The sequence below is a fragment of the Lemur catta genome, chromosome 12 (assembly GCF_020740605.2).
Source record: "Lemur catta isolate mLemCat1 chromosome 12, mLemCat1.pri, whole genome shotgun sequence".
In the NCBI taxonomy this organism is placed as follows: domain Eukaryota; kingdom Metazoa; phylum Chordata; class Mammalia; order Primates; family Lemuridae; genus Lemur; species Lemur catta.
In genome coordinates, this window is record NC_059139.1 from 17,814,498 (window position 1) to 17,958,676 (window position 144,179).

Below are 144,179 nucleotides of genomic sequence, written 5' to 3' on the forward strand. Positions count from 1 at the left end.
TCCATATAAGTAAATCAAGTTGTGTCAAAGAAACTAAAGGTTCAGATATTGTCTCTATTTAAAATTTTTTTTATAAGAGATGGAAGATTGCAGACTAGAAACAGCCCATCCATGAGGGCTGTTGCAAGTAGATGCCCACCTACAAATGGAGCCTCTTGGAGAGAGCATTGTAAATCACCAGAGAGCAATGAGAGACACATAAAGTGAAGCATAAGGGGACAGAGAGATCCACTTGCCAAGATCAGAAGGTACCTGCGGGAGATGCCTACCTGTGGGGAAGGAACAAAGGAAAGAATCTTAAGGCTGCAGGCTCCCCATGTGGACACTGCTACCTGAGCTATGAGGGGGCCCCAACCACCACCACAGGCTTCTGTACTTATCAGGGAACTGCCTGGAGACCGCACAGTAACATTGTATCAGAAAGCGGCTAAGCAGGGACCTGCTGCCTTCTTTTCTCAGGTCACTCTAACTGACACCATTCTGAGCTTTTGGGGCGAGAGCACCTTGTCTCTAGAGGGATGGGCATCAATGCAACGGCCTCCACATCACCCCTGTAAGCCCAGAGAGGGAGCAGAGCAAGCAGATGCTCTTGCGCATCCCATGACTGGGAGCTGAACACTCCCCCACATTGGGGAATTCAAATGAAGTGGGCACTGATGCCACTCAAAAGGTCCCATGGTAGCAGCTGCAATTGCATCTGCGTGAGTCCAGAGCCTCAGCCATTCAGCAGCTCAACTCCCACGGCCCCATGCAGTGCCTGGCGGAACACTCCCCATGCTCCAAGCACCACCCAGCAGAACACGCCCCCACAGACCTGTGTGTTGCCACACCTGCAGTCCAGGGCTCCACTGTGGACCTGCAAGCCATGAGCCACCTATGTGCTGCCGTTACACCTGGATCTAAGTGGAGTGAATGTCCACAGACCTGACATGCTTGGCCACTGCCTATATAGCCTCACACACCCATCACTGAGGTGCTCTGTCACTAATTAGCTGAGTGTCCTTGTGAATGTCACCTAAGCTCTCTGAGCCTCAGTTTTCACATTTATAAAACAAAGGGGATCAACTGGGTGGTCTCTACTGTCTCTTTAAAATATTTGATGCCTACTGTAAACAGCTCAGAGAAAAACTTGAAATATTGATTGAAGTAATACCAGATATACGTATGTTTTTTACTTCTTACTGTTAACTACATTTTAAACAGAATGGAAAAATCCCCTTAAGACTTCAAGTACACACATATATAAACATTAAAACTACTAACTGTGTTGTACAAAAAAAATGCACTACCATTTTAACTGGATAATTTAAACTCAAATAAGTGTTTATGTATGAAGAGAGGCTTGCCAGTTTTTATTTCTTTTAGAAATTTACTCTTATACTCTTAAAAATGGAATGTTTACCCTTAGGAGGATAACATTACCTGTTCCACCATCTGTTAGGGACTACACTGTAAGTATAACACTGGTTATTGCTGGAAACAGCAGTGTGCAATCATACCTGTGAATTTGTAATGTGTAATAATCATTAAAGTATACTGACTCTTGATTTTTCAATTTCAGAAGTTATCACATATGTGTTGGCTTTGCCTTTGGATACAAGTTACCATACCTATATTCATTTTATTATTATTTCTTTTTGGAAATGCACCCCCTGCCCCCCAAAATAAAGAAAATGTTCTAACGCACTAGAAGCCATTACATACAAATTCAATAAATAGCTGCACTATTGTTTATAAGAGTGATGTTGTGAGTTTGGCATGGTTTTATGACTAAATGTAAAATTTAGTCTTTTGAGGAATAACTATTTTGTAGTTACTATTCACTATTCATGGAAGCATAATGGAAGTGTGCTATGTAACCATAGGAAAAAGAGGTTTATATACCTTACCTATGAATTGATCCATAAATTGAGCATAGAAAGACCTCTGAACTGACTCTTTTCATATAAGTGGATGATTATTTTTTCCACATCATTGAATAAACTCACTAGTGAAAGACAACTAATTCTCTGGGCAGAAGACTCTTTCCATAAGCAGGTCTTTCTAGATTTGTGGTTTTTGTTGAGCTCTACAAACTGGCACACTGCTTCTCAGAGTCTGTTTTCACTAAAAGTCCACATTTGTTCCAAATGTTAATATAGTTTAGCCACTTAAGTGAATTCTGCTCCTACTCCTTGTCAGGAGCTTTATTCTAAACTTACCAAAAATTTTATAAAGCATCACATTCATTGACTTTGAATTTTCTCTTATCATAGTAGACTTTGAGTTTAAAAAGGAATCATCAAAACACCACAGAAACAGTGACTGATTCCACTACACCTTTGTTTTTCCTTCTTACTGTTTATGCTAGGGTTCCAATTTTATACTTTCTAAACTAAACTAACATGATGCTATTTTTTTTTCTATTCATGTTTCTTTGCCAGTTATAGTAAAACATCTGCTTCTTGGTTGGCAAAGTGCCATTAATTGCTAAGTGTTTTCAAAAAAATGACACTTTTTTCTTTTCTTGGTTCTTTTGTACATTAATAGTCTTTTGGTGACCTATTCTGTCCATCATGTTACAGTAATAGTTTTAGGCTCTCAGTAAAAGTAATTTATGCCAATGGGAGAATATTGCAAGATTTTTTGAAGTTATCTTAGGTGCAAGATGACTGTGGTTATATTAATATGTAACAAATTACCTTTGATAAAACTCTTTATTAATATCATTTTTTATTCTTACTATTAATATCTGAATCAGTCATATGAAACAATCAAATTTGTTAATTTTATAAATTAACCAATGTCCTATTTGTGATGATGTGGACAGGATAGTTTCCAAGAATTATTAACAATGCACAACTTTTAACAACCAGAGATCTGAAGGGGCAAGAGGGAAGAGGGGAACAAGTGTTAACAGAATACAAAGAGAGAACTGCACGGAGAGAGCCACCTTTTATAAGCTGTGACCTTTCATTAAACCACAGCACTAGAGTACAACAAACGTTCAAAAAGGGAGCTAAGACAAGAAACGTCCCAATCTCATTCACATTCCTCCTTTCATTATCCTACTGGTATCTCACTTAAGTCATCAGCCACCCAAGAAAAGCAAGCAAGGAAGGTTTTTAATTTAGTCAAGATATATCAGTCCTAGGAACAAAAGTGAAGGTGGATTCAAGGAAGGTATCCTGCATACCCCGCTTTTGCACCATACATCCACTATTGTGCTCTCTTTGGTTGAAAAATTGTGTAACAGAAGGCACATTAGCTATCAAACCATGGTGGTATAATGGCAATACAGTCATATGTCCACTTGCAACTTAAAATGTTAGCTACCAGTGTATTCTTCATATAAAATAGCAGGGAGATAAAGTGCAGTGTAATTAATGTAACAGACAGCTTCTACAACTGCCTTCTCTTCTGCAAGTGCTCATGAACCTAAGCTGGTAATCATGGTTGGTTCCTTCTACCAGCATTTCACCTAACAGGGCTCTCTATCTTGTAGAGTGATTCAAACCTGTACCTCTGCAAAGTTGAATCCATGATGATTTTGTATTTATTGTCTCAGTTATCCAATGTTCAAGATTATTGAGTAAGAAAACACTAGCAGGCACTTCAGTGAATTCTCTAGGTTTCAAACATCATCCCCTATTTCTGCAATGTCTAGGAGTAATTTGCTTTATCACTGATAATTAAAATTCCCAGGCTACTGTTGCCCATATCTGCTTGCTCAATCAGCAGTAGTAGACCAAATAGACACAGGCCATTCTCAATTTCAGGTTCAATGGAACCATTATCATGTTCCCTATAGGAAGCATTTCTCTTCAACACTGGCACCTCCAAACCAAGTGAGCCCAAAGTCATCATACAAAAAAACAAACAGAAAGAGAAAGAAAGAAAAAAAGAAAGAAAGAAAAGAAAAGAAGAGAAAAGAATAGAAAAGAAAAGAAAAGATGCTTCCAAAAGGCTATTTTGATCATAGCGATTGAAACACTGTCAGTTGTATCCCTTTGTTTTCATACTGTGGCAAAGATGGCACAATGCACTGATCTCTCGTTTAAAGCAATTAATAAAACCATCTTCTGAAATAACTTCATGTTTTCAGGATATTATTTCCCATCTGGCATGGTAACACACTCTTCAGCAAGGCATTTCACTGCTCTTATCAAACCAGCTGATCCCAGTATTAATGATTTCTTTAGACGTGAATCCATGACAACAGTGTAAAATGGGCTGTCTAGATGGAAGCGATCTTGTATGGGATAAAACTGGGGTTTTTGCATGTCTATGAATATTAGTACTGGCAGCAGCACTGCAGCCAAAGAATGCAGATCTGTTTCCAAAATATGTGTGTATTCCAATGTTGAGAAAGCACTGACCTTCCATGATGAAGCATGTTTAGGATAATTACCCTTCTACCACAGAGCTGTCTGGTTGCCACCCATGCCACAATGTCCATGGAATGGTGCCACATCTGGGGTATGTGTTAGCCTCTGCAGTTGTGATCACTCAACTGTGGTGACAACAATATCAGAGTGGGTGATCCACATTACTGAGCTGGCATTGCTTTTGATCTTTGACATTAGGGCTACTTGGCACACATGCCCTTTAAGCAGAGGAAAGGGATTGATATTGACAAGATGGATCTTCACATCTGCATTATTATTTAGATCCACTTCATCAGATACATGTGTTCTGGTGGACACTAAAAAGGAAAATAATTCCTTTATACTTTGTCATCAATTTTTCAATTTTACTTTTCCAGATCTGTAAACTGCAAAACAAAATATTGGCCTCTACCTACATATAAGCAGCATACCTTGCAGAGTAATAAGAAAATCAGGCCATGTTGATTTCTCCACCTTTTCAATAGCCATGGGTAATATTCCATGAGACCGCAGGATGATTTTTTAGGGGATAACAAAACAGCAGTGCTATGGACTGTGTCCCCCTACAATTCATACATTGAATCCCTAATCTCCAATATCTCATAATGTGACTGTATGTAAATAGAGCCTTTAAAGAGATGATTAGGTTAAAACAATTAAGATTTGTGTATTATCTATGACGTTCCATGATATCAGAGATTTCTGTCTTTATTTACATCTATATTTCCAATATCAACCAGATCACTGACATAAAGTGGAAACTCAGCATTTTTGTAGAATTTGTATTTGAAGAGTCTGATGCCACTATCTATCTGGACTTAGAGAAAAAGAAAGAGATACATTTTGACATTTATTCCTCTTAATTTTCACCAATTAAAAAAATCAAAAGTTGAGAAATTTTCATTACTTTTTATCTCTACCAAACTCTACATGTGTTTTAGCACAGTACCTGGCAGGAATATAAGTGTACAAAGAAATTTTTCATAATTGTAGCTGTCCTGAGATTAATTGAAACCATGTAGGGCAATATACAAGGTTGAAAACACAAGGTGAAATCTTATTTAATGTAAAATATCTTAACAAAAACTTTTTGAGTGGCTAATTATGTAAGGTTTTAAATCAAATAAAAATAGTAACATTACTAATGGCTGGACATAAAACAGATGGCCATGTTCATAGTTATCACATTATCTAAGCAATCTGTAAACCACTGCTTTTATGTGAGTGAACTATTACTTTAATTTTGGTCAACATCTGTGATTTTTGCATTAGAGAATAACCTGGCAATAAAAAGAACAATGGTGCATACCAGGGGTGCTAGATTGCTTTTTTTTATATTTTCTCACATGGCATATTTAAAATAAAGCAAGATGATTGCACTTTTATTAATGCAACAGACTGACAGTGGAACATTCATGGCTCTCATCTTTGGTTATGTTATTTGCAAGTACCCAATTATCTTTTACTGTATGTAGAATCGAAAGGTACTGCTTGTATTTAGAAGTAGGGAAATGAGACACGTTAACAGTGAATAAAGGATTCATTTAGTGAATGTTAATACTTTCTCTTCTACTTCTCAAGTGTTTATAAAGTTATGCATTCCAAAAATAGACATTCACATCTTGGGGTAATAACATTGCTATTTCATGAAGAGATGGATAGACACAACTCCCAGAGAGTTGGAAATGACTTTACAAAGTTATCTAATAATTCATCATAATTCCTTTTTCTTATTTCCTAGATTGTTAGATGTCCTTGTTAAATAAACTTTGAGATTTAGGTAGTTCATCATTACTACTTTGCTACCTGCTACTCATTTGTAAAATTACTTCTTGATCTAAGTTGCTATAAATTTCCATATAAACTTTTATTAGCAAATCTATACCGGCTTATACCATAGTATTAAATATTTCAGATGCTCATTTTTTCCTGTTAAATTGTGAGGCTTTTGATGGCAGGTATTATGTTTATGTTCAAGACAGTACACTTTGGTCCATTAGAACAGGGATTTTGAAGCCAAGATGACCTTGAGTTGAATTTCAAGATAGGACCTTGAACAAATTAGCTACCTTCTTTCTTTATCCATTTCTCATTTGTAAAAGGGAGTATTAAGAGACTGGAATTACTGGGTTGTGGTTAAGTTTAAATTAGCCTTCTTATTCTACCTGTTCTTATTTGTATCCCAAATTCTCCATACAGTATCTGGTATTTGGTTAGAATTAAATGGATATTTGTATCTTTATCACTAAAAACCCATGGCAAGCTTTAACCTCATCAACTCTATTGCCCAGTACAAATAGATGCTCAATAATTATTTGTTCATTTAATGAAGACATCAACAAATAACTAGCAGAAGAAGAGGATACCTTCCTTCTCAAGGAAAACTAGATTAAGCAACATTAATTTATAGCTTAATTTTGTAAATTAAGAAAGAAACTAATACCAATAAATCTACCACATGGTTTACAGCTTTCTTCATATGATTTCATTTTGTTGGTGAAGGCAGCTCTTGGATATCTCAACTATATTTGGTGAGCAGCAGCAAACCTAACTTAAGGATGTCCAAATGAAATTCATATTGTACACTATACTTCATGGAGTATTATATAATACTCATCTTATTCATTTGAAAAACATAATGTATTAATGAAGAGTCACTTTAAATCATAGAATGGATCCCACAGATGCTAGAAAAATCTAAAAGCCTTCTTCTAAAAGGCAGTGATTAACCCAAGACTCTTTCCTATTCTTAGTACCACCAATGCTTAGGTGGTCAGTAATCTCTGTGATTTGAGTCTATGCTTGCAAAATTTAGGTCTCCATAATGGTATAGAAGACAATATGAGGAACAGGTAGAATAGAATTAGGATCAAGTGAAAGTGATAATTACATTACTGGAGAGGGCTAATAAAGATGAAGGTAACTCAAGCATCTAAAATCATTGATAAAGGGGCACAAAATCACTCGTCTATTTAACACATACTTATTGAGCTCCATTTATGGACCAGGCACTGTTTGGGATGCTGACCATAGTGGGGACAAAATGTACAACATACATACATATGAGATGTCAAGTGCAAGGTTAGAAGACAGGGAGTACTGGGAGTACCTCACAGAATATCAACATTTGGACAGAAAGATAAAGGAGGTAAGATATAGCTAGGAGAAAGGATAGCATCTGAATATTAGAAGAAGACTTTTTTGGGAAGTCATGGAGAAAGGGCAAAGACCACTAAGTGTCAGGCTGGCAGGGTAAAGGATGAAGAGCAAGGAGCCCTGTCTGCTGGAGTGGAGAAAACAAATAGAAAGCTTTAGGAGATGAGATCAGAAAGAGAGTAGAAGGCAAATCCTACAGGGCATTTCAGGACATTCTTAAAATGTTGACTTTTATTCTGAGTGAATTAAGAATAAACAGTTATGAGCAGTGAAATGACTCACATTTTTTGCACAATAATTTGACTTGCTCTGTTGAGAACAGACTGTAAGGAGGAGGGAGAGAGTGACACTAGAGGCAATAATTGCGCTTAGAGAACTAGTATGTACCAAAATGACAACAAGGAGGGACTTGCCACACTACAGAAGGCACTAATGGGGCAAACCTTGAGAAACATTTTAGCAAATCAAGAAGTGGCCCAGAACACTTAACAGTGTATTTGTGTCTGTCTTTGTAAATGAGGCTGACATCTAGTTTTATGTTTTGTTTTGTTTTGTTTTTTTACTATTTTTATTAGATTCATTGTAAGTGTTATACTATTTCGTAAAAAGAAAGTGACACTGTTCAATCCTATCATCCTTCTGTATGGCAATATAATATGTATTTACAGGCATGGATCCACAGAACTGACAAAGCCCCTGCTTCCCCACCCCCTCCTCAGGCTCCTGCGAGCACATTCCCCCACCTCCCACCCTTTATCTAACCTGCCTGTTCTGCTCTGGGGACAGCAGAATTATCTTCCCATCCTCCCTTTCCTGACATTATCCCTCCCTTGAGAGGGTCATCCCACAGTGACACTGGACAACCTTGGGGCAGCTGAGCCCTGAGCCCGGCTCCTGGCTGGAACCATGAGAAGGAAGCTCAGCCCTCCTCAGTGTCCTTGTTAAAGATAACTGTTTATATTAACTGAATTAGTATGTTACTTTCCTGAGCCAATTTTTTTTTTGTACTGTCCCCTTATCGATGTCACCTGGTTTTAATAAAAGAATTGTCTGGGAAAAAAAAACACAGTCCTTGTCATTTACTACATTGGGTCAGTATTGATCATTGACTCAATCTCTCTACCCTTCTTCATTAAATTGGGAAGTATCTGACTTCATGGGGGTCTTGTGATGATTAGATGAAATAATATTTGGAAAATATCAGGCAGATTAACTACTCAGTAAACACAAACTAGCTCCATTATTCAGAACATTTAATTATATAAAGTTATTTAATTATATACAATTATTTAATTTTTCAAGTAATCTTGATGAGAGTTGAAGTTTGGATCAAGTAATAGCAGAAGTGAAGGTAGTGAAAATTTTGTATACTTGTCATTGGATTCCTTGATCTTATTTCTGTCATTTTGGTTTGCTGTTTTATACTTTTTTCTCTGCATTTTGCTAGTGTAGTTTTTTTTTCTTTTTGTATGTATTCTCTGGTATTTGAATGATTAATATACACTAATGAGATAGCACACATGGATTCTTTAATTTAGAGTGCTGCTAATAATTTATAACATCTTTCATCTACTCTTCCCTCTCTGTTTGTTTTGGTACAGCTGTGATACAGGTCAATACACCTTTCACAATAGCATCAAAGAAAATTAAATATTTAGGAATATATTTAATGAAGGAGGTGAGATATATATAAATATATATATGGAGAACTACGAAACACTGAGAAAAGAAATCGTAGAAGATGTATAGAGATGGAAATACCTACCATGCTCATGGATTGGTAGAGTCAATCTTGTTAAAATGTCCATTCTACCTAAAGTGATATATAGAATTAATGCAATCCCTATCAAAATTCCATCATCACTCTTTACAGATTTAGAAAAAATAATTCTATGCTTCACCTGGAACAAAAGAAGACCTAGTATAGCCAAAGCAATCTTAAGCAAAAAGAACGAATTGGGAGGCATCAGTCTGCCAGAATTCAATCTTTACTATAAGGCTATAGTCACCAAAACAGCATGGTACTGGCACAAGAACAGAGATATAGACCTTTTGGAATAAGACAGAATTCCAGATATAAAACCATCCTCATATTATCATCTAGTTTTCAACAAAGCAGACAGAAGTATACATTGGGGAAAAGAATCTCTATTCAATGAATAGTGCTGGGAAAACTGGATATCCATATGCAGAAGATTGAAACTGGATCCCCACCTCTCACTTCTCACAAAAATCAACTCATGATGGATAACAGACTTAAACCTAAGGTGTGAAATCTTAAGAATTCTGGAAGAAAATGTTGGGAAGACTCTTTTAGACACTGGCCTAGGTAAAAAATTTATGAAGACCCCCAAAGCAATCATAGCAGCAACAAAAATAAACAAATAGGACCGGATCAAATTAAAAAGATTCTGCACAGCCAAGGAAACTATCATTAGAGTGAATAGAGAACCTACAGAATAGGAGAAAATATTTGCTTTCTACACATCCAATAAAGGGCGGATAACATGACTCTATATAGAACTTAAGAAAATCTACAAGAAATAATCAAACAACTGATCAATAAATGGGCAAAGGACATGAACAGAAACTTTTCAAAAGAAGACAGAATAATGGCCAGCAAACGTATAAAAAAAATGCTCAACATCTCTAATCATTAGGGAAATGCAACTAAAAACTGCAATGAGATATCACCTAACTCCAGTGAGAATGGCCTCTATCAAAAAGTCCCAGATAATAAATGCTGGCATAGATGTGGAGGGATTGGAAGACTCTTACGCTGCTGGCGGGACTGCAAATTAGTAAACCTCTGTGGAAAGTAATTTGGAGATACCTCAAAGAGCTAGAGATAGAAATACCATTTAACCCAGCAATCCCACTACCAGACATCTATCCAAAGGAAAAAAAGACATTCTAAAATAAAGACATTTGCACTGGAATTTTTATAGCAGCGCAATTCACAATTGCCCAGATGTGGAAACAAGCCAAGTGTCCATCAATACATAAGTGGATTAATAAAATGTGGTATATGTCTCCCATGGAATACTACTCAATTACAAAAAAACAATGGTAATCTAGCACCTCTTATATTATCCTGGATAGAGATTGAGGCCATCCTTCGAAGTGAGATATCACAAGGATGGAAAAACATGCACCACATGTACTCTCCATCAAATTGGTACCAACTGGCCAACACTAAGGTGTTCACATGGTAGTAATACTCATTAGATGATGGTCAGGTGAGAGGTTGGGGGGAACCCACAACTAATAGAACTGGAGCATGCTGTATGAGGGAAGGACACGCTTGTAGCTGTGGCTTTGGCAAGGCAAACGCATTACACATGGCCAGAATGTTTGTACCCCCACAGTGTCCTGAATTAAAAAAGAAAAATTAGGAGACTCTTTGAAAAAAGCCTGTCAATTTCTTGACCTAACACAGTATATTGATATGATATGCTAAAGAAAATTAACCAGAAATGTATAGTTGACATTTTTTTACTTAATAAAAATGTGTAATTTGCTGAACTGAAAATATTGGAAAATCAATCAATATGAATTTTGCATAATTCAAAAACTGCTGAATTTCTATTGGATGCAAAACCAGGAAAATGATTCTTTACTCAAATTTCAGTCTATATGCCGTTCTTAAGATGCATTATAGGCCGGGCGCGGTGGCTCACGCCTGTAATCCTAGCTCTGGGAGGCCGAGGCGAGTGGATCACTCGAGGTCAGGAGTTCGAGACCAGCCTGAGCAAGAGTGAGACCTCGTCTCTACTAAAAATAGAAAGAAATTATCTGGCCAACTAAAACTATATATACAAAAAAATTAGCCGGGCATGGTGGCTCATGCCTGTAGTCCCAGCTACTCGGGAGGCTGAGGCAGTAGGATCGCTTAAGCCCAGGAGTTTGAGGTTGCTGTGAGCTAGGCTGATGCCACGGCACTCACTCTAGCCCGGGTAACAAAGTGAGACTCTGTCTCAAAAAAAAAAAAAAAAAAAAAGATGCATTATAAAGAAACAAGTTTTTAAAATCAAATAGAAATTACCCAAAGCAAATTTAACAGTTATCACAAATGCAAATGATGTTATCACTAGTTCTCACATAACTTCAAAAATGTATTTTACTGTATATAAAACAATGATTCAGCTTGTTTGGACTTTTCTCCATTAATGATAATTTTAATTAAATTATTTTGCAGCTGATAAGTCATGGTTTGGTTGAGGTGAAAATCAATGTTTGTTTGTTTGTTTTTTCCATTTAAAAAGTCCTTTATATTTTTTAAAGTCCTTGCATATGCATTAATCTTAAAATATTCCTGTCTCCCGGTTACTCAGTTAAAGTACTCTAGTGCTATGACTTTGCAGCTAGAATTAAGGTTGCTAATCAATTCACCTTAAGATAGAGTAGCACAGATTATCCAAGTGGGCCTAATGTAATCACAGAGGCCCTTTAAAGAAGAGAGGAAAGCAAGATACAGAAAAAGAGATGTGCTGGAGTAGTAAGACAGAAGAATCAGAGATGTTTGAAGCATGAGAGGGCCTCCATTCACCTTTGGTGGCATCGAAGGAAACAAGTAGCCAGGAAATGCCAGAGACCTCCAGAAGTTTAGAATGACTTCCAACCAACAACCAGCAAGGAAATGAGGACCTTAGTCCCACAGCCTCATGGAATTGAATTCAGCTATCAGCTTGAATGTGCCTAGAGGATTTTTTCCCTTGAGCTTCCAGAGAGGAATTCTGCTTGGCTGAATTACTTTATTTCTAGTTGTTTCTAAGCAAAGAAACCAGCTTAGCTTTGCTGTTCCTGGACTTCAGATGTACAGAAATGTGAGTTAATAAATGTGTGTCATTTTAAGCCAAAAAAATCTAATATTTCACATTTTCTTTTCCAAAAAAAAAAAAAAATGTCTCATAGACATGGTGGAAGGGGAGACAAATTATCTATTCATAGAACAATTGACTGATCAATCAATTCATCAATTTATTTATTTAATTTTCTATGTATTGTATGTGTGTGTGCATGTGTGTGTGAAATAGGGATAATAAAGGGCAGAAAGAATGGTGAGGTATATGAGGGGTGAGGTCGGGGATCCATTTTATGAAACTCAAAAAAGAAATCCACTCTGATAAAGTTAAATTTGAGCAGAAATCTGAAGGTAATGATATATATACCAAATGGAATGTATAAGCACTAAGACCTTGGTGTGGGACTAAACAGGCTTGGCAAGTTTGATTAGCAGCAACGAGGCCTGAGTGGCTGGGCCAAAATGAGTGAAAGCAAAAGTGCTTTATGAAATGAGGTCGTATAGAAAATCTGCAAACTGATCTTCTAAGCCTTTGGCAGATCTATGGGCACTATTCTACATAAGATTGGAAACCATGGTAAGAACTTAGCAGAACACTAGTACATCACCTAATTTTTAGCAGAATTACTATGTCTTTGTTTAGAGAATTAATTCTAAAGAAGGCAAGATTGACACCTAGGGGAAAGGCCAGGAGATTATTGCAATTGCCTCGGTAAGAATTCATGGCACTTTGGTTCTGCATAGTTGCCAGTACAAGGCAGTGAAAATAACCAGAATTAGGATACGATTCAACGTTGGAGGAGGAAGGACTTTCTGAGAGGAGCTGTAAGGTTTGGAAGTATGAGATTGCAATTTTCTCATGTGGAAAAGATACAGAGGAATAGGTTTGTAGTGGAAAACAAACAGTTTTGCTTAGAACATATCAAATGTGAAATGACTATTATATATACAAATGGAAATCAAAAGCATATTTAGATATAAATGTCTGAAATTCAGGAGAAATTTTAGGCATAATAACACAAATTACTGAGTGTGCCAAGAATAAAGAGTATTTAAAACTTTGAAACTTAATGGGATCATAATGCTGTTTAGTATTGGATGTGTATTTTACAGATCTTTCACCAAAACTCTTGTTTTCTTATTTCATTCTGAAACCCTAAGCTCTTACTGTTTATTAAGTAATTTATGTGGTATTTCAAATCCTTCTCATGCACATAATAATATGTAAACAAATATATAATCATATGTACTGGTAAATTGTTCTCTCTTGTTTTAAGGGGATTTTATATGTAAACTTTTCTCAGTGTATAACATGACACACAACTTCCCATATGCTCCAACTATATAAAGTTTTCATAATATTCCATGGTATGCACTAACCATCATTTATGAATGTATTCAATTATTTATTACATTAGTTGATACAAAATATCTTTCCACTACAAAGTTTGAATACATTTGCATGTGCACGTATACATACATACTTATAAGTACAAATATATTTTTTCATATTACATATTTTTAGACTGTTCTATAAAAAAGCTATATAATATTTTACATTTCTAGCATTGATCTATGAAATTACTGTTCTCTATTTCATCCCTATCTCTATCAGCAGTAGTTCTTGTTGCTATTTTTTTTCCCCATTACTCTTCTCATTGTGTAGTTATAACCCATTGTTGCTCTAATTATGAATTTCTTTATCTACTCAAGAGATTTTAGTTTTTTGAATTTCCCTAATATCTAGGACAGTTTCTTACATATGTTATGTATTCCTTATATATTAGTTGACTGATTGTGTCACTTGAATTGCCCTGTGTCTGTTAATCTCCTTTTGTATTGTTCACTGTAAATTTCTCAGACTCTACTTTGCTGAAGTGTTCGCTGGCTCATTGGTGTTTCCCTATTACTTATAATCAGTGAAGGTTCAAAGTACAAAGTTCACTCCAAGTACAGTTTTTAGCAATTGATTCAGACAGTGGCCTTTTTGAATTTTTGCTGCTTGTTTCTCAAACCCCAAGAATGGCTTGAAATTCATTTCTATCATTCTACCTTGAGCATTGTCGTATAGCATAAAAACTATTCTTTTTTCTTTTTGTGGCTGGCAGGAAAGGAGAGAGTAAGCTGTAATAGTAGTGATTTTCTTATTTTCATAAATATTATATATTACTTCTAATGTAATATATTCTTGGACACATTAGTTCGGGTGAATTGCTCTTTAAGCACATATGTGCTTTAAACCATGAGGAAACACAGATTAACGGTTATACACTTGGGCTCTGCATAAAACAGACACATAGTTTGGTTCCAGGCTGTATGCAAAACCTGAAGGAACACATAGAAAACTTTCTGGTGTATGGTAAAAGCCCATTACATAACAACAGTAACAGTAATAATAACAATAACATGAACAGCAATAACAAGAACTACAAGTTAACTACAGAAAATCTGATGTTACAGCAAAATGATAACAACTGAACAATAAAGACAATCACAAGAACATTCTCAGAAAAGACAGAATAATACATCCCTGTTTTATATGATATTAAATATTATGGACAACTTCATGATTTCCTTGGCAAGAAATGAAATGCTTATCAAGAAAATTTCTTCATGAATGATGATGCTTTGGTTGGCTTCATATATTTCTTATATAACTGATTAAAATATGATTTAGCTGAAATGTTGCAGTCATTTTAGTCATTTAAATTATTAGTGTTCTAGCTATAACATTCTCTAAAGTCTGGTTAGCAGTTGCAATACTTACTTGCTTTTTATAGATGAGAAAATGACCCAATGATTTCCTGTCTCAAACAGTCACAAATCTGTCAAGAATTCAAGGCCTAACCCATAAATATACTGCCTCACAATGTTTGGAAAATATTTGTTTTTTATTGGTGACATATAAAGTATCATTGATAGTGGTAGAGACTTTTATATTCCTGTAAAGCCTTAGGATAAAAACACTTTATTTTGCCAAATTACACTGTTGGTACTTTGCCTTTAAAGCCAATTATTTCACATAAGATTTCATGTTCCTATAACCATACTTCCAAAGCTTATGTTTAATTTTGTGCTTAATTAAATAATTCCATATGTATGAAAAATTTTGACCAGAAAAAAAACTCTTTCCATGCCAAAATTTTTCTTCAAGCATTTACACGTTTCATAATTTATTGACCTTTGTATTTACCTCAAACCCATGTAAATGACAAAATCATCATCTCCTGTCATTAGGGTCTAAATTCTTTGCATATTGTGGATTCCTAAAGAGAAAAGTTATCATCATAATATTGATCTTTGCATTATTTCTAAAAATAGTGACTTCAGTGGACAATAGGTGTATACCTATTACAGGTGTGGGTGTGGGTTTATATTGAAACACGTTGACAGAAATAATTTACTAGAAACTCCTCTCACTAGAAGATGGTAAAATAGGATACTCCACTGATTATGCCCCTGTGGAAACATCAATTTGAACAACTACCCGCAAAAGAAAATACCATGACATGACCTAAGTAAATTAGGTGAGAAATCACAGTATCTGATTTTAGCAAAAATTATAACAAAAGACACAATGAAGAGGAACAGGAAGAATAGTCTCTTATTGCCTACACCACCCCTCCCCCAGCCCCAAGTAGTACAGCATGGAGAGGGACTCCATCAGCTTGAGGGAAGGAGTACCAGCCCCACCACAGTAAAACACAGCACTAGAAACATCCCTGTGGGCCTTGAATCTAGATTTGTGCCCATGGATGGGGTTTCTAGATTTTCCCTGGTGGAATAAGGGCCCTGGGATGAACTTGAGTCCCAGTTCCCCTTACTACCAAGTGAATAAAGTGACCTTAAGCCTCACGTACATTTTATCAGCAGGAAGGCCACAGCAGCCAGGGGGCTGGGTGAATCCTGATGCTATGCTGGTCTGGGAGGCAATGATTTCAGGTTTAATCTAGCACAGCATCAGCTGTGGCAGCCATAAGATTGTCCACATTAATCTTCTTCCAAACTCAGGCAGCACATAGCAGAGAAAGAGATTCCTTCTGCCTGGGAGAAGAAGAGGAAAGTAAGTAAAAAAGTTTACCTATGAATCGAGAGAATTCTCCCTGGGTTTGCCCAGGTCCATCTATGCCAGGATCTGGGAGTCTGTAAGAGAGTTGTGGTGAACTTTGGCTGAGGTTGCTCTCTATTTCTATTATGGCTGTGGTTATCACAGACTTGAGAACCAACCAACCAGTACTTGTTGAATTCCTGGAAGGTCCTCTGAAGAAAGATGAGTAAATAGACCAGATGATGAACACTGGAATATATACCTAATTCTTCAATGTCTAGGCATTAACATATGTCCAAGAGCATTCAGGGAAATATGATCTCATCAAATGGAGTAAATAAAGTGCTAGTGACCAACCTTAGAGGGATGGTGATGTATGATCTCTCAGATTGTCAATTCAAAATAGCTGTTTTGAGAAAGCACAACAAACTTCAAGACAACACAGAGAAACTATTCAGAAATTTATCAGAGAAATTTAACAAAGACATGAAAATAATTTTTAAAAATATGGACCTAAAAATACAATGAATGAACTGAAGAATGCTTTGGAGGGTCTCAACAGGAGAATTGAACAAGCAGAAGAAAAAAATCAGTAAGCTTAAAGACAGGCTATGTGAAAATACATAGAAGAAAAAATAGAATACAAGTAAAAAAGTAAGCTGAAAGACTCTATGAGATATTGCTATCGTCAAAAGAACAAATGTAAGAGTCACTACTTTCAAGAGAAAGTAGAAGACTAGAAAGATGTAGAAAGCTTATACAAAGAAATAATAACAGAGAACTTTCCAAACCTAGAACAAGTTATAAACATGTAAGAAAAGGAAAATAAGATTCATTGATCATATTTAACCCTATGTGATAATCAAAATTATCACATTCCAAGGACAAAAGACAAAGAAGATTCTATAAACATCCGCAGAAATGAAATAAATAATATATAAAGGAACTATGAGATAAGCATGGAAACAGACTTCTCAATGGAAACCATACAAACCAGAAGAGAATGGTACGACATATTCAAAACATTGAACGAAAAAAAAAATTTTCCATCAAGAATACTATATTCAGTGAAGCCATTGTTCAAACATGAAGTAGAGATACAGATTTTCTTAGAGAAACAAAGCTGAGGAAATTTATCACCACCAGACCTGTATTACAAAAAATGCCAAAAGTTTTTCTCAATCTGAAAGAAAAGGGCACAAAAATTTAACAACAAAACACCTAAAGGTATAGAACTCACTGGTAAATTTAACTATTAATATATTAACAAATTCAGAATATTCTAATACTGTAACTTTGCCTTGTAAACCACTCAACTCTTTACTATCAAGACTAAATGACAAAATGATTCAAAATAATAGTAACCACAGCAATCTATTAAGATAGGCAATATAAAAATATGTATATTGAGACATCAAAAAGTCAACATGTGGAGGAAATGTAGTTAAAATATAGAATTTCTTAAGTTTTTTGTTCCTTTTTTTTCTTTGTAATTAAAGTTAAGTTTTCATAGTTCAAAAAAAAAACTAGCTATAAGATATTTTATATAAGTCCCATGGCAACCACAACGCCAAAATCCATAATAGATACACTAAAAATTAAAACCAAGGAATGAAAACAGATTATTAAGGAAAATCATTTAACTACAAAGGAAGACAGTAAGAAAGAAAGGAAGAAAGAAGTTACAAAATAACCAGAAAACGAGTAACAATATGGTGGTAGTAATAATCCCTTACTTGTCAATAATGTTCTTAAATGCAGAACTAAATTCTCCAAAAAACATAAAATTGCTGAATATATTTTCTAAAGACACAATTATTTGCTGCCTACAAGAAACTCATTTCATCTATAAAGACATTCATAGACTGAAAGCAAAGGGATGGAAAAAGACATTCTATACAAATGGAAATAAAAAAAGAACAGGAATAGCTATACTTATATCAGAAAAATAGACTTTAAATAAAAAATGGTAATAAAATACAAAAAGCCATTATATAATGATAAAGGGGTCAATAAAGCAAGTGAATATAACAATTATAAATATATATGCAACCAACACTGGAACACCTAAATATATAAAACAAATATTAGCAGACCTTAAAGGAGAGACTGACAGCAAAACAACAATAGTTGTTTTGTAAAACCCCACTTTCAACAACGGACAGATCATTCAGACAGATAATCAAGAAAGAAATGTTGGACTTAAACTGTAGTCTAGACCAAGTGAACCTACCATATATTTACGGGATATTCTATCGAACAGCTGCAGAATACACATCCTTCTCAACAGCACGTGAGAAATTGTTTAGGATAGATGAGATATTAGGGCACAAAACAAGTCTCAAAAAATTTCTAAAAATTGAAATTATATCAAATCATTTTATGACCACAATGGAATACAACTAGAAATGAATAATAGGATGAACTTTGAAAACTGTAAAAAAACATGGAAATTAAACAGCATTCTCATGACCAATAGGTCAATGAAAAAAATTAAAAGAAAATTTAAAAATTCCTTGAGAAAAATCAAAATGAAAAGACAACATAGCAAAACCTAAGGAATACAGCAAAAGCAGTTCTAAAAGAGAATTTTACAGCAATGAATGCCTACATCAAAAAAGTAGAAAGATTTCAAATAAACAACCTAATGTTACACCTAAGGAATCAGAATAAGAAGAACAATCTAAACTGAAAACTAGCAAAAGGAAAGAAATAATAAATATCAGAGCAGAAATATGTAAAGCCTATAAAAACAATAATAAGATTTAAAAAATAAGGATTTTTTTTAGAAAAATAAACAAAATTGGAAAGCCTTTAGCTAGACCAAATAGAAAAAGAGAGAAGACTCAAATAAAATCAGCAAAAAAGGAGACATTGCAACTGATACCACAGAAATATAAAGGATTATAAGAGACTATTACAGTTAACTATATACCAACAATTTGGAAAACCTGGAAGAAACAGATAAATTCCTGGACACAAACCACTTAACAAAGATTTAATTATGAAGAAATATAAAACCCTAACAGGTCAATAATAAGTAACAAGATTGAATCAGTAATAAAAAGTCTCCATCAAAGAACAGCCCAGGATCTGATGGCCTCACAGCTGAATTCTACCATATATTTAAATAAAAAATAACACCAATTCTCTGAAACTATTACAGAAATTGAAGAGGAAGGCATATTTCTGAACTCATTCTAGGAAGCTAGCATTACCCTTATATCAAAACCAGACAAGGACACACACATACACATAGGGGAAAATTACATAGGGGAAATGCTTCATGACATTGGACTGGGCAATAATTTTTTGGATAGGATCCTGAAGTCAAAAGTAATAAAAGTAAAAATAGATAAATGGTAATACATAAGATTAAAAAGCTTCTACACAGCAAAAGAAACAATTAATAAAGTAAAGAAATAGCCTGTGGAATTGGAGAAAGTATTTTCAAACTCTAAATCTGACAAGGGATTAATATCCAGAATATATAAGGAACTGAACTCAAAAGCAAATAATAATATTATTAACAATGATAATAATAATCTGGTTTAAAAATGAGCAGAAGACATGAATAGACATTTCTCAAAAAAAGGCATGCAAATGGTCAACAGGAATATGAAAAAAAAAAAAAGCCCAAATGACTAATCATCAGGGAAACACAAATCAAAACCACAATGAAGTATCACTTCACCCTAGTTAGAATGGCTATTATCAAAAAGTCAAAAAATAACAAATGATAATGAGGATGAGGAAAAAGGGAAAATCTTATACACTGTAAGTGAAAATGTATAGTAGTCATTATGGACAGTGTCCAGTTTCTCAAAATATTAGAAATGAACCTATCATATGATCCAGAAATCTCATTACTGGGTATATAACCAAAGGAAACGAAATCAGTATATTAAAGAGATATCTGAACTCCCATGTTTATTGAAGTGCTATTCACGACTGCAAAGGTATGAGATCAATCCAAGTGCTCATTTACAGATGAATAAAGAAATTTTAATACATATGCACAATGGAATATTGTTCAGCCATGAAACAGAATGAAATCTTGTCATTTGCAGCAACATGGATGAGCCTGGAGGACATTATGTTGAATGGAACAAGCTAGGCATAGAAAGACAAATTACCACACACTACCACTCATATGTGGAATCTAAAACAGTTGATCTCATAGAAGTAGAGAGTAGAATAGTGACTACCAGAGGCTAGGAAGTGGAGTGGGGAGGGGGGAAAATGAGAGGTTGGTCAATGGGTATAAATTCATAGTTAGAAAGTAAGAATAAGTTCTGCTATCCTATGACTAACAATAATGTACTGTATATTTCAACATAGCTATAAGAGAGTATTGTGAATGTCATCACCACAGAAAAATGATAAATGTTTAAAGTGATAAATATGCCAAACCCTGATGTGATCATTATACAATGTATGTATGTATTAAAGTACCATACTCTACTCCATAACTGTATAAAATTATTAGGTGACAATTATAAATAAAATCAAACATAAAAGATAAAAATAAAAATATAATTTACTAGATGGAGACTTAAGATTCTAATTGTCAGGGAAAGTAAAAATCTTGTCTAACCATTTGAGGTATATATACCTACTAAGAATATCTGAGTTTTATACATTAATATTACTATAAAATTCTAGCATAATTTAACAATAAAACAACTAATGTAGACCAAAGTTATTGTCAGAATATTAAAAAGGAAAATTACTCTAATTCAGATAGTCTCGCTAATTGTTTCCTAAATTGTTCTGTTTCATGTATGCTGTTTTTAACATTAGAATATTTAGAAATGCCATCCATTTGCCTATATGCTTTCTTAGTTTCAGTTTCCTCCTTTGCATGGTTTTTATTTCTCTTTGTTTAAAATATAATACTATGTTATTGAAGGCTAGAGTTCATTAATTTTATTTCTAATTCTGGGTTCTTACTCTCATTTGGAGTAACTATTTATGATAAATCTTGGTAGGCAGTTTGCCCTCATTCTCTGCTTTTGTCAGATTGAGTGCAGTCTTGACCAGTGATAGCTGAAGTCTTCTCAATTCTGACTGATTCCTTAGGTGTAATAAGATGTTTTCTGCATTTCAGTTTTTTGACATTTGTGCTATTCATAAGCTGCAAAACCATTGATGGTAGCCTACAGATTCCATTATTTTCAGAATCAGGCTACTCTCTTCCTCTGAGGCTTCTCCTTGAACACCCCACTCAAGAGGATCTATCTGTGATGCTTTTTTGCCCCTTATCACAACAATGATTTCACATCTTGAAGTTAATCTCTTTCATCTGCCTTATATCATCTCATGCTAGCTCCTTGTGAACAAGTACTATCTCCTCAGAAAATGCCTTCCCTAAATAACCATTGTCAGTGGTCCTCTCCTACTACCTCTAGTCATTCTGTAGCACGTTATTCATGTTTATTTTGTCATCTCCATAGCACATATTATTAAATGGTGTTTTTTATTATGTATTTTTTCTTTATTGCTTATTTCTCTATAATTAAAAAAATAAGGGGGGATTATTATGAATAGAGACTTTTCTTGTGCTTTTTGTTGCCAACAAAACACTTCTGGGTTTTAAGGTATATTTATTGAATAAATGAAAAAATGAAGTAATGCAAAAACTATCACTAAATCAGTAGGTCTTCCTTCTCTCTTTAAGCAAATTAAATAATAATAACATTAAATAGTATTTATGACTTGGAAAATTTGACATAATTAGTTAATACACAATAATGTCTTTCAATCATATATAACTCTACTTAGGAATATTTGGGCTATATGTGGGATATTTCTTAATTGTAATTTCAAATCCATTGAAGAAAATCAGATTACCTTGATTTTACCTTAAGTAATCAGGGCATTTAATTGACAATTCAAAAATATAAAACTTATAAACTGAGGACAATTTATATATAATAGTACCATGCATTAGTTTTGCACTTTGAAAACTGCTTTTGGTACTTATTTCTGTGATTCTGTGAGGCACTTATAGCAAACATTATTTTTCCACTAATCAGCTACCTTACACTATTAACTGTTTAAGGATGGCTATTGAATCTGAATTTGCATTCAAGGTTGACTACCAAATTGTGAAATATATTCTCAGCAGCCCAACACCATCCATATCTTATTGAAAAGCAATATTCATTTCCTTTATGTAAATTATTCAGTCTCCATGATTTGAAGTTCTACGGTCTCAGTGAAAATCTCATTCTTTAGCACCTTTGTGCCTATATATTTAAATTAAAATGATTTTTATTATTCTTCTAGGAAATTGATTAATCCAGTAGAGATATACAATTTTGACATGAGGCAAAATATGATTTTAAACAACAGTAGGTCTTAATCCAATTGTTTTAGGAATATTTCTACTCTAAGCTCTAAATGTGTTTGTTGACTATCTTGATTTCTCTCTTAAATTGTTAAGGTTTTCATGAAAGCTAACAAGAGACTTCATAATGCAGACAAATGTTACAATTTAATTTTATGTTTAAAGCTAAAATTGCCCCAGGCTTCAACTTTTCAATATGATTTTCTGCAGAAACCACCGTTTTTAGGAACTAGACATATTAACTCCTAAAAGTTTTGTCTTTAAAGCTAGCTTTCCTGGAGTCCTTTACTTGTGAACAAATATTGAAGCCAATAAAATATTTTGGTGGGTAACAAAGCACATATAGATTAGAATTTGGATGGTGCTGATTTTAGTACGTTGTTTTGTCTCTAATGTGGGCTATATCAGAACAGCCAGCAGTTTCTGTCCATTAACAGCTGCTGTCTATTAGCATGGATCATAATCTTCTCTTCTCAAATACGTCCCCTCGGTTTGTAAAATGTGCTATACTGGACTTTAATCCTCCTCTTTACTATGCCCTTTTGTGCCATTTTCTCTAAAATCAACTTCCCTTCTTTTTTTCCTATAATTTTAGTTTCAGTTGCTTTTAATCCATACTGTCATTCTTTGGGAATATCTATACCCTTGGCTTATGCATTAATTTGGTTCAAATGCTTCATGCACTTATCGGTTCTGCTCTTTTACCAGAGAATAAATACCATATATACATATAATTTCTGTGACAGTATACTAACTCATTCTGTGATTTCAATAGCTTCTTCTCAGGTTACAAATTTAGGCAAAGGGGTTGTACCAAAGGCATCCTGCAGAGAATGAGGAGTCCCACCATTTAGAAGACTGTAGTATCCCATTATGATCGCCCACCACTCCTTAACAAAATTTTACTGCTTTCAACCACCTAGGCATAATCTTTTTTTTTTCAGCATATTGTGGGGGTACAAAAGTTTAGGTTACATATATTGCCCTTGCTCCCCACCCCTCCCCCTGAGTCAGAGCTTCAAACGTCTCCATCCCCTAGACATTGCGCATTGCGCTCATTATGTATGTATACACCCATCGCCTCCCCCACCCACATCTGTTCGACACCCGATCAATGTTATTCCTAAATGTGCTCTTAGGTGATGATCAGTGAAACCAATTTGATGATGAGTACATGTGGTGCTTATTTTTCCATTCTTGGGATACTTTTTAGTAGAATGGTTTCCAACTCTATCCAGGAAAATACAAGAGGTGCTGTATCACCATTGTTTCTTGTAGCTGAGTAGTACTCCATGGTATACATATACCACATTTTATTAATCCACTCATGTATTGATGGGCACTTGGGTTGTTTCCACATCTTTGCAATTGTGAATTGTACTGCTATAAACATTCGGGTGCAGATCTTGAGAGTGCAGAATTTATGGAATCACATGATTCGGACAGCATGCAATTATGTGATACAATTTTGTTTCTGCAATGATTTCATACTTTCCAAATCACAATAAACAGCATATTGGACTACCTTTTAGACTGGCATCATTCCTTCTTGATACAGTCCACATTTTGATGTAAAACAAGTATCTCAGGTGCTCCTTATTTTAGCAACCACTGGCCATTTTTTGCAGCATTGCTTCTTACAAAATTCTGAAACAAGCATTCCCAAAATAGAGTGACTAGTGCATACTTATTCTGTAAAGGAATATGCATAATGACAAGAAACCTGTGTGTTGTTTTTAGAATGGAAGATTTATTTGATGTAAGACTAATGAGGGGAAAGTTTTTAATATTGTTCCTTGTGGTATATACATTATGTAAAGGAGTACTAGTTACAAATAAGTCATTCAAGATAATTGCTAAGTGAGTGAATGAGTGGTTAATTAATGAAATTCATTTTCCAATATTTGTCATTTTTCACTATGCTGATTAGTCAGTCCTTTTTATCTTATTGCAGCTTCTAAACCACCCTCTTTCAAGAAGTAAAATGTGATCATCTGGTTCTCAAAGACCAATACCTTTTCTAGTTGTGAAAGACTTTATTTATGTAAATCCTTGTCACAAATAACCCCATATCAGTGCCAGTCTCTATGTATTATAATAGGTTGTGTAGAACCCACCTGTTACAGACTTCAGTTTCAGAAACCTTTATGTCTTGTACCTATTTCTCATGGAAGCTTCCCATCAAAGATTACATACCTTATTAGTGAATGAGAATTACTAATTATAAAGAAAATTTCAAAACTTTTACTCAAGTAGCTTCTCAATGACATTGATTGGAATAATTTCAACTGAACATGAAATCCATTTCAAGTAATTAGGCATTAAAAAATGCTTCAACTGGCCCATAAGGTACAAATTTGTATTATCCTGCCATGAACCAGTGCTAGATGTAGTGGTACAAGGAATTATTCAACTCCATTTTTCAGGCCCAACACATGAAAGTTTTATTCTAACCTACAAGATTTAGCGTGGTTATACAATTATCATTATAGTTTTTGATATGCTAATTGAGTGACTTTTTTTCCCATGAAGAAACCCCTCTATGTCATTTATAGTCTTACCAACAAGATCTTTAAACCCACTGGAATACCCAGAAAATTAAATGTTTATAACAAAAGACTGTCATTAGTAGAGTTCTCCTTAAAGAATTAAAAATCTATACTCACCTGTTTACCAAAAACCATTCATATACTGACACTGACATTGCAGCCAAAGAATACTTTACTTTTTCCTTAAATCAGGAAAAATTTCCATTTTCCCTAATTTTTAACTCAATCCACAGGGAAGAAAAACATCCAGATATGCTAATGTTTCTCTAGTTTTTAGTCAATTTCATTTGAAAAAAACAACTACTAAAACATATATAGTAGTATCTCATTATTGATATAATTTGAATGATCTCCATAACTAATATTGAGCATCTTCTTTTAACTCAGGTAACTATTTTGTAGAGGGAAGGCTACGTCAATGGTAGGTATGTGTTTATATTTTATGCAAAGTTTTATATTTTATGCAAATATTTTACATTCCCATCAGCAATGTATGAGAGTTTCATTTGCACTGTTTTGTGTACGACACTTATTATAGTCAGTCCGCTTAATTTAATCAGGCTAGTAGCTGTACATTGGTATCTTATTATTGACTTAATTTACATGATTTTTATGACTAATGTTATTGAGAATGTTTTATGTGTATGTTTGCCCATTCATATGTCTTCATTAGTGAGCTGTCTATTCAATTTATTTGCCCAGTTTTAAAAATAGTGGTTTTCTTATTAATGAAGGTCAGGAGTTCTTTATATACTCTGGATACAAGTCTTGATCAGATATATAATATGCTAATTTTTTCCAAAATTGATGATTGCATTTTAATTCTTTTAGTAGTATATTATAGCCATTCTTATTTTGATGAAATCCATTTTTTTCAATTTTTTTTCTTTTATGAGGGTTTTTTTTTGTATTATATCTAAGAAATCTTTGTCTAAATCAAGGTCACAATGATTTTCCCATATGTTTTTCTCTAGAAGTTATATACAGCTATAGTTTTTTTCATTTAGGCCTATTATACAATTGAGTTAATTTTTATGAGGTGTAAATTATGGTTCAAAGTTTATTTTTATCATATAAATATCCAATTTTTCTAGAATCATATGTTGAAATGACTATCCTTTCTTTAATGGATTGAGTATACCAGTCTTGAATATATTTAGCAAAACTTATACTTAAATATATATATTTTTCTTTCGAAAAGGTAGTGTCTCACTGTGTTGTCCAGACTGACTTCAACTTCCTGGATTCATGTGATCCTCTTGCCTCAGCCTTTGGAGTAGCTGTGAGTACAGACACGTTGCCATAATGAGAGGCTAAGTCTTAATTTTATAAGTATTATGGATTGTGTATTATTATTTCAATTCCTAAATGTTTTTGCATTATATGGAAATGAATTTTAATTTTAATTTTATATTGCTCTTATATCCTACAAACCTAGTAAACAAACTTAGATCTATTGGCAATTTTTTGTAGATTTGATAGAATTTTCTATATAGTTGATCAAATATGTTGTGAATAAATATAGTATTATTTCTTCCTTTCCATTCCATGTGCCTTTTTTTTTCTTTTTTCTTGCTTTACCTTGAGAAGTATAAATGGCAAGGAATAAGTTGTTTGGATCTCTATGTTTTTATTTCTTGTTGCTCAGTTTGTAATGTTATTAGCCTGATATTCTTTCCAGCTATAGGAGCCAATCTATTCAATTTTTACTTAGTTGTTTGAGTTTGATTTCCTAAAAAACTTAAGAAATATGCCAATTTTAAAGCAGATAAAACTTTTCCCTCTTATTGCAAAGATATTCTTTTCATAAATATGCTGAAAAACTGACCTGATAACCTTCAGATAATGTTAATTTTTAGCATTTTTTATTTGACTCTTCATTCTTTTCAGCATACTAAAAGTCATGTTCCATCTTGAATCTCTCTCTTCCCATCATTGTGGAAAAATACTAGGTTCTTGGCAAAGTAAGGGAGAAAGGAAATACAAACATTTTGTATGTAGGAAAGATAAGGCAGCCAAAGGGTCTGTGTCATAACATATGCTGGAATAAATCTGAGATCATATAGGCTAGGTAGAAGTATATCATGTAAGATTTAGCAAGCCTAATAAAGAGTTTAGATTACATCATTGTGCCGGGAAAAGGCTTTGAGGGTTTTAAATAAGATAATTACAGGATCTGATTTATGTTACAGTGTTAATCCCACGGTGGAGAATGTATGTCAAGGCAGCAAGAGTGGGAGCAGAGAGATTAGAAGTAAGCTATTTGCAGAATACTAGCAGATCAGGATGGTGAATTGACTATGGCTATGGTAATAGAATTGAAGAGAATTATATAGTTTAATAATTATTTTAATTATGGGCCCAAAGGCATTTACTGAAGAATTGGGTGTAGAATGTGCGAATATTGGATGAAGCAATTGGATGGCTGGTGATGACATTTACTAAAGTGGAGAACTAGGCATGAATTATATCAACTACTATAAGAAAGGACATTTTTTTTTCTGTAACTTCTTGGGTTTCAAATGGTATTGGAAATGCAAGTGGAGGGATATGTTTAGAACTGGATATAAGAAATTAGAGTACAGAATAGAGGATATAGTTACAAATCTGGGAATTAAAAACATATAATAATAGTGAGAGAAAACATAAATAGAGAATAATAGGAAATCAACCCAGGCTCTCATCATCGATAATAGCCTGAGTAACAGGCTAAAAAGAGGGACCAGTGATTCAGAAAGAAAACTAAAAAGAATTATGTCAGAAAATTCAAGAGAGGAAATTGTCATCTACATAAAATATTGCTGATGAATAATATAAAATGAGAACGGGGGTATTCGTTTTTTGGCAACACTGAGCGAGTAGATCACCATTCTAAGAGTGAGGTCAGTAGTGTGATAGAGAAATAAGTCATTCTGGAATAGGAGCAATATTCTCTAATGATAAAACACTCACTAGTTTTTGAATGTGTATTTATTTAGTTACAGTTATTTATGTTTGCCAATTTTTCAATAATTTGAAAATTCTGTTTCAAAATATGATTTGCTCAATTTTTGTATGTATTTTAATAAATTATCAGAATCGGAAGAATTATAATTATTGGAACCTACAGAATCAAATTTGACATACCAAAAATGTTCAGAATTAGTAAACCCATGATACATGCTTTTTCTTGAACCAACAACTATAAAAGGGGGGATATAATGCCCATATTTACTTAGGTAGGCCTGATTTTCTAAATTATCTGCTGATGGGGTATGAGATCATAATGACTAGTTAAAATTAAGGATGAGTTATCCCTGAGCATATCAGATTCCTTATAATTTAATACTCAAGAACTACATGGAATAGATGAAATAGATATTGGAAATTTATTTAACATATACACCAGCCAAAGCTATGAGAGATCCAGAATGGAGTTCCAAAGCAAAAATTATGAATAACTTAATGTAACATATTATATAATTGTAAAGATTAGAATAACACAGGCTGAATGAAGCTGAGGATTGGAAAAATGAAAATGAATGCTTGTGAGCAGTTAACATTGTGTGCATGAATTGCTTAAAAAAACACCTAGTTCAACACTGGAAAAAATAGGATAGAATTACTCAGAGGAAAAATAACAACAATTCCATTATATTCTGTTGTGTTCTGTAATAAATCATGAAAACAGATGTTCCTAGCCCATGTACTCTTAAAAATATTAAATATTTCAGATTTAATTATGAAAGTAATAAACTTTTGGTATTATTATCAATATTTTTGGCATGCTGTTTTATATATTTGGGAATTGAATATACCATTCAGGATGGAAAAGAATGTATTATCATAATGCTGTTTGTCATCCTATACTCATATGCCTCCAACTTCCTCCCACAAACACACTTCGCTTTGCTATTTATGGTAGCTAATAACGCAGTCAATAAGATCAGGATTAATTCTGGGAATTAAAGTTTGGGAATAATATGAGGGATTTTGCAGCTGCCACTGTGTAGTTCTTTGTATAATTATAACTTTAATTTTGTTCAGCATTTCAGAACAAGGACTTTCCTTTTTTTTTTTCTAAATTATAAGAACTAAAAACAGTCCAGTTTTGACAAGTCACATTATTATATTCTTATATACTCTTTCTGGAATCTATTCTTTAGCATCAGGGAGAATTGAGTGTACTAGTCCTCTGGGAGGTTTTTTTTATATGATTCTTTTGTGTCTCAAAGAAATTATGAATAGTGTTTTCCTCATTTCTTTCATTTTCAAATACATTTCATAAGGCTGGATAAGCATAATTTTTTTCCAGCTGTTTCTATGGCTGCTTATTTTTTTTTTTTTGAACACAGTTTTTGCAGCACTGATTTCTAATTCATAGAACATTCAGTGCACATTGTTCTTACTCAGTATGCATATTACTAAAATAGTCTAAATTGGTTCTAGAAAGTTTAGGTACTTAAAACTATGATGATGTGTATAAGCCTGTGGTAATCATTAAGATAAAGGAAAATGCAATTTTGCAAATGTTTCCTTTTAATTTTCTGCATTAGTTCCCCCTTCTAATTTTTTTTTTTTTTGGATAAGGATAGTTTATTTCCTTAAAACAACAAAAACTAAATAATCTTTAATTCTACAGAATAAATTTGCACCATGGTAGCAATAAGAAAAAGGTTTATAAAGCACAGTGTTATTGTGTAAAAGTTGGCATCCTTGAAAAATAATTATTAAAGTAATAGTAGTAATAATAATTATTACATTTGTGACAATATTGGCACACACTTCCTTCCATTAAATCAATTCAAAATCTATTTGTATTTACCTTAAAATGTAAAAGTTTAGATTATTTTTCTATTTTATTTTTCTTGAGAAAGTGTTATGCACACTATACAAGAGGGCCTTTATTGCTAATAATAATAGTTAATAATTTAATTGAAGTCTTATTAGTCCTTCCACAGTATACCATGCCTAATACCCTCCTATTAGTTTACCACCCTCACATTAGTCTGACTTATTTGTTTCTGATGTTCTCATGTCCTCTTATATTTTCTATGTTTCCTCTCATCACTTTTTGTTAAAAATGACTCTGATTTGTGGATGTGGTGAAAATAATTTCTTGTGAGGACAGAATGAGTTATTCCATGCAAAGCAACTGTTTTAATAACAGCATATCACAGGCATTATATAAAATGTTGCTAATATAAACTTGAATTTTCTTTTTTGTCTTCTATTTTGAATAATAAATTTTTTGATGGTCTATAGTCTATATTCCAGAAACATGACGAAATTCTCTAGCTAATTTCAATCAAGAAATCTTGTAGAATAAAATAATAACTTGAACAATGAATTCTTAGATTATCACATATTTGGAGACATAGACTAAGAAGATCCCCCAAGTTATCCTTGTAAGGCCTATACTGTTGAAATCCTATATACCTCTCATAATTTCAGCTAGTTCTTGTATGTTTCCTTGATTTTGTTTATTTTTTTATATATGTGAAAGTCCAGTAGAGTGGGAGAGTTTGAATACATGATATATCAAAAGAAAGTAACAAATTTGATAGTGATGGAATCTAAGATACCTGGGTGGATATTTGAATAGAAATAGGGCTATTGTTTTTATTAACAAGTAGAAAGGAAATAGCTATGCATACTTCGTATTTGTAAGATAAGTAAATTTCAATCAGATTTCTATTTTCTCAGTACAGAGCAGTGATGAAAGGGAATTTGAAATATGCATGGATTTGCAAAGCAAATTAATAGAATGGATTGGATTGACAATAATATAGTTATAATGAACCCAACCACATGTCCATGTTCCCTGTTGTGTGACTTTCTCTGTTAATGCCAGATACTCTGGTTCAGGCAGGGACAGAATAAAAAGTTGAATTCAGCCAGGAATTGAAATTTATTTAAGTTGTGAAACAAAAAGACAGAGTGGTTAGAGAGATTGGACTAACAGAAAGCTATTTCCGAAGTGATAGACCAAAAAACTCAAATTAATAATGAGCGACATAAATAAAATGAATGGATGTAGTGAAAGAAAAGTAATCTGAACAAGACTGAAGAATAGTTGAAGCAGAAAAAGTGAGTGAAAAAGATGGAAGGACAAGAGTTTGTACATAGAGTGGGATGCTTGCATAAGCAGTTTGGAAGATGGAAGCAAGACAACTGGTAAAACCCAAGTTATGACTTTTGGTGAGTTTTATTATTGGGCTTATTGAGAAAATCTTTATACATGGAAAATTTGAATATCTAAAAGATCTGGGTTTGACAGGTTATTTCATGGATACTGAAGTTATCAGGAGTGTTATAAAACATGGAGAAGAGAGCAACAGTTTAAATCAAGTGGCAATGCATTCTCTCTTCTTTCTTTCTTTACTCTTATTTTCTTTGGTTTTTTCTATCTTCCTCCCTCCCTCCTTCCTTCATTTCTTTTCTTCCTTCTTTCATTTTTTCTTTCTTTCATTCTCTTTCTTTCTTTCCTCCCTCCCTCCCCTCTTTCTTTCTCTCCCTTTCTTTCTCTCTCTCTCTTTCTTTCTCTCTCCTTCCTTCCTTCCTTCCTTCCTTCCTTCTTTCTTTCTTTCCTTGCCTATCATTGATATTTAATAAATGAGGGAAGTGCCCCATATTCTTGGTAGAAAACAGCTAAAAGGAGCATGCTTGCCTGCATTGCTAAATGGAAGAAATCACATCACATCAGAGATTCTCAGGAAACAATAGATGCCAAAAGTCTATATGGACAAATGTGGATCACATAGTTTATCAATTTCTGTTTCTGCACTGAGAGTAATAGGGATATGAGAAAATAAGCAGCCATTATACAAAATCCCTCAATGGAAAGCACTCTCAAGGTTACAGGTTATTTTCCAAGTAAAAGAAGAGGAGATATAGAGTGTGCTCAAACAGATTGAGAAAATGAGGAAGGTTGCTCATCTGGTATTCATAAGGAAAGTCCTGTCAGGTGCAGAGATGTGATGAGATTAACAGTGGGACTGCTGCCACTTTGGCGTTTTGGCTGATGAAAATAGGATGATTATGAGAAAACCTCTTAGTTCTAAATGCTGCTTTGAAGGAAGACGTCTCTGAGTTAATGGAAAGTTTTCATTGGCTAGAGTCATGGCAGATTTATGTATAGAATACATAGGTAGAACAGAATGTAACAGAATCATGTGATCCATATCTATTATCTCCCCATTATCCAGAAGACAGCTTAAAGTAGTACAAAGAACATAGGGTTCAACATTCTTTTAACCTCAATTACAATCTCAGTTTATGGCCGCATTATGGATATGGGCTTAAAATTAAGAATACAGTATGAACAGTGTTTAGTTCTTGAATATATTATTCTATTCTTTTTTTCTGGATTCTGAGGAAACCTATAGATTCTGGAAACCAGATTTCCAGGTGTTATACCAGCTCTGCAATCTGAACTCTGATATTGATGAGGTAGTGGAAATGATAACCTGTAACTCTCTAATTTTTCAAAATTCTACACCCTGTTTCTCTTTTTTAATCACAGGTACCTTTCCAGCTTGCCTTCAGCACCACTAACATTCTTTCTCTCCCCCTCTTCCAGAACTGGAGAAACCTATCTTTTTCTTGAGTATTTTTTTTATTTGCCTTGAAGACATAAATATCAGTACTTTTTTTTTCCTGCAAAATTGCAAAAGCTACTTTTGAGAAATTTTTGTAACTACTGAACTCATTACAATGATTTTCTATAACCTAGAATGCACATTTAATAAATCAGTTTTGAATGAATCTTCTGAATCCAGAAGGCATTTGTCAGTAATTTTTCTGAATAAGTGGTCCCTAAGCTTTAATGCTAAGCAATTGAGGTGCTTCTTTATAATACAAATATCAGGATCAAACTCCAGAAATTCAGATGCAGAAAATATGGTTTGGGGCCTAGAATCTTACACTTTTACAACATCACAGGTGATTCTGGTGCAGTCTATCCATAGAAAACATTTTCACGAACTGGGTCCTCAGGCTACTGTGGTTCTAAAGACCAATTGAAAAGGCCACATTTTCCCTAGTTTTGGGAAAACATTTTATTGATTCAACTGGTTCTCCTAAACTTAAAAGTATATAAATTCTTCCAATACATGAGCAGAGGATGTTTTTCCATTTGTTTGTGTGTTCTTCAATTTGTTTCATCAGTTTTTTTTCTTTCTACCTGAATTCCCATGTTTATGACAGCACTATTCACAATAGGTAAGATATTTAACCAACCTAAATATGCATCAACAGATGAATGGAGAAAGAAAGTGTGAGATATATACACAATGGAGCACTATCCAGACTAAAAAAGAATGAAATCCTGTCATCCATGGCAACACAAATGAGCCTGGAGGACATTATGTTAATTGAAATAAGTCAAGCACAGAAAGATAAATACCACATGTTTGCACTCATATGTGGGAGTTAAAAAAAATTGAGCCCCTGGAAATACAAAGCAGAATTGTGGGGTTTAAAGCTGGGAAGGGTATGAAAGAAGGGAGAATGCAGAGAGTTCGGTTAACAGATGCAAAATTATAGCTAGATAGTAGGAATGAGTTCCAGTTATCATCAGGACTGAAGAGTGAATATGGTTAGCTATAATTTATTGTATATTCTCAGAAAACTAGAAGAGAGTATTTTGAATGTTCACAACATGAGAAAGTATGTGTTTCTGAGGTGTCAGATATGCTAATTACCATAATTTGATTATCTCACTATCTCACATTGTATACATATATCAAAATATCAGTCTGTATTCCATAAATATATACAATAATTACATGTCAACAAAAGTAAAAGGAAAAAAATTACTATATTATTAAGCCCAAATTCTGAAAAAAATGTATATTTTCTAAGTTCTGAAAATTGCTTCTGGTTTTTCATATCTCATAAATGTGTATGGCTCAGTGATCATAGAAACAGAATTCATAAAACCTCATAAGAATGTTGTAGTAACTTAGGATGAGCTATATGTTTTCAAGAAAAAGCACCAGGAGCTATAATATGAGGAACAATATTTTATCACAAATAAGTTAAAAAAAGACAACCAAGAGAAAACTGATAGTGTGCTAAATGTGTCAGGATAAGCAAGCTTTTCACAGCATCCTTTCAATTATATAAAGATTATCTATTTTAATCTAAAGTCTACAAAATTGTCAGTTTAAAATTACCCTTCAGGAAATTTAAATTTACACAAAGATAGCCATTTTGTGTATAAAGGTACCTGGAAATTAATCCTCACATTAGATGATACATAATTAGGACTATAGAGAATAAGGAACTCTGGTGTATAGAGAGAAATAAAAATATAAACCTATATGCTTGCCAATGAGATTGACATTATTTCATCCTGGTAGCATTGGAATGGCTTAAAGTTTCACTTGAAGGAGAAATATCTATTTCTTTATGGGAGGCACATTTGGGAACCAAACTATTGGGCCTCAAAATCCAGCTCTATATTTCTCTTGCTCTGTAGCTTTTGTCAAAGTTTTTGACTCAGGATTCTTTGCCCTTCTACCTTCTGTCTTTGCCCAACTTCTGAAATCATTAACAAGACATAAAAATGGAGGTCAAAGTATCTTCATCAATTCAGTCTACTGTAACAAAATACCACAGACCTGATGGCTTATAAACGGTAGAAATTTTTTCCTCATAGTTCTGAGGACTGGGGAGTCTAAGATCAGAGCAGCGGCAGATTTGGTGTCCGGTGAGGGGCCACTTCCTACTTCATAGACAGACACCTTTTCTCTGTATCCTCACATTGTGGAAGGTGTAAGGGAGGTTTCTGCATCTCTTTTATAAGAGCACTAACTTCATTCATGATAACCTCTCATTCTTGTGATCTAATTATCTCCCAAAGGCCCCACCTTCTAATACTACCATACTGGGGTTAGTATTTGAACATATGAATTTTGAGAAGACATAAACATGCAGTCTATAGCAAAAAATATAGTTAATTCTTGTATTTAGGAACTTGGGGGGAAAAGTGGACTTCTTATTTTGGATCTTGAAATAGTTGTTCTTCTCTGAGATAGTACTATTAAGTACCGGGAATTGAGAATTAACATTAAAGTAAATTCATACAATGACCTCTTGATGAAAGATAAGGATTTTGTTGTTTGTTTTGTTTATGTTTTTGTTTTTTCTTTATGCTTGGCATATGGGGACAATCAAATTAAACCTTCATGTAAATGGTACAATTCCCATTAGCTCACGCTCAAACAATGTAGTAAAATCTTATACAGTAATGCAGCTTTTTGTGATTGTGCTATGTGGGAATAAAAATGGAAATTTAAACAGAAGTAACTTGTAGTCTTATTTCATTAATTCTTACCCTGACAACTATGCAGCAAGAGCAAGATTTCATTATGAAGTTTCATCTGGTGGTGAGTAACAAAGAAATTAGTGACCCAGGATGGAGCTAACAATGGTGAGAAAAAATGGTGGTAACTACTAAATTACCATACAATGACTGGGAACAAAAGGCTTCCTTTATCAAGTGTGTGAGAGCAGTTGTTTTCAAAAAATACAAAAGCATTAGAGTCTTTTATTATGTTAGCTAGAACTGCAGTTTCTGGACTCCAGATCAACCAAAGGAGCATCTTTGAGAGAGATCCCAGGATTCAGAATTTTAACAAGCAAACTAGTTATCCTTAGGTCCAAATGCAGTTGAGCTTATTAGAGGACAGTTGATGTAGACACCAGGAAAAGGAAAACTGGGGGACAATTTGATACCTTAATAGTTTTTCTATAAAAAATTGAGACAGTTTTTATCCTTTTGGTCAATAACACAAAAACATGTGTTTTAAAAATAAAAAAAAATACAGAAATTAATGGCATCATAATATTTACTAATAGTGATGCTATTTTTGTCTTAGAAAACTTAACATCTTTCTCAATTACAGCTATTGTTTTATACACAAAATATAAGGAATATGTGTAATTCAGAGGTTTTTGTGCATACATTCTGACTTTTTTCAAAGTTTAAAAAAGTTTATTCAATCTCATTCTATGCATTGCAGAAGTAGACAACTAACTTATAACAAGTGATACCATTATTATCAAACAGAAAAGAGTGGGCAAAATTTCTTTCTTTTAAAAAATATTTATTTATTTTTCTTTATTGAGGTATAATTGACAAATAAAAATTTTATATATTTATGGTATACAATGTGCTATTTTTATATATGTATACATTGTGAAATGATTACCAAGATCAAGCTAATTAACATATCTATCACCTCACATAGTTATTGTGTGTGTATGTGTGTGTGTGTCTGTGTGATGAAAATACTTAAGATCGACTCTCTTAGTAATTTTCAAGTATGCAATACAGCATCAACTATACTCATCATGGTGTATGATAGATTTCCAGAATTTATTCATCCTAACTGAAACTTTGTGACCATCGATCAACATCTCTCCATTTCCATCCATTCCCCCAGCCCCTAGCAACTACCATTGTACTTATAGCTAAGATGAATTCTCCAAGATATGAAGTGGCCAAATTACTGAGATATTGGCATGTTTTGGGGGGAAAGGTAATAATACAAACCTATCAACTAGTCAGGACCCTCCACAACTATCAGTGTTGTGAAAAATACAGATGAAAGAGTAGGCAGGAACAATCAAAGGAGACTGAAGTCACATGATAAATAAATGTAATGCATAACATTTATTGGAGTCTGGGTTGAAAAGGCAAACAAAAAAATAGAACAGATGTAAAATATGCATTAAGAAAAATTTGAAATAAAATGTATATTAGATAATATTATCAGTATTAAATTTATTTGTGTAATAATGGCATTAAAATTGCATGGTACATTCTTCAGAGATACATGTAGAAGCATTTAAGAATGATGTCTGCAACTTTCAAATGGGAGAGGGAGCAAGAGAGAGTAAGAGAGTGAGAACAAGAGAGACAGAGGAGACAAAACAATTATAGAAAAATGTTAAAAATTAGTGAAAATAAGTGAAGGATATATATAGGCTTTTCAAACTCCTTTAAAAATAAAAAAATGGAAAATAATTCAAAAATTAAAAAGTCTTTGATACACATATGAAGAGATGAGAGAGTTTTAATTTAGGAAGTGTGTTTTGAGTGTAAATTTTAATTTTCAGTATATATGATCACTTTTACTGAATGGTTTTGCTGATTTTACTAATTCAGATGTAATATTTTCTCAATTTTTCTATTAATATTTTTAATCAAACATTTTCAACTTATATAAGATATGATCTTACAGTACTATTGAGGGAAAAATATGTCAGAATGCTAAAGTAGGAAAATAATTTAACAAAAGTAAAAGATAAGTTGATTTGAATATTAGATAATTTATTTCAAAGACAAAATAGTGCCAGCTATTTTTGTAAATTGAAAAAATTGGAAACATAAGATCTGACTTTTAGTACTGTAATTTGACTTTCTAAACTGAAACTTACAAAACAAATAGTACAAAATAAATGTCTGTTATTTTCAATTACTATTTTTAAAATTTAGTCACAAAAAGGGTTGACATCATTTTAACTTATGAAAATACAGAATGTGTCACTGATTGCCAGTTGTTGTTTAGATTCAGTCTTAGTCAGACTTCGTTGAAGAAAAAGATTATAATTTTTTCAAAGTTAGATTCCTTTCCTAGCACTTTTTCACTAATTATTTTTGGAATTTAAGGGAGTCAGGAGCATTTAAATTGGCCTATAAAGGGATTAAGAATCATATGGAAACATCTGCTCCTGTTAACATTGTAATTTTTTATAAGCCTTAGTTCTATATAAAGCAGGCTTTGTTGATATTTCAAAATAATTAGTGTCCATGACAATTAAAGATATATTTATTAATAATTTATAGATATATTGTCAATATGGCAATAGCTAGTCATACGATGATGTAGAAATCTAGAATAGTGGTAAGAAAGCAACTCTGTTCCTAAAAGAATTGTCAAAAAAAGTAGATATAATCATGCTAGATGATTGTGTTTCCATTTTAAAATGAAAGCTGCATCCAACTACAAAATTTCTTTACTTTTCTTGAGACAAAGTTTACAGAGTGTTTCTGAAGCACTCGATTGATAATTAGCTTCCATTTTTATATTTACTATTTTAGAAATAATCAGTTGCCAAGTTCTGGTGATTAAAACTTGCATTTTCTAATCACCAATAGAATGCTGTAAAAAATGTGATGTTTAAGAGGAAAGATCCTAAGCCAGGAGCCTCAGGTTCAAATTTTATCTAATTTCAGAACTGTAACTTTGGGCAAGTTACTTAACCTCTCTGTTTCTCATTTTATTCACATGTTAAAAAAAAGAGATAATAATAGTCCACATTGTATAGAACTGTTGTGAGCATTTAATTAATTAATATACATAAAGCATAAATAAAGCAATATGTTTACTTTGAAACATTCACATTTTAATTTCCCTAAAGCCTTCAACTCAAATCCAGGCATGTGAGACCTTATTTTTTCCCTTGTTCTCCCTCTCCTTGTACATACGTCTGTGTGTGTGTGTACATATATGTGCACATTATATATTTATCTTTATGTATATACACGTTTTATTTGCTTTTATGAAGTTTCTTCTCATCTCACCCATGTCCATAAATATTTTCAGATTCTTTTATTTCCCCAAATTAAATTTTATAAATATCAAAAAATAAAAAGAGTTAAATCTGAATTAAGTAATGAGAGACTTTATTCCAAAAGACCATTGTACTAGGGAGAATGCTCTGACCACTAGATCTACGAACTCTCAAAATCAAATCCCCAGTAAAAACTTTTCTTGTTTAAGGAGGGGAAAGCAGAGATAGCAGGAACATTGTAAGGAACTTTGTAATTGGTGGCAGTGAAGAGATCACATTATCAGGAATATTCAATAGAATTGTTTTCCCCTGCAATCAACCTGTTCTCAGGATGAGCTAGAAAAGAAAATGTTCTGCACCTTCTTACTTAAGTTCTTACTTAAGCTTAGGGCAAACCGAAGTCCAGGTACACACAGGGAGGAGAAATGCCTGACTAAATTTTGGTCATGCCAAGTCTATAGATAAGTAACCACAATTGTGAGTAGTTGGGCACGACCTGTATCTCTTCCACTAGTTAATAACCAATTGGTCCCTACTTCAGAATAAAAACTATTGAGATATTAGACAATTATTATTCATTTCAGATTCAAGAGAAAAATAAAGAGAAAAAGTTTATCACTGAGGAGATAAAGAATCAGAGATAAAATTTTAAATAAAAACAAAAGAATAAAGACTTCTTCTTTGAGTATAAGTCCCTTAGGGCAATATGTCTTCAGAATTTGAAAATACGGGCAAGAAGTAAAAGAATACCAATGTAATATTACTCATAATATATATGTTTAAATTGTGCTTGGTACTGCAATTTACTGATGAAAGTTTTTTTTTTTTTCCCCCCTGCAACTACTTAGATCTTAGAATAAGAAAATGAAAAACAATGCTTTCAGGTACATGACAGCTAAAATCATTTTTTCCCAAAAGAGTAATTTCAATTTATGGAGACTTCTTTTTTTGATTGTTGTTAATATAGCAAATAAATTTAACGTTTGCTAGTACATTTAACTTTTATTATATCCAACATTGTCTACAGATAAAGCAAGAATTTAGTCTGCTATATTTTAGCAAATATGGCTTTTCTATGAATTATTTGAATTTGATTATAATTAATGCAAACGTATATATTCATACATCTATACACACAAATAGGCTTTAGAATTTGTAAGTACTTAATGTATATTATAAAGGGGCATCATAATTAATGGGAAAGTGAGAAACATTTGCTTAATGATACTGTGAAAATTAGCTAACTCTTTGGCAATAAAAAAACAGTGTGAATAAAGGCACACTTACTCATGCAAAGAAACTTGTTTGAATTCAAAATATTAACATTTTTACATCTCAATTTGGGAATTAAGGCTAATTTAAATATTTTTGAAGATATATTCAATAAGTTTTCATTTTATTAAAAAAAGAAACAAAAATGTAATTCATTAATTTTGTAATCAAGCCATAAATCATACCTAATTATGTGGAATTCTGACATTTGCTTATTTCAGTCAATTATATAAATACTAAGATATCTATGGTTAGAAAATTCTAGCATAGATAGATAGAAAGATCCATGTAGAGAGAAGTTTCCATGTTACCCAAAAAACAATATCACAAATAATTTGTATTGCATCCTTTCAGCATTATTTTTTTCTCATTCAATTCTTATAATAATTGTATAAAATAGGTATAATTGTCCCCATGTTCTATGCAAAGAGATTTAGTGTCATTTTCATATTCAAATGTCTATTAAGTGGAATTTTACCCAGAACTTTTTGGCAACTGAACCTGGTAGTTTAACCCACTTATTATTTTGCTTATGAACTGAAATAGTGATTATGAAAATCACCTGGGGTAATTATCTAAAATATATATTCCTGGCCTCCATGCCTTAGTCTCTGGATCAAAAACTGCTGAAAGGAACCTAGAATATAATTTTAGTATATATCTTAGGTAATGTATTAGCCAGGGTTCTCCAGAGAAACACAGCCAGTAGTATACACACACAGACACACACACAGACACACACAGAGAGAGACAGAGAGAGAGAGAAAGAGAGAGGAAGATTTACTATGAAGAATTGGCTCATGCAATGATGGAGAGCTAGAAATTCCAGGATCTGCTCTCTGGGAGCTGGAGAGGCAGAAAAGCCAATAGTGCAATTCATTACAAGTCTGAAGGCCTGTGAACCAGTGGAACTGATGGTGTAAATCCCAGTCTGAGAGCAGGAGAATGCCAAAGTCCCAGCACAAGCAGTGAGGCTGAGGGAGCAAATTCTCCCTTCCCCTGCCTTTTCTTCTATTCAGGCCCTCAATTGGATAATACCCACCCACATTAGGGAGAGAAATTTGCTTTACTTTCCACCAGTCCAAATGCAAATCTCATCCAGAAAACCTTAGCAAACATACCCAGAAGTGATGTTTAGCCAAACATCTGCACCCTCTGTGGCCCACTCAAATTAACACATAAAATTAACCATAACAGGTAATTTTATGTAATCCACAATGAGCAAATGTACAAAATAATCTCTAAAATGTTTTTATATTTATTCTTTAATAATTTCAAAGCAATGAAACCAAAATGGAATTTTAACTCAATATTCCCTACAAGCATTTTTAGAAATTACATACATTTATAATTTATTTTGCACTAGACATTGTGCTAAGCTAAACAGTACTTAAATAGTACCTAATCTCACCCTCACAGCCACACTTCAAGAGGTAGATGGATCAAGTTATTTAATGAAAGCCATGTGTAACCATTAAGTGGAAGAGACAGCATTCACACCCAGATTTGACTGTAATATCTGTATTACAACATTCCATTTCTCTTGTTATGTAAGTGTATCTTCGTCATACAGACTTCTTGCTACATTCAATACCAGTTACCTTTGTACACTTCAGGATCTAATTCAGTGTGATAAACATAAAGAGCACTACATATTCACAGCTAAGAGTTGTTATGGTTGTTTATGCAAAACTAAACAGAGCTCAAGATTCTCACCTTTGAATAACAAGCATATTTGATTATTTCCATTCTTTTTTTTTTTTTGAGACAGAGTCTTGCCCTCTTGCCCGGGCTAGAGTGAGTGCCGTGGCGTCAGCCTAGCTCACAGCAACCTCAAACTCCTGGGCTTAAGTAATCCTACTGCCTCAGCCTCCCGAGTAGCTGGGACTACAGGCATGCGCCACCATGCCCGGCTAATTTTTTGTATATATATTTTTAGTTGTCCAGATAATTTTTTTTTATTTCTATTTTTAGTAGAGACGGGGTCTCGCTCAGGCTGGTCTCGAACTCCTGACCTCGAGCGATCCACCCGCCTCGGCCTCCCAGAGTGCTAGGATTACAGGCGTGAGCCACCGCGCCCGGCCTGATTATTTCCATTCTTACCCAGCACTACTGTTCTAGGTTTCTCCAGGTTGTCTTTCAAATTCTTTGGCTAGGATTATCTATGTTAGCAAATATCCTATACTAGACTTGTGCCTTTTGAGAGCTTGAGAATGTGTTATTTAGCACATAATTAAAAATGACAAAAACTATACTAAAAACCAGTATGCATAGATTCCATTTAACACAATCTCAGATAGGCATATCACCCTGATTCATTATAATACTCCAATTCTTGGAATATTTACACTGAGAGAGGGAGAATATTAAATATCTACTTATGTATACATTCACCTAAATATGGGGAAATATGAACTATACATACAGATATACATATGTATACATACATGGACAGATAGATATATAGATATTGTATTATACTTTTGATATATTTCCTACATGGACTCTATACACTTTTATTCTTTTAGCCAATGAAAGCTACTAGAAAAATTATACTATTTTTCAATTAGTGATCATTAGCATGTTATACTCAAGATGCTTTTTGTACTTCTATGAGTTCAGAGTGACTATGTTTTGTTTATAATACCTGGGTGCTACTTGTTTTTGCTTTACCTAACAATTTCCAGTCACCATGGCTGATAGAAGATTGTAATTGTTAATGATAATATTACCACAATGAAACACAGGAAGCATATCATACTCAGTGTTCAAAGGCAAAGGAGTGTTGAAGAGAATAAAAGGCAAAGATCACCAAGCAATTGGTAGAAGTCCTTTGATATTGTAATCCATTTCAAAAACGGCACTGACACCTGGGAAAATTAACCAATAAACATAGTAGTTCAAGATAGAAAAAAAAATTGCTGGGTGCATGTATTGACTTTAGGATAATTAAACAGGTAAAAACCACAACACCTTTTCCCATTAATATAAATGTTTTTAGGTGACTGTTGGGTTCACATCCTTCTCTAGCAAAGATAAAGAAGACAAGGAATAGTCTCAGGCAAATCTACACTACTTATAAAGTTCTGATTCTGTCATTGAATGAAAATTAGTAATATTTCCAGGAATTCCTGTTTCACTTCCAACCTCAAAATGGCTATCATGCATGTATACTTTGCACAAGATTTAAAAATATCATAAATTTTAAAATAATCAAGACTTAAATACATAAATACACATGGGAGGATTTTATTTGCATACATTTTCATATATTAATTTATCCCTACAGTCCTTTGTGATACCCATTTTGTATCTGAATAAGCTAAATATAAGAAAATGTGATAGACTTTGTCAACTCTAAATAGCCTTTCATTGGTATTTCCAGATTATCAGTTTTTAAAGCCCAGGTGTTTTCTAGCAGGTCAGCATTTCCCAAACTGTGTATCATGGAATATAATATTTGCACAAGGTTAATAACTACCGGAAGAAAAAGTATATTGTAGTTAAGTCAGTTTGAGAACTATTGCATGAAGCAATGTTAAATAGATTTTGTTAATTTAAAAATTCTCAGAGCTATTCATATACTAATGTGTGATTCTGATTTTCAAAAGAATATAGCATGTGGCATTTCAAAGGACATGGAATCATGTCCTTTTTATGGTTTTATGGATCATCCTTTGCAAAAGCTTGTACTTTATCCTAATCTCTTTTCTGAATAGTGAAGCCACCATAGCTTGCCGGAACTATGCATCATTAACTATAGAAAACAGACTTTCTTTATACAAACTGAACTAATGACATATTCCAATCAAATATCTCTATTTTTTTACGTATATTTTGTTCAATTTTCCAAAGTGAATAGAAGCATTATGAAAAATAATATTTTAAACTCTAAAGACTTCAGAAAAATTGTATTTATTTTCATTTTATTTCTGCTGCAGGTATTTCCAACCCATAAATTTAAGCATATGTGTCTATTGTTATTGTCCTTTTCTTACACAGAAAATAAAAATGAAAATTAATGGAAAGAGAAATGTTATTTGTCATAATAAACATAAATTCTTTCTTGAAATACTCCTTATAAAAATAATAATAATGAATTTAACTTGTTAAAATGAACACTAAAAAATACTAAGATACAGTTTTTAAATGTCTTTAGAGAATATGTGTGTTTATTGAATAATAGCTTAAATAATGAACCTGATCAAACTTATGTTATTTTTTTTGTTTTTTTTATTTCAGACTATTACGGGGATACAAATGTTTAGGTTACATATATTGCCTTTGCCCCGCCTGAGTCAGAGCTACAAGGGTGCGCATCCCCCTGACAGTGCCACCACACCTGTTAGGTGTGAATATACCCATCCCCCCCTCCCCTCCCACCTGCCCTATACCCCATGAATGTTATTACTATATGTGCACATGAGTGTTGATCAATTAGTATCAATTTGACGGGTAAGTACATGTGGTGCTTGTTTTTCCATTCTTGTGATAACGTCACTTAGTAGAATGGGCTCCAGCTGCATCCAGGATAATACAAGAGTTGCTAGTTCACCACGGTCTTTTGTGGCTGAGTAGTACTCCATGCTATAAAAATTCTTGTGATTAAATACATTTTTATAATAAACTTTAAAATTTTTAGAATAACTTAGATTTCAGAAAAACTGCCAAAGTAATACAATGTCTTCTTGAATACCCCATAACAGTTCCCTCTATTATTAAATCTTACATCACTATGTTTCATTTATCTTAAATAGTGAAGAAATATTGATACATAATTTTCACTAAAATATATAACCTTTGACATACCTCCTTTAAGCTTATTTTTCTGTTTATTCTTTGTTTCGAGCATGTCTTTATTTTCTCAAACTACCAGATAGGTGTTCCAGGCTCATACTTTTTATTTTTTTCCTCTGGTCTTCACTTGATTTTGAAATGATATTCATTTACTTTGTTCTAAAAAAGTTTGCAGGGCTCAAAGGAAGGAGACTTTGTATTCAGTTTGAATTTGTTCCTGAGAGTATTCCTTGTCTTCTCTAGCTTTGCTACAGAAGGATGTGAACCCAGGAGTCATCCGAAAACATTTATATTAATGGGAAAAGGTGTTGTGGTTTTTACCTATTTCAGTCCACTGGTAAATGAAAAACATGTCTGTCAGGAACTCAGGAGGGAGATTTGGATTTATTCTGAGAAAACTAACCACACTGACAGCTTTACTCCTACAATCTCTACAGTGGTTTGCAGCATATCTGAATTTAAAGGAAAAAAATCCCAGAATGTTAAGCTACATTTGCAAAATGTGATTCCTACAGATGTCAAAAGTACTGTCTCTCTAATTTTACCTTCATTATGCAATGCCTTCAGGCTCAGGCTGTGTAACTTTTCTACGAAGCACTTAATCTCTACTGAGGCCCCTTAGGAAGATGTAATAGCAATCAGTAAATAACAGTGCAGAGGCTGTTGATTACTATTGAATAAACCAAAATGCTTTCCATACATTGCAAACTAAAAATGGATCACTCTCATCACTTATCTTTTTTTAATGACATTTTAAAGTCTAAGGGGCTTATTAATCAATGTTTTATATGATGTTTTCCAAAGATATGCATGTACCTTGCTTAGAAAACAGAAGAGAGGCAGATATAATGAGACTCTGCTGAGGAAATTAAATTAAATCAGTATTCATAAACATTAGGCACTCGATAGAAATTTTTTTTTTAAAAAAGATGCTAAAAAGAGAGGTAATAGGAAGAAGAAAGGGTTAAAGAAAACTATTATTAAGCAATAACAACAGACTTTTTGATAATTAGTTTCTCCAACAGGTTTTGACAGATATTTTTACTTTTTGTGGTTTAAATAAAATGAGAATTTTGTAAAAGTCATTTGTTCAAAGAATGGTGGTTAAAGCCAATTGTTGAAACCATGCCTTTGTGGCTCCAGAATTTGTGCTTTGATCACTATCCCCAAAAATCCTAACATATTGACAGACTTGATAACATTTTAAACAAAACGATGGCATTTAGCTGTTATTTGCAAAGAGGGATGATTAGATTTTTCTTTTAGTTTATATTCCATATGGCTTCATTAAAATGATCAGTGTATTTATAGAAAATTTTGAAAGATCATTTTAATATGTTGGGTGAAAATTGAGAGATGAATATTTATTCAAGATTTTCTTTATAATGTTTACATTTTGGACAGCTTTTTGGAGGAATAATTGGCAAAAATTAAATGGTACATATATTTAAATTGCACAATTTGAGAAGTTTTGAAATTTGTACACACCTATGAAACCATCGTCAAGATTCTGAGAGTATCTATCAGCCTTATGTTAGTTTGCTAGGGCTGCCATAAGATAGTACCAAAGACTAGATAGTTTAAACAACAGAAATTTATTTTCTCACAATTCTTCAGGATAGAAGTCCAAAATCAAGGTGTCAACAGAGTTGGCTACCTTCTTTCTGATTCTTCAGATGGTTTTCTTTGTGAGAATGTGTCCTAATCTCCTCTTTTTATGAGAACAGCAGTCATGTTGGATTAAGATCTGATGTTATAACCTAATTCTAACTTGATTTCATCTTAAAGAATGTCTCCAAATACAGACACACACTGAGGTACTGGAGGTAAGTAGTTCAACATGGGAATTTGGGGGCATACTCCACCCCATAACAACCCTCAAGGTACCTTTGTAATCTATCTCTATCCTGTTCCCAGCTCGCCCACTTTTCTCCCCAGGCAATCACTGACATATTTTCTGTAACTATAAGCATTTTACATCTTCTTTAGAAATTGACATTTATGAAATCATGCAACAAATACTGAGTTTTCTCTGGCTTCTTTAGCTAAACGTAATTATTTGATTAATAAGATTCATCCATGTTGTAGCACATATTAATAGTTATTACTTTTCCTTTGAGTACTATCTATTTTGTTTATGTATTCAAATACATATGTAAATGTGGACAACTGGGTTAGTTTTATGTTTGAATTATTAGAAATAAAATTGCTATGCTCTTTCACATACAGTTTTTATAATATGTAGACATATACTTTCCTTTCTTAGGTAAATACCTAAGAGTGGAATGGATAAGTCAAATGGTAAGTATGTGTTTAGCTGTTTAAGAAACATCCAAAAAGTTTTCAAAATGTAATTATGCCATTTTATATTCCCACTAGTAGTACACAAGAGTTTTAATTTCTCCACATCTTCACCAAAACTTGATAGGAATTTAATTTTAGATATTCTAGTAGATATAATATATACAGGTAACTTATTTGCCTAATGATCAATGATTTTTGAGCATCTTTTCATTTGCATTTTTTTTACCATTGTATATTTTGTCTGCTAAACTAGATTTTCAAATACTTTACCTATTCCTTTATTGGATTGTTTACTTATTATTGAGCTTGTGAGTTTTTAATATATTCTATATACAGACATGTATCTAGATTTGTTAGATTGGTCATTTGCAAATATTTTTCACTGGCCTCTGCCTTGCCATTTTATTTATTTAAAAATATTTTCCAGATAATAAGAGCTTTAATTTTAACAAACTACAATTTCTAAAAGTTTTCTTCATCGGACTGTGCTGTTGGTGCCATATCTAAGAAATATTTTCCTAACCCAAGATCACAAAGATTTTCTATTATGTTTCTTCTGGTGGTTTTATAGTTTTAGGTTTATATGTAGATGTATTATTCATTTTGAGCCAATTTTTGCATGTGACATGAGGTATGAACCAAAATTTTTTTGGCATGTAGGTATGAACAGTTTTTTTGCCACATATTCAGTCTTCATTCATTTTTATATTCCATAATTTATGTATTTGCTATTTCTAATATATCTTTACAATTATCATTCAGCAGAAATTAGACTCTTCTCTGAGTTACTGATATTAATTACTGGTAATTACATAATAAGTCTTAGCAAATATCTAGAACAAATATTGCAATTTAAATTATGCTATCTACTCGCTTCGATGTAGAATAACTTCTTATATATATTTTTTATCTTTTAATTTTAATATTTTAATAGTAAATTTATTGTGTACCATTTTTTGATTAAATATAGAAGTCACAAAATATAAATAGTCTAATATGTGTTAAAAATTGATAGCAATGTTATATACATGTTTGTGTATGTATATATATTATACATATGTGTGTATTATATATCCTGAAAAGAAAACATAAAAATATTAAAATACTTAAAATTTAAAAAAAAATTAAATAATTAAAAATTTAAATAAATGAAAATAAATAAGGCAAATCTTGCAACAAGGAATCCATTTTCAAAAAATAAGTAAGGCAAATCTTAAGAGGAAAGCCCTCCTTTAAAAAGAGAGAAACATTTACAAATAATTGTATAAATCCAAAATACTCTTAATGTAAAAACTTGACAAAGACATTTCAAAAAAACAATTTACAGCCTAGTCCCACACATGGTAATTGTTGAAAAAAATTCTGCCCAAAATGTTATCAATCTAGTTCCAGTGAGATATGAAATGAATAAAATATTATATAAAAATATAAAAGTAAGGTATAATGTTTTTTAAAAGTTTGGTTTAACATTGAAAAATTAATCTGTGTAATTTAATAAAAATAGAATAAAAGAAAAAATGATCATATCAGTTGATCCAAAAATGATCGTATCAGTTGATACAAATTCCAAATCTTGGAATTTGATCAAATTTAAAATCTAGTAATGATAAAATTATTAGCAAATTAAGAAGAGATATATATGAAATATAATTTGTACTGACAAAATATTGATATTCGTTCTCTTCTATTCTAGATATATTTGCCCTGAGTTTGAGAATGAGACAAAGTTAGCCATGATCGTTAGCCCTCTTTCATATTGTACTTGAGATTCTATCCAGTGCAATAAGGCAAGTAAGCAAAAAATAATGCCTAATTTGGAAAGGACACAATATATAATATGTCATAATTTTTGAATGTATATGTCTAAAAGAATCTATAAGATTCTACAAAGAATCTATAAGATTCTATAAAGAATCTATAAATAAACTATTTGAATTAATATGTAAATGCAGCAAGGAGTTTAGATATAATGTTGAGATACCACAACTGCATTTCTAAGTACCAATAACAAATATAATGTGGAAAATTAAAACAAATTATTATAAATAATTTTATTATTATCAAACATCATCAAATATCTAAGAATGATTTTAACCAGGAGTGTGAAGAGCCTATAAGATATTCTGATTCACTAGATATAAGTTATTAAGAAAAAATATGATATCAAGGATCACTTAGGTTTTTGGCTAAACTGCCAGCCAGTGAGAACATTATAAATTAATTGAGATAAAAAGATATAAGCAAGAAAGGATTTTACTTTGTGCTAGGGCATATAGTCATGATTGTAATCACAGTCATGTTTTACCATGTTTATTTGAAATGCTTATTAGAAGATACTAAATAAACAATCATCAGAAACAAAGGTGAGGAGTTCAGTTTACCAAATAAAATTTCTGACATCAAAATATTATGGTATTTCAAATAAATGGGCTAGATCTGAGCAACATAAACTGAGAAGTGCTGCAATATGTCTCCAAGTTTGATATCTCCCATGGCACCAGTCAACTGAAATAATTATCAATTCTATATCCTTCAGGGTCCTCAAAAACATGTCTGAAATGCGATTTACCATTTCATTCCCTCACTTTTCCTGTAAACCTGTTTCTGTTGTAGTTCCAATATCTATTGATGTTTCTATCTTCGTTATTGATAGTCAAATTAGATATGGGATTTATCCAGTTTTCTTCTCTCTTTTTTCCTTTCTCCAACATTTATCCTATAGACAATTTATTTAATGAAAAGTAGATTACTCATGGGTTTTATCTAATTGAAAGGTATTTATTTTGGGGCATTTTATTTCAAGCAGTAAATACTGTTTATTTCAAGAGATCTTTCCTTTATGTTTATATATACTTATCCCATTTTATGATTTATGTTTGATAATTTTGCTGATTATCTTCAATTTCAAATAATCTTACAACGATGTTTGAAGGCATTTCAATAGTTTTCCAGCAACCTCTCCTGTTTTTGAGAAATATGTATGTAACATTCCTTTTACAATCTCTTGGGATTTTCTTTAATTTTGGAAAAATCTTTTTTAAAAAATGAAACAAATCTCTAGTTCTGGCTGATTATCATGTTGTTTCTATTTTTTGTTTCTGGAGATTCTGAGTCAGATACTGGATGTGAAGTGAATTGTTTTCTATGCCTCTTTTTCTGACTCTATCTTCATTTTATGTCAAGGACCTCCTAAGTGATCCTTTAGTTATGACCACTCCATAGCATATCTATTGAATATTTTACCCCTGCCTTGTATGTTTTTAATATTCTCCAATGTGTGTAACAGTACTAACTAAACCCCTTATCTTAGATATTACATCCTCTTGGGTAAGTTGTTCTCTTTGCTCATTTCTGTCCCTTGTCATAATGTCGTGGTGCACAGCATTTGCAGAGCCACTTAACCAAAGCATGTTTGATTTTTGTTAGTAGTGCACATTTATAGATAAAATCTTTTTTTAATTAAATATAAATTTATTATCATTGATTTGTTCTTCTCAATTTACAATAAGATACTCACAGTTTATTCTAAAAATGTATTGGAAAGGCTAGAGAAAAGTATCCTAGTGCATGAACAAAAAGTTATCAGAATATTTCCTATGTCCTAAATCACAGTTCTCTCCTCTACCAGAGATATCAGTTATTGAGTTCCCTCTTCCACCAGTCTCCAAACAGCCTGAGAGTGGATCTGCATGGACAATCTTTTAATGAATTCAACCCCTGAGCATGTGTTTATACACCAGGCTAAGGGAAAGCACTAAAACATTTAAAGCTTTAGCTTTGTCCTCCTAAAACGCAATAAAGCCCAAAAGTACATGACACTTTATTTAGAAAAACACCATGACCTCTTGGATATTCAAGTGTAGTGATCATCACCTAAGTGCACATTTGGGAATAACACCAATTGGGTATAGGACAGAGGTGGGGAGTGGAGAGGGGATGGGTGTATACCTATGATGAGTGCAATACTCACTCTCTGGGGAATGGACATGCTTGAAGTTCTGACTCGGAGGGATGGGGGTGGGGGGAGGGGATGGGTGTATACCTACATAACGAGTGCGATGTGCACTGTCTGGGGAATGGACATGCTTGAAGCTCAGACTCGGGGGGATGGGGGAGGCATGGGCAATATACATAACCTGAACTTTTGTACCCCCATAATAAGCTGAAATTAAAAAAAAAAAAGTCCTCATACTACTCTTCACTGATCCAGAGTCCCATAGGACCCCCACTGGGCTGTTGTACTTAGTTTCTCCTTCCCAAGTTCAGATTCTCAGTGGGTGAGAACCTGAACAGCCAGGTTCTTTTTGGGTGCTCAGAATTTATTGTCACCATGACTGCATATTTTGAAATCAATTAATTCAATCATGCATCCTGCCAACTGTCTCCACTCACTATAGATAAAATCTTGAACTGATATCTTAAAAAAAATCTAAGTTTTCATTGCATCTTTTTAACATTACTGAACCAATTTCCAGTGGCAATAAGATAAATATGTATATAACATTTTAAATAAAGTTAATAAATAGTAATGATTTATAGCAGACATATAAAATATTTAATAAAGATGTTTTAATTGAGGGACATTGAAAATAAATTTAAAATTTGTAAATCTGGGTTGTGTATTAACTATAGAAAATTTTATATCATTTGGATTTTTCACCATAGCATGAAGAACTCCTTGCAATTGTATCCTCAAGAAGAAAAGAGCTGCAAAGTTTGATGTCCTGAGGCAAGTATGTTTAATCTCATTTATGATTGAGTTTCTGAGTAATTTTTGTGACACTAACTTAAAATTGTAATGAGGATTTATTCTTTCCTTATTAAAATTTGAATAATCAAAGTTTCTCTAAGGCTTTTGTTTCTGTTATGAACCAAACCAATCATTAACCAACTACTTGAAAAGAATCAGTGAAAATACTTGAAGATAAAGATAATTTTTTTGGTATTATAGATGTCTTTTATTTTTCTAATTTAATTAATTTATATTATGTAGACCGTATAATTAGATTATATAGTACTAATAATTATAAGTGAGTAATTATAAGCCTGTGTTTGTATGTACTTACCTTTCTTTTAGTTAATTGCAAAAATACATATATAACACTGTATAATCTTGGGTTTAGGAAAGACTTTCCAAGCACTGTTTTAGAGGAGGAGTTACCATATTCAAAAAATTCCATTGTGATCACCAAAATATATATTTTAAGCTAAAAATAAACAAAGAACTAAGAGATAAATTACAACAGCTACATGTAAAAATGAATTAATAAAGAAAAATATTGATATTACCTCCAAATAAACTTTTTCCATGTCTTTTGTAATTGTCATACAATTCCTAATGAATAAATGATTTTAGACAGTTTGTATTAGGGAAATTTTTTTGTAAATCACTCCTTTAAAACAGAGAATAGGTAGTGGTATATCTACAATTTTTAATATCCAAGAGAAATGCATCCTACCGTCCTAAATGTCTACTCACAAAGTTTATTAAAAACCGATAAATGGGATGGATACCTGAGGCAAATACAAATATAGTTTTCTGAGTTAGATGGCCAAACTGGATGTACTATTTTTCTATTGCTGATAACAAGTTATTTTCATAGTCTCTGAAAATTGTCATCAATCAGTCCTTCATGAGTTGCTGAGCTGACAGCCTCAGTTCTCTACACTGTTAGTGGGGCCTCGCCCTTCGTTCCTCACTAACATGGACCTTTCTCACGTGGCAGTTCCCCAAAACGCAATACAAACAATCTGACAGCAAGACAGAAGTCACAGTCTCTTGTAACCTACCTACAGAGGTGGCAGGCTTTCCATCACCTTTCCTAGATTCTATTGGTCAGCAGCAAATCATTAAGTTCATTCGATGCTCAGGGGCAGGGATAAATACACAAAGGAGTGATTACCAGGAGACAGGGATCATTGGGAATCATCTTAGAAATCTGTTTTAGCATAATGGGACTGAAAAAAAAAGAATCTGAAAATAGAAGGAGACATTTCCATATGTTGATCTACTATGCTTGTTATTGGCTTTTTTTTTTTTAGTAAATGATTGTATTGGAAAATTAGATCCACTTAAACAAGTGGAAAGGATGGATTAAAATTTTCTTAATTTAAGAAATTGAATTTTTTAAGTAATTGAATGAGATATTTGGAGGTGACTTTCTTCTCTATTTTACAATTTAGTAAACTGTTAACTTCTATCACTGATAATATTAAAACTTGTGGACTTGCTGCCCTAACAGGGGCATAATGTTTTTATTTAGCTTCCATTTTTAGAGTTATTTCTATTCTTATTCTCCATTCTCCACAGTCATATAAATTGGAAAATGATCTAAGCCTTGAAATGAAATAAACTCAATTCAAAGTGTAACATCTATATCATGATATATAATAAAATGGCAAGAAGGTCAAGTCTTTGCTATCAATTCTGTTAGTTTTAGGCTTCAAAGCCTACTTACAAGGTTTTATATTTTTAGACAGATCTACTTTAGACATATTTTTAAAATCCGGGTATTTGATGTGAAATAGAAAAGAACTTTTGGTAATAATATTGGTTTATTATGGAGAAGGTAAAAAAGGAAAAGCGACAAAATAATTTAGTCGAATTTATGGTAATTCAAAAATTGCCAATCTCTTTGAAGAAATAAGCCTGATTATTAAACATAGTAGAGAATCAATTATCATAAACTATTTTCCAATAGAGAATTTAAAATATGATGTCATAATTAAGTAAAAAATTAGCAAAAGTTGAGCATCCTAATTTTTTTTTTTTAAACAAAAGACAAGTTTATTTTTTTTTTTGCATAAACCAAGCCCAGGCTGGTATGGCAGCTCCACAGAATTGTCAGGGACTAGGCTCCAGTGCACAGTCATCATCCTCATAGTCCAATATGACTGCCAGAGTTCCAGACATCACATCTGAGTTCCAGAAGCAGGGCAGAGAAGAAGACAGAACGAAGGGTCCATGCTTGCACTCTCAGGGAGGCTTCCGGGAAGTTTCTCACACATTTTTGCTTAGAAATTAATTTCACACTGTTACATCTGCAATAGACCATTGGAATTGAACTATTTTACTTGGGTGACAATACGCCCAGCCAAAAAAAAAAAAAAAAAGAAAAGTTTCTGTTAATACAAAGAAGGGAAAATGGATATTTAGAGGCAACTAGCCATTTCTATCTCCCCAATTATTCAAGTTCTCGAGTTTTGACAGTGATGGGGAGGGAGAGGGATCAAATTATAATTAACTGACGGAGCATCCTAATTTTTGTTTGAAACTTTTTTTACGGAGATTTTAAATTCAGTACAAGTTTTAAAAAACATGATAGGAAAACTAATTTTAGACAACATTACAAGTAAGTGATTAAGTACATTCCAAAATTTGGTCTATTATATAAATTTAAGGATATTTCATTATATTTGAACTTTATGACAACATCTAGCTCAGGATGATTAGAATTTACAGGTAAAAATTTATTTATTTTAATTATACCTCTCTCACATTCTATGAGGCCAGCATTACCTTAATACCAAAATCACACACCAACATTACAAGAAAGTATAACTATAGACCAGTATCTCTCATGAACATATATACAAAAATCCTCAACAAAATACAAGCTAATTGAATCAAAAAATGCTTAAAAATACTCATACATTATAACGAAGTGGGATTTTTTTCCAAGCATATTAGGCTGATTCAACATTCAAATATCCTCACATCAATAAGCTAATGAAGAAAAATCATATGATCATATCAATAGATGTAGAAAATCATTTGATAAAGTCCAATACCTATTCATAACAAAAACTTTGAGCAAAATATAGATAAAGACCTCAATTTGATAAATAACATCTACAAAATCTATAGCTGACACCATACTTTATGAGAAGAAACTTTATGCTTTCTCTGAAAAATCAGGAAGGCGGCAAGGATTTTCACTCTTAACATTCCTATTTATCATCACACTAGAAGCCCTAACTAATGCAATACGATAAGGAAAGGAAATATACGGTGTGTGTGGTGGTTAATTTTAGGTGTCAAACTGGCTGGATTAAGGAATAGTGAGATAGCTGGTAAAGCATTATCTCTGTGTATATTGGTGAGGGTGTTTCTGGAAGAGATTGGTATTTGAGTCAATGGACTGAGTAAGGAAGAGTCACCCTCACACAATGTAGGCAGGCACCATTTAATCAGCTGAAGTCCCAGATAGAACAAAAAAGTAGAAGAAAGGTGAATTTCCTCTCTATTTTAAGGAGTTAGAAACACTCTTCTTTTCTTATCCTTGGATATCAGAACCTCAGGTTCTTCATCCTTTGTACTCCAGGAATTGCACTATCAGCTACCAAGTTTCTCAGGCCCTTAGCCTTAGACTGAGAGTTACACCACCAGCTTCCCTGGTTCTGAGGAATTCAGACTTGAACTGAACTATGCTACCAGCTTCCCTGGTTGTAGGACTTCTCAGTCTCCATAATTGCATGAGCCAATTCCCCCAATAAATTCCTTCTCATATGTCTATCTATAGCAGTACCTCTATCTATATCTATCTATATTTATCTATCCTATGGGTTGTGTCTCTCTGGACAACCCTAATACTGGTGCAAATTGAGAAGGAAGAAATTAAACTGTGTATGTTTGTAGATTATGTAATTTTTTTATGAAGAGAATCAACAACCAAAAATTCTGGTACTAATAAATTATTTCAGCAAGATTTCAGAATATAAATTTAATACACTAAAGTCAATTTCTTCCTTAGATAACCACAATAAACTATTGGAATTTGAAATTAAGGACGCAATACCATTTAAATAAGACACAAATTAAATACTTTTGTATACATCTAACAAAATATGTATAAGATCTATATGAGAAAAACTATAAAATTCTGATAAAATAAATCAAAGAAGACGTAATAAATGGAAAGAGATTCCATGCTTATGAGAGTCAATATTATCAGATGTCAATGCTTCCCAACTTGAACTATAGATTCAATGCAATCATGACCAAAATCCCAATAAGTTATTTTGTGTATATTGTTATATTTATCCTAAAGTTTATATGGAGATGAAAAAGACCCAGAATAGCCAACACAATATTAAAGAAGAAAACAAAGTTAGAGGATTTATACTAGCTGATGTCAAGATTCACTCTACAGTTATGGTAATAAAAACAGTGTGGTATTGGCAAGATAATAGAGAAACAGATCAGTAAAACAGAATAGATAGTCCAGAAATAGATACATACAAATCTAGTCAACTGATCTAGACAAAAGAACTGAACAGATGCTTCACCGAAGAAGATATGCAGGTGTCAATGAAGATGTGCAGGTGGCAAATGAGAATAGGAAAAGATTCTCCACATTATATGTCATTAGGGAAAGGCTAATTAGAACTACAAAAAGATATGTTATACACATGTTAGAATGGCCCAAATCGAAAATACTGACAACACCAGATGCTGATAAGGATGTGGAGCAACAGAAACTCTCACTCATTGCTGGTGGGAATACAAAATGGTTTACCCACTTTAGAAAATAGTTGGGCAGTTTCTAACAAAACTAAACCTCCTCTTACCACAAAATCCAGCAGTCACGTCCCTTGGTATTTATCCAAATGAGTTGAAAATATATGTCCACAGAAATGCCTACACACTTATGTTTATAGCAGCTTTATTTATAATTGCCAAACTTGGAAGGAACCAAGATGTTCTTCACTGAGTTACTGGATAAACAAAGTTTGGTATATTCATACAATGGAATATTATTCAGTGATAAAAAGAAATGAACTATCAAGCCACAAAAGACATGGAAGGAGCTTAAATACATATTGCCAAGTAAAAGAAGCCAATCTGAAAAGGTTGTATATTGTATGATTTTAACTACATCACATTCTGAAAAAGGCAAACCTAAGAAGACACTAAAAAGATCAGTGGTTGACAAGGCTTTGGGGAGGAAGGAGGGAAAGATGAATAGGAACAGTGCCGGGACTTATTAGGGCAGTGAAACTATTCTGTATGATGCTGTAATGTTGGATACATGTCATTAGACATTTGTAAGAACCCATAGAATGTGCAACACAAGAAGAAAATGCTCATATAAACTATGGACTTTACTTAATAAGCATCTATTAAAATTGGATCATCAATTTTAACAAATATACCACACTAATGCAAGATATTATTAGTGGGGGAAACTGGAGGAGTGGGTTAAGGTGGTATATGGGAATTCTCTGTAATTTAAGCTCACATTTTCTTATAAATGTAAAACTTCACTGAAAATAAAAGACAAACATTGTCAGGTATCATGTCCTGCATCACATGGCCTCCTTCATAATCTATTTCTGAATAGTTGTGTATGTTTTGGGGTGTGTGTGTGTGTGTGTGTGTGTGTGTGTGTGTGTATGTGCTACTACATCTATAATTGGACTAGTATTATAATATAGGACAATTCAATTAAAGTGTTTGTTCAAGCTAGACTTTTGATTTATGAGCCTCAATAAGTCACCTGCTTTATTTACTGAGCAATATATAACATGAACCAAATCTCTCATAATCCATTATAGGGAGAGACTGAAATAAATCATAACTGTCCTGCAGAAACTCTGCCAGTGAACCCAATGAAAAACAGGAGTAAAACATTTGAATTTATCCCATACCTTCCCTAGAATTTTTCTTCTTTCTTATTTTTGCAGGAATCTACATTCATTGGAGAAGGAAGCTATTAGAGGTATGGCCAAGATCAACTTTTGTACCTGGCATTTTACAAAAACATCAGAAGGGTGTGACCTTGTAAATTTCAATAAGAAATAAATAGTTCATCACCATGACACAAATAATTTATTATTTGTGATTTAAGTGATCAAATTAAACTGATAACTATTTGTCCTTGCAAAGTAAAAGAGTTTTCAATAATTCGGTCCCAACAGAAGCATGCCTAAACAAACAATGTCTCCTTCTAGCCTTTCAACACATTTACTCTATCTCTGAGTCCCTGACTTTGACATATAATCATAAAGGAGCAAGGTATCTTCTTGAACAGCTTCTGAGCAGTAGTAAAGCTGCCATACCTAAGACAACTGAGTTAAGGTGCTAATCCAGATGATAGTAAAGGAGTTCACTTGTGACAACAAATCCAATACACATTAATATCAGAATTTGAAACCCTGATTTCAAAGAAAAGGAGCTTCTGGAGAACGTCATCAAATATTTCCCTACCCTTAACTTTTCCCTAAGGAAAAGTAGAAGAAAATGCTATTAGAATGAGGAAAGAAACATATAGTAATTCTGAAGTTATTTTGCTAGTAATCTGGCCTCTGCTTGTGAATCAGGGGCCACTTTTCTGTGCCTCATCTTTCCACTGGAATTTGACAAAACCCATTTTGTTCTGATGTTGGAAATTTGACATTGAAGGACTACTAAAAGTTCTAGAGAACTGTTTTCTAAAAAATAAAAATAAATAGATTAGATTTGAGGCTACAGAGTATGGTTCAACCTCTGTGAGGTATGATCTCAGAATACAAGATCATCCTTAAACAAGTGAAAAGATAGAACTCACCCAATGTGCCTGAAATGCTAGTAGGTAGGATCTATTAATAATTCCCTGCAGTTGTGAGAAGATGCATCTGGTCTATAAAGATTTCTAAAAGATAAGGGATCCAAAATATAGAGAGTTCAAAATTCTCAAAGGCAAGAGTGGGCCATTGTACTTTTCCTATTTCTTCTCAAGTCTAAGTAGAAATGCAAACCAAAAGCATCAATCATGTAGAAAGCCTACCAGTGTTAGCATTTTAGCAATTTACCTTTGAAATTCCCTGTTGCTTTTCTATCCCTAAGGTCAAGTTTATGATGTGGCTTATAACAGCTTTATTATAGGAAATGGATTATGATTATTTTTCAACAATCATTACTGTGATTTCAGAGTCATTCAGCATAAGTAAATTTAGAAACCATCAAGTAATAAAATGCTTGTTTTGGAAGCTAGACTTGAGTGTTTTTTTATAAACATGCATTCTATTTCTTTCAACAATGTGCATTCTGCTCTACATCCTTAAAGTAAAATCCATGTAGAGAGGGATTATTACTGTTTTCACTTTGCCTAGTACACTGTTTACTTACAATGAATATGTGATAAATATATTTATATTCTACACAAATGGTATTCAAGTATATGTGTTCACATATTCTATAGCCTTTCCTTTTTTGAGGGGAGGAGTGCCAAATTATCTTAATAAGAATAGGTTTTTGTTATGTGTTCTGTGGTTCTGTTTTCCTGTTGATCTACTTTATTTTCATGTAGGCTCTGCATAGTCTTTTATTTTTTTTTTCTTTTTACAACAATCAGATGGCCATTAGAGGTAAAGAAGTGATCCTGAAAGAGAAAGTGCCAGAGAGGAAGAGAGAGAGAGAGAGAGAGAGAGAGAAATATTAAAAGAGAATTGCCCTTTTACTAATAGCTTCAGCAATATCCGTGGAGGTCACTGCAATCAACCTTATTTGTTGTGGTGTCTCTCTCCAGCTCCATCTCTGTGTCAAGGGAAGTTGGACGATCTAATGGACTAGGCGTAGCAACGCCTTCCAAGAGAGGAATTGAGGAGGGAGTGAGACAGAGAATAGAGGAGGAGGGGCTGCCTTCCATAGATATATTAGTCACTGTATGTTTTAACACTTGCTCTTTGGAAAACAGTATCCAAATAAGTGTGAATAAGTTATTTTCCTTAATAAGTATGCTTAAATGACAATAAACTCAGAAAACTAAAACACATAAGAAACAGCTCCTCTCAAATATGGAATACTTTTCACTTTTCCAATGAAGATGCTGCCGTGAACAGTGTTCCTGTCATGTTGCTTCTCCATGAGAGAGTAGCCTTTATTCCATGTTTCAATGCTATGTAAAGGGTTGTTTCTTCTTTTTAGTAGTAACAGGGAAGCATTTCTTTCTTCAGTCTGACTTAAAAAAAGTACACTAAATATGTCTTCACTTTATTTCCAATTTGTTCATAAAATTTTATTTTATAATATCATTGATATCTTTCATTTTTGCACCCTCAGAACCCTGATCAAAGAATTTCCATCTTTTCTTCCATGATTCATTTCTGTCTTTGTTATAATAGTATTTTTGTGTTTTTCATCTCAACGCTACTGCCTCCTCCAAACACGTTTAACTTTTTGTTAGTTCTTTGTTAAATAAATTGAAATTGCATGTAAAAACTTAAGCAGAGATAAAACAATATTTCATGGCTTATTAATATTAAACTGTTTAAAATAGACCTTTTTAATAAGAAGTTTTAACATTAAACCCTACTGAGTCAATTTCATCTATTTAAATCAGAACAAACTTGAAGACTTAACAGCTATACATTCTTACATCTTTTATATGTGTAAACATCATATTTTCTGATAAATCTCTTGTATTGGAAATTACATTCTTTTTTTTTTAAATCATTAATCAAAGAGTCCTAGAAAATTACATTCCTACCCCCACTTCCTCTTCCAGTTGTAGTTCTAGTTTTCTGTTTACATTTTCAGCAATGATGTCATAGCAGTTGCCCATATGAGCTATTTCCAATGCTTTTCTTCCACTCTGCCTTAAATTGACATCTGTCAGGTTTTCACCCTATTAACTGATCATAAATGTCTATAAAGCCTCTACATTACTACCTTCACTAGCTAGTCCTAATATTCTTATTTGGTCTCTTGGCAGCATTTGACATTTTTCATCATTCTTTCAAAAAGGCAGTTTTCTTTGGATTGTATGAGATCACACTCTTCTTTATTTTTACCCTACTTTGTACCATTTCACTCTCCTTTGCTAATTTTATTTTCTTTCCCTGACTTTTTAATATAGAAATGCCCCAATATTAATCTTTGATCTATTTATTCTATCTTTTCTGTCTCCTTTAATGATCTCATCCAGTGAAATGAGTTTAAATATCACATTGATGCCAAGGACTTTCAAATTCACATCTCTAGCCCAAAACTCTCTCACAAATTCCACACACGATTTCCACTGCCTACTCATTACTGCTATAATACTTGGGTGTCTAGTATAGACACCTCAAATTTACATGAACAAAACTAGACTGCTGATTCTCTCTCTGAACATGCTCCACCCACATTTTTCCTTACATCTATTCATGGAAACTTTATCTTTCCACTGTTTTAGTCAAAGTGTTTGTGTTCCTCTTTACTGCTCTCTTTGCTTCCTATGTTACATCTAAGCACAAGGAAATACTGGTGCTTTCAAAATATATTCAAAGATGGGCCACTTCTCACACATGCACAGCTTCCATCTTTGTTTATGCCACAGCCATTTCTCTTCTGGATGATTGCAGTAGCCTCCTGATGTTCCCCTTACTTCTAACCTTAGCCCTGCAGTTTATTCTCAACCAAAGAGGACTGCAGTGGCCGTTTTAAAATACAAGTCATTTTGAAACTCACAATTTAGCAGTGGCTTCCACATTTCATTCTGCATAAAAGCCAAGGTCCTTATACTGCACTCCACATAATCATGTCACTCCATTTCCTTTTTGACTCCATTTCTTACTGTTTCCCTTTTCACTTTCCCTGCTCTAACCACATTGGTATACTTGTTGTTTCTTGAATATGCTGGTTGTGCTACCTTCTTATTTTTTTGCTCTAGTCATGCTTATGACTAAAATAGTCTTTTCTTTGACATTTATATAGTTAACAAAATAATTTTCTTCATGCATTTACTCAAATTTTACTTTTCTATTTTGATCACACAAACCCTTAATTTCCTTTTATTTTTATGTACTGCTTGTTTTTTTTCCTGTATCATTTATTCTGTCTAACATATAATCACTCTTTCATTATTTGAACTTTTTTATTGTGTTTTTTCTTTCCCTTCACATCCTCAGAGTAAAATCCATGTAGACAGGGATTGTTACTGTTTTCACTTTGCCTAGTACACTGTACAGTTTCAATAAATATGTGATAAATATATTTATATTCTACACAAATAGTATTCAAGTATATGCAATTGAATAATCACTGATTTGCCATCTTTTTATTATAGATATTATCAAAACAAAATAAAAATAAATCTAATTTGTACTGTATTTGATTCTATGATACAATAAATAATAAAATAATAATGCAGATGAAAGATAAAGCAGTGATTTTGACATCTGAAAATTTGGATTCCATTTTAGTTCTGCCAATATTTATGAAATTTGGACAGACACATCAAATGCACAGTTGTTGTATAAAGCATTTGCTGGACTGTATGAGTTTTAGAATTTCAAGATTCCAAAGATTGCATTCAAGGTTGCTGGTAAGATTTCAAAAGGCACAGCTGTGGAACAAAAATAAATTCAACACACAAGTGAAAAGTGTATGTTTGTGCATTGATTGTGAGTTTGTTTTGGGACACATAAATGATTATAGTGCAGTAGTTTAGTGATAGTTCTGGAATCAGAATATATGGGTGGGCTTTAAATTTCCTCTCCAAAAATGAAGTGGCCTATGGCTAGTTACATAACCTCTGAAATCCTCAATTCTCCTACTTGTAATATGGAATCTACATGGTGCTTTTCCACAAACTTACAGTTAAGATTAAATAAGATAAAATAGAGCAGCTAGAAACATGTTCCACATGTGAAAACAACTCAATAAATGTTTTATATTATAGAACATTGTATTATTCAGTATTCTCCAGAGAATATATATGTATGTATATGTGTGTGTGTGTGTGTGTGTGTGTGTGTGTGTGTGTAGAGAGAGAGAGAGAGAGAAAGAGGGAGAATTGGTTTGTTGTTTTTCTTTTTCTTTCTTTCTTCCTTTTTTTTTTTTTGAGAGAGATTTCTTATAGAAATTGGCTCACATGATAAGAATTGGCTCAATTCTTATTCAAATTGGCAAAAAGTTCCACAGTCTGCCATATGCAAGATAGAGAACCTTAGTTCTGAAGAAGAAACCTGGTGGTAAAATTCAGTCTCATTCTGAGGACCCTAGAATAGGAGTGCGGATATGTGAGGGCAGGAGAAGATGTGTATCAAAGCTTAAACAGAAAGAGAGAGAACTCATCCTTCCTCTCCCTTTCTGCCCTATTTTGGCCCTCAATAGACTGAATGATGTCCACCCACATTGGTGAGGGCAGATCCTTATTATTCTGTTTAATGGTTCAAATGTTAATCCTTTCCAGAAATACTCTTACAATTACACACAGAAATAATGTTTACTGGATATCTTGACATCCCTTAGCCAGTCAAGTTCACATATAAAATTAACCATCATAGACACATCGAAAAATTTTAGATAAAATTATATCCAGTAAGTTGAAGTTTCATTTATGAACATTTTTAGGAGAATACAAGGCATAAAGATTTATTACACTACAAGAGATAACATTCAATTAAAATACTCTAATGAATATAAAAGAGAAGTATATTGAGGTCAAATCAGATACACATTTACTTTATGCAAAATCAACTGTATCAACCAACATTAATTTAGCACATATTAAGATATGTGTATGTTTTATAAATCATAAACCCTAAATGTAAGGCAATTACATCATGATTCCCATCCTAGCAAAAATCTGCATTTGACAAGACATGAGGAAAAATACATGGTGTTAAATTTATTACGTATATTTTATTCTATTCTTTGAGTGTTTTAAAGGATTTTCTAAGATAATGTTGATGATACCTGAGTTTACTCCATGTATTCTCTTTCAAATATAACTCCATATTTCATACTTAGAAATGTATATTGTCTTGAATGAGATGAACTTCCAAATAGATGGATGTTAAAATAAAATATTAGAATTAAAATAGGGATAAAGAACAGTGAAACAATTTTCTTTTATAGAATGGAGAAAATTTTCTATTAAAATAGTCCAATGATGAGATGATTAGGATTGCATTAAGAAGTTAAAATATTCTATAATGCACAATCAAGAAGAAATCAATAGAATATAATACATTATGTAAACTGGAGATAGTGGAGAAAAACATGGTAAAAATAAAATCTCAGATCAGTTAATCAGTGAATATTTCAAAAAGACTAAAATTAGTATCTCAATATTAATTTTAAAAATGTTTAATATTTTGACTACACCATTTTCCACGTTAAATTGTACTTTTTCCTCTATCACAATGTAATTTTCAATGGTACTATATAAACTTAATTCTATATAAAATCTTTCCTTGGGCTGCTTGGGCAAAGCAGAGATTCCTAAGTTTTTAAAATATACTGATGCCAATACTCATTTACTCAAAGATTATTTATTACATAATTTTCTTGTAAGACAAGCTTTGCATTTTAAGAGATAAGAATATTCATTAATGACTGTCATCAGTCATTAATGGTCTAAAACCCAGAATTATAGTCAAACTAAATGTTCTACATACAAATAAAATTCAGTATCTTCTACACTTTGCCTTTTATATGAGGAATATAAAACATAAAGATTGTTTTAAAGATGAGTTGCAAGTGAATACTTTTGTATCTCTTGAATCTTAGAATTTATTTGCATTCATAACATACTTCTCTTTAAAACATTCTTGTAATTCTTCTCCATACATGTTTTATGATTTCAAACAAAGTCACAAGAGACAGTCAGTCTATTAAATTATCAGAATGCTGGAAAGATAAACTTTATCACACAGTTCTAACTTTCCTATCTTAAAAAGTATTCTGCATGTATGGCAATATCAAATTTAAATAATACTATAACTACTTTGGACACAATAAAATGTCTAATGAAAAACTATAAAAATATTTGTAACTTGCATAAACTATATGAAATAAATAGCACTGTACTTTAAAATAATTGCAATCTTTATCATCCATAGTAATAAAATTAATTTATAAAACTAAAATATATAGATGAACTTTCTTGAATAAATGACATACTCTACAGATTATAAAACTTCTGATATTGCTGGCAAACTCCTTAGGATAGAGTAATATTCATCATATGCAACACCATAACATTGAGAGCTATTAAAAGAGAAAATGATTGTAAAATGTTTTACAGTAAAATCTTTGATTTGTATTTGTTAAAATAAACGATGAATATTTTTGTATTTTCCATAAGTACTCATATGTTTTCATATACATAGTATATCTAAGTATTGACCACAATTTGTTATTCTATAGAGTCAACAGAGAAGTTTTGTCTGCCCTTTCAGCAGTGACGCATAATAGAAGATGATTCTAACTGGAAGAAGAATCATAGTGAATATTCTTTATGCAATAATATGCTTAACATGTTCTCTCCATAAAAAAAATAAATAAATAAACAACCAAATAAAATTGAAAGCAAATCTACTTCTTCATTGTATAATAATATACAACTGTTAGCATAAAGTATCTTTCAATATGAAATTGTTTTATATGTTTACCATGGTTTAAACATCAGATATCAAATTTTAAAATACCACAGATATCTAAACAAATAGATGAGTAGATACATTTCATACCTTTCTTTCTAGATATGTTATATATAAAATATAGTAAATATATGTATCTGCATCTATGTTATCTATCTAGGTATCTATCTATCTGTGCATTTGTGTATGTGTATGCATGTATATGTTCTCACATGAGATGTTGGGTTGGCGTGGGACTCACAGAAGCAGGAAAATTCCAGTTTCAGGTACAGATTCCAATAATGTAAAAAGTAAAGCTCAGCATTAGAATTTTGAGTCAACAAATATTTCAGGTAATAGCAGTAGCTAATCCTTGACAAAATGATTTTCAAACATCTGTTTATCTTAAATGTTTCTCAGTAAAAGCAAGGTAACCAAGTTCCTTGCCAGGCTGGTAAGCAAATAACAGAACCAGGTTTGGAATTTCAGTGTTTTAACCTCAGAAATTAAACTCTCTATTATATTATAACATTGTTCTCCTCTAGCTTTCTTAGAACTCCTGAATCTAAAATAGTTAACTTCAAATATAAATATTTTCTATTTCTTTGTTTAGTACCATCCCACTCCTTAGTTAAGAGGTGGGGCTAATAAAATGAGTAATGTTTGCAATTACTGACATATTAGTTACAATTACTGACATGTCATAATATTTTATAATGTAATTACTAACATATTAATATCATATAGTGTTCTGGTGACATTAATTCATTCATGCATTCAACAAAATCTACTGGGAAGCTGTTATATATCAAAGTACTATACTAGCCTCCAGAGCTAGAAAGAAGAAAATGTCATGGTACCTGAATGTCATTCATCATTATCCAATTATCTAAGCAGCAATCATCCTACTGCACTCATGTCATTAAAGTGTTTGAATATTTTATTTTATTTATCTTTTTTAGTAGTGGTTCAAATGTCCTGTGTTCACAGCCACAATTCAAGTTTCACAATAATTTTGAACAATACTTTATTGCAGTTATATAGTTATTATTTTATTACTGTTGCCTTCTTAGATTACTATTGGAAACAAGTTAGCAAATCAACTGGACCCCAGAGGAAAAAACACATGTGAGCATTACAGCCAGGATGAAGTAAGGCAACACTCTCTTTGCTCTTTCATTAGATCATGTGTTAAGGAAATATTTGATAAATTTGCATCTGCATATATAAGCAGATTCATTGCTACTCAACTGCATGACTTTATCATTGTACATCACTTTTCTAATTTGAAATGAAGAAACATCATAATATTCCCTCTTAGGATTATTATGAGAAACAGTTAAGAGATCATATGAAACACTTTGTAGTTTATAAAATTATACAAAGTTGTATTTTTGCAAAAGTATTTGTTAATTCAGATTTGATATCTTAATCTACACACCCAAAATAGTCCTTAAGAAGAGGGAACAAATTGAAATTCATAGAATATTTGCTAATTAATTGCTTTACCAAAGAAATTAAATCAAGAAAACATGAATTATCTCTACAACCAAAGGTATTGTCTGTTCTCTAGTCTTCAGGATATTGTCTGAGTATATGTCATCCTAATAGACTCTTAGTAAGAAAGCTGACATAGTTCAAGGACACTTAACAATTAAAATTTTGACAACATATGTTCAAATATTTTTCATTTCCTCTTACTCTAATGTTTTTACACATGTCTAATTTAGAATTTCTACATCAATGACACATAATTTCTTTAGTACTTTAAGTTGCTTGAGTAGATTTTATTATAAAAATAAGTAATTCGGAGTAAAAGTGTTATTTCTTTTTCATTTTAGCTAGATTAAAACAAATTTGCACAATTGTATTTTACCAACAGATTAATGGAAATGGGTAAATTAGAAAACATTTTATTAATTTTTATAGCAAAGCTATAAATTTACTCACACTAAATTCAGCTGTTGAGAGAAAAAGAGTTTTTGTTGATTCCATTTAAAGATTTTTTGGTTCTTCATTAGCTCCTACCAGATATAGATGGAGGTGGGGGGAAATATACATTTAAAATTCCTTTACATTTTCACTTAAGAATGCATGTTGACTTTTATGAAATGATGTTTAACCATCAGAGTGAACAAATTTGTGACATTACCTGGATTTCTATTTTAATTTATATATTTGATAATTTGGTGTTATATTTTTACTATTCATTCATGTTTTTATTCCTTAGGTACTACCTATTTGTCTATGAACTATTACTTTTCAGCATATATTAATAATAATGATTTTGTCACTGTTTATAACTTGTATCAATAGTAGTAATTACAACTGAGTTTTGTTTTTCTCTTAACTTTAACATTTCCAATTAAGTTTTAGTGTCAGGATTATTTTAGCTATATTAATAAATTGAGACTTTTTCATGTTTTTCTATATCTTGAATCTTATTAACTAGTTTAAAATATATATATTTATTAACTAGTTTAAAATACATATGATTTATTGACTAGTTGATGGAACTTACCCAAAAGAAAATCTATTTCAGGACCTAATTTGTAATAGTCCTTTTTCATTTGTTTTCATATGTAGTATTTTTATTGATTTATTTTGGTTTGCTTTTGAAAAAATCTAGTAAAACAGTCATTTTTTTTTCCCCTGGAAATTTGTGTACATACTTAAAGCAGTCAGTGGTTACTTCTGGTGAAGGAATGATTTTATAGCTATTGTAAAATAATATTTTATATTTGTCTATAATTTTTAAATATAGTTGAACAGTGTATTTATTTTCTGACAAATTTATTTAAAGCTACAAATTTCCCTCTAAATGATATTTTACCCATATCTTATGAACTTATGAATTTTTATTTTCTCTTTCCCACTAACTCTTTGGGTAGTGCTGAGCAAGATTTCTGGTTTAATTTTCTAATTTAATTAGAAATTTTTAATGACATAGATTTGTTGAAATGTACTGAAGCTTTGTAGGCCACTAAGTTGCCAATTCTATCAATATTCTACAACTCTGTAAAATGTACTTTTATTCTTTGTTAATTAGACTGAAGTTTTTCTTTTAACTGCATGTAACCATGTAATGGTTATTTTTATAAAAATATAACCCTAAATACAGTTTTCTTCAAACTGGATCTTTCACACAGAGTTTTTGTTAATGAAGGCTATAAATGGTGTCATGTTATTCTAATAATTTATATAATTTTTCTTAGCTTTTTGTACATTAATATTCCATAAGACTACTATAAAAATATTAATTACAATTATTGATGTATCTATAGCTACCTATATTCTACCAATTAAATATCTCTATTATATTTTCCTGAGATGTTAATCCATTTACATGTGTAAGCACTCCCTTTTGATCTCCACCTTAAATTCTACTGCACTATAATCTGTCACTCTATTTTGGTTGTTTATATATACGTATTTACTACCTATTTATTTCCAACCATGGTTTGTAATATATCTTTTATAGACAATATATTACTTGAATTTCTTTTTTATTTTCATCATGTAATCTGAAAGAATTTATTTTTCAATTATTAAGTATAATCCATTAAAATTATTCCTAAAATAACTCTTTTATATTTTTCTTTAAACTAATATTTGTTTTTCCTCTTCTCATTTGTTAATACATATGCATATCATTTTACTCTGCCTGATTCAAAATATGCCCATTTAATTTTTATTTCTCTGATGGACAGCAGTAGCTTATAAAGACCCAAACTCAATTTTTCTTGTCAATGTCTTTACCAATATCTCTATCTTCCCTAGAACAAGAATGTTTTCTATTCCTCTGGTCTATTGCCCTTCCTGCTCTGCTTCCATTGGTCCAATATTGGTTTCATCTGAAATATTGTAAGTTAATTTCTATGTTTATACTTTTATTATTTGGTCATTTTTTAAAAATTCAACCATCAATAGATTTTGATTACAATTGTATTAATCTAATTTTCCATGTTTTGTTGCTTCTATCTTAGATTAATTACTCTTCTTGCTGAGAATAACCCCAAAGTAATTTCAAAGATTATCTCTTTTGTGGTAATTTCCCTGAGATTCTTTTTGCCTGAAAACACATGCAATTCACTTCTACATCCAACTGAGAGCTTGGGCCAGAGGTCAGTATCTGTTCTGTAAAGGGTAAGATAGTTAATATTTTCAGCCTTGCAGGCCATATGGTTTCTCTCTCAGTTAATTAACTCCAATGTTATAGCAGTAAAGTATTCACATTAAATACAAAAAAGGTAGCAGATTTGCCTTGTGGGCCATAGTATGCTGACACTTGGCTTAGATTTATATAAAATTCTGGATTTCCTTTATGTTATTGTTCATCTATACAGATTTTGCCACATTGGCATTCTTCACCCATTATACATTTGATAGATATATTTTAATTTGTATACTATTCTTCTGTACATGGTATCCTGTTTTCTCCAAGAAACTTCAGAATTCCTTCTTTTTTAATTCTTTAAATTTTACAATATGTATTTCAAGGTCTTCATATGGCTTTTTATTGTTGTTTATTGTTACTCTTTTTTAAAAATCCATTCTGTTCAAAGCTTTATGAGTACTTTCAGTTTGTTTTTAATAATTCTTATATATGGTTTATTATTTTTCAAATATTGCCTCCTTTCTATTGATATCATACATACTTGTAAGGTCTCTTAATATTTCTAACACATTTTCTGTATTTTATCTATTACCCTATCCTCCTCCTTTATATCTCCTAGATGAGTTTTTGATCCTGATTTTCAGTGCATCACATTCTTGCTACTGTATTTATTCATTTTAACAACACTGGATTCTTTTTTTCTTCTTTAGAGATGTCTTGTTATGTTACCCAGGCTGGTCTTGAACTCCTGGGCTCAAGCAATCCTCCCACTTCAGCCTCCCAAGTAGCTGGGACTATGAGTGTGCACCACCACACCCAGTTTATTATAATACTGGTTTCTTTAACTTAACATTTATGTTTTTCACATTTCTAATGTCTTCTTATCAGTCTGAAGATAGTGTATATGGTCTTTAAAAGTTTACTTTTTTCCCATTAATTCTACTTTCTCTATGATGGATTTTCCCATTTATTTTTCCCCCCATAAGGCTTCTTGCCAGGTGTCTCATTATTTTTCCTTGTGATTTTCCCTTTTTCTCCCTTTTGGCCTCTCTGCTCCCAAGGCTAACTAAGTTTACCTTGGCCTACTGCTATGGTTTGAATGTGTCTTCCAAATTTCACATTTTGGAGATACTTAATCCCCATATTCACATGATGATTGAAGGTGGGGCCTTTGGGAGGTAATTAAAATTAGGTAAGGTCATCAAGATGGGGCCTTCATGATGGGACTAGTGATTTATAAGAAGAGGACAAGAGACCTGAGCTGTCACACCATTGCCATCTTGCAATGTGATACCCTCCACCATGTTATGATGCAGCAAGAAGATCCTTGGTGTCATGCTCTTAGACTTCCCAGCCACCAGAACCAGGAGGCTAATAAACTTCCATTCTGTGGTATTCTGTTATAGATACAGACAATAGACTGATACATCTACCTTGTGCTTTCTCAAGTAAGATATGAGGTGGTAAGTATAGTAGACCTCAGAAAGGAAGGATTTCTTCCTGCAACCTGGGATCATATGTTCTCCACCTTCTCTCTACCCCACTCCTGGCCATTCTTGAGCCCTCCATTCATTTCTAATCCTGTCCTGCTTTTTTCTTATCTGTGGGCCTCTGAACTTCTGGGTTATTACAACATGAGACAAAGAGAGGAAGCTCAGAGTCTCCAGCTTCCCATATTACTTTGGAAAAACAATCTGGGTTACACATAAAATTAATACTGTCTTTTATTAATCTTCAATATTAATTAGGACTGTGCTATGGTTTATGTGATGCTGTGGTTTGAATTATGATGTTCCTGCCAAAATCCATGGTGAAATTTGATCTCCAATGCAACAATATTAAGAGGTGTGGCCTTTAAGAGGTGACTGTGTTATGAGGGTTGTGGCCTAATGAATGGAATTAAGTGCTCTTATAAAAGAGCTTGACAGAGAGAGTTTGTTTCTTTTTCATCTCTTCTGTCCCTTCCATCATGTTAAGACATAGCATTCCTCCCATCTGGAGGCTGCAGCAACAAGGCACCATCTTGGAAGGAGAGAGCAGCCCTCACCAGACACCAGAACTGCTGGGGCCTTTACCTTGGACTTCAGGCTTGAGAACTGTAAGACATAAATTTCTATTATTTATAAATTATCCAGTGTAAGGTCTTTTGTTACAGCAGCATGAATGGAGGACTAAGACTTGCAATATGTACTTTGATTTTCATTATACAAATCTGGTGACTAAGTGAGAAAGAATTTGGGAAGCATACGAGAAAAGCAAAGGTGGCTGTAGAAAAATGTTCTCTCTAACATAAAAATGCTGTTTTGGGAAGTCTGTGCCTTTTCCTGGTCCATCCTTGTCATCTACTTGGAGAATTGTTTTCCTCATTTGTGAGATCAAAAACTGAATTAGATTACAATCATCTGACATTTTTTATGGTTATTAAGGAAGCTCTATTATTATATGATACATAGATTTTATAGACAATTTTGAAAGATCGCATGCTTTTCTTAAAGTTGAGGGGTCCATGTTTTCAAAATTTGATTTTAAATGAAATGTATGAATGAGGATTTTCAAGGGACAGGAGTCACACCCCTCAGAGGTCACTTTGGTCTTTAGGCTCTTTGCAGTGTAATATGGGAAGAATTTTGGATTTGAATTAACGTAGGGATAAAAACTGCCTAGTACCTCATACTCAAAGAAATTACTCGAATGTTCTTGAATGTAGGCATCCTCTCTTTCAACACTTCTCCTTATTATAAATACCTTAATTAAATAATATTGAAATACACTAAATTAAATGAATTAAGTTGATATATAAGAATGGTAAGACAAAATAAAGTTATTTATCTTGCTATAATATATTCCTACCTCACTTCCAAATAGCTTCCAAACTGTATTTCATCTTTTTAAAAACACTATATATTTCAAGCATTTCAAAGACCTGAATTTCCTTTGAGGTTAGTTACTTCCTAATTCAACTGCCTGAAGAACACCAACTTAAAATGTTATAAAATTATTTAATGCTGTCAGCCTATATCATCCCACTTAAATCATACTTATGAAAGCTTGTTGTAATAACTTAAATTAATTTAAATTTGAAAGAATAAAGTGTTTGTACTAATATTATTGTTTTTTTCCTTTCATCCTACAATGTAATTAGTTTAATAACCCTTGAGTATGTATAATTTTGAAAACCCGGATGAAGTAGGGTGGATTTGTATTAATTTTGACCTGAGAAGATGATATTGTAAATTACTCAATTACATGTAAGATTTTTAGAGCATTAAAAACTGTATTCACATTGGATTTTAAATAATGCTTTGAGTACTTATAATAAAATATATTATACCAACATTAAACTTATACTGGTATTCAATATTTGATCATCTACTCGTCACCAAGAGTGAAATATCATTGCAATTTATCTTCTATATAATTGCCTCATCAAAGTTTTATATGGTAATATTTTGGGCCTAAATTTTCCGTAGAAACCTGGTCATGTTGTCTTGCTTAAATACTTGATTGTTAACCAAAAAGCATTACTGCATTTTTTTTTCCTACTGATGTCTAAGTAATTTATGCAGATAATTAAAGAAGTGTTTCAATTTTCATTACATCCTTAAGCATACTCTCTTTTCAATCTAGATTAAGCTTAATAGAGTCATTTGCATGCACTTTTCACTGATTTGGAGTTTTGTTTGCAAACAAATTGGTATTGTAAAACTTATTGACTTTCTTTCAGCCTATTTTCTCATTTTATTGATATATTGAAATACTGTCGGTGCCATAACGAGCTTTCTTAAAGAACTCTTCATTACAATCAAAGATTTCATACCCTATTTACATAATAGTATAGAAAATTTGGTATAAAGACTTACTGAATATAGAAATTGTTATTCTAAACCTTAAAATATTTTTTTAAAAATTAAAGATATAAGAATATAAATTGCCATTATTGCTTTCCTGTCATTTGGTAGACTAAACCATTTTTTTATAACACAGATGTTCACCTATTTAGAAAATGAATAATACTGACATTATACTAAGGAAAAAATGTGATTTATTTATACTGTAATAGACCATTTTTATTTAGTTGTTTTGTGTATCTTTTATGTAAAATTAGTAGTTTTTCTTAGACAATATTATTTTCCTTCTAGAATACATTCTAGGATTTTTCCCCTTAGGACAAATATACAGAAAGGAAGAAATTAAGTGATTTTATAATGAAGTAGGAAAAATTTTATAGTGCTCTGAACTGAAATTACCAAACATAATCCACTACTCTAGTAGTATAGAATTTAGCTCTCCATAGTTTACATGATGCAAATTATACAATAAAATTGGAAACAGGATTAAAATCTGGATAGAAATGATCTACAACATCATTCCACTTTATCTGAAACTAAGTTTTATGTTCCAAGTTATATAGTCTTCTGCTTTATTATATATTTTCCCTGCAACATTTACTACTGCCTGTATTTTCGCTTTCTCTACTTGTTTGGCAAACTGATAACAATTCCTGGGTATTCATTCCTTTTCTTCTTGGCTTAACCCCCAATAAAAAGTATGCTTTCTAAGGAAAGGGCTCCTCTACATGATTTATTATTCAATAACTCAGATAATTTTTCTTTAATTGACTTTTTAAAAATAAATAAAGGAAGACAATAGCTTGATTCAATTTAGCTAATTTTTTTCAAATATATGAGCAATTATTTCTGCCTGATGACTACATATATTAATATTTCCAACACAGAAACTTTTCTCATGAACATTTTCATCAATTACTAGGGACTGTCACAGTCTTCTGTTTGTTAATCACCTGAAGTTTGCCTTGCTTAAAGCGTATTTTTAAAGGTTATCCATCTGTTAAAATATCATAGAATGAGATGATCCTCAAAAGTTATTTTTCCATTGGCTTTCAAATTCATCTAAATGTAATTATCTATGTAATATAAACCATGTTAATTGCTCTCTGGATGTACATTTTTCAAATACGTTAGTGGTTCTTCAAATATTTAGGCATTTTTGGAAAAGTAAAATGAATCCAATTGGTCTGCTCTTAGATGTTCTGTAAAATTCTAAAAGAGCTAATAAAAATACCAAAATTTGATACAATGCAAATGAAATATAAATATAGAGGTAAATATGTCATTTCAAAGACATTTGAAATTCTCAAAAGCAATTCTGAAATAAATATACAAAAAATATATCTTTCAGATATTTATTTTTTCAGAAATATTTATGTCTTCAGAAATAAATCACTGAAAGACACAGAAATATCCTACATATGCTATTTTTACTAGATCTTAAAGTATATTCTAAACATTTTATAGTTACCTAAATTTAAGTATTAAGGCAAATTGTGATTACTAAAATTTATAAATTCTTTTTTTCATATTTTGAGTAAACTTTCTTGATATTTTAAATAAAACTATTTTACTTAGAAAATATTTCAAACTGTGTTGGCTAAGGGAAAATTAAGTCATTATGACACACTTATTACATCATTTAAGTTATTGAAATTATCATTTTACTTTTATACAAGTACACAACATTCATTTCTGAAAAGCAGTGGTTTAGAATGAGATCATAAAACAAATGAAATGAGACAATCAGAAAGCTAATATCAAATATATTTGAGCTTAAACTCAATGACTTAATCTTTTAAAAATGTTTTACTTTGTCATTTCACACTACTATCTCATACAACTTAGATTTATTCCAATTTTGCTTGATTGGTCCAGACACAAAGATAAGGTAACAAATGTAACCTTGAGACCACGTCCTACTAAGCCATGAAGAAATAAAGTTATGTTATAAACCCCCTTATTACTCAATTTTAGTTTGTATTGATGAATTCTTTTTTCCTGGAGAAAGCTGAGAGTCCAGACTGAGTTTTCATGAATCAAACTCCAGATTTCAAGGTTTGGGGTGCTCTTTGAATAATTTTATACCAAGAAATGATTTCTAGAACAGCATGAGAAATACTACTTTTCTTGATTAATTTGTCTTAGAATTCATTGGCTATATATCAACAATGTATTTCCAGTCTGGATTTATGCTGATCTCTTTGACATGCAAACATCCCTTGATTACAGTTTCTCAATTTGTTACTGAGGAGGACCATTTTATGACTCATTATTGCTAAATTCCAGTCAAGGAATTATTCCATTATATATCAATTTATTTTATCTTATTTTGAAGGCACAAGTTGGTTAATTAATATTCTTTTAAAAGGAAAAGAGTTTAGAACAATTCATGGACCCTCTGTTTAACAAAAATGTGTTACTCAAAAGTTTGTTTTTATAAAACCACATGGGATTAAAGTCTCAGGATTGGTGTGCTCTGTTTCTTACCCCTGCCGTTTATCAGTCTGCAAGACTGTAATGATACCTTGACAATATTACCTCTGATTGAAGCACTCCCAAATCAGTATTTTTATACTAGACAAAAGTTGTATTTCTCCTTTTATTCCTTCTCCAGATATTATTTTTCAAAGTTTCTGACTTTGAGATAATTAAGATTTTACTTGAATTTCAGTTGGTACAACATCTCCTTGCTTCCTTTTCATACTGTTATAAATGTTACAAATAGGAATAATAGGGAGGGTGACAGTAGCTCACTTTAGGTGAGGAATTTTGTTGCTAATTCACTGGGAATTATCACTTGTTTTCGAAGGTTGGACTTTATTCCCTTCATGTCTGACTGACAGAAGTATATGCATGAGCATGCAGGAATGCATACCCATTCCCTGCCTGTCTTATTTCTCCCCTTCCTGACTAGGAAAGAACAATGCTAAGCTACCATAAATTAAAGAATAAAGGGAAACTAAGACAAAATTTTATAGACAGAGCTAACTCATGCCACTCTTTTTATTCTTTGCATAACACACTGAGTAACAGCTTGATATAAGGATAAAGGGAGGTTAATGTTGCTGGTGAAAGCACATAGTATTTGATCTTTGTCACAGAAAAAGGAAATATACTTAAATGGTAGTTTAAATATAACATGCTTGTAAAAATTGGAAGAGATTTTTGTCAGTGCTTGAGATATATTTATTATGATACTACTTTTTTCTGAATCTACATAAAGAAATAAAATCTTATTTTATTTAATAGCTTTAAATATTTTACTGATAATATTTTTCAAATACGAATATTTTTATTAAGTTGTTACCATAGTGGAATAATATGCACAATTCTGTTTCCTTTTTTGCATTGGTTATACAGACAAGTTTATTATAGATATTTAGGTTTATGCAATGCATCATTTTTTTTTTAAATTGAACTTTCTATATAGCTCTTTCTTACAGAGGTTCCCAACTGAAACAATTCTAGCTGTTATAACATTTATCTAATATATTCTTTTAACAAAAACTCTACATAAGCTTACATTACTTGTTCTATACATATAAATTTCATTTGTAACTGAGCTTGTTGGGCATCTTGATCTAGCAAACAAGAAAAAAAAACTTAAATAAAATATCTTTCATGTATCTTTTATTTTTTCTTCATTGCAGGTCGTTTTAGGAGGATAGGTTTATATGGCTGAACTAAAGTTCTCTGTTTTACCAATTCCCAGTTTGCTTATCAAAATAAAAAATTAAGGTGAAGTTTATCTGCCATTGGGATAGAAATTATTTAGATAAAGGTAAGAGTTGAAGAACTAAAAGATAGCATTTCAGGAAATATTAGAAAGACCTATTTTAGTAAGATGAAATGGCACAAGGTATAGAAAATCAGTCATAATAATACTCTTAAATGATCCAATGATCGTGAGTTTTAGGGATGGTAATACAGCAAATGCTAAAATCAATCATTAATTAAAGAGTTGAAACCAGTGAAGGGCCATAAAACTATGATGTAACCCACCCTCTAAAAATAAGACAAAAAGATGAAGATGGAGGATGGAAGATAGAAGGAGCATTGCAGCTGTTAATTCAAAAAACACTGTTATGGGAGAGATGCAATAGTTAAACCAAAGTAGTGATAATATTTGCCTTGCAGAGAAAAGCAACCACCAAAAAGAAGAGTGGATAGGTCGATCAGACCAGCACCTCTGAGGGGCCATCTGGGTTAAGGACCACTGGAGATGTGAAAGAATCTCTGGGACTCCTCATTCTAGTATGTGTCTCAGCAATGATGGCATAATTTAATTCTGGGAGATGAATTATCTAACATATCACATAAGTATTGAAATAATATAAATGCATGATTTTTAGCAACATATAGTGAAAAAACAATCCATAAAATTTAACAGAATTTCTCCAAAAAGATAAGATTCAAGAAATATGAATGTATGGATAATAAATTAACATGTTAATAAATGTGTAATGCAAAGGCTCACTAGAGATAATTCCTTTAAAATTACAAAGTCATTGTTGCCAGTTATTACTAATAGTATTTAACAATACTCTAGATTATATAATATATCTATAAAAAACAAATAAAAAAACTCAAATATATATTACACAATATATCTATGAAACTCAGTTAAAACACTAGTGCCTTCACATGAATCACAGATTTTGTTGTTAAGCCCAGGTAATCAGTCTGGGTGCTCTGAACTGCTGGTATGTTAGAAAGTTTGCTCTTCCCTGGCAATATGATCTTGTATCTAGAAAATCCCAAAGACCCCACCAAGGGACTTCTGGAAGTGATAAATAATTCAGCGAAGTCTCTGGTTGTAACTGATGTACACAAATCAATAGCATTTCTATATACCAATAACTGTCAAGCTGAGAGTCAAATCAAAGACTCAGTACCATTCAGAATAGCTACAAAGAAAATAAAATCTTAGGAATATGGTTAATCAAGGAGATGAAAGATCTTTACAAGAAGGAATATGAAACACTGAGGAAAGAAATTTCAGATGACACAAACAAATAGAAAAACATATTATGCCCATGGATCAGTAGAATCAATATTGTTAAAATGTATATACTGCCCAGAGCAATTTACAGATTTAATGCAATCCCCATAAAAATACCAAAGTCATATTTTACAGATCTACAAAAAATAATTCTACACTTTGTTTGGAGCCAGAAAAGAGCCCTAATACCCAAAACACTTTTAAGCAAAAAGAACAAATCTGGAGGCATCAAATTACTGGACTTAAAACTATACTACAAGGTTATAGTAACTAAACCAGCATGGTATTGGTACAAAAATGGAGACATAGACCAATGGAACACAACAGAGAACCCAGATATAAAAACCATCTACCTAAAACCAACTGATCTTTGACAAAGAAGACAACAAACACTGGATAAAAGAAACCCTATTCCATAAATGGTGCAGGGAAAATTGGATAGCCACATGCAGAAGAATGAAACAGGACCCCTATCTCTCAAAACTCACAAAAACTAATTCGAGATGGGTAAAAGACTTAAATGTAAGGCATGAAACCAAAGAAATTCTAGAAGAAAATGTAGGAAAAAATCTTCTAGATATCGACTTAGGCAAAGAATTTATGACTAAGACCCAAAAGGCAATTACAGTGACCAAAAATAAATAAATAAGTACATAAATAGATAAATAAATGGAACTTGATTAAATTAAAAAGCTTCTGCACAGCTAAGGGAATAATCAACAGACCAAATAGACAACCTACAGAATGGGAGAAAATATTTGCAAACCATACATCCAATAAAAGGCTGATATCCAGAATCTACCAAGAACTCAAACAAATCAGCAAAACAAAAACAAACAACCCCATATAAAAGTGGGCAAAAGACTTGAACTGAAGCTTTTCAAAAGAAGATAGACAAATGACCCGCAAACATATAAAAAAATGCTCAACATTAATAATTATCAGGAAAATGCAAATTAAAACCACAATGAAATATCACCTTACCCCAGTAAGAAAGCCTTCTGTTAAAAAGTCCAAAAACAACAGATGCTGACATGGATGCAAAGAGAAAGGAACATTTATACGCTGTTGGTGGTACTGAAAATTATATTTAAATATTTCCCTGTATATAACTCTATGTAATTTATTATTAACTACTTGAGTTTTAATGTGCTTTCTTAATTTTATATATATATTTTGTAATCTTGATCTTCAAAAATGATTTTGATCTAATAATAATAATCATATGGATACTTAAGAAAATAACATCTAAACCCCTGAGCATGGTTGAAAAAAAATTTTACCATGGAAGCCCAGAATGGCATGACATTGTATTGCTGGCAAGAAATTGATGTATATTAGTGAAACTTTATCCATTTTGGATATTGAAAAACTGTGAGAAAGCAGTGGGAAAAATGTAGTTAAAAGGTTAAATGTGAAAATTTTTTCCCTCATTCATGGAAATTGAAATATCAAATTAGGATTGAGTAAGCAGAGAGCTTTCCTAAAATTTAAGTGAGAAGCTGCAGAAAAAGACAGTGAAAGAATGGAGCCTGAGTGATTAATTAGGAAAAAATAAAAATATATCACCATGCGAAAACAGCCACTAAGCTAAGGAGAAGATAATAAAAATATAAAATATTGATATGTAATGATGATGTAATAACAAAATATAATATCATAATAATACTGTGATTTCTGTGTGTGTCTGTATGTATAATTAGAATGTAAGAGAGAAATGGAAAGAGCAAATCAAAATAAATAAAATGAAACTTTAAAAGTAGTAATTTCCATGTTGATCTATTCCAAGTAGTTATTACTTATTTATACTTTTTTGCCACATTTTTAAGCAATGAAATTATATTAGATATATACCAAAAAATAAAATTATGATATATTACTATCATGAAAAATAGTTTCTTAAAAGTTAAGGAGAATATATATTATTATATGAACTTTTCATAATGAACATTGTGTTTTACACTGAGTTGGCATTAATCTATAATTTATGGGATAGATAATATTTTATACATTACATTCTTGGATCATTGTCAAACTATCATGGACAAATCCCTTTAATTTGATAAAAACTAACCATTATTTAAATCAAAATAGTTTCAATAAATATGACAATTTAAATATATATGTCATACAACACTATTTGAGTATTGACAAAATAAGATGATTTCAGAGGATAACTATCAAAATTACTCAATTAAATTGGCACTGTCTTAAAATATTTAATGCTTTAAATTTAACCCAACTTTTGTATACAACCATTTTTATTTGACCCATTTTTTTCTACTTAGTAATGTCTTGAAATTTTAAAAATTGACCTCAAGCCAAGAAAATGGGATGACTGATTTTTTTTTCTGACCATTCTGCCTTTTTAAATCAGTTAAATGTTCTGAAACAAAGTAATGATAAACATTGTACGTTTTTCTGTATCACCCATTTCCCTAATAAGCAAATGATAGAGCACTAGGCTGATTTTTATCTACTAGCATCTTGTGATCTATGGTATCAAGTATAAAATATCCTTCTAACTAGATTGTTGAACCCTGCCAGAGTCTATTATACATTTGTATTTTCCTATAGTGAGTCTTTTAAAATCTAAGAATTATATATGCTTGCTGTGTCTAGCAGCTGAACTAAATGTCTCAGTGCTCCCACTGAGCCTATTTTCGATAAAGGTAAGAAAAAAGTTATTCAAATGTAAGTACAAAGCAGCTCGTTAATGTTCATTTTCAACTAACTTTTCATTTTTGAGAAGCAAAAAGTAACTTAATACAAAGCATGATTAAAACATATTAAAAAGCATATTATTTTAACAATGAATGAATTAATCAGGTGCAGAATAATCTTGAGATATGTTTTATTGCCTCTTTGTTTTTCCTCTCTAGCAAGATAAGATTACAATAGAGAAAAAAGTATCTGGAAATGTCTGAGTTTTCAATCAAATATTTGCAAAAACTCTCCCATCTCTTTGAAGATGTTTGAATATTTCATATGCCTCTGTAGAAAAATTGTTGAATGTCGACAAATTATAGCTCTTATTCTACTTTTTTAACCCTAAATAAGAGCCACATAATCAATTAACCTTCAACAAACTAAAATTAACTCAAAAAGCTCATGCTTCTTTAAATGTGTGCCACCTTCAATAATACTACTTAAATTTTCTTAGTGAACTGAAAGAAACTATATTTGATCCAGATTTCATCTTACTTTCAAAGATATTATATTCCAGTAAGACTCTCCTTAAGTCTTAGGATTTTAAAATTTTACAGGAACTACTTATATGGCAATTTCCACTCTGAAGTTGATGGAAATGCCAATTATCATAGCAGTAGTAAACTGATAATGTCTCTTATTTTATAAGAGCAGAATATGTTTTCATTTTATAGGCTATCATATATTCTGTCCAAAAGTGAAAGATTTCTACTAGGCAAAATGTATGCCTAAGAAATTACTAAGGTAGTGATAAAGTATGCTTTCAACAAGATGTCCTTTTCATATAAAAATTATCTACATTTTATTTAAGTTGAAATGCAGCTACTCTTTCAAAATGTGGATTATTTGTATACATGTAGTTAACTTTTGAAAAAAGCTTAGTGAGTACTCTACACATGTGTCTTTTTCAATGTCTATGTTTATGGTTATTTTATAAGTATTATAACAAAATATTGCTACAATAGATTGTAAACATATAGATAATATGTGATAAAATATACAGATGATAAAACAGTATATGAATACATGAGCTGTTATCGTGTATCATAAATTAAATAATAAATATAAATAAATGTCATCTATACATGCAGCTGTGATTTAAATCAGTAAAGTTTAATTAAAGTGTCTCAAAAATTTTTGTCTTAACTGACTACACAAGTTCTATACTTTACTGGGCTTAAATTTAAGCAGTGCCTTTCTGCTGACCAAGTGATCATAATTGTTTATTATCTGGCTTGACCAAACTTTAGTCAGTCTTCTCCCCGTCTCAAAGGCCCCTGAACTTTGGCTTATAGAAAAGCTTAATCAGAAAAAACATCTTCCCTTAATAGGTCATTCTGAATGAAGAAATAAATATTTCCTGTTAAACCATCTTGATCTTGTCAGTTCAACTCCACTGCTCACCCTTTTCCTCCTTAACTACAACAAAAACAACAAATTCCTGCTAGGTATCCTTACTCTTCTCTATTTTTTAAGCAATTTTGTTTGATTTTGAGATATTTGCAGTTGCTGTATCCAAAGCATTTTCCCTACTGTAGTAGTCTTTTCTAATAACATCTCTCCTTACCTAAGTCCAGATTTGTTTTTATTCGACACTGCCATTTCATACTAGATAGAAAGAAATTGTCACATCTGGTTAAGAATTAAATACCTAAGTGTTAAAACAGCATGAGCTGAACATGTAGTATTTTTGTTAAAAATAAATACTCTGGAATGGAAGAGGCCATTTAGAAGAATGAATAAGACTATTCCTTGCTTATACTCAACAAAGGGTAAGCCTGACTATAGTACTATGTAAAATTCTGTGCTCTGTCATTGAAAAGAAGTGGATTCAGAGTATAGAAACAAGTGTAACTAAAAGGCTGAACATCTATATGAAATGAGCAACATGAAAGGAAATGAATTAACACAGCTTTAGTTCATAAAGTTCAATAAGGAACACGATATAAAGATAGTAAACAAGTGCTCTTAATTTCCTCTAAAAAAAGATAAGAAGAAAGAGTAGTGATCTGTGGTCCTACAGATTGAGGTTAGAAAGATGTAAGTATTGTTTACATGTCTAAATGGAATATAGTGAACTCATGATAAATATCTTGGTTAGGAGGATGGTAAGAACAGTTTTTTGTTTTTTTTTTGTTTTTTTCCCCTTTCTGGTATCTCAGTTGTGATACTGCTTTTAGGTTAAGAATAATATAATTCAATAGCTTTTTCAAAGTAATGATTCTAAAACCTTTGAAGTGTGACATTACTTTTCAAGTGGAATTATTTTTACACTTGCTTGCATCTTTAAGATAGTAAGGGAGAAACACCTATTAATAAGGAAACATAGATCATTATTATTAAGGAGGGATTAGGTCCCATTTTACTTTTAAGATAGTAAGTTACAGCTAAATAGAATACATGACTACTATTTTTATTCTTCAGATACAGGTACTATTCATTTACTTTGATTTATTGCATTTCTATTGCTTATTCACCTTAAATTACATTTTATTGTTTCCATCTTTAACAGTAATAGTCTCATCATCATGAATGAGTTTCTCGTATCAAAAAGTGTCTACCTGCTGTTTTCTATCTGCTTTTCTTGCTCTTTCCACTTGCTGGAACACCTAAGAAGATACATAATAAATCAGGTAAAAGCTCCTAGTATGCTGTATACTTTCATTGTTATGTACAGGGCTCAAAGAAACCGAGTTAATTTGAAAATTGGGAAAAAGCTTATGCTTTTTCATATTCATGGATAATCTGTTTCTTACTTTTTCTTTAATTATTGCAGTATAACATGCAGAAAATCCCAAAATCATAAATGTGCATAAAGATAAATTTTTACAAATTTTACAGATTTTATAATCTGTATAAATATAAAATGAAAAAAGATTGTAGTAAAAGTAATGTTGCAAGCTCATAAGGCACAGTAAAATGTTTGTCTTTTAAAATTTTAGACATGGAATTTATTGATACATTTCTCCTGAAAATTCTATGAGATATACGGTACCTCATTTCAAATTTCCCTAAAGCTTAATCAAAAGTATGCTTGTCTTCACAAGTGCTATATTTTTTTAAAATATAATGCAAAAAAAATTGTAAATGATATTCCATTTGATTTAGATGGACCATTTATCCTTGCAGATTTTATTGCTCTGGGAATAAAAATGAAGAACTAAACAGAATATATGCTTACTTTAAAACTATTTTATTAATGCATCTGTGGAGTACTTTATCATTTTTTTGCTCTTGAAGACAGATGGAAGTGAGTAGTGATAATGTAACAATTTGCATAGGCAGTTCAATCAAGTCCTCCCTCCTTCCTCCGGTTGATTCAGTAGGGTACTTTGAGTCTTACAGCAATGTATTGTGAATAAAAAATAAATATATGTATACTGTGCATGTATATGACTTGCATGTATACACAAAATTTTCTAAATTATTGTATTTGAAAAGATATTTCTCTTCTAATACATATGCAATTTTTGATCAGGTAAAAGTTTACCTGCAAAAGGAAAGTTTGTTCTTTCAATTTACTCATCCTTGCCCACGTTTGTTTAGGCAACCTTCAATGAAGGTTCTAACTGGACTTCTCACTTCTATTTTTTTCTTATGAAAGCACTCAAAATACCAAATGTTGGCTCTCTGACAATGCTACCAGAACAATCTACTGATTAAAGCAAAGTGGAATTTATTTCTGATCACAATAATCCAGATAAATTTTGTCAGAATCTTAAGCAGCATCTTAGAAGGGGATGAATATAGGTGGGATAACTTTGAGGTTGAGTAGGGCGTCTTATTTAAGAGGAGTCTCCCAGTATGAGGGCTTAAGAAGGGCAAGGGTTTCACGGCCAGGGCTTAGAGGCAAGTCTTGTAGAGTCACTGAACCTAGTTGAACTATCTATTTTTAGTAGTTGGCTGCTTTGGGGAAGTTTCTGGAATAAACAATAAATGTTAGGTACAACTTTATCTTCCTTAAAAAATGTTTTCTAGAATCATATGACCATATTAATATAAGGAATGCAATAATAAAATTATGTTAATGAAGACATTAAGCTGTGTGGGTGTAGATGATTTGATTCTTAGTATCAATCACCCTTTGTCACCATTTTTCAGTTTAACCTGAAGGATATAGAGCATCAACATCCAGGGAAATGTTCAATACATTTCTTATGAAGTATCATAATCACATATTAAGTATTTGAGAATATTTGTTTCAACCTCCAGGAGTGTCAGGTACTCCTGTTCTTTTACTTGAAGAATCACCAGTTGGATCATTTGATAGGACAGCAACTGTACAGGAGAATTTAAAATTCTGGAGATTACACACTTAAACACTGCAATGCAGAAAATAATAACAGAAGTATTGTGACTTTTTTAAGCCAAAGCCTAGTTCCTAAAGTAACCCAATGCCCAGTTCCTAAATTATACCAAGAGAACAGACATTAACTCCAAACTAAAGAGCCTACACAAACATATGGCATTATTACCCAAAGTACCTACATTTATGATTTTTTTTGCTTCTCAGATCTTTTTAGAAAGTTAAAAATCAAAAAGATCTGTAGGGATGTAGGTATACTATTCTTCCCTTAAACAGCACATGTTTCTTCCTGAGAAGGTCATATTATTTCTATGGAGGCCTATTCCAAACTAACAAATATCCAATTTAATGAGCCATTTGGGCTGGGAGTTCTGTAGCCTTGGCAGCTTTACCTAGTTGTTTTGCTGTACTCAGAACTGTGGCATGTATTATCTTCCTTACTGTGTGTGCCTCTTTTAAAGAATGAATTAAAGAGGCTTAAGGAGACTAGAAAGCAACTTAGAATTCCCCTGAATACTTAAACTTTTAAATTCCTGGATGTAGCTATTATGGTGTTTTCCATGTAAAAAGTCACTTAAAGGTTAAGCCAAATTACACAGGAAACCAACTGATTATTAATAGAAACTGGTATCAAAGGAAGCTGAGTGGCTGCCAAATAAAATGTTCATAGACCCAAGAAGTGAGTTTCATCACTTGTTCAGTTGAATCACTTGATTCACTTTGGCTAAATCATGAGTTAATGCAAAGTAAGCATTGACTCATGCCAGGAGGTGAAAAACGATGCAAAAAGCAATTTTAATAATGTGGGACATATAGATAATAGATGTGTATTAATAGTTCAAAACTTTAAACGAGCAAAAAGAAAAGAAAATAGCTAGGGAAAATATAAATGCACATGCATAGTAAAGAGTGACAACATGAGTTCGAGCTATCTGGGTCTTGTTCCTTGTTTCTTGAGTGAAAACTATACACCTTTTTTTTAATTTCCTTTTATTTTGTTTTATTTTATTGATATAAATTTATGTGGTAGAGTGTAATTTTTTTACATAGATGTGTTGCTTAGTGGTGAAGTCAGGGCTTTTAGTATATTCATCACCCAAAAATATATATTGTACCCATTAAGTAATTTCAAATCATCCACCTCCCTCCCACCCCACCACTCTTCTAAGTGTTCATCGACTACAATTCTACACTCAATGTCCATGTGTACACATTATTTAGCTCTGACTGGGAAGTGAGAACATGCAGTATTTGTCTTTCTGTTTCTGAGTTTTTTCACTTAAGATAATAACCTCCAGTCCTATCCATGTTGCTGTGAAAGACATGATGTCATTCTCTTTTATGGCTGAATAGTATTCTATTGTGTGTGTGTATACACACACAACACATTTTCTTTATCCATTCATTCAATAATGGTCACTTGAGTTGATTTCACGTCTTTGCTACTGTGAATAGTCCTGGTATTAATATAAACATGAGTGCAGGTATTTTTAGATATAATGATTTCTTTTCCTTTGTGGAGATACCCAGTAGTGGGTTTGCTGTATCCAATGGTAGCTCTATTTTTAGTTCTTTGAGAAATATTCATACTGTTTTACATAGAGGTTGTATTAGTTTACATTCCCACTAACAGTATATAAGCATTCGCCTTTCTCTGCATCCTTTCCAGCACCGGTAATTTTTCCTTTTATAATAGCCATTTTGATTGGTGTAAAATGATATCTCATTGTAGTTTTAATTTGTATTTCACGGATCAGTGGTGTTGAGGATTTGTTCATATGCTTGTTGGTCATTTGTATGTCTTCTTTTAGAAAATGTCTATTCATGGCCTTTGCCCATTTTTTAATGGAGTTATTTGGGTTTTTATATATTTATTTATTTGGTGGTGGTTTTGAATTGTTTGAGTTCCTTGTAAGTTCTGGATATCAGTTCCTTGTGAGATGCATAGTTTGTAAATATTTTCTCCCATTCTGTATGCTGTCTGTTCACTCTTCTGCTGTCTAGAAATGTTTTAGTTTAATTAAGTCCCATTTGTCTCTTTTTGCTTTTGTTGTCTGTACTTTTGAGGTCTTACTCATTAAATCTTTGCCTAGATCAATGTCCAGAAAAGGCCTCCCATAGTTTTCTCCTAGAATTTTTATAGGTTCAGGTCTTACACTGAAGTCTTTAATCCATCTTGAGTTGATTTTTTTATTTGGTGAGAGACAGAGGTCCAGTTTCATTCTTCTTCATATGGCAATACAATTTTCCCAGCACCATTTATTGAAAAGGTTGTGTTTTCCCCAGTGTATGTTCTTGTCAACAGATATGTGGCTTTATTTCTGGGTTCTCTACTTTGTCCCATTAACCTATGTGTCTATTTTTATACCACTACTATGCTGTTTTGATTACTGTAGGCTTGTAGTATAATTTAAAGTCAATTAATGTGACACCTTCAGTTTTGGGGGGTTTTCTTTTATTATTAAAATTTAGGCTTGCCTGGGCAACTTGGGCTCTCTTTTTTGGTTCCATATGAATTTTAGGATTTTATTCTAATTCTGTGAAAAATGACATTGGTATTTTGATAGGGATTGAGTTCAGTCTGTACATTGCTTTGGGCAGTGTGGTCATTTTTACAATATTAATTCTTCTAGTCTATGAGCATGGGATGTTTTTCTATTTGTTTGTGTCATCTACAATTTCTTCATCAGTGTTGTTGAATTTTCCTTGTAGAGATCTTTTACCTCCTTGGTTAAATATATTCCTGTTTTTTTTTTTTTTTTTTCCCATGCTGTTGTAAATGGGCTTGCCTTCTTAATTTGGTTCTCAGTTTGAATACAAACACTACTGATTTTTGTATGTTAATTTTGTATCCTAAAACTTTAATGAATTAATTTATCAAATCAACGGCTTTTTGGTGGAGTCTTTAGGGTTCTCTACCTTTTGAAGACTATTTGCTTCTGGAAAATTTCTAAGAATCTTAAGCATGAAGTTTGTAATCTCAACAATCATCAAATGATTTGTGAATTAATTATGTCTCTACATGACAAACATTGGCATAAGAATAAAGTCCTTGGAGTCTTCTCTGATGTGATAATTGTTAATAGTAACTGATAATATTCTTTCTAGTGTGGTTCAAATAATATCTTTCTCTTACATGGCTTTCAGAGACCAGTTCTTCAGATTTTTTTCATGTATGTGTTGTTTAGGAAGATGTTAAGGAATGAGTGCTCAGACTTGGTGGCAATACTAGGCGCATTGCCAGAGAGTGAGAATTTTAACTGGCAGTGCTATTCTCAGAACATATGATGGCCTCCTAAGGCTTTATGTAAATTTTAAGGAGAATGATGAACCCACAAAGTACTGATCTCACTGGGATTAAAGGCAATATCAATACATTAGGTCATGAAATTTTAAGAGTCTCTAAAGGATTTACCAATTTGGAAAAACAAGCACCACATGTACTCACCATCAAATTGGTATTAGCTGACTTAACTGACCAACACTTATGTGCACATATAGTAGTAACATTCATCAGGTGTCAGGCAGGTGGAAGGGGGTGGAGGGGATGGGTATATTCACACCTAATAGGTGCGGTGTGCACTGTCTGGGGAATGGACATGCTCAAAGCTCTGACTCAGGTGAGGCAAAGGAAATATATGTAACCTAAACATTTGTACCCCCATAATATGCTGAAATAATAAAAAAATAATAATTAAAATAAAGAATTCCATATGTACTTAATATACTTTCCAAAGATCAATAGTGACAGGGATAGTTATTTTTTTATTATTTATGAGACACTTGCAAAGATATTTACCAATAGTCCCAGTAAAATGAGTGTTTTCGTCATTAAGGAGTTATTTTCGAATGTCCCTTATAGAGAACATAAAATCAAGTAATTCTAATTCTTTGTTATTGTTACAAGAATATTGCTCCAGGATAAAAAACAAAACAAAAACAAAAACAAACTTCAATCAATTCTAAGACAGGAATATATTTAATACATACTACAGGTTGGTTGCATGAAATTTAGTAGCTGTTCCAAAAAAAACTCAATATTTTGGATATTGTCAACCTCTCACCTTTATAATTTTACCAGAATAATGATTATGACAGATAAAACATACATCAGAGACAGTCTCAAAAATGGTATGGCTTAATATTTGAACCTAACTGGTTTTATAACATTAAGGGGATGTGAATATGTGTTGAAAAAAGCATTAATATTGAATTTAAGATTCCTGAAATAGAGAAGTTCTGAAGAATGAATACAACCATGGGAGTAGATTGCAAAAGTGTTGATATTATAAAGAGGCCAAAACAAAATTAGGAGAATGCCAACAGACAGTGAAAGAAAGAGAATATATCACAATTATCATCTTTTAACATAAACAATTTCATGCTAGAGTTACGATTTTTCTCTTAGGTAAATTTAGTTCCCTTCTGGATCCTCAGTAAATATTGAGGCTTTGAAAAGAAAAAAAGTCCTTACATACTAATTATCATTTTCCCAACATTATCCCTGACCTCATGTAACCTGTCTTTTTCATGAAAATATTTTTATAAATGGTTGACAGGATTTCCGTCTTATTTTCTGCTATGATTTTTTCAATTGTCCATCTTTAGTGAATTTTGGTAAAATAGGTAAATTAATTATTTCTAGGTAATCATGCCCTCAGAATTTTGACATCTTTAATTTTTCATGTAGTGCCTGTGTATTGATTTGAAATTCAAAAATAAGCTAATGATTTACATTTTTTCTAATTCTCTTTTCTGATGACTGTAATGTAAATATTGATGACATCTTCAAATTTGAAATTGTTTACTGAAAATAATAAAATAATCTATATTTTATGCTAACAATATATCATGCAGAAGTCACTCTTTTAAAATAAGTATTTGACATTGTGTGATTTCAAAATATGTTAAGGCTAAATCCAAAATTGAACATATTTTTCTTGTAATATGTTTTATTCAAATACTATTAAAGATAAATGCCAACTGAACATTTGCACAAAAGAGATGAAACAGTTCTTTTTCAAGGGATTTATAATAAACCCGGAAGACCAGAGCAACATCTGTAGTTAAAATTTCAAGCAGTACATGTGTTAGTACTGTACGTGGTGTGAGAACTTAGCATATGTACTGTTTGATGTTTTAATCATAAGCTGCAGGTATTAATTAAAGAAAACTTTTTACTTTAGGCAAGTGGAGACATATTGTTATAATATATTTATAGTAACAAATGACTGTCTTAGTAACATTTTTTCTGTAGATAAACAAATCAAATCTCCATTAAAAAACTGATATTAATCTATCTACTACTAAAATATAACATTTCAGTATTCCTTATTCATAAGAGTATCCTCAAAATGTGCTACATGTTGGTATTTGCCAGCACTTTTTGTACCCACAAATAATTGCCTAGAGACTAGATAAGAAAGTTGTTTTCAACCTAATCTTAATTTTTAAAATGTTTATTAAATTTGTGATCTTCCTTGGAGTGAATTTGAAGTATGTTTAATAGTATATGTCTGAGTTTTGTTAATGTACATCATGGTAGGGATCACTCTGCCAACTGCTTTTCAAGCATAATTAAGTTTTGCTTTATTTTCAATCACCTGTATTTTGATATGATAGTCTATCTTCCCTGTGCTAAACATAACATCTTCTATACTTCTCATTCATTGAATTATTGTTCAATACTTTATTCACTAAAGAAAATAAATGGATCAGATAAAGTCAAATTAGTTGCCTCTCTCTTTGACTTATATGTGAAAGAAGACAAGTAGTGTATTTTAAGTGAATTTATGAGTGAAGAGGGATACGCATGGGCTCATCTTAATCTGTCTGACAATTTATTTACTATGCTAAAACTGTTAACTGAGAAGAGGTGAAAGACCAGACTGCAAAGCAATAAGACAAGGCATTCTTTGAGGTCTTAGGAATTGCAATTCAGGAGGCACAGATTCAGCTAGAACCCAAATCGTGTTTGGAAGAGAGGGAGGAGAGTAGGGGTTTGTAAAAGGAAGCTAAGGGTGATTACAGAAGATGTTTTGAAATAATTATCATTGGTAGAGGTGGGTGGCTTTGTACATGAGTCCATAATTCACTGGTTGTCACTATTTAGGAGTTGCAGCACTGGCAAAATTCAACTATCTTCCAAGACGATGTGGTTGTTGTGGTGTGGCCCAGTTTGATGGTTCAAGTCAAATTCCTTTTTTTCTGTGTTTGTTTTTTGCAAGTCTGCAAGTCATGTAGGCAGTCCTTAGAATGGCCTCCTGACTCCATTTTAGAACTCTAAACCACAATGATGCCATTTTATATATCACATTTCATATTTCCCATTTTTGATCAAGATCTGAAGTGAGGAATCATTGCTGCCAATGATTTGTTACGTGTTTCCCTCAGAGCTAGAAACTCCTGTTTCTATAGCATCATGTTTCACAGAGGGGGTTGTTGAAAGTCAACATGCATCCAAGGCTTCAGAAATTGGGCAAATTTGAGCAACAAGGGAGCCATTCTAACAAGGAGGTCCAATTCAATCCATGGTGATTGACAGTGTATCAGGAGAGACATACATTTGATTAATTATATCTAAATGTTGTAACAACCTGATCTTAACATCTTGAGCAATCTGGCAGCAATGAGAAATACAGATAGTACAAGCATTACAAAGAATGATAATAAGCATTAGCAGAGGGATAACAATTATTAATAATCGTATTCCATTCTGAAAATGCTTCCCTTTGGGAAGCCAGAAAAAATCTGTGATAAATAGTGAGAAAAGCCCTGTGAAGGTAATCTTTTTAAAGATTTGGCTAATTTTAATATAGCTGAAGTTTCTAACTCAACCTAATAGGAAGTGTTTCTCCATGGGCAACAAGAAGTACTTGCAAGTGCACAGACTCCTCTTTGGGCTGCCAATAAATCATCTAAATTTATGTGATTGTTGAGAACCACATGGAGAAGAGAGTTTAAGGATTTTTGTTGGTCTCTAATGGTTCTGATGGTGGAATATGCAATTTGACTTACAGTATTGGAGAAGATCCAAACTATGTATTCATTCTGGAAGGTTCTGGAAGGTTCCTATACTTAGGAAAAATCTGAAAAATTTTACTATGTGTCTGCCTTCACTGGGATTAACACCGCCTTTTGGGATTAACACCACCAGAAAGGCCACAGCCTTGCAAGTGATATTATCTTCATATTCAGAGGAATCTTCTTCACAGTAATCATCAGTTACTGAAAGGACCCCTCTTGTTCTGTGGGGTTTGGAGTGGATTTAGTGGTCATTGCTTTCAACATTAAAAGAAGGGAGGTAAGATAGCCCAGAAGGCAAGCACCTCCCATTCCCCTACTGTTTTTGCATTCATATGCCCAAGGAGCCCCCTGTTGGCTGCAAATAAAAATGTAGCCCTTTTGAGCATACATAAAATCCTTGGTCTAATCACATGAGTCTTGCAGTATTTACTGCAAATGAGGATAGTCTATATTTTCCAAAAGGAGTAGATCTAAGATTAAGTAGAACACAGGCAGAGCTTTCAGACAAGGCAGTTTGAGGGATTTGACTAATTTTGTCAATTGGATCTTAATTGTTCCATTAGTACGTACCACTATCCCAGAGAACTGTGGATGGTAAGCACAGTGGAAATGTAGAATAGATCAAATCTTACATATTGATTGTATAATCTATCCAGTAAAATGAGTGCCTCAGTCATTAGGCAGTTCCAAGGGAAGGCCCGTGTAGGGATTGTTGTTTCTAATAAGATTTTAGTTTCTGCTGAGGCTATTGCTCTGTAACACAGAGACTTCAACCCAGTAGGAAAACATACGAATCATAAACAAGACAAATTTATATTCTCCAGATGGTGGCAGCTGGATAAAATCTATCTGCCATGTCTCATAATGTTATGAATGCAAAGGAAAATGCCCCATATACTATGAATAGGTTTCCCAGGTTTGTGTTTGGGACAGACTTGGCATCTTTAATAAACTTAAGTGGCCTTTGGAGAGTTTCCAGTAATATTGTTTTTTTCAAAGAAACATTTTATCAACTTCCCAGTGAGTTAAGTGATGATTATAATCTAATATTTGATCTTAAAGACCATCTGTGGTCTCTTATTGAGACCATACCATAAATTGGTTTTAGGGTTATGAAAACATCCTCAAGTTTCTTTTTTTTTTTTTCTTTTTTTTTTTCAGTTTGGGGGCTATCTCTTTCATGCTGAGGATGCAGTTTTTGATTGTGTCAAATTGGCTATTAGAGAGCTTAAGGGGCTACTGAGCTGTGAATTGTTGGTTTTCGGAAGCTGTGTCAGCTTTTGCAGCTGTGTCAGCCAAATAATTTTTCTTACCTTCTTCAGTATCCATTGTTAAGTGTCCTGGGTTTTTAGTTGCTGCTAAAGACTTAGGGCTTAGATTTATGGATAGCATTGAGTAATTCCAGGATATAGTCACCGTTTTTTGTTTTTGTTTTTGTTTTTTTAATCTTTTGGCCAGTAGAGGTCATAAAACCTCTTCGTTTCCAGAGCATGTCAAAATAATGTGCCTCCCCAAAAGCATAGCAGCTATCAGTATAGTATTTGCAGTCTTACTAATTGCCGTGATATGGGTCCAGGAGAGAGTAAAGAGTTTTCCTGTTGGGCAGAAGTGACCTCAGGTTAGGGGAACACTCTCAATATTTTCAGAAAATAAGACAACAGCATAGCCAGCTTGACATTTCCCTGAGTTATTGTGAGTAAAACAAGCAAGTTTAGCATTTGAAATGGGAGTTTCCTGTGGGTCCTGTCTGGGGGTTAGTAAGGTATCAGCTAGAGTTATACAGCCATGTGTCATTTTGTCAGAAGGAAGAGGAAGTAAAGTACCAAGATTCAAAAAGTTGTAGCTAGCAATAGATAGAATACAAGGTGATAATAATAGGATCTTGTAAGAAGTGAGCATCCCAGCAGAGAAAAGCTAGGTATGAGGAGAGCTGAGTAAGGACTCAATAGAGTGAGGGGCGTGGACAACTAACAGAGAGCCCATAATTAATTCTTCAATTGCCTGTAATAAATTTGCAGTTGCTGCAATGATTTGTATACAGGGTGGGAGTTTTTTGCCCACAGGGGCTAAATGTTGGCTGCAACATCTGAGGGATCTCTGACGGTCTCCATGCTTTGGGGTATACCCCCTAAGCCAATTCCACATTGTTCTCAAAGAAAAAGGGAGAAGAAAAAGTTGTAATTAGGATGTTGTAATAAATCAGGCTCAAGAAGAATCTCCATAATATTCTCAAAAGAGGAGGAGGCTTCTTCTGGTCACTACAGAGGTTCAAGATGATCAACTTTTAGGAGGGAATATAGATAACTTTTAGGAGAAATGTGGGATCCATTATTTACAGTATTGTTGAGGCTAAGGGAAAACTTCCTCTTCACCTTCTGAAAGTTGGCTGAAAAATCAGCTGACAAAAGATGATTAATAGGAAAAAGACATACAACTTTATTAATGTGCACAGGGGGAAATCACAGAGTGATTACCTTACCATGCAATGGGATACATGTGGTCACATACCCTTCTTCCTAGGAGAAAGAGACATGGGGAAGGGTGGATGATTTAGGGAGGGTATTAAATGATTTCTATGGGAATTTAATTGGCTTAAAGAACATCCAATGGCCTGGGACAAAGTCTGTTGGGTCTGCAAAGCAGACAGTGGTTGGCAATGTGTCTGCCTAGGTATGTTCACAGACCTAGTCTTTCCTCCTATGATTCGAGTTCAGTTAATAAAAATTCAGGGAATGGGCCAGAGGTAACTATGTTCACAGATCTAGTCTTTCCTCCTATGATTTGAGTTCAGTTAATAAAAATTCAGGGAATGGGCCAGAGGTAACTATTTAGTTGTTTGCTGGTTCCAGTCTTTAGGAATATAAGGGAATTTCAGAGAATAACTTCATCCTGTGCTTTGGGGGCGGGGAGAGAGAGAGAGAGATTGAGAGACAGGAGTGGGGGAGGGAAGGTCAGAATGACATTGAAGCTTCTTCACTTCAGCATGTCAAAGTGACATATTTTGAAGTATCAATTTATGAGCCCCAACAGTACCCTGCTAATCCCAAGAACCTCCTGAGTTATCTTTTGGACACACGGGCAACAAAAGCCAAGACTGCTTCTATTCTTTGATAATCAAACAAGACTTTGTCCTAACATCTAATGTTCTAAATATTTTACTTGTGGGAGAGAGAATTGTAGCTTCTCTTTTAAAAATGTATAGCCCTTGATAGCTAATTTCATTAATAGGTAGTGTCTGTCCTCCATGGAGTCCTCTAGAATAAAGGAGCAAAGTAATGTCTCCCACACATTGGATAAGAACATAATGTGAAGGAAATTCCAAGCCTGCTACATCTGCTTTTAAGACTTGAGAGAGGGACCTGGGACTTTCAGTATACCCCTGAGGTATTTCTGGGCAGGCATATTATTTTCCTTCCCACATAAAGGCAAAGAAATATTGGCTATCAGGATCAACCAAGATGCTAAAGAAAGCCGTACAAAGGTCAATCACAATGAAAACCTCATTGTCTGGTTTTATGGCTGATAGTAATGTATGTGGGTTAGATACAACAGGATAATGGGGAATTACAATGTTACTGATGGCTCTTAAGTCTTGGAAAAATCTCCATCTTCCTGGTTATTTAGGCTTTTGTTCCAGAGGTATTCATACTGATACCTCAAAATATAACAGGTTTTTTGTTTTGTTTTGTCTTGTTTTGTTTTTGAGACAGTCTCACTCTGTTGCCTGGGCTAGAGTGCTGTGACATCAGCCTAGCTCACAGAAACCTCAAACTCCTGGGCTCAAGCGATCCTTCTGCCTCAGCCTCCTGAGAAGCTGGGACTACAGGCATGCGCTAGCATGCCCGGCTAATTTTTTCTATATATTTTTAGTTGTCCAGCTAATTTCTTTCTATTTTTAGTAGAGACGGGGTATCACTCTTGCTCAGGCTGGTCTTGAACTCCTGAGCTCAAAGGATCCTCCCGCCTTGGCCTCTCAGAGTGCTGGGACTACAGGCATGAGCCATCATGCCCCGCCAAAATATGACACTTTGATATGCTGAACAAAAGAAGCCTCAAAGTCTTTCTGACCTTCGCTTTCCCCCTCCCAATCTCTCAATCTTTCTCTCCCAAAGCACAGGATGAAGTTGTTCTGGGAAGTTCTCTTATCTGCCAAAAGACCAGAAACACTGAAGAAAAAAACAATTATTTCTGCTCTCTTCCCTATCATCTGAGCTAGTGCATGGAATGATTAGCCCCTACTAGAGGTAATCCTCAATAATTGTTTTGATTCACTTAATGGCTTCCTGGCATAAATGGTATTGCTTAATATTTGGAAGTCTTTTGGTCCATCTGTTTGTATTTTAATTGACGGTGCTGAATGAATGTAGCCAATGTCAGTGGTGCATTGACACCACAAGCTTTTAGGGACAGAGGTTAGTAGGTCCTGAAATGTTTTATTAGGAGATATTTTCTCCTTACTTTCAAGAACTGAAAATATAGGGATCGAGTACTTAGTAGGTTCCTCCAGAATTCCCTCTATAATAGTTTTTTCCAACGTTAATACATTTCCCCTTTTTGAGAGAAAGAGATGTGAGCTTTGTGAGCTTCCAGAAATCTCAGCCAATTAAGTTAATGGGAGCCAAAGGGGCTAATAGAAACTGATGTGAGTCCTGGAGTCCACTGATTTGAAAGGCTATGAGAAGAAATTGGTACACTGTCATCAGTTGATTTGAAATCCCAACTATCTGCATTTTGCTGTTATTCTGAGGGAGGGAAACAGAAAGTGTGGTTGAAAGGGTGGCTCTTGTGTCACTGAGGGCTGTAGCAGAATCTTTGTTAATAATTATTTCAATTTCACCTAAAGTATTAGTCAAAGAAAGCCTCCTCTTATTCCTTGGAGAATCCCTAGCATTTTGTTTTATAAGAGAAAGGAAAAGGCTTTTCCTCATGTTCCTTGTCTGAAACACATTTCACAAGAGTAAGATCAAATTTCTAAGTAAAGGAAAAAAAAAACACATATAGGAGATGAGTTATTTAAAGATCTTCATCTGAATACTTTTATACGCCATTTACAAAAATGAAAGAAAATTTTCTTAAAGGATGTGTGAAGCTTTTTCCTAATTGTCATTTTATAACTAGTTTTTGATAATTAATAGGAAATATGATCTGAAATTAATGTCAATAACTGATTAGGCTATAATATTATATAACTTTTCATTCAAATTAATACTGATGTTTAAACATGCCACACACAGTTCTGTTATTTACTTGTCCTCTATTACAGTAATAGATTGCACTGTTACACCATAGTGGTGAGTTTAAGAGATTATGGTATCTATTTTAAATGGTTATTACTTGCTAAGTTGGCAAAATTATACACGCTTCAAGAATATTGCCTAAATAAGCTCTATAGAGTGCATGTTTTTTTAATTTCCTCTTTCACATATTTAAACAAGGGTCTTAAATTTATATTCAGAGAGGGATATTTAGCTATTTGTATTTATCAGCTACAACTTCGTGTGACACCAGAGAACATAATGAAGAAGAAATTAATTTTAAACCTCCCACATTATATGACTCAACATCTGGCAAATTTACAAGATAAAAACATTAGAATTTTTATGACATGTAGTCTCCATTCATTCACTGTAACTAATGTTTATGAGCCTCAATATGGAACCCTGTTTTGGTTCTGTATGCCCCTGCCTTTCTCATGGATAACATTACTGGAACAAAAAGTTCTGTGTATCACTTAGTGAGTAAATGGATTTAGATAAATACATACATACACAAAAGAACAACATTTATAGTTTATATAGCTGTCAAATAAGCTTTTCTATATATTGCTTAAGCAACCAAAGAGTTGAAATTGATTTGAACAAGTGATAAGCCTAAAATAAATTTCAGATACTAAAACATGAATGAAAGAGTAGTGAATATATAGTGCTAAAAGGGAAGTTGGTTATTCAGCTTATCTTTTCATAAGTAAATTTTAAATACTCGTTATATATTTGAAAGATATATATATGTGTGTGTCACGTACACACATATACACACACATATATAGATACACATACAGACATATATCTCACAAAGCAAAAATATCAACAACAAAGCACCACAAAATGTAAATTCAGATAAATTTCTTTTCACATCCGTGCATAATTCTCAAAATAAGAACATTTGAAAAATAATTTGTTTTAATAAATAGTTGTTGGTTTTAAAAGTGATACAATTCATTCCTGGAAACATTACCAGAAAACAGAATGTAGAAAATCATATCTGAGGGTGTACTTTTTAAACCAAAAAATAAACTGACTTCATTGGTAATTTTAAATGATGCATTACTACTGGGAATATGTACTTTCAGAAATATGCTTCTGCAGCTGAAGTAAATTAATCTAGTGAAGGGGAAGAAAATATTTTTTTCTTCATCCCTCATAGGTTTTAGTTAGAATGAACCACTGTAAAAGATACATTAATAGGAGAAAAACAAGCCAAAGTTTACTAACATGAATATTTCATATACATAGACACTTGCAACTTACAATGGGGTTATGTCCCATTTAAACCTATCATAAGTTGAAAATACTGTAAGTCAAAAGTTTTCTGAAAATCTGTTTCTGGAGATCTATTTCAATAAGACTCATAAATATTCAATCTAGGAAGAGGAAAGAGATCCACTACCAAATCCTTATCTTACATTCATTTTCTGCATAAATGCATATGATTGCTTTTTTTGGGTAATAAATGCACTCCCAAACTACTGTGTTTTTGAAGATCTCAAAAATAATAAGATTCACAGTACCTCAAAATAATAAAACATCTGTGAATAAATAAAATCTATTCCTGAAACATTAATAGGTAGGTCCAATGGATGGAATTCTATGAAAGTTCTTTAATATAAAAACTTATAATACAGCACTATGAACATGATGTTGGGGCTCAGAAACTGACACCCTAAAATATGGCATTTTGACATGCTGAACTGAAGAAGAAAGCTCAAGGTTTCTCTGACCCTTTGTTCTGTCTCTCAATTCTCTGTCTCTCCCAAAGCACAGGATGAAGTTGTTCTCTGAAGTTCCCTATCTCCCTAAAGACCAGACCGTGGAAGAAGAAAACAATTGCCTCTGGTTCTTTCCCTGAGTTTTCATTAACTGAATTCATATGACAGGAGGAAAGATTAAAGTCTGTCTGCAAATCTGGACAGACTTTTGTCACAAAACTTTGTCTGCTCTATGGGCCCAAGAGACTTTATCCCAGGCCATTGTATGTTCTTCAAGTCCATTGAATTTCCCTAAGAAACATTTATTCTTCCCATAAAATCGTCCACATATTCCCATCTCCCTGTCCCCTAAGAAGTACTGTATACAAACATCTGTACCCACTGGGATATTGAGCAACTACTCTGTGATTCTCCCCCCGACATGCTAATAAATTTGTATGTCATTTCTCCGATTAACCTGCCTTTTCTGAATTGATTTTTCAGTGAAACTTTAGAGGGTGAAGGGGAAGTTTTCCCTTGGCCCCTACAATGGCTTGATTAGATTAAAATTTCCAAATATCACATTAAACTGTTTCTTATAGTACCTGTAATTTTATTTGACATTTTCTTTATGAAAAGTTATAATTGCTTGTCAGATGTCATGAATCATGTGATTCAGTGGCTGGAGAGCTATGTTGTTTGAAGGAACAGCTAGATGTAACAGCAATAATTCCTTACACATAGGTAGAGTGATAAATAAGTAGATAAGAAAAGAGTGACGCATAATAAAACTGTATTTCTTATTCTTTAAAGCAAGATATATTTTATCAATGTCTTTATCATAAAATCATATACTGTAATTTCTTTAGGAAAACATGCTGTATTGAGCATGATTTATTCATGTCTTCTTCTAAAGAACCACATTATTATTGTACAAATTGACCAAATTCAAAAACTGTGAAAATAAATTTGAATAATTTCATTGTATAAACTTTGAATTATTCAAAACAACACTACATTTCTTTTGTATTCATAAAGTAGGAACTTATTTCCATATTGAACAAAGACAGTACTCAGAATTAAATAAGCACTATTTTAATATTTTCAAAACATTATGAAATAGTTACTGTTATGTTGGTGTTTTTCTCTCTGCCTCATTCTCTATCATTGCTACATTTCAGGGAACAATAAGACAGTTCTTACCATCCAATACTATTAATAGTTACAGTCAAGTATGTTTGATCAGTTATAAAACTTATGAAATAGAGCAAAGTGAAATTTTTATGTCAGTTTAAATTAAAATTGCATGTAATATGAAAAATATTTTTACTTCTGTGTTCCTTTCTGATATGTAAGAATTTTTAATATTGCATGTTTTGATATGTAGTTTTGTTTTATGTTTCTTTTCTAAAAATATATATATTGAAAAACCATGTCCACCTTGTGAAAAAGCATATCTGTAAAATACAAAGAACCACATGCTGCCTTTGGCATGCAATTCCTGTGCTTCTTTTAAATAGTCTTTTTAGGCCCAAGGAATCTTATTTTAATATTAATTGTAACATTTTGCACTTAGTGCTTTTCCTCTGAAGAAAGCCAAACCATTTAGCAATGAAAAATCTCAGCCATCAGCCAGGACAAATACATGAGGAAGGACTCCATAAATGAAAATCCAATTTAAACTAGGAAGTGATTTGAATTCATACCCCTTTCAATTGGGCCACAGGAAAAGAACCAATTTTTCACCAACCCTAAAGATTTGCAGCACATGATAAAGGTAAATTCCACTACTGGGGTCCTTGTTGTTCAAAAGACATATGGGAAGGAGGGAAGGACAAGAATTACACACTAAACCTGTCTACATGAAGCTGATAAAATGGATTATAGAATGCCAGGCATGGCCAGATTCATTCCAGGAAGCAAAACTTCTTAAGTAATATATTTTGGGGCAATGCATACTGATCAGAAAGCCCAGGAGCACAGCAAAAAAACACACACACACAAACAACTATGTTTGTCCAACTCTTTTGTGTATAACTGTTGGTTAAATGCACAGTTCTTAGTGTCAGAAAGAACATTGTTTAAATCCTCATTCAGTCTATTGCCAGCTTAAAGATTTTATGCCTTCACCTAAGAAGTAAAGAAAATGACACATTTCCTGCCAGATTGTGAAACTATCGTTAAAATGAGGCATATATACAGTTTTTTAAGTTTGTATTTAGTTCAGAAATATTCAATAAATGACAAATATCATTAGTATATTTATGCAGATATAAATGTATAAAAATGAACATACTTCACATTTACTTCAATTTAGTATTCCTAATCAAAATGCACATTATTGTTAAATAATTTAATGTTTCCTCTATTTTTATTTAAAAATGAAATTATTTAAATAGTGTTATGATCTCCTGCCCGTTATCAATTGGTTTTTGCAAGTTTCTTACTTGGGATTTTTAAGTATCCTTCTTGAAAATCAGAATTTAGAACTCATCTTTCTCTTTTGCTGATAAAATTGTAAACATGAGTTTTATTATATATTAAAATATAAAGCTTTCTGTATGCAGGCACTGATATTTTATTACAGTTTAAATTGAATATTCCTCTGTAATACCATCAATAAAATAAATACTCTCAACTTTTCCAAGAAAATTTTAATTCCAAAATACATTATCAATGGAGAGAAAGATGTTTATTTATAGTTATCTCTGTAAATTAAGAATGATTTAATATCTACAGAAGTAGTACTTTGTTACTTTAAGTGAAAATTATCAAAAAAAAAAACCACTGTAAATCTCTGACATATATTCTTAACAACAAAAGCAGCCTTTCTCGCTTAAAATTTCTATTAATCTGTAACAGGGTCTTTCTTGACCTTCCACCCTCTGCCATGATCATGCAGCAAGGTCTTTGCCAGATATTCCTTGATTTTGGACTTTCCATCCTCCAGAACCATAATCCAATAAACTGCTGTTCATTATAAGTTACCAGTTTGTGGTATTTTGTTGTAACAGCAAAAACCAGACTAAGACACTATTGAGTCAACTGGCTCCGTTTATAACCCTTGACCATGGTAAGTGCATATTCACCAACCAAAGTCACAGAGGAGGAAGAATATCAAGAAGGCTGCCCTGGCACACGTATATATCCCTGCTAATGGGTGTGAGCTAGAGAAACCTGCAGACGACAATGTGCAAGCACAGCACACTCTAGAATAAAACTCTGAAACTTTTAAGTGAATGTGGCTAACTCATGCAAATATACCCAGTAAAATGACTGCTGTCTAAAGACCAGCATACATTAAAATAAAAGTTTTCCATATTTTTGAGGCTAGATCTAGACATCCATTATTATTAATTTCTTCATATTCTACATAAAGGGAAAGAGAATTTAGCCATGAGTTTATAATGATTCATCAGATGATGGTACTTAACATTGGATGAAAGATAATTTCAGTCTTCTCCAAGATGTTTATTATTAGATAAATATATAACAAACATGCAGTATATGGAACTAATCTGCTTATCATGAAAAATTATGACTCAGGGAATCCAATTTCTTGGGATAGTTTGTAATTATAAAATATACTTTTAATTATCAGGGATGTTTTATAATATATTTAATATTTAATCATAAAAATTAGAAAGTGTATAAAATAACAAACATGACTGACTACCTTAAACTTCAAAATGTTTAGGAATAGATATGTGATATTTATCGATGCCAATAAATATTTATGAGGCACCAATGATGTACTAAGCTTTACTCAGCCAACAAGTGTCATAAGATCACTGCTTTTATAATGTATATATTATAATAGCTATGAGAGTGGGGGTATTATAGCTGGGGAGTGAAATAGAAATAATATTTCTTGAAATTACTATTCAAACTTTATTTCATACCTTCATTTTCATTTTAGCAGCCATTTAAGATCTGTTTGCAATGAAACTTTTAAGAGACTTCTAATTGCTAATCTAACAAGGTTATCAAAGATGATAAGATCCACTATCTTTTGTTTTTTCTTGTTGTAAGGATATTTGAGGTTATAATAATGCAGTTATATGTAGAATAGCAAAGTAGAGTTGTTCCCAGTATTAATGTTTGTTATTAAGCTTTTCAAAAGACTGCTAACTCAAGTGGTCTATAGTTGAATGCACTATAATGCCAGATGGAGTATCAGAAAATGTGTATGAGGCTTTAATTATCTGAAAACCCAAAATGAACTGCAACTCGTGATACCTGGGGATTTTAATGAAGAGCATACATATGTTCTTCTTGCTAATTGAAGATGAGCTTCATTTTAACGGATTTAATCCCCTGAGAATTTCAACATAAAAAGAGAAGGATTGAAAAGAATTTTAAAAACCCAAAATAAACTTTGCTAAAACTATGTCTGTTGAATTGAAAATTATTGGCACTTTCTTATGGCAAATGATTGTGTGGAATATGTAAAATATCTGTGATACAGCCATGAAGGAAAGTAAATTTATTATTTCAAAGTTATCAAAAAGTGATATTCAATCAAAACAGTGCCATATCTGAATAAAGTATTAGATCTACAGATATAAAGCTACTTATTAGATGAACTAAAAGATTGAACTGTAAATAGTACATTAATAATCACTAGTCTTTGGAAATAGAAAATTCTTAGATGTGGAGTTTAGAATAAATGAAATTTTATTTTATATATAGCCCTTACAGAAATCATAACAATTTTAATAGAACAAAAAAATAGGAAATATGTGAAAGTGAAAACAATGCATCAAAGTTGAAAGGCAAATTCAATGTAAATACATTATAAATGTAATCAAATACAGACATCAGTTCCAAAGTTAACAATTTAGAACACAAGAGATACTAAATGTTAACTGGAAGTCGTGTGATTTGTTCAATGGTAAGTCTACATACAGGTTATCACAGGAGCAAACATTGCTTTGGGGAAATGGAGATAATCCCCTGGAAATAATCATACATGTAAGTATGAATAATTCTGGAGAAGATGGTGAGGCAGGGAAGAAGAGCATTTGTCAGAAGGAAAACCAATTAAAATCACTAAAAAGGAACCTCTGGTTCAAACATGAGGGATAGTGGAAAATAGCCAGAGAGACAATCCAATGACCAGATTATGGATAAAAAATTTTTTTTAAAAAAAGGTTATGGGGTATGAAGCAGATAATTGTTGTCAAGATCTACTACAGAACCACCCAAAGTAGGCAGCACAGTACTGATCCACCTGGCAGGCATTTTGTTTATCTTGTGCAAAATAACAAATGCCATGACAACTTGATGCCATCACACATTTGCTTGAAGGAACTTTCAATACGCTGGTTTCACATTCACCAAACACTGTCATTTTGACTAGATGACAAGCATTCAAGGTATAATGCAACATTTAATACCTTCAGCATATAGGTCCTCAAAAAAAGATATATCATTCTTTAGCAATCTATTCTGAATTCTAGAATAATATTAAAATACGTGAATTATTTTTTCTCTCTACAAAAGATTAACTTAGTTCTAAAATGCATAAAGTTTTCAAACCATAATACATCTCTAGCACTGAGTGCTTGTATTTATTTATTTATTTATTTTTAAACTTGTAAGACATAAAAGGTAAGACTAAGGTGGAAATTAGGGGGAACAGACTTAGGGCTTGGGTTCAGCCACCCACCAAGGAAAAAAGGAAAGTTTCACTTGACAAGTGAGGTACAGTATTTAACTGGCATCATAAGTGGTAAACACTGGGCCCCCAAAACAGGAGAAAATTATCTCAGCAGGTATGTAGAATAGGAAAGCAGTTAATCAACAATTGTCCTATTTTGAGGGTCCAGTAAGTGGGAAAGCAACTTGGATAACTGCTCATAGTTTTATTGGTCTCCAGCCTCCAAATGAAAATTAAAAGGAACTGTCCCATTCTTTGGATTGGGGTATCAAGTACAATATACATAAAGCAAAGATGGAACGCAATTATTACGTTAAGAAGCAGTACAGAGTTTAATTATCAGGACTGTTTATCCTCAAAATATTTCGTGTCAAAAATAGGATGATATAGTTCTGATAGAGTACTACTCAAAAACTTTTTAAATACTGCTTACTTGAGTTTGGCTTAGTTTGCAAAGTTTCAGGGGGCCCAAGTAAATTTGAAGACAAAGGAATAAAGTCACGTTGATAAAATATTAAAAATAAATTTTACCATAATTTTCAGCTCTTTTACAAAGACTTATTCAGCTTAGCATCCAACCATTGGAGGAAACAAATGGGTTTATCATTCTAATAATATTATACCGTTGGAGCAAAACATAGGAAATTAAATGCATTGATTTTTGAAACCTTTCTTGTTTAGATATTTTCAATCCATGTCCTACCATTTTATAATTCTGGTTAATTTGTATTTGTTCCCTGGTATTGGCTTATTTTTTCATCTTGTGTGAAAAACACAATTTGTTTTTTATGTAACCAGACTATCATAAGCTTCTCTATCAATATGCTTTCTTTAAGCCAAATCTATGACTATATGTTTATATAATAAATAGTAGGTCATTTTAATTTCCAATAAAGAATACATTACAGATCACATAAACTCTACCTAACTTTTTAAATATATGCATGGAAAAATCTATTCCTGTAAGTTTTTCTGTTTCATTGAAATCTTTCTACAGTCTTGTGTTTTTTCACTAAATTATGATCACTAGTGAATCAACATGAGGACTTTTCAAGTACAGGCAGTATGACAATGAAGGATAAAGAGTGGAAATTGTTACCAGGATAAATATTCACCTTTGTTGTGGTGATAAAAGTGCCCACATTGACTTAGGTTGCTCCTGAATCAACACAGTTATAATCTTGGGGGCCTAGTCTCTGCTATAACATCCCCTGATGGATTCATCTGAAGGTGAAAGAGCCCCTGGAATGAATGCTCAAGTTCCTCATGGATGGTCAAGAATTATATCTGGTATTGTGGTTTTTACTTGTTTCATTGTATTCAATGAAGAAATTAAGTACACATTGTGAAAAATCTTTGACATATGGGTATTATAAAATCTTTACATACTTTTTGCTCTATGGTACCAGGGCTGGGAGTTTGCCAACTTCATTTCCCAAATGTCATTTTTAACTTCCCACCGGTTAGACTCTACCAATCAGTAGTACAATTTTCCAGACTGAAACTGAACCCCAGGCAAGCACCACTCACAAAATGAGCACCCCCCACTGCTCCAAGCACCAATCTTTTATTTATTTATTTTTAGAGGCAGGATCTAGCTATGCTGCCCAGGCTGGATTCACACTCAAGGGATCCTGTCACCTCACCCTCCCAAGTAGCTGAAATTACAGGTGTACACCACTGTGCCTCGGCTACCCAAGCCCCAATATTTAGGGAACTCATCTCACTCCAAAGTTCTGAAAAGATCACTTTTCTTTTGTCTCCTAGCAGCCTTATGGGGACTGTTTCTGTAGTTGTTTATACTCTGGATTATATTATAGTTTCCTTTTTGGCCATTTAGCCATCTAACATCAGTGCCATCCTTGACTGAAATACTTCTCATAGTCTCTATTTTGTTAAAGGCTTCGTTTTTGATAAAATACTCAGTTGCTTTGCATCTCTCTACCTTTATTTCACTTCCTTTGGAAAACTTAAGAGCTTCATGAAACATACATAGTCACCTATTTTAAGTAGCTGGATCTTACTGGAGAAGCATGTAACTTTGCAGCCTGGGTCAATTTTAAATTCATGGTGAAAAATCTCAAATATATACTCACAACTGTCCTAAAAATGCTTTCTCATTTTTCTGGTATCCATAATCCAAAGTGATACCTGTCATATACTTCATTTTATCATAACATTTGGTCTCCCCTTACTCTTGCCTCATAAATCCTAAAAAAATTTTAAAATAAATAAAATGGAATATGAGCACTCAGAATTATTTGCATGAACAAATATGTCCATCTACCTGTAGATCAACCCATCCTCATTTTTCTGTCTTGTTTCATTGTAACAAAAGCCAATCTCTCTAATTGTAGTCCGAACCCCGTATCTCCTAGTTTCTCAAAGACTCTGCTACTGGAAATATCTCTTTTTCCTGGATCATCAACTAATATATCTCTATCAATAACCATTGTCATTTTTGTATGGCTTTTCTCTCTTGTGAAATATTTTCCCTTAAGCCACATTTCTTCCCAGCTAACGCCTATTTTTTTGTCTCTTTCACAGTTAAACTCCTTGACAGTTGTTTAGATTTTCTTTAATGTGTCCTCATTTCTAATTCCCTTCTCAGACCATTCATAATCTGACTGACACACCACCTGTCTGTTCAGATTGTCATTAACAAAATCCCCAAAACTTCCCACACTGTCAATTCCAAAGACAAATAATCTTTCTAAGTGTTCCTCCATTTCTCAGAAATAGTGACTCAATGACTCCTTCTAGAAGTCTCACTTTTGGTTTTCTGCCTACCTTACAGGCTGGGCTCTCTCAGGTTTCCTTTGCTGGTTCTTGCTCTTCCACAGTCACAAAGTTGGTATGATTGGTTTTCTGCTCAGTCTCTTCTCTCTCCATAATCTTATATTATCCAAAGGTTTTATGTATCATCTCTGCAGTGATGATACCCATGTTGGCATCTTGGGTCCTGATATTTCTCCTGTCCTACAAATTCATGAATGCACCTGATTATCCTACCTCCTGAGTAATTTTCTGAGGAACAATTCATAAATCATTTATTCTCCAGTTACTCTCTTTTTCCTCTATTTTATGGTATATGTAAATGTGAAATCATCTCATTTACTTAATTCCCTTCACTAGAATATAAGCTCCATGAAAGCAGACACTTCTTCTTTGTTCACTGTTACATAACACTTTCTAGGGGAATGACTGTCTTATATCAGTAGCTCTCTAAATTTGTGCTAAATAAAGGCAAAGATAACCACTGATAAATCATTTATTTCCGGGAAAAGTGCTTACATGTATAACATATGTACTTTAGCTAATGAATTGGGAATACTTATGTGACTATTTGAGTGAAGATCTAGTCTTTAGAATGTCTCAGAGTTGTTTCTTAGTATAACATTTGTTATGCAAGATGAATAAGTTATATAGACCTACTGTACAACATACACAGTGTCTATAGTCAACAGTATGGTATTGTGCACTTAAAAATGTGTTAAGAGGTTAGATCTCATGTTAAATGTTCTTACAACAAAATCAAAACAAAACATAACAAACAAAAATACAAAGGGACATGGGAAACTTTGAGAGATGATAAATATATTTCTTACCTCATTTGTGGTGATGATATTACAGGTGTATGCATATGGCCAAACTCATCAAATTGTACACCACAGATTTGTTCAGTTTTTTGTGTGTGTACAATTGTATCTCAAAAAAGCTGTTAAAAAAAGATAAGAAATATCATTTGCCATTTTTTTTCCTTTTCAGGATGCCTTATTTCTGTAAATTTGTGTAAAATATCAAAGAATATCAGACATTATAATTGCTAAAGCATGTTTGCAAATTATCTGAAAAATACACATTCGAAAATGTTATCTCCTAAATCTAATCTTTTCTTTCCTAGAAAATATGTTTCCACAAAATTGATAATAATAGCAAATATTTACCACGGATTTATTGTCGATGACATAATACTAACTACAATTCATAAATTATTTCATTGAATATGCACAAAAATATTCTGAGAATTAACTATTACACATAACATATATGTAATACATAAACATACATAAAAGCTAATTCTCAGATACACCCTGCATACACACACACACAGGCTTAAAGAGATAAATTCTTTGAGCTAATCATCCAGCTAGTAAGTGACAGGAATTACAGCCTATGAGAAAGTAAATTTAGTACCTTTCTAAAGATCAGTAATTATTAAAGAATTTCTTTGTTCCATTGAATTATTTATGTAATCTACTATGAAATCCTTTCTATATAAGAAATTTTCCAGTAGTACATGGATTCTTTTCACTGTTCATTAAATTTATATTGTTTTGCTTTCTTTATATTAAATGCCAAATGCAATTTGCAAAACTGTTTGATATTTTCATTTATTTTACTTTTCCTGGAGAAAGCTAGTTTCCTTTACCATAAGTAATTCTGTCTCTAAGCTGGCTATTTAAATACTCCATGTATTTGGGTTCCCTTCATGAATCTTTAGCATATATTTTAGGGAAAAGTTACAACTCAGCTACACAGTGCATTTTATATCTGGATATAGATTTGTTTTTATTGAAATTTGCAGTTTCTGTTAAGCATTATTTTATTGTAGTAATAAAACTTCATCAGTTTTGATCAGATGACTACACAAATAACATGATTGGAGCTCTGAAAGTATGCAAGCAAGAGAAACAAGCTTATGAAGCCAAGATAACAAAATACTTGAGAACTAGAAAAAAATTCAAAGTTCATAGAAAGAGAAGTAACGTGTGAAACAGTTGATACAAATTTTCAATTGTAGTACAACATCACACAGTTATCAAGTTAAAGCAAGGAAATAAATAAAAGCTTAATTTATAAATACAAGTTGGGTGAGGAAAGGAATACATAAGCCTTATAATATGAACATCTCATTTAACAATGTTGGAGCTGCTGATCTAAAACTCTTAAAAATGTGACTCCCAGCTTCAAGTTCTATGGTCTTAATTCAAAAATGCCACCTTCTAAGTAAAGGAAGATGCACATTTATATGACTACCATACTAGAAAAAAATTTAATGCATACAGAAGTTATTTTACTGGTTGATTTCTATACTTTTACAAAATTAACAGAAATACAAATTTTATGCTTGTGTACCATGTGTTCTCTCTGGCCACCATTCAACTCTGCTGCTGTAGAATGTAGGCAGCTGTCTCAGTCAGTTTGGGCTGCTAAACAATATACCATAAACGAGTAGCTTATAAACAACAGAAATTTAATCCTCATAATTCTAGAAGCTGGGAAGTCCAAGATCAAGGTGCTGGCAGATTTGGTGTCTGGTGAGGGCCCATTTCCTAGTTCATAGATGGTACCTTCTGGCAATGTCTTCACATACTGGAAGGGGCTAACAAGCTCTCTTGAGCCTCTTTTAGTAAGGGCATTAACGTCATTCATGAAAACTCTGCCTTCATTACCTAATCACCTCCAAAGGCTCTACCTCTTAACAACATCATATCGTAGATTAGGTTTTAACACCTGAATTTTGGAGGAAAGCAAACATTCAGACCATAGCAGCAGTGATAGTACATAAATGAATGAGTATGGCTATGTGCAAATAATACCTCTATGAACATTGGGTTTTGAATTTTGTTTAATTTTAATGTGTTAAGAAATGTTATTTTTAATTTTTTTGACCATTAAAAAGTGTAAAAATCATTCCTAGCTTGTGATCTGTACAAAAATAGGTGGTAGTTTGGATCTCCCCCTACGCCATAGATAGCATACATACCTCTCTTCTATTTGAGTGCAAACTGCTACCACTCCCTATCACCTCCCTTTTGTGTGGTATTTTTTTGTTTTTTGTTTTTTTTTTTGTTTTTTTTTTTTTTTTTTTTTGAGACAGAGTGTCACTTTGTTGCCCGGGCTAGAGTGAGTGCCGTGGCATCAGCCTCGCTCACAGCAACCTCAAACTCCTGGGCTTAAGCGATCCTACTGCCTCAGCCTCCCGAGTAGCTGGGACTACAGGCATGTGCCACCATGCCCGGCTAATTTTTTCTATATATATTTTTAGTTGTCCAGATAGTTTTTATTTCTATTTTTAGTAGAGACGGGGTCTCGCTCAGGCTTGGTCTCGAACTCCTGACCTCGAGCGATCCACCCGCCTCGGCCTCCCAGAGGGCTAGGATTACAGGCGTGAGCCACCGCGCCCGGCTTTTGTTTTTGTTTAGTTTGTTTTTATTAGATGTTTAAACAGATATTTTATTTAAACAGATACATACAAGTTACTTAAGCAGATATTTTAGGATTTGAAAAAGCATAGATGTTCTTGAGCAGGGAAGAAATTTAATTAATTCCTGTAGCCTTTGTATTGTATTCTTCATCAAGATCGTTTTGTATTTAACATGTTGATAACCTTTTTCATTTCGGAGAAATTAGCATGACTAATTATATCTAATTTCCTTCTAGCTTATGAACTTTCTGAAATGTTTTGGAGTGTTTAGTATGACACTCTACATCTTGCCACTTAAAGCGTGGCCCTCAGAGTAGCCTCAACATCACTTGGTATCTTATTAGAAATGCAGATTCTCAGCTTTCAACCCAGAAAAGCTTAATTAGAATCTGCATTTTAAATAAGGAATTATTATGCACATTATAGATTGAAAAGTTGTTTTAGCATACAATGAACACTTTGATGTTAATGATAAGTTGCTAAAAATATGTTCTACTAAGGTAATTTTCTTAGGTTCTGGGCATATAAATTTACCTAAAAAAAGAAAATATGGTAGCCTGATCCATTATTAAAGATATGCAAGTGTCAAAGACTCCTCTACTCTGCGGTCACCTGGGTAATAGTATTGGAACTGATATCCATTCCTTTCAGATATTTTGCGGATGGAGGGAAATGTCTCGTCTACATAAATATTGTCATGGGGGTTCATGGAAACGATGTTATCATGGATTTTAAATAATTTAAATTGTTAAAAATTTGGAGAGACACTTTCCTGGATTACTATGTAGTTGACTTCTTGTGAAGCCATCTGGATACGTATTTCAAAAAAGTAATGTTCAGAATCATGAAAGCTATAGTTAACACTCTGACATTGAGAATATGATATTCTTTTAAGGAAATAGCTTACTAATATTCAAAATTAGCAAAATTTCATGCAAATTATAAAGTCTTATTAGTCAAATTATTAAAGTCTTACTATAAAGTCTGTTATCTTTTTGAATAAATATAAAATGTATTTTTCTATTTCATTCATTACATATTAAATCAAAATTGAGCATTTTATTATCAATAGGACACATTTACTGAGACACAGAAGAAATATTGGCCTTTTCATGGAATTCTGTAGTTTCCTCTGCACCTCTCCCAATTAAATATTTTATCTTTCCTGGGCACTCTGTCCCCAAAGTCTCCACAGAACTTTCTATATCTATGAATATCCTCAAGTTATTTATAAGTATTGTAAAATGAAAATGTTATATTAATATAATAGGCAATATATAGTAAATTAATCTAGTGAGGATGTGAGGATATTAGGTAGATGATTAAAAATTTTGGTTTGTGTTTGGGCAAATGAAATGTTTCCATGGTTCTCCAAGTAGAAAATGCTGCCTGTAGAACTCACGTGGAAACTGAGACTAAAATAGACTAAAATAAAGGATGCTAAATGACAGTGGTAAATACATTTTTCTGATAATCAGTTTGATTGTTTTTTTTTTGTCTGCCTGTTTGCAAAATTCCATTAACATTAATTTTTTAGGGCTCAGACAAAAATTTATGAAATTAAACATTTCAGAAAGAAAACACTGTGTAGCTAAAATAAAATTTTGGTATTTTTCTATATTATATTTGTTCATATCTATAGTTAATGAGTGCATATTTAGTATCTATTATATAGCACCCCATTATCCATGAGGAATATGTTCCAAGACCCCCAGTGAATGCCTGAACTGAAGATGATATTGATCCGTATATATACAGTACTGTATTATGTTTTTTTCTATCTGATAACCTAGATACTACTGAGGGACCAATGAGCAGGTAGTGTATACAGGGAGAATACGCTGGACAAAGGGGTGATTCATATCCCAGACAAAAGTGTTTGCCTGGAGATTTCATCTCACTACTCAGAACAGCACACAATTTAAAACTTATGAATAATTTATGTCTGGAATTTTCCATTTAATAGTTTTGAACCAAAATTGACTGTGAGTAACTGAAACTGTGGAAAGCAAAACTGCAGAAAAGCGGGGATTAGTGTATATGCTAGTCATATTCTAGTCTTTGAGGACACTGTGAATAAGAAACACACAATTCCAGCCATCATGGAGCTGATATGTTAGTGTCTAAACTTAGCTAACTCCACAGTATGCTAGGCTGCGTTCCTTAGAATCTCACTATTTTATACACCTATAATCTCCATATTACAGAGAAGATAATGAGAAAAAGTGTTTAAATAGCTACTCACAATGATACAGCTAGTAATAAGGAAATTAGGGTTGTATACTCATTCAATCAAAATTGCAGGATTTTTAACAACTATGCCTTTTGTCCCAAATACACTACATGTGCAACGCATGATTAATTCTTTTTTCCCCAAACTTCGAATTTTGCTGGTATTTCCAGTACATGTATGTCACAGGTCTGTTATTTTGAAGAAAAAAAATCTAATGATTACCCTCTCAATTGACTCTGACTGATGAAAACAATCTTCATTAAAGATAAGCCAATACATGAAAAAAAAAGACTATTATTGGTAAATATCGAGTTTGTAGCCAGGGTAAAGAAGCACTCTTTTTGGAATATTATATTTAGAAGACATAACCTAGGAGATATAGATGAATAGGGAGACCAAATGTCATAAACAACAGTTGGTGGAATTGGTGTAACATCCTCTAGAAATATAAGCATTTTAAAAGTGCAGGAGAGAGGATCAAGATGGCTGATGGGAGACACCAGCTGCCAGAGTATCTCAGTAGGAAGGAGAAGTTTTAGATGAAAGAGAAAAAATGAACAGACATACAGACGTAGATTGGATGTGGGTCTAAAGGAAGCATGCCAGAGCCTTCGGGAGACTCCACAGGAAGAAGTTGTAGTAGGAATCTGTGAACACCCAAGAGGCTCAGAGTCCAGCCAGAGGGTAGGTGGAGCGGTTTGCTCCTGGCTCCCCTGCGACCCTGACAGTCGGTCAGATCCCGAGCTGCTTGGAGAGACTTTCAGCGCACACGATGCCAGAGGCTGCTGCCACCTGTGAGCTGGGAAGTGCTTGTGGACAGGGCACCAGGTTGCCAGTTCCCTGGGGCACTTCCCACCCCCGCAGACCCGGGCGGGGATGGCAGGTGTCATACTGCTTCTCCACCCACCCTGTGCCTTCGTCCTCCCCAGGAGGCTTCAACTCCTCAGGTTTTGTCCTGCTCGTTCCCACACAGACATTTACCAACTCTGGTTCAGACTGCAGGAACTACAGGGAACCACGGGGTGTCAGGTTATTCGTGTGACTCCAGAGCCTGGACATTCTGGGCAGACTGCCTCCCACAGAGAGGGTCAGAGACGACCAGAGTGCTAGCTTTCCTCCTTCCAGACTCTTTTCCTCCCCGCCCCCACCCCTGTGGCTGCTGAGAGAAACTGAGCCACCACGCTGAGCCTTCCAGAGCTTGGGACTCAGGCCTTTCCTCCTGAGATCCGGCGGCAGACAGAGGGGTGCTCAGACTGAATTCCCTGCTTGCCGGCCCTCCCGGGTGCTTGGTGCTACTAGCCCGGTGGCTACATCAGAGCAAGGGACGCCCCAAGGCAGAGTCCTGCTCTGGCAACCCTTGGGTGACAGGGGACAAGCACGCTTCTCCCTGGCGTGGTCAGAGACTGACCGCGGTCTCGGCAGGTGAGGGAGAACACATGGGCAGATGGGGGGGATGCAGTGTGGGTCCCAGCTGCTACACGTTCGCGGGGCTCAGCTCGGGATGGGATCCTGGGGGGACCCCAGCACAGTCACGGGGGGGGGGGGCTCAGCTGCCTTAGGCTCCCTGGCAGACGCCACCAGGAGACTACGGAGCAAAGCAGGACAGAGAGGGGCGCGACCCACTGCAGACCACCAGTTTTTAAAACTCAGACAAACCTGCTTCCACAAACAGACTTTCTGGTTGTATGGGGCGACTCCAGCCTTCTCCTGCCGGCTCTGCCCAGAAGGTAGGAGACTTTTCACCCCTCCCCAAACAGCTGCCTTGCCGGCTTCTGTGGAGCCTGAGGGCAAGTGAACCTAAACCATCCCCCGCCCCCCACCCCTGCTACAGCAGGCATTAAGGACTCACCTGGAAGCTCAAGGGCCCCATCCACCACCTGGGGCGTTTGAATGCCTCACCTAGGGGACTACAGTGGATCACAGGAAATAACACTGCAGCTTGTTCCTTCTGGTAAGCGCCACCTACTGACAGGGAGGTCAATTTGCACGGCCTTAGTGAACTAATACCTTTTGCAACAACCTGGGAGGAACTGGAGACCCGCCTTTTAAGTGAAGTATCACAAGAGTGGAAGAATGAAGACCACAGGTACTCACTATTAAATTGAAACTTATAGATTAACACTCATGTGCACATATGGTAGTAAAATGCAACCAAAATCAAGCAGGCGGGAGGGGTCAGGAGGGGATGAATAAATTCACACCTAACGGGTACAATGCACACTCTATGTGTAATGGACACTCTTATAACTTTGGCTCAAACTGTACAAAAGCACTTCATGTAACCGAAAAGTTTGTACCTCCATGATATTCAGAAATAAATAAATAGATAGTGTAAATTTTAATATATTTGTATTTACAAATTATATTCTTAAGATAAATATTACTCAGTTAATAAGCAGTGTCAAAAACATTACTAAGAGATCCTCAACAATGGCAAGTATTCAAATGTTTGGGACTAGTCCAATATGTATATTTGGTTATGCCTCATATTAGTTACATATCATATAATAATTAACACCTAGGACCAATGTGTAGATTATTTTTGAATGTAATTGCCCTTTATGAATATATTCAGATGTTGCTTACAGAAGGCAAATTCCTTCTAATGCACATTTTTAATCAGCAAAATTATCTTACAAATTGCATGCATTTGCCAATTTTAGACATAAATTATTTTAGAAAAAGTTTATAATGCTTAATAAAATTATTCTCTATTCAGCGTATTATAGAATTTTCTATTCAGAATATTACAAATGTGATCTGAAGATCAGCCTAATAAGTAGCACTTTAATGGATTATTTTTCACTCATTATAGCTTTCAGATTTGTGAATGGTTCAGCTTTTATTGTGTATGTTCTTTTATCCCATTATTTTAAAGTCTAAAATCTTTACCTATTCTGTCCTTTGGAAGATACTGTATAATCTTATAATAGGTTTATCTATTTAGAGTGATACTAGGAATTCAGCACAGGAGTGAAGTTTTGCAGGACTCATTAATAAGGAGATATATTCTATCCTTTCAATAAATATATATTGTCTAGATTAGTGAAGATTTGTATTTTTGCATGACAAAAACATATTTACTCTGCAGCTGCAAGTTACTAGAAAATATAGGTTCTTCATTTTTAATAACTGACTTAATGATTTAATTTTATTCAGCACCCCAATTTTGCTGACAGCAGAGAATGTAAGTAAACCTTCATATGGACAAAAAAGCCCAACATTTTTCAGCTTTATTTAGGAATAATTGACAAATAAAAATTGTACATAGTCAAGATATATAGTGTGATGTTTACATATACCTCTACAATGTGATGATTTTCACAATCAAGCTAATTAACATATCCATCACCTCACATAGCTACTCGTTTTTGCATGTGGTGAGAATATTTGAGATCTAATCTCTTAGCATATTTCCATTAGGCAATACATTATTATTAACTATACTTCCCAGACTGTACATTAGGTCTCCAAAATTTATTCATTTTATAACTGCAAGTTTGTGCTCTTTGACCAACATCTTCCTATTTTCCCCATCTCCCAGGCCCTAATAATCACCCTTCTGTTCTCTGTTTCTATGAGTTCAACTTTTTAAACAACATTAAATTTAAATAATAGCTCAGTCACCTCAGGTTTAAACTCTTTCAATTATTAAGCATCTATAATACAGTAATAGTCAATGCAAAGTCACTTGGAAATAGGAGTTCTTATTTGTCGTGTGTGTGTGTGTGTGTGTGTGTGTGTGTGTGTGTGTGTGATGCCATGGGCCACTTTGGCATTGTGATAAATTTTATGGGTTCATTCTCAGAATAATGTTTTCATATAAATAAAACAAAAAATGTAAAGGATTATAAAGTAAATCATCATCCTGAAATTTAGTTCTCAAAACATGAAAAAGTGATACGGAAATAGATATGATTCTTTATCAATGAAGTAAATAGCAAGAGCTAGAGGAAGCTACAGTAATTAACTATGAACTAGTGAAGAGCCTAAAAGATAATTTTTCATATCTGCAACAACTGTAATGCAATACAAAATTGTTTGTGATTCCTATTAGTGAAAAAGTCACAAGTATAAATATACTACTGTATTTTATTGCCTACATTACAAATTGATAGAAATGTTAAATTTTATTTAGAGGTGATTGAAAATATTTTTTCACATTAAAGTTTATAAATCTAACATTCTCAGATTAAGATGGCCTAAATAAAGGGATCTTGTTTGCTATGTTTTAGTTCTCATTGCAATAATCGTTATGTAGAAGGTGATATTTAATGTTTAATATCCTAAGAACATGGCAGGTGAAAGTGGTCTCCTTGGCCATCTTTGTTCCAGAGCAGCAGGTATGGGGCTGGTTGGGAACTGCTGTTAATTTCTGCCATGGAGTTTGGCCTTCTCACGTTATCTACTTATAAATGCAGTGACATAGGAAATCTTAGTCTACACTTTTGACAATTCCAGTACTCTCTATAGTGGCTTGACCCCACTCTGGTGTTCTCTAGAATTATCTGTCTAAAGTTAATTTATGGCTGTGACTCTCCTTTGGCTCTTATCCAGGCAAACTGCCCAGAATTCTTTATCTAACAAAGCCATTTACCCCCTGCAATGACCACATTTAGAAAAATACCAGGGATTTGGCTTATTTTTCCATTCCTCAGCCTCAGAGCACAAGAAAACTGGGTTTCTTTCACACTGTGAACAGTTCGTGGAGAGGCAGAAGTGCTGCTCAGAATCACTGTCTGATCTTGTCACATCATCTGTTACTGCAGGGCGTCTCAGGACCTTCCTGTGTGGCAATCTTCTAGGAGTCTAAGTGGAATACAGCAAATACAAAACATCTGCAAAAAAAAAAAAAGAAAAATAAAAAGAAATATATCAGTTTCTTCCTTACTATAATCCTCTGAACTGGAAAGAACAGATTTCCACTTTCTCTTCTTTTTGACATAATAAGATGATGTTACAACCTACCCTAACTTATCTCTGGTCTATGGTCTAATAAAATATTATTCTCCAAGACTTGCTCTGAATATAGTAACAAGAGCTATAATTATTTAGAAATCTCTCCTTTTCCTTTTCTTACCAAATCGAATTCTCAAATGAATGGACTCCTTAGGGAATTAACAAGATATTGACCATTTGATCTTAAGCAGTATATATTCTCTCTATCATGATAAATGTCATTGATTAAATATCAGGAAGCCAAAAGGCAATAGGATTTTGAGGAAAGAAAAAATATAATAGGAAATATAAATTCCTATATCACGGCATATAAGATTCTTAAAGTTAAACTGAAACTAAGATTTAAGGAAAGCAATTGAGTTTTCAGAACTTTGATTTTCAGTTGCTTAGTTTATAATAAAGGTTGAACTTTTAGAATCCAAACAGACGGAAATCTATTTGATAGAGTCTTCTTATTCTACCATTCCACAGTCATTTGTGCAGATTCTGATGGGTTTGCAGAGTTGTAAGGAACAACATATATTATGATGTAAATGCCATCATTATGACATATGCTTAAACTTCTGCTGAGAAATAAATAAAATATCTTGAAATGCCTGCTGTTTATCCCAGCTGTTTATTTCTCACAGCCCATAAATGGAAAAGTCACATAGTTTAGCATTTATATGCTAGAGAGGCATTTGGAAATAATTAAAATTCTTCCTGATAGTACTTTCTTTTTGTTCTGAATTAGAATTAGTTTATAATTTCAAGAAGAGAGGACAAAGACATTAAATGTGAATAAACAAAATATGCATTTTTTCCTAGAAAGGTGAAGAAACTATCCAAAATATCTTTATTTCTTTCAAATTTCTAATAATCTAATAAAAAAGTGGGAAGACATATCAGAAACTAACATAGGTCACCCAAACCATACACGTAGCTGCATTTCCAGTGAAGATACAATTTCCATTGGGAAACCTGCTCTTGTGTGTAAATTGGGTTGATTGCAACGATTCTGACTTATGCTGACACTAATACACACAAATATGGTAGAGTCAAGAAAGTGGTATTTTCCTCATTAAAAAAAGAATGGTCCAATATCTTATAAAATCAAAAAATAAACATGTTAAAATAGTCTACAATTATAAACTAATATATAGTTGTATAAATATTTTAATAATTACTATTTATTTTTCATAAATGTGCAATAGTCACATAGCCATTATATGAATTTCCCATTTGTTTAAGTTTAAATTTCTTATTTTTTTAGGGACAGTGTTGCAGTATATTTGCATTTGTTACTATGAAAATGGTTAAACGGAACAATAGATTTTCACTAGCTTCTCATACTGATTAACTATTTATGCTAGGTTACATAAAATTCTATCATAGTGATAGTATGTGTTATTTTAGAGAAATCTCATATTTTAAAATTGGATTTGATGTCAGAGTTTTTTTTAACATTGACAAAACTAAAATGTTATTAGAACTTCTCAAACTTTTCATTCATAATTTTTAACATAATCTAGCAATCAAAATATGTCACATCCTTATTATGTAAAATAATTTGAGAGAATAATATTTGAATTACTTTTGCTATCAAATTAATAGCACAATTGTATGCCAAGATTTTTAAATTAAAACATTTTTGATCAATCAAATGAAGCCTTATATTTTTATATATATATATATGTATATATGAAGTATGCATACATATTCAGGATCCTTGAAGATATAATAAAGTTTAGTAACTTCCATGACTCGGCCGGGCGCGGTGGCTCACGCCTGTAATCCTAGCACTCTGGGAGGCCGAGGCGAGCAAGACCCCGTCTCTACTAAAAATAGAAAGAAATTATCTGGCCAACTAAAATATATATAGAAAAAATTAGCCGGGCATGGTGGCACATGCCTGTAGTCCCAGCTACTCGGGAGGCTGAGGCAGTAGGATCGCTTAAGCCCAGGAGTTTGAGGTTGCTGTGAGCTAGGCTAACGCCATGGCACTCACTCTATCTAGCCCAGGCAACAGAACGAGACTGTCTCAAAAAAAATAAATAAATAAAATAACTTCCATGACTCAATTCATAATTACCTGTTTTCTTACAGGTAAACAGTTCAACTAATTCTGATTTTTAATGTAAAAAGCAAACCTTTTACCTAAGAGTAGGATTTTTTGTCTGTATGTACGTGTCATGGTGACTTTGCCTATGTAAACAAGTAAAATGACTAATGTTTAATATAAGCATTTATTAATTTTTAATTTGAATAAAGCAGTAATGAAATTTGACTAAACCTTGCATCGTTCTTCATATGACAAAAACCTGCATTATTTGTTCATCCTATATGAGATTCACACACCGTGTGCCTGAGAAATAGGTTGAGGGAAAGAACTATTTAAAATTTAGCAATTATGTGGGCTTAGAGATGGAAATTTTGAGAGTCTGGGCTTCTAGTTTTGGTAAAGCTCCCCAGTTTTTAATAATAAAAGAAATTCACTCACACCATCATTGAATTTAGTTAACTTATTCTTTTCTTTTTTCCATGAAGATAGTCGAAAACATTAATTTGGTTGCAGAATTTAACTTCTAAAAATATATTTTACATGGCAATTCCATGTGGACATTACTCTAGTTAGTCACTTTCATAGATTTCAAAATTTTAGAAATATGTGGTATTTAAGCTAATTGCCCCAACAACTACAAAAAAAGATCATTTATACACAAAATTTACAAAGGTTGAAATTAAAATTTGTAAACACTAGCATATATAGTCAGTGTCTCTGTTTTTAATAATTTTGTCCTTAGGAGACCTCAAAAACTAAATTTACATCCCTCTAAAGTAAGAGAAAATTGAGACTGAATCACTTATTATCATAAATATGCTTAAAATATCACTAGAGCTTATAGTGTAATCATGAATGTATTCATTTTTTCCAACATTCATGTTAGATAGGCAGTAAAATTTTCCTAAATTTTAGTTATTTAAAATTTACTCTGATCATTGGTTAAATAAATTGTATCGGTCAAATTCAAGAATATTTTCAGTTAAATAAATTATATTTTTTCTATTTACTCCTAGAATAAATGTTTACTTTTTAATGTTTATTTTTAATAATTAAATTATCTTTATTTTTATATTATTAAATTTTACTCAGTTTAGCTATTTTTTAATATTTAAGAATTATATATTTAGGAGTTAGATTAAGTTAAAAAGAAAATTCTAATCATAAGTTGTGGCAATAGATTCTGGCTGTTTCAATTAAAGGGAATTGATTTTATCAGGATTCTAACTGTAGTAACTATAGGAAATATTCTTGAGACCTTAATCTTCCTCAAATTCTTTTGAAATTATCTGATTAATAGTTTTCTGTCTTAACATTTAAATATTTCTAGAATCTGGACTTCTCTTTGCAATCAACACATTAGACTGCCATCAGCTTTGACCTAATTAAATTGAAAGAACTTTAAACATTATGTTCACTGAAATAAAAAACACTATTCCATGAAACAAATCTCATGGTGTGGTTCACTTTTAGTTTAAAATCTCTTCAGTTTTTCAATGATTTCACTTTCAAAAAGCTTCCTAACAGGTCTTTCAAAGGCCTCTGAGTGTGGGCCCTATATATTTTTCCAGTCTCATTCTGTACCATGTTGCCCTTGCTTTCATAGTTCTGGCTGTCTACAGATCTGTAGATTTACTGGTCTTTCTACATATTACTCCCTTTTTAGATAGTTCTTTTCTTTTGTCTCTACCAAGATAAATTTGGAGCATTAATCATGAGGGTCACATTCCCAGTAAAAAACTTCCTGATCTCCATAACCAAGTGCAATTTCCTTACCTTTTAGAACATCAGGCACCTCCTCTCATATATCCCATTTGTCATTTCATAGCAGGTGTGAATGCATGTAGGAGATCTTGTACTTACTTTCTCCATGACTCAACTGCAAATTCACCAGAAAAGCACCCTTATCTGATTTTCATTAACTTTGTTTCTCCAACAGAGAAGTTGAATAGGAAGGGAAGTAACAAAGAAAATAGCCTTAAACATCAGGAACTCGAGTAACAAGGAGTGGCAATTTTTCATAGGAAATCCGCAATTCTAATGACAATGTCATAGTTCAAGAGAAGGAGAAATAGACTCCAACTCCAGATTGGAGGAGTGGCAAAGAATTCCATGCCATCTTTAATTTGCTACAGAAAGTTATTTGGTTAAAAATTATTTATATAATTTCTGTATGCAAAATATGCCCTAGACTTTAAAACTTTCATCCAAACCTTGGCACAAGCTCAAGCTCTAGGTGCAAAACCTAATCGTCTAAATCAAGACTTTGTGTGTGGATCTTTGAATACAGAACCTCAGGGGCAGAAATCTGTGACTTTAAAAAGGTAATGTGAAATAACCCCACACCCAGTATACAATGTGAGACAGTATATTAGTTTCTTGTGGATGCTACAACAAATTCTACAAACTTGCTGGCTTACAACAGCATAAATTCATTCTTTTACAGTTGTGGAAACTGGAAGTCTGAATTATGGCAAGGCTGTGCTCCCTTTGAAGGTTCTGGGGGAGAATCTGTTCCTTAGCTCTTCCAGCTTTTGGTGGTTATTGATATTCTCTGGCTTGGTCTGCATCTCTTTCTGCATTTGTATTGTCTTTCCGTCACACATCTCTCTCTTGTGTATGTCGTCTGTGTCTTGTTTATAGGATAGGATACATTTTTGGCACACCCAGATAATAAAGGTTAAGCTCCTCCTCTCAAGAGGCTTAACTTAATCACCTTTTTTTGTTATAAAAGACAAATATTACCTTTGCCATATAAAAGAATATTCACAGTATCTACCCATTAGTATATGGATATATATATCACTTTGGGAGCCACCATTCAGGCCAATAGACATAGAGAAAGGCACTTACTTATTTATTTTTTAAAAGAGCTCAAAAAGCCCATATCAGGCATTGCTTATAGCAATTTTGAGATTGAGCCAGTCACCCTGCCGATTCTCCCTGCTTTGTGAGGAGATAATGAACCTTGATCAGGGCCAAGTTCTGATCCTTGGGAATAGTTCTTCTAGGTACTTTGCTCCAACCTCTTGGCTCTTGGTTATATCTCATTATTCATTTTTTTTTCCATAAAGAGAAGACTTATCCTTTAACTGAGTAGTTTTCACAGCCTCTTTTCTGTCCTATGGTGGCCCTCAGGCTTCTTTTTATTTTAGTGTCACTGTCCCTTTTAGTCCAAACTGGTGATTTAGTACAAACTGGAAGCTCTTCTGTTTATACAATTTTTATGAAACCTCTATGGATTTTTTTTTTTTAATGTATGACTCTTATTGGCATCCATTCCCTTAGACCGAAGCCATAACAACAAATCCTTTTGAGACAGACCACTGTCTACTTTAGGCCGTGAGTCAAGGTACTGTGTTATGTGTCATTTATGATCCTTGGAGTCCTTTTGAATAGCTACGGAAGTTTATAATGCAATACCTTGGTTTGCTTTTTTTTGTTGTTTTTAATAAAATGCTTAATAAAATCTTCTCAACCTATACCCTTGCCTTTACCTTGAGGTTTTGCCAGCAGTGCCCTGAATTTTATCTTTTTTTCTCCCCTGAGGCCTTCTCTTACTTTGAGAACTCTTTTCCTGCTCCTCCTAGAGAAGCAGAGAATGAGAGAAATTGTTTTCTTTTCCAGCCCCACAAAAGTACTGGATTAGATGTATCTTCCATCTTCCATATTAAATAGACAAGTGTTGCAAAACATTACTCCATATATCACATGCTCTACCTTTTTTTCAGTCTCCAATAACAATATTGTAATTGCCTTTACAACATTCACTGTTTCTTTATATAATCAATGCAGTATAAAATATCTTAGATTTTTGTGCAGTAACACCACAACTGTAGTACTCATAACTGTATCAAATAGGACTCATCCAGGGAAGTGGAACCAGCATGAATATTATGGAATGAGGAATTTACTATCTAAAACCTTACATAACTGTATCAGAAGCTGGAAAATAGAAGAATCACAAGTTGAAGAATTTGAAAATAACTCAGTAACAAGACTCCTGAAATACTGGGCATAGGTAGATAAGTCAGTAATTAAAGGAGAATCTGAGAAGCCATGTGCATACTGCTGCTGCAGTGGGCTTATGAAGAGGAGGTTATGTAGATACATTGCCTCTGCACGTTCCTAGGACCACAGTCAAGTGTCCAGTGGTGAGCCTGGGGCTTCTATGGTCAGTAGGGCTGTTTTTAAAAGGAAGAGCTGACTGTTGAGAAGAGAACAAGGACAACCCAAAAACTTCTTGCATGTCACCATCCAATGATAATGACCTTCATGGAATAATGGCTGTGTTTTACCTTCTCCTTCCATATATCACAAAAATTACCTTTTTCAGCCAATTTTAATACAGCTAAAGCAAAGGATTCTGATAAAGTTCCAGTTTAACATGTCAGAGATGGACACAGCTCAATGTTAGCAGAAGCAAAGAGAAAAGATTTTTATTTAGTAATTACTAACTGTAAGAGAAAGGGCTGAGCTCCATTTTAGTTTTTGCAAGTGTGCAGAGGAAGAATGAGGGAAGGGAAAGAGCAGGAGATCAGCAGAGGCGAGAAGTGAAAATTGTGAGGGGTTGGTCAGTATAAATACAGTGAGGCCCACTGTGTCTGCTAGCTGACAGTTATAGAGGTTAGTATTCCAGCCTCCCACAGAGACTGCAAGATGGAAGCCCTGTCCTTCTGACGATCACATTTCAAAAAATGGCTCTTAGGTCTTTGGGAGAGACACTTCTGAGCTGTAAAAGATACATATTCATAATTGTAAACTCTTTTTCTTAAATGCTCCAAGAAAGGGAGGTCAAAGGCCTGTCATCAAAGCATTGTCTACAACAAATGTAAATTCTCTGGTAAAGTTGAGCTTTCTTAGGTCAACATTTTAATGTGGGGCTGGGTCACCAGAGGAATATGGCCTTGTGCTGCTAGAAGCCATGCTAGAGTATGGTCAAGCCTCTGGGTGCAGGGGTTTGGACAGAGTTGTTATTCATCAAGAATTCTTCAATTCTTAAAGAAAGTCAATCCAGTACAAAGTGGTACAGTAAATTTAGGAAGGTCACTGGGTGTAAGTTATTATTGTTACAGAAAAATCAAACCTATTTCTATAGGCCAATCACACTTAGAAAATTAAATTTTAAAAAATTACGTAATTAAAAATAACATTCAATCCTTCAGATATCTTGGGGAAATTTTACAATACAATATGTCTTTAAATCCTTAAAAGACAAAAAGAAAATATTGGATACAGACAAACTAAACGAATGATGGAATGTACCAGGCTCATGTGTAAACTCAATTTTGCAAGATACTGCTTCTCCCCAAATTGATCTATAGATTCACCTTAATTCAAGTAAAAATCTCAGTATGCATTTTTGTGGAAATTTTCAAGTTATTTTTGAAGCATAGGTGACGATGATCTAACAACACAGAATAACATATAAAACTAAAGAAAGTATCTTTCTTTATATTATAAGAGATAGATGGACATTGGAATATGCTAAATAGAAATTACATGAATGGAATTATTAAATCTCATATTTATGTCTATAAATTAAAATGAATATATGTACACTTATATATTCATATGTCAAGAAATACATTTTGCTGTGAAAATGTGTAACCCACAATAGTCTATGTTCCCATTTTACATGAGTGGGAGATGATTCTATCATTGAATGATCCCATTCAATAGCTGTAAAGAAAATCATATAAATGTGCAATTAAAATAAGTCCTCAGTTTGGGCTTTCTTTCAATATTTATACTGAAATTTGAGCTATCAAAACATTATGTGTAATCACAAGATTGTTCAGTTCCATCATAGCATAGGCTTTGAATAAACATTAAATAACCTATAATCTAAATTTAGAGCATATACTTGTTTCTTAATTGCTTTCTCACAGTTAAATCACAACTGATGAGAAATGGATAGATATTTCATCTATCCTATGTTAAAAATGTAGTAATTTAAATATGACTAGAATATAAGCAGTTGCATTAAGAAATTATTTTCTCTATATAGCCACAAAAACCTAATATCAGAAATCCATCAAAAAGAGCTCCTGAAGAAGTGAGAGCAAGACACAGAAGAGACAGAAAAGATCAGCAATACTTGTATATTGGAAAAAGAAACTAAACAAAACCAGGTTAAAAGAGAAATTATTGTTAAGTGAAGAATTGCTTTTAATATTCCATTAATAAAGAGTAATTAGAATATTAAATTATCCATATATTGACACATGTCCATAGGAGTATATACTTTTACATACTCTGTTCTGTATCTTTCTACAGTACTGGTCTCCGTTGGTAGTGACAACTTGCTCATCTCCCTACCACAGAGACATGTGAAAGTATCTAAAGACCTCCTCACTCTATGCTACTCCCATCTTCAGATGTCCTCAATATTTTTCTCTTTACCCATAGTGCTATGAGAATTCATAATGCCTCATTTAGAGATGTATACATCATTCTTGGAACTGGGAAGAGTTTTTTTGTGTGTGTGTAAAAAGGGGTATCTTGCAGCTCTAAAATGTTCCTTTTTAGGAAAATTATTTTCTAAAAATATTTTCTTACTGTTTTCTCAGTTCCTCTTATTGTACTTCTATATATAAGGTGTTAACTATAAAAACATCAATCTTAGTCATTTCTTATCTTGTTCTCTCTAACTTATATCTCACTGGAAAAAGAAATTTTGAATATTTCCCACAAATGTACCTTACAGAATATTCACTAAGGGTCCAAGGGGTGTACCAGTAATAGAATCTACAAACATCTTTATTACAGTAATGGGGAGCACAGACAATACACAAATGCATTATAGATACATAAATAAACATGTGCATCTTATTTTAAAAATATTAAATAATGCACACATATAGTTTGTTTTCATCGTGCTAAATGTGTGATTTCTAATAGAAATCAAGGTGGAGAGATCTACCACACAGTTTGAAATAAAGAGTCATAGCAGAATCAGATTTAAGGTATTGATTAAGGAGTCAATATCATAAAATAGGTAGTTGAAAGCACTGGTTGTTTGGAGTGAGAACAGAGAAATTCTCTGGAGGATTAACAATATTTAAGAAGACAGGAAAAGGCAAGGAAGTTAAGGGGATAAGACAGGGATAATAAATGAATTAAGAGAAGAATTAGGAAAGTAATATTGTTGAAATTAATAGTCAATATATTTTCAAGAAGTCATTATTAAATATGTTTCCAAGAATAATAGGACTCAGGGGTCAACTTTAAATACTTTTTTATTAAAAGATTGCATGCTTGTCTCTAGATAAACAATTTGTGAAGGAATAAATGTGTACCTAAAATACTTCCAAGAGCTAATATGGTCAGAGGATTAAAAATATACCATCATCTCTGTCAAAATAGTGTGAGTGGTACTCTGGAAAGGGAAGCAAGACCGAAATTATTTGGAAAATGAATGGAGGCTAAAATGGATGCAGAATTAAGGGATGGGGAAATGGAGAGATGTTGGTCAAAGGCTACAAAGGCTTAGTTATAGAAGATGACTAAGTTCTGGAAATCTACTGTATAACACGGTGACTAGAGTTAAAAACACTGTATTGTATAGTTAAAATTTGCTAAGAGAGTAGATGTCGCATCACACAAACATACAAAATAACTGATGGATATGTTAGTTTGATTGTGATGATCATTTCACAATGTGATGCTTATCAAAATATCAACTTGTACACTCTACATAAAGTGTCAATTATACCTCAATAAAGCTGAAGGAAAAAATAGATGAAGATTGATTATTATGTATGTCCTTAGAGTGGAAGTAGGAAATGAGGGAACCCTAGGGATAAGAGGAAAGGAAAATGTTCCTCAAAGCTTAGCTAATTGCCTAATCTTATAATGTGTTATCACAGGCTGCCAATGAATCCTGCTTACATAGCATTTTCCTTGGGAAGTAGTCACTGACCTTTCCTTTGTCCTTCACTTCGCTAGATCACCCTGATGTGATCTCTCTACTTAATCCATCATAGAACTTATTACAAGCCTCTGTAATTTCCTCCCTGTTTTCATCCCCAAATGACTTATGCTGAAGGTAGAGAGTGTGTCCATCACGTTTAGGATTGTATCTCCAGTGCCTAGCACGGCATTCAACACAAACCATGTGAGCAATTTGATGCTTTCCAGTTTAAAGAATAATAATAGGCTTGAATTAAGAAAGCAGAAGGAGATTTCTGGGAATATATAGTCAATTATTAGAGATTTTTCTGCTGAGGCAAAGGGTGAAGGAGAGAATTGAGAATGCTAATGAAAAATCCAATTCAATTATTCACCATATACCTAAAGTAAATATGGAAGGAAGCAAAATTTGTAGTGAGCTGCTCAAGGACTGTAAACTTCAAACAGCTCAAAAACAAGTGAGAGTGCAGTGCAGTTGAAAGACTTGTGACTGCAGTCAAACGTGAAATATGAATAGCAATTCTGGAGTAGGTTCACAAGTTGGCCATGGAGAGTACAGCTGAAGTTTGCAAAAGCTTAACATTATAGATGTGAAGGAAATAAAAAACTATGCTCCTAGGGCATTATATTCATCATACACAGAGACATTAAAATCTCCAATAAGACAGCAGGAGTTTTAAAACCCAACCTCTTAGTTTTTTAGAGGTAGATGTGCAAGCTTAGATAGTTTAGATCTTCAGTCCCCAACTCCCTGGCCACAGAAGGTTACCAGTCCGTGGCTTGTTAGGGACTGGGCCACAGAGCTCCACTACCAGCCCCTGCCCCTGGGAGCCTCCCCACTACCAGTGCGTGGAAAAATTGTCTTCCATGAAGCTCAGGAACATGGGTACAGGTGAGGGGTGGGCAGCACACAGCAGGAGGTGAGCGGTGGGCAGGCAAGTGAGTGATGAGCGCTCCCCATCACTTGGCTCATCTTCCACCGGCACCTGAGCTCTGCCCCCCCACCTCCCCCTAAGGAAAAACTATCTTCCATGAAATCGGTCTCTGGTGCCAAAAAGGTTGGGGACTGCTGGTTTAGATGATTTAATTAAATCATTAAAAATATTTGTTACATTTACTTTAACTTATGCTGATTTTTATGCATATAATTCTCTGTCCAATTTTTCATAGAACTTTTTCTTTCAATACATTTATGCTTACTTGTCAAGAGCCAAATAGAGAACATTTTAGACATTTTTTAAACCAATGCAATATGTAGTACCGTGACGGTTTAGGCCAACTATAAAGTTAGAGGCAACACAGTTCTCAGCAACGCCCAGCTACTTTTCTCACATCAATTGTAAGTCCAAGGGACTTGCTAGAAGGACTCAAATAATTCATTATAGGTTGATATAGTTATAGTTTATTATAGGGAACAAGTACAAATTCAAGTTTGAGAGGAACCAAACGCAGACCTTCTGTTGTCTTCTCCCTGTGTAGTCAGGTGATGTTATTTCCTGGTACCAATGTGTAAAGTAACAATGCCCACAAAGTGTGACCAAACATGGACGCTCACTTTAACTTCAGTATTCAGTTATCCTTGTCTCCAGTTGCCCACATGGTTGGCCTATTTCTAATAATACTGTGTGAACCAAAGCCCTACCCTGTATCCCACTGTCAGTCTTTCTAGCCTGGTCAACTCACACCCTAATCCAGTGTGGCCAGCAACCTTACACAAAGCAGCCCTGTCTGGTATGACATTCCAAAGGGGATTATTTCTCAACAGCCATGGGCAAAGAGACCAGATCTCTTTTTGTGTAAAGGTAAATTGTTTTACAGCATATGTACATAAACCAAAGTTTACATTTAGTTTATCAGTTTAAGAAATTGCAACAGATTCCTAGGATTCAGACATTATTTTTTATAAAGTCACTTGTTCTGTTTTTCTGCTGAAATATTAGCAAATGCTCACTAGGAATATGAGAAAAAAATCCAGTCCCTAAGGAAAAGGTGATATTTGAACATAATCCCACTTACATGCCAGCTCTAAGATTTGGCTTGCCATTTCAATATCTTTGGCATATCAGAGAATTAATTAAATTTTATGTTTTTCATATAATCATTTGTACAGCTCCTATGATTAATATTCTATAGCCATCTTTCTGTGATAATTTAAAACAAGATTTTAATATATTTAGCTTATTTTTATTGTATGCATTCTGTGATATTAGTAAAATATCAGTTAATTTATAGAAATTGAATCCAAATATTTTTATCATCCACAAATCTTAGCTTTTTTAGTAAAGGCCTTGCCATCATGGGATGTTTTTCTATTAGAAACTTTGACAAATGCCTTGTAACCATAGAAATGATTTGTGAGACAGCAGGAGTAGCCAAAATAGATTAAATTAATGTGTTAGGTTTAGTGTTCACACAGCATGCTTTATTTTAATTGATTACTCTATGACCAAACTTAAATTACTAATATAAGTGCTGATAGAAGAAAATGAATTCTTAATAAAACACCCTTTGTATCATAATAGCAGATAAATCTAAGTGAAAAAGCTATCATTTGTTATAAGCTTTTAAGACTACTTTGATATCTTGAATACATGCAAGGTTAAAGAGCTTATAAATACCAAGAGCAGGATAAGTTGCAATAATTTAACAAAAAGTCTCTGCAATTAACTGTGAATTATGATGCATTTAGATTTTAAATTAAGTAATATACTTAAATTGAAAGGAGTGGAAATAAATTTTTTCTAGTCTTGAAATTGCAAAAGATTCATTTATTAATGGGTTATTTAAAATAAAATTATATCAACAAATATCACAGAATGAGTAAATGAAAACATGATTAATTTATGATCTTTATAACTGAGACTTAGAATCCATTGATTCTTACCTGTAGATATATTTTTTTTTTTTTGGCAAACAGTTGGTATTTTTTCTTTTCTTTTCTTTTTTTTAACAAACATGATAATCTTAATACAAATAATTCATGGATAATATACATTTAGCCCCCCAATCATCAATCATTGTCATCTACACAACAGAAAATTTTTGGAATAAAATTCAGATAAATAACATTGAGAAATATCACTGCATCACAAACTACAACAACAGTAAAAATACCCATAATTATATAAGTGAGAAAATACCTTGTGAGGGAATATTGAGAGTATAAGCAGAGTAACCTTACAGATAAGAAGCAGAAGAAGGGAAATACTATACACTCTTAACTAGTGTTTCATTTAAATCCCAAAGAAAATTTTGTAATTGATAATTTGCTTACAGTCCTTGATCTGGAGATATGTTATAGAAAAGAATCCTTCTGTACACTATAAAATCAAAACTGTGTAGTAGTACTCCCCATGTTTTTCTGAAGTGATTCAGCTAGGAGATGGGAACGGTACTACTGAAAACCACTACAAGAAAACCAGCTTCACTGATATGCATTCATTGCAGCAACCTGGGCCACACACTTAGATAGACTCCACACTTGATTTAATGCTCTGCTGTTGCCATCTTGAAATTCTTAAGAATTTTTGAAAAGGGGCCCTGCCTTCTCATTTGCTCTATGCCCCACAAATAATATAGCCAGCCCTGTACACACATAGCTATAGATATTGTCAAACTGTGCAGATGACATTAGTGTGGAAAACTCATTTCTGGGTCACAGAGACACTGACTGGGCATCACTGCTGGCCACGTAACATAAAGGAGCCATTCACTTCAGGAATACTTGGTAAGGACATGACTGTTCTCTAAAACTATGAATAAGTCCATGACCTCAGTTTCATTCCTTTCTAATAAAGCCTGGATCTGCTGAGGTTATTGCCACTGGCACACTAGGCAAGCAGCCCCTCCTGACCTGACAAAAGCAAACAAACAAAAATAGGAGGAGGGGTAATATCAATATTAAATCAGGAAAATTCAAGAGACAATTACATTGAGTGCCAAAAAGATTATTTTATCATGATAAATCCGCAAAGAATATATAGTCATATGGACAGCAAACAATTTAGTATCATGAGAACATGATTAATATAGTCTTACAATGAAGATACAAATCTTTAACTCATCTCTCAGAATGATACAGGGTAAGTCCACAGAAAAATCATAAATGAAGTAGATTTTGAAGAGCATAATAAGTCTGATTTAACAAGTTTATATGGAAATTTATAAGTTAGACCAAATAGACATATAAAGAGTTTCCAGGTATATGGAAAGCATTCAAAATAAATAATCTAAGGTAAATTATTGAAATGAGAAAGAGACCATAGTCTCTGATCTCAGTGCAGTAAACTGAGAAATTATTAAGTTTAATACTACAATAAAAAAGTTAAAAATTACTGTATAAAACTCATCTAAATAGTTCTACATGTTCTCAGAGGAAATAAAAATTGCAATGGCTGTTTAGAAATTAAAGATTTGTGGAACAAAACATAACAAAGTATATAATATACTTAAAGCTTTATTCAAAGAAGTCATGAAAAACTCTGAATGTTTTCTATTATTAATGAGAGACATTGCATGTATATTATGTAATCATTATATTTTAATCTTTTTTTTTAGAAAAAGTGGATAAACATTTTATGAAACCAGAAATAAATAACAAGCAATGTGTGCTTTTTATATGTCAAAATTGTTGTACTAGTCAGAATTTTCCAGAGAAACGGAACTAATAGATCAACAGGAAATATGTATATGTATATTTATATATTAATATGTAAAGATACTTATTATGAGGCATGGACTGATATTATTATGGAGGCTGAGACATTCCACAATCTGTCATATATATCTATGATCTGCTGGAGACCCAGGAAACTCAGTGTTATAATTTCCATTCCCAATCCTATGAACGAGGAGTGCTGATGTTATAAGTTCCAGTCCAAGGGGAGAAGACCTATCTTTCAGCTCATGCTGTGGTATGGCCACCTGGCTGAAACTGTAACTGATTTTCCAAAAAGCCATTCCACCCTTCTATCTAGCCAACTACATCAGGATGTTGGGGGGCATGGCAAGACCAGTTACACAAGCACAGGCCCATTTTCATACTTCTTTTGTTGTGAAATCAGTTCCTTAATCAGAAGCAATGCTATGTAGAATTTCCATGAGGGTGGATAAGGTATTCTGTAAGTCCACAGATGGTAATTCTTTTGGAGTGTAGCATACCTCCTCGTGAGTTCACTTTGTACCTTATGTTTAAGGGCCTGCTGGGACTTGAATCTAGTTATATGTGTAGAAACAAAGAAGGTTGATGGGAGTGAGTCCTGAAGAAAATAAACATCTTGCATGACAACTGCCTCATGGGGAGCCCATTACAGTTTTCTCAGGCAATGAAGGGTTAATCTCCTCAGATGGCGTGGAGAGAGTGATGCCTCTGAGAGTGAGGAGGCCTCTTCCACTGGTAAAAAGGACTCATCATCATCTTTTAGAAGTTCCATTTCCTCAGCTCTATTAGGGTCTTCCTTCCCTCATGTCTCCATCACAACTGACAGGATCCCATTCTTTCTCAGTTAATGCTCCCACTTTAATCGTACACATTCTGTGAGGCCGAGAGTTCAACTTGCATTGTAATTCAGTAAGTCACAAAACAAGATTCTGCATTTGATTTTCAGCAATCCTAGCCCTGTGACTAGATAAGAGTCTCCTTGAAAGCACACATAGGAGCTTTTAGGTCTTTTATGTGCCAGTTAAGGTGAGAATTCAAATCTCTGAGTTCATCATTTTTTTTTCTTTACCACTTTGTCCAGTGATGTTAGGAGTAACCAGTCAAGCTCATTAAATTCATTAATTTTCTAAAAAACATGTATGAAAGTATTACATATGCGCTTACCAAGCGCCTTGCTTCTTATAAGTGGTGATTAGGGTACCCAAAGGAGATATTTTGCATATCTCTATTGCCAAATCATGCCATAAATTATCAGTGCTTTCTTTAGCACAGAAAATAGAATCATATGATGGTGACTTTCAGGTGTCGACTTGACTGGATTAAAGGATACTCGGGTAGATTGTAAAGCATTATTTCTGGATATATCTGTGAGGGTGTTTCGGGAAGAGATTGGTATTTGAATAAGTAGACTGACTATGGAAGATCCACCCTCACCCAATGTGGGTGGGCATTATTTAATTGGCTGAGGACCTGAATAGAACAAAAAGGGAGAGGAAAGGTGAATTCTCTCCCTCATATATAGCTGGGACAACCTTCTTCTGCCTTTGGAAGTAAGAACTCCAGGTTAGATTCTTTGGCCTTCTGATGCCAGAGCTTGCACCAGCAGCTTCCCAGCTTCTTGAGATTTGCCTTCAGACTAAGATTTACTATGTTGGCTGCCCTGGTCCTCAGACCTTTGAACTTAAACTGAGCCACATTACCAGTTTTCCTGGTTCTTCAGGTTCCAGATAGCCTCTATAATCCCATGATCTAACTCCCCTAATAAATCACCACCATATATATAGTCAGCCCTCCATATCTGTGGATTCAACCAACTATGGATCAAAAATATTTGTAAAAAAAAATTGAGTCTGCACTGAACATATACAGACTTTTTTTCATGCCGTTATTCCCTAAACAGTACATTATAGCAACCATTTGCATAACATTTATATTGTATTAGTTATAAGTAATCTAGAGATGGTTTATAGTATACAGGAGGATGTACTAGTCATATGCAAATACTATACCATTTTATACCAGGAACTTGAGCATCCGAAGATCTTGGTATGCATGGAAGGTCCTGGAACTAATCACCCACACATACCTATAAACAACTTTGTACACATATATATATATATATGTATATATATATATATATATATATATATATAGAGAGAGAGAGAGAGAGAGAGAGAGACAGAGAGACAGAGAGAGAGAGAGAGAGAGAGAGAGAGAGAGATTTCTTATGACTATGGAGATTAAGAAGTCTCACATTCTGTCATATGTAAGATGGAGACACAAGAAAGCTGGTGATATAGTTCCAGTCTATGTCCAAAGACCAGAGAAAGAATAATCAATGTTATAATTTCTAGTCCAAGTCCAAAGCCTGGGAACTGGAGAGCCAGTCGTGTAATTTCCAGGCTAGATCTGAAGAATTGAGAAGCAGGAGCACTAATGGTGTGAATCTTAGTCTTAAGGCAAGAGATAACCAATGTCCTAGCTTAAGCAGTCAGCCAGAGAGAGAAAATTCTCACTACCTCTGCCTTTTTGTTCTATTTAGGCCATCAATGAATTGCATAATGCCCACCCACATTGGGGAGGACAATTTTCTTTACTCAGTCTAGTGATTCAAAAGTTAATCTCTTCTGGAAAAGCCCTTACAGGCACACCCAGAAATAATGTTTAACAAGATATCTGGGCATCTGAGGGCCTGGGCAAGTCAACACATAAAATTAACCATCATAATTCTTCTAAAAATATTACATGAATTATCTATTTCAGTACTGAATGATATTATTGTTGGCCTCATTTTATCTGTAAGGAAACTCAAGCACAGAGATGTTAAGTAACTTTTCCAAAGTCACATAGCTGTGTAAATGGAAGAGCTAGTTTATGAACACAATTAGTGTAGATCAATAAACTGGGCTCATAACCTGTAGGCTCTATTCCTTTTTTTTTTTTTTTAATTCAGTCCCCGTAGGGACCGTCAAAAATTGCCAATGCCAACTATATTACAAGCTGTCATGGCAGGGTATTGGGGAAAGTTTTCAATTAGCAATAATTGAGCCTTGGGTAAACCTCATTGGCTACGATACTGCCACTGTGCAAAGCTTCTATTCTTAATACATTATAAAATAGCCCACACTGACTGCATGTTTACCATTTACCAAGATGTATCCTGAGCAGTTTACATGTTATAATAAATGAAAGAAAACCAAGGCTAAAGAAAAAAAGAACAAGTGAAAACATGAAACTAAAGCATATCAGTAATGTTGTGCTATCTCCATATGAAGGGAATTCTATTGCTTTAACTATAATTTTACTCTTTTAGTTCATAAACTATTGTCTAGTAAGTTTTATTTTAGGCTACCAAGGTCATTTTATATGATCTTTCTGATCCTAGTTTTTTTGTTTGTTTGTTTGTTTTGTTTTTAAGGGGGTAAGGGTTCATTAGAAACAGATAGCAATGAAAGCCTCATAGAATTAATGGGAGATCAAAATCTCAGAATAATCACAAGGCACATGTAAATGGATACTACATATCAGAAATTATAGCTAAGGACACAAAACAGGTTTAGTCTACTCAAGACATCACCAGTAGTACCTCTGCCAGGACAATCATCAGAGCTGCCACAGCTACAGGTACCACTGCTATTACTACTGCATCCACTGTGATGACCCAATAACCAAAAAGTCTTTCACTCTCTTTGGTCTAGTAATCCACAGTGAGAGGCCACATTGAAAAAATGACTGTTTTGTTGGTTAAGCTTGGGTATATTTCTGGCCATAGCACCCAAGGAAGTAGCTGCTACCTCCACTTCTTTCTCTATGTGAGAAATATATTAATATAATTGATGTAGAAATCTTCCTCTGTCAGTACTACATACATGATAATAGAGGAGTGTCACACATATGCATAAAACACAAATGCTCACATTTAATAATACATGGTTGTCATTGGATTCTGTTGCATTTCCATTATATAGATAAGGACAGAAACTGTTTCATAATTATCTTTGTTAAATGATTCTTTAATTCATTAGAAATTTGATATTAGTCTGTTAACACAATTGGTGAATATTTAAATGAATGCATGAATAAATGAATGATGAAAAGGATATTTCTATCTAGAAGTTTATAGGACACCTTCACCAAGCAAATGAGATGTATCAATTAGAGACATCACAGAAAAATAACATTATATAAAGCTTAATACATATCTTCTGTTATGTAATTTATAATTGGCCAACAATTTTACAGTTTTCCTTGACTCTCATCAAAATTAAAAAGAAAAATATATTCGTGCTGAAAGGCAGTAAAAAGGTTAATATATTGCTTATGTGTTGTTGACACCATGTACCATTTCCTGCAACATGAAGAATGACAAATTGCAAATTACATGACCTGTGAAATACACTATCATTTACCACAAGCCTTCCTTCGAGGTTTTTATATAGTAGGATAAATAGACTGTCAAAAGAAGAAAGAAGTGACTTATAAAAACTGCCATCTAGTTGAGTGGCAGGTTTTTTATGAATATTTTGTTGAATAAGAATATTGATATATATATATGTGTGTGTGCATGTGTGTGGGTGCGTGTGTGTTCATGGGTATTAATTCTAAATCTATATAGAGAAAAAAACTCATGCAGAAAAGAATATCTGTTTGAAATGTGAAGTTAACCTCCATCTAGGTTCATTTTGGATGTGGGCTTGAATTTATAAAAGGAGTGAATTTGAAAGGAAGATTTTAAACATTATTATTGTTTCTTAGAAGTGAATAAAGAAAGAAAAAAGATCTTTGTACAATTTAGAGTGGGAGATGCATTGATAGATTTTTTTTCTAAATTACTTTTAAATAACTTTAAAATAAAATTTACATAGTATTCAGAATTCCAGTCAGTTAAGGAAAAGAGAGGTGAAACTAAAATAATAGAAGGGAAATATGAAAGCCAGAATCATTTTATAATGCTGTATATATGAAAGTGTAAATAAACAATATGTATGGCAATGCACTAGTATATAGCACAGAAGGTATTTTGGGTCAGAAAACTTTCTTGTTTAATAGATATCCATGGAATTTTTATATTTGAGTTCTCCTTTAAAGAATTTACAAAGAAAATCTTGAAATTGCAGTAGGGCACAATTAAATTAATTTATTATTTCACCATTCTGAAGAAGAGATTTTATAAATAAAATGAACCAGAATTGACTATTTTACTGATTTAGAACATAGACATAGAACATAGAACGTAAACATACACATGAATTTTGAAAATTTGAATTACAGTTGACCCTTGAACAATGCTGGGGTTAGGAGTGTCTCTCCTATGCACAGCTGACTTCCCCAAACGTAACTACTGATAGCCTACTCATGACTGGAAGGCTTAATGATAACATAAATAGTTGAGTAGCATGTATTTTGTATGTTGTATTTATTATACATTGTATTCTTACAACAAAGTAAGCTATAGAAAAGAAAATGTTATTAATAAAATCATGAGGAAGACAAAATTTATTTACTATTCACTAAATGGAAATAGATTGTCATAAAGTTCTTTATCCTGTTGTCTTCATTTTGAGAAGGCTGAGGAGAAAGAGGAGAGGTTGGTCTTTCTGTCTCATAAGTGGCAGAGGCAGAAGAGTTGGAGGAGGTAAAAGGGGACACAAGAAAGGCAGGTACACTTGGTGTATTTTCTAAGGAAAAAAAAGTCCACATAAGAGTGAGCCCACGAAGTTCAAACCTGTATTGTTTAAAGGCCAACAGTACAAGTGAAATTGTTTCTTTGAGAACTGACTCCTCCTCTTCTTTCTTTTTTATTTTTGAGACTTGATAAACTTGTAGATGTATTTTCAACCATAAATTTCATTTTTTGATAGATTTCTTAAAATGGCTTTCAGATTATAATTATTAACTTGGATATTATATCCCACATGAAGAGGCAGGTTTTATTCTCTACAGGGCAAGGGCAGCAGGATTGGTCAATCTGTAGCTTGGAGGATTGGCCATGGAAAATGGTGGGGAGCATTTCCCAGTCAGGGCCGCTGGCATGTCATAAACAGGGAAGATCTCAGAAGGTATTAGTTACCCTGAAAATGCATGGGAGGTTCCACTGCGAAAGTGTCAAGTATATGGTGGTCTATGACTCCTGAAACTTGAATGACACTTCAACCATTTTATCCTAATTCCATCTTGGTTAACTTTTGCTTCTGTTAGTTCTAATTTTATAGATTTCTAATTTTTTTCATGTAGGACCAACCTATCAAATATGTCATATAGTTTTCCAAACTGCCTTTATGTTTACCATTGCAATGATTTGTATAATAAGTAAGGTCAGAGATATTTTTTTCTCTTCCTTCTGAAGATTAGTCATTAGTCCATTGTCATGTTTTTTATCCCTCTTCTTTCTCAAATGAAAAAGTTCTTATCTGCAGATGATTTTCAAGTTGCAGTTGACCCAACTATGTAGCCCTTATATTTTGTCAGCTGGATTCATTTAACTTGTCTTATTCTCTAAATCATGCTGCTCTTTCAGTGAGGGTCTAATTAGGAGATAAACCATGCAGTAATTGGAATGGGGGTAGTATATCAAAATAATTATTAACTCATCAAGAAGCAGAGGGGGCAGAATGGCCAACTAGAGACATTGGTCACCAGATTGTCCCAAAAAGAAGAAAAAGTTTCAGGTGAAAAAGCATAGGCCAGATGAAATAGGGAGGGAAAGGCACCAGAACCTATCCTTACTAGCGATCCCACAGGAAGAAGTTGTGGAGCAGAAAAAAAAGCAGCAAAATTTTTCCAGAGACTGACCCTTGAGGGATTTGGAGTCTTGCAGAAAGGGTAGGTGGGAATGTTTACTTTTCCTCTCATCTGTGACAGTTGGCCAGCTCCCAATGTGTAGGAGAGCACTTCTACCCTGATGAATTCAGAAGCTGCTGCCATCAGCAAACTGAGAGTTTCTTGGGAACAGAGCACCAGGCTGCAGGCTCATGTGTGGTCACATTCCCACACAACACATCTGAGCTGAGATGACAGGCACCATATTGCCTGTGTACACACTGTGTGCCTCTATGCTGCCAGGGAAGTTACAGCCGCTCAAGTCTCCCTGCTTGTCACTGGATTCCACATGAAAATCCCCCAGAACCCACTTGGGCTGTGACAACCTCAAAGAAACAAGGAGATACAAGAGAGCAGCAGTATTTCTAGAGTTCTAACCTGTAGGGAAGTCTGCCCCAAGGGGACTGGAAAGTGCTGTAGATGCTTTTTAGGATAGAGGGAGATGGAACACGCACTCTCCTGCACCAGAGAGCCCCTGGCTCACTATCTGAAGCTGTCTGCACTCCTCCCAGTGGAGATGTGAGTGCAGAGAGGAATCTGCAGGGGGAGTGTCACCAGCCCAGAGAGAAACAGCACTGGAGTCTGGGAAGAGATGTGGAGATAGGACCCTTTCCTCCTCCAACCACCCAATACTGTGGACACAGGCACCTCAGCTCCCAAGCACAGGCTTTTGGCCTGGGTGAGCTGTGAGACAGCTAGGTTGAAGCTTGCAGCAGGGGCACACCGCACACCACCAAGAGTAATACATTCACCACGCCTGGGTTCTGCACAGAGGCTGAGGCTCATTTCCCTGCCTTCAAATACAAGCAGCGTTTTAGTAGCTACAGAAGGGGAGAAAATATAATCACAAACTATACAAACAACAAAGGACTAATAGCCAAAAGGACTCAAACAAATGATCAAGAAATAAAAAAAAAATTAAAAATTAAAAATGAGCAAATGATATCAGTAGAAACTTTTTTCAAAAGAAGATATACAAATTGCTACAAACATGTAAACAAATACTCAACATCACTGATCATCAAGGAAATGCCAATTGAAACTACGTTAAGATACCACCTTACCCCTGACAGAATGGCCAATATTAAAAAGTCAAAAACAGTAGATATTGGCATGGATGTGGTGAACAGGGAATGCTTATACACTGTTGTTGGCAACGAAAATCAGTACAACATCTATGGAAAACACTATGGAGATTCCTCAAAGAGATAAAAGTAGATCTACTATTCAATCCAGCAATCCCACTATTGGATGTCTATCCAGAGGAAAAGAAATCATTATATCAAAAAGACTTATGTGTTCATTTCAGCACAATCCACAATTGTGCCCTTATATTCTTACCTAAAAAATCTTTGCCTAGAGAAATGTCCTGAAGTATTTCTGCTATGTTTTCTTCTAGAAGTTTTATAGTTTTGGGTCTTATATTTAAGTCTTTAATTTATTTTTAGCTGATTTTTGTGTATGATGAGATATAGAGGTCTAATTTCATTTTTTGAATATTGATATTCAGTTTTCCCAGTGCCATTTATTAAAGTGTGTCCTTTCCCCAGTGTATGTTCTTGGTGACTTTGTTGGAAATCAATTGGCTGTAAATACATAGATTTATTTCTGGGTTCTCTATTCGGTTCAATCTATGTGTCTGTTTTTATATCCATACCATCCTGTTTTGGTTACTATCTCTTTGTAGTAAATTTTGAACCCAGGTATTAGGGCCTCCAGATTTGTTCTCTTTTCTCAGATTGCTTTGGCTAGTTGGGATCTTTTCTGGCTCCTTATAAACTCTAGGATGTTTTTTTCTATTTCTGTGAAGAATAACATTGGTATTTTAATAGAGATTGCACTGAATCTGTAGATTGCTTTGGGTAGTATAGTAATTTAAATAATATTAATTCTTCTAATCCATGAACATCAAATTCTTTCCATTTCTTTGTATCTACTTCAATTTACTTCCTTAATGTCTTGTTGTGTTATTAGCAGACAATATATGGAATTATCCTAAATTCTCATCTAAATTAGAATTGATAAATATTATCATATATTTGCACAGTGATATAAAATAATATACAGTAATTAAAATAAATAAATATCTACAGAGGTACATGATGAATCCCAGAAAGATAATACTGAACAAAATAAGTAACATGAAATTAACTGTACAATTCCATTTATACAAAATCAAAACAAGAGTAAACTAATCTATGGTGCTACATGCCAAGGCAGTAGTTAATTTCATAGTAGAAAGTTGGAGTAGTTGCAGCACAGCCATCTGCAAACCAGGAAGAGTTCTCTCACCAGATGCCAGATCTGCCAGTGGCACCTCGATGTTGGACTTTCCAGCTCCAGAACTGTGAGAAATAAATGCTGTTTAAACTTCCCAGTCTATGGTATTCTGTTGTAGCAGCCAGTCTTAGACATTGGGCCATGGAAAGAGCAATTGTAACAAATTGCAGAGGGAGGGAAAATGTTGAGAAATTGTGGGGGAAAGGCCGAGACAGAAGTAGGCAATTGCAAAAATATTAGTTCTAAAATTTCTGTCATGGTCTGAGAGACTCTAGAGAAAGCATGAGCACAACTTTGGGTCCAAGTTGAGCAGCTAGTTCATTTGTATGAATTTATTTTTTATAATTTTATTTCTGATCACAATGCAATATGGAAGTCATTATTGAAAATAATAGAAACAAAATGGGATAAAATAAAGAAAACCAAAAAGCTTAAAAAACAAAAAATATTTAAAGGATATATATTGGATTAAAATATTCTAGATTACATAGATTATAACAAAAATTTTATTTTAAAGTATGATGATATAATATGCATTGATTTCTAGTAATGTAAGTCCTCCCACTTTTCCTCTAAATAAGATTGTTTTGGTTTTGACTCTTTGAGTTTTCATATAGTCTTTAGATTCAACTTGCCAATTTTCACACAAACCAGCATGCACACACACACTCACACAATTCCTGTGTTTTGAACATTCTGGCCCTCTTTTGGTCTTTTTACATTAAATTAAATATATTTGGTGTCCTTTGTTTTTATACATTATGTAGATAAGTATGTAGATAAATATAATTTTACTAGCATCAGTATCATATATTTTGTGAGACAAGAAAAGTTATTATCCCCTAATTTTGAAATTCCATTTGCAGGCCTTCAATATTAGGAACTGTGTTGACCGGCCCTATGCATAAAGGTAATCTAAATTATACTGAGTATTTTTCATTGTAGTATCTGTAAAGTGAATTGTTAAGTCAGACCATGTCTTTGTTTGTGCTGCTATAACAAAATACCTAAGACTGGATAATTTATAAAGTACAGAAATTTATATTCTCAGAATTCTGGAGGCTGGGAGGATCAAGGCACCAACAGGTTTGGTTGTCTGATGAGGGCTGCTCTGTTTCCAAGGTAGTGCCTTATTGCTGCATCATCTGAAGGGAAGAATGTTGTGTCCTCATATTGGAGAAGGCAGAAGGGCAAGCTAGCTAAATGCTGCCAGAAGCCTCTTTTTTTTTTTTTAATAAAGGCCTTAATCCTACTCACAAAGGGAGGAGCACCTCTCAAAGGCCCCGCATCCCAATACTATCACATTGGCAATATCTGAATTTTAGAGGGAACACATTCAAACCAGAGCAGAGGATGTGCATTGTAGACGTTCTTGGTAATTTGATGTCTTACATATAATTTTAAAATATTACCCATTCTAACCATCAACATAGGCTAGTATACCACAGACTATCTGTGGGAGAGGACATCGTAGCATTAATTTTTCTTTTGGTTCCAAAATATCGTTTAAGTATTATCTTTCAGACTTTAGAGGGAAAAGCCCTTGAAATTCTGCGTGTGTGTGTGTGTGTGTGTGTGTGTGTGTGTGTGTGTGTTGAGTGCATGTGAAAGAAGGAGAAAGCAAGAGAGATAAAGACAGAGAGCGAGCAAGAGTGAGAATGAGAGAGAGAGAAAAACAAACTAAGGATTATAGAGACGGGACAACTATATCTCATTTTTAATTTTTAGCTACATAAACACTCAAAATACTAAGTTTCTAAAAAATGTAAACAGTTTTAAATGATATACATTATAATTTCACAAATTTAATATAATCTATTTTTATTGTTTTTAGGTACTGCAGATAATGCATATATAATTAGAAGGCTAGCATGCAAGAT

General features: G+C 33.2%; 1 non-coding gene across 1 annotated transcript; it reads right to left on the bottom strand.

The window, feature by feature from the left end:
• Positions 1-136,153: 136,153 nt before the first annotated feature.
• Positions 136,154-136,294, bottom strand: LOC123648670. The gene has a single exon (XR_006738698.1). It is a non-coding gene; the product is annotated as a U4 spliceosomal RNA (small nuclear RNA).
• Positions 136,295-144,179: the final 7,885 nt, after the last annotated feature.